Below are 125890 nucleotides of genomic sequence, written 5' to 3' on the forward strand. Positions count from 1 at the left end.
CTATAAGTATGCACAATAGCATTATTAATAAATATGATTATTACAAAGTTTTAAAGGAAGGCTTTATTCTGTTATTAGGCTTCACTTTGTAAGTAGGATTTCAGTGAAAACAAGACAATTATATCTTGTTCCAACCTTAAAGCTCCCAAATAACTGGGATACCAATTCTGTCCCTTTGTCTTAAGCACCCGGACGGACGTTCTTTTAATACCAGGATCTTGGCTCAGTGGTCTGAAAAGTAGCTTCACTATTTTAAGGTTTTAGTGTTAAATATTTTTAAAACAAAAAACACTGACATACTCAAACCCTTAGTCAGTGGAAGGATTTAAAACTATGCAGAAATTCTGCATACAAGGAATATGAAGTTTTCCAAGATGGACAAATGGAGAATGAAAAAACTACAGGAAATACAGAGTCTCCAAAATTGGAAAAGGTATTTTGTTGGTAGTGGTATAAAATTATTTTAGGGACTTAAACATATACACTGAGGGGTTTTGCCAACTGGTTTTATTTAGTAGAATTTTACATTATGCAAAATATAAATAAAAGCATATTTTAAAAAATATTATAGTTCTGTTTTCATTATTTTCATATATATACACTAATAGATTCAGGGATCTGTATGTCTATATATGACTAATAAGCTCATTTAATCCATTGATTTGCTATTTTCGCAATTACCTAAGGTATGTCTAGATTACACAATTTAAAATTATTAAATGGTAACTTTTAATATTTTTTTTTTATTTCCATGTTTTTAGGACAGAATATATTTGGCAGTTCTTTCAACAAATTATACCCCTTACTGTATAATCAGTAATCTCTTAAAGATAAAGAAAACCGGAATAATTTTGAAACTTAAATGAGAGCCACCACATGCTTCTTTTTGCACACAGAATGCCAAAAGAAAACTTATGATTGAGTAGTACCATAAGAGCAAGATAGAGCCCTTAAAGCACATCAATTAAAATTTGTTTTATACCAATGAATAACAAATCCAATCAAGTTCTATTTTTGATTGGTTCTATTTTATACTGTTTTATGTCACAAAACTATAATCCAGGTATAAGTTTATATTTTAATGGCATTCTGTCACGTTCCCCAAACAGCTGTTCCAAAGCTCATTCATTGGCTAAACCACACTGTATCAAAATTCTGATAAAGACTTATAAAATCATTATGCAAATCAATCTCTCAAACTCATACAATTGCACAGTCTCCCACTGCTAAGCAAATTAGCCAGTTTTTCTGTGAACCATTGTTTTGTGCTTTCCTTAGCTCTCATATATACACTCTGGCACTTTGTCATTGCTGGAGAATGCTGTTTAGTTTGAAACAGAAGAGACTGATGTCATTCTTGCTTGAGATGAGGGCAGTATCCTCTCAATGTTGCAAAAATATGCACCAAATCATATAAGACACAGAAATCTCTCTTCATAGTGGCTGGATTACAGACGAGGATGTGAAGACTCACAGTCTTATGGATTATTAATAATCTATTTGAGACACTAAAAGACTGGTGCAGACACAACAGTATGAGTTAAGCCCCAGAAGATCTGTCCATACCATTAGTCTTGGACAAAATGAATACCAGCTTCATAGATTGCAGGGTCACCTTTTCTGTAAAGAAGGCGCTTGAGTAGTTTGAAGTTTCTGTTTATATTTCTGCATCTGCTTTGACCGTGAATGCAGTTTGTTGAAAAGTTCACGGAATTTATATTGTGGAAATAAGGTTTCCAAAAAGCCTTCTAAGAAGACATAAACCATTCTCCTATTTAACTGGTTGTGCTGAAACATTTCAAAAACACGAAGAATACCTTTCCGTGTTGTTTCAGCTCCAATAATGTGCTTCAGTTCATCTGTGTGAACAGGATGGAAAAATAAACATAAATTATTACTCAGTAAAGGAAACATAATGTCTAAACCATGCTTTAAATTAAAATATGTGAAGTACACAGCAGAATAACTGAAAAACATTAGGTTTCCAGTCAATCTGGAACTTACTTATTGTAACTGAAACTTAAAATTTATACATGTCTACATCCATTCACTTATGCAATACCACACAGGAGAAAAAAGGACCCAGACTCAGAATCATCCAGTTAGAGTTATAATCCATATCTTTAATACCTACATGATACTTACCCATCCTGAGTTTGTTTCTTCATCTATAAAACTGGGGGTTTATATTAACAATATTATTGTTAACTGTAAGGATTCCTAAGGCTTTAATGAGAAGTGAAACAGGATCTGTAAATTCAAAAGCACTACACAAATATTCTCTCTACATATAACGCATAGTGAGAAATGCTATAAAAAAAGATGTGTGAAAGCTAATCTATAATCTAAAAAAACTTGGGACACAGCAGCAATGTCATTAAAATAGTAAAAATATAAAGATATTTACAGGTGGGAAAAATCCACATGCGATAATAAGAAAAGATTTTCTGTTAGAAAGTGACATCTGAAGACTTGGCTACCTGAACAGGATTTTGAAAAATGCAAATAGATGAAGAATCAATTTTGGTGGAAAGAACATCAATAAGCAAATGAACATTAAGTTCAATAATAAAAGAAAGACAAGCTCAAGAAATGAAGGCAGCACAGTTTGGCTGGATTTAAGATCCCTGTAAGATAAAGTATAGAAAGAATGGAAAAATAATAGTGCTGTGCCTGTCAAGATGACCACATCTGGGGGTTACAGACAACATGAAGTTACTAGAGATGTTTGAATATGGGAACAATACGTATAATTATTCTCAGTTATTGATAGTCAGGGCTTCCAAAAGTAGCTATTTCATTGCTTTAGAAAGAAATACATAACTTTAGAAGGTATGCAACCTAATTATTGGTACAGTATGACTTAAAGCAAATAATAGGTGAATTTACTAAAAATCAGGTAAGGGATTATATATTTATTAAATTCATACATATGTACCCTCACACTTCCTTCATGTTTTCACACAACTGTGATCTTTCAGGGAGGTTTTTCCTGGCTACTCTATAACTGCAGCTTACTGACAGTTCCCTTTTCCTGGTCTATTACCTCAGCACTTAACACTTTTAACACATTAAATTTTATTTGTTTTGTTTTCTGTTACCCCCAATAGAATGTAGCTCCAAGAAAGCAAGAACTAATGTAGAATAATGTCTAGCACATGATACACACTCAATAAATATTTACTGAACAAATGAATTAAAGTTACTTTTCACTGCATAATTGAGTCAAAATAAACCACAATTTGGTTTGTTCCAATAGTATGTTAAATAAATCCTAAATTGTTTCTTTCCATTTTTCTAACATGCTATTCTGCAGAATTTGCTTTTTTTTTTTTTTTTTAAATATTAAATTTTATTTTTATATTCCCCCATACAATTGCAAACGCCCAATTCTGACCCCAATCCTTTCCCCCCCGCCCCCCAAAAAGTGTCTCTGGTTCATAGTTTTTTGTTGATTTTGATTTTCACTTTCTTATATTCATTTTCCTGGTCCCTTATTTAAGTTTTCTAGATTCCTGCTATGAGTGAGACCATCCGGTATTTTTCTTTTTCTTTTTGGCTTATTTCGAGAATTTGCTTTTTTATCTCCAAATGCAATACAATAATTCATAGAGCAGAATTACTAATATGGAACATTTCCAATTTAACTGATAAAAGGGAAAGACAAGGATTAAAATTTAGAATAAAATACAGTTTTAAAGAAAAATTATTGAAAAAGAAATGGGCATTATATTAAAGAGCTATTATTTATTTTCCATAAGTAAATCTACATCCACAATTAAAACGTGGAAAAAAAAATCTAGGTATTTTCAAAGATAATCATAAACAAAGAAGGGACCAAATCAGCACCCAAGTCACACAAAATTGCTTTCACATTATATTGCCTCTAGTATTGAAAGAAGCCAAAAAGGACAAAGTGGATCTAAGTGAGACAGGATGTTCTAAAGAGGTTAACTAAAGAGGTGATTTCTAACAAGATCAAGAGAATGCCACTATGTATACTTTCTTTATAATCAAATTTTAATAAAGATTTGTTTCTATGTAAAGGGACACTTTGAAAGAATTTGTTCTCTTAAGAGCAATAAATATTCCTGAAAGTCTCAAGCTTTTATATTCTTTTACTAGTCCTCTCATTTTTCACATGTTTATTATCAATTATTCTCAAAATGATTCATGGTGGCAAAGTGAAGTGGTTAAAAGCACAGGCTTTCAAGTCATTCAGAGCTGAGTTCTATTTGTCACTTACTTGCTATAAAACCCTGGATGGCCAAAATAACTTGTCCAAGCTTTGTTTGTTCACATATAAGCCTGTGATGTTAATAGAGCCTAGCTTCATAATGTTGTTATGAGTAAAAGTTAAGGATATATGTGAAATGCCAAGCACAGTGCTTAGTATCAAGTCATCGAAATGGTAGTCATTTTAATCATAAGGCAGCTAAATTAGCAAGTTCAATGCCCAAAAACTCAGAATTACAAATTAATTTTTACCAAACATGTTAACTCACCTGGCATAATTGAAAGTAATTTAGTTTTTCCTGCAACTCTTGTTCTCATTCGAATAGCTTTATCTCTGCATGGAACAGTCTCTGCTAAAATGCCGTTTGGCCAAAAGGCATCTCTATTTAAGAAGATTAAATAAATTTTGTAAATACTTTCATTTTCTAATGATGCAAATTGGTAAAATTATCCCAATTTTCTATAGAAAACACACATGTAAACAGAAAAAGGGAAAGTTTCTGAAATTTTATAGGTATAATATTCAACAAACAGTAACTAATTACAGGGTTCAACTTTAGTATAAAAGGATATTCACAAGAAAAAGATTAATTCTGGAATAACTCACAAACATTAATAAATGACAAAGATAACAAAGTGTAATATATAGATGACTATATCACAGCTATTTAAACTCAAAGTAGGCCTTTGATCTCGTTGAGATTAAACATTCCACCTAAACACAACTACAGTGTGTTTAATTCCCCTCAGTTTTCTTATAACTAAGTGAACGCAAAACAAACTCTTCACCCTCCCCATAGAGCTGGCGTGATCTCAGTGTTCTTTTCACATATATAATTTACTCTCCTTCACATTCACAGTATGCTTGATTCCTGTTCCCTATTCTCAGGTCAAAGGCAAGCACTGAGCACAGTAACTAAGCTATCATCAGGGAATTTTGTCTGAGAAAGAGAAACCACCCACCCACAGCAGTCATTCTTAGCTCCACACATTGGAAACATCTAAGCTTTAAAAAAAATCTTGGTGACTGGCAGAGGGCTAGGCATGAGGAGAGGCTCAGAATATTTTTACAGAATGAAAATATGATGGGGTATCACTGTTATTAATCTGAATACTTTTCAGAGGTTTAATAAAATATTAAACCATGGTCAAAGACTACATGTTTTAAAATATTTTCATTAAAAATCAATGTTAAGCAAATACAACTGAGAAAAAAAATCAAAATAGGTATCTGGGCATATGACCATGCCACTGCTACACCACTATTTTAATTATCTTGAAAAATTTCACATTTTTTGAAATGGGGCAAATATTTACCATAATTGTTACAAGTCATTTTGCTTATCAGTGATGACAAAAACCAACTTTATGACCAGGGAGAAAAGAAAAGCAATGAAAGTGAATTAGTGATAACAATGAACTCTATTCTACTAAAAGAAGTGACTATGTCTTAAGATATACCTGAAACGTTTCACTAAGTCAGCCACTTGCTCAGGTGAGGTCATCCAATCAACATGGTCAACTATTTTTCTGAAAGTCAAGAAAGTGAAATGAGTATGGTCAAAATGTTAGAAGGTAAAGAAATACTACCTTCATAGAATAAACAAATTATCTGTGAAAGCAACACCCTTTAAAAGGCTCAAAGGAGAAATTTTTCCTATAAAAGTTGAGAAAAACTGAAAATCTAAAAACTAAGTAAAAGATAAGTGGGGTGGGAAAGAAGGAAAAAAAGAGTGGTACCTATTAATAGTATCACCATATGTGGCTCTAATAAGCTGCTGAAGCAGGTTTTTGATATTCCTTCGCAACCACTGATTTCTTTCTTTTAAGTCAAATACTTCATCCATAAGAAGCAGCATTACCCTAAGTGGAATATTGTCATCCACCTGACAAAATATGAAAGAAACAGGATACATTTGAGTTACCTATCTAATAAGAATGGTTATTCTTGCAAAAGGACTGATAATATTTTACAAGTCAGTCATAGGACAAGGTAGACTATAGCCTTCACGATCATTTCATATCAATTTATAAAAAAATATTTTAAGTCATTTTGATTGACTACAGAATTTATAAACCTATCATGATGAGTAAATTCCAAGGCTATAGTAACAAAAAAGAAAAGAAAACTTCTCAAAGTGGTTTTATGAGGGTCTTAGGAAAAGATGTTAGTTCTTTTACTAGAGTCCATTAAAGGCACATGTTAGCTTCTTTGCTTATTTTCTGTAGCATCTTTAAGAAAAAAATTCTCAACTTCTCTATTTAATAAGACAAAACATAACATAGAATATGTTTGCCTTGGCTAGTGAGCTGTATTCAGGTATTTTCAGGAAAAAGAAAAGATGAAATAAAATGCAGTACTTGACTAAGATAACATTAAAAAAGGTATATTTCACTAAATTACTAGAAATTTCTTTTAACCTTTAACAACTAAAAATTTTCATTTTATTATGGGAAAAAATTAGATTAGCAATATAAAAAGAATGCTTTGTTGTGAAAAACAAATAAAAAGTAAAAAACAAACACAGATTTAGAATTGCAACATAACTAGATATAATTGCCAGTAATTTTATAATTCTTTCATTACTAAGATATGCTTGCCAGTTATATTCTTACCAATGTTGAAATTTAAGTCATAAAGTTTTCAGTCATATTGTAAACACTGTCTTAATGTACCATCCCTTCATTTGACATTTAAAACAGGAGTGGTTTATGTAGCCAAAATAAAACTGCTCTTATCAAGAATATTCTCTGATCAAGTATATTCCTGAGATTGATACCATGACAATTCAAATAAACAGTTAATTTATAAAAACCTTACAACAAAAGGTATGATGTTATAGATATTATGCTGGTACAACTCGTAACAAAACATACTTGTAAATATTCTTGTAAAATCAAGTAAAATGTTATGTTTAAGACAGTTCATTACAAAGAAAATCAATCATAAACAATGAAAGGGAATAGTCTTATCTTTAAAATAAATCTTTCTAACAGAGCAGAATACATCTGATTTGTGACAAAGAAGAAACAGTACAATCCGGAAAGACAGCCTTCTCAGTAAAGGATGCTCGGATCAAATGGAGCCCCCTACCTCATTCCACACACAAAATCCCCTAGATGAAAGGCAAGTCTAAATTTTGGCATGATTGAACAAAAAAAGATTTTTTTAATTACATTTATTTATTTATTTTTAATTGAGGTAATATTTGGATATCCCCATCAGGTATTACCACTCTAATACACCTACCATCTAATCACCCATAGTCCACCACCATAGTCCACTGTGCTTCCTTCCCTCTTTGTTCTTACCTAACTCTATCCCCGCCCCGCCTTGATTCCTGGGTTCTGTAGTCAGCATTCAAGGGCTAGTTTTTACGTTTGTCTTCATCTGACTCTTAGTTTAGTTACTTTATATTTTACATATTAGACACATCATCCAGTATTTATCTTTCTCTTGACTTATTTCACTTAGCATTATCCCTTCCTGTTCCATCCAGATTGCTGCAAATGGCATGAGTTTATCTTTCTTGATCACTGAGTAAAATTCCATCATGTATACATATCTCATCCTGATCCACTCACCTGTTCAGGAGCACTTAGGCTGTCTCCATAATTTAGCTATACTAAATAGTGCAGCAATAAACATGGGAGTGCAAGTCTCCTTTCAAATTAGTGTTTTTGAATTTTTTGGCAGATGTCCATGAGTGGAATTACTGGGTCAAATGGCAGATACATGTTTATTGATTTGAGACACCTCCATTCTGCTTTCCATAAGGGCTGGACCAGTCTGCATTCCCACAGCAGTGCAGGTGAGTTCCCTTTTCTCCACATCTTCACCAGCACCTGTTTCTGGTCTTTTCAACTATGGGCCATTCTCACTGTGACCTTGTGTATTTCTCTAATAATAACTGATGGTGGACATGTTTTCATGTGCCTGTTTACAGTCTGAATGTCTTCTTTGGAGAAGAGTCTGATTAGTTCTTTTGCCCATTTTTTAATTGAGTTATTTGTTTTGTTTTTGTATAGCTTTAGGAGTTCTTTGTATATCTTTGATATCATACCTTTGTCAGATGTATGGTGTGTGAATATTTTCTCCCATTCAGTAGGGTGTCTTTTTGGATAAAACAAAAAAGAGCTGATGAGACTTAGCAACAACAAAGAAAATAATCCAGTCAAAAAATGGGCAGAAGAGCTAAAAAGAAACTTCTCTGAAGAGGAAATGCAAATGGCCAACAGACATATGAAAAAATGTTCAACATCACTTGCAATCAGGGAAATGCAAATCAAAACTACCATGAGATACCATCTCACACCAGTGAGAATGGCACATATTAAAAAAACTAGCAACAACAAATGTTGGCGAGGATGTGGAGAAAAAGGAACTCTTCTGCACTGTTGGTGGGAGTGCAAACTGGTCCAACCACTATGGAGAGCTGTGTGGAGATTTCTGGACCTACTAAACATAGAGCTTCCATATGATCCAGCAATTCCACTCCTAGGTATTTACCCAAAGGACACAGAAACATCAATTCCAAAGAGCACCTGCACCCCTATGTTTATAGCAGCACTGTTTACAATAGCTAAGCTTTGGAAACAACCCAAATGCCCAAAAGTAGATGACTGGATCAAGAAGATGTGGTACATATATACCATGGAATATTACTCAGCATTCAAAAAAGATAAACACATGCAATTTGCAGCAACATGGATGGCGCTGGAAGGGATCATGCTCAGCGAAATAAGCCAAAAAGAAAAAGAAAAATACCAGATGGTCTCACTCATAGCAGGAATCTAGAAAACTTAAATAAGGGACCAGGAAAATGAATATAAGAAAGTGAAAATCAAAATCAACAAAAAACTATGAACCAGAGACACTTTTTGGGGGGTGGGGGGCGGGAGGGGAAGGATTGGGGTCAGAATGGGGCGTTTGCAATTGTATGGGGGAATATAAAAATAAAATTTAAGATTAAAAAAAAAAAAAAAAGATTTCTTAAAAAAAAATCATAAGAGAACATCCTTGTGACTTTGCAGTAAGCACAGATTATAGTGCACAGAAGGACATAAAAGTACCGGATATTCAGAATAAAGATGTTTCTGGATTTAGCGTCACTTAACAATTTTCTAACTTTAAAGTAATATGTATTCAGTAGAAACCATCCTTTGAATTTTGATCTGTTCCTGGGGCTAGCAGTGATGTGACAGGATACTCTCTAATGATTCTGGGCATAGTAAGCCATAGCCCCCTGTCAGTCACACAATCAGATGGATAAACAACTGACATGCTGTAGTATACTGTATTGCTACTGTGTTGGATATTGTGTTTTCATGCTTCCTTATGTCTGTTTTAAATTTTCAATACAGTATTCTAATAAATTACATGATACTCAATACTTTATTATAAAGTATACTTTGTGTGAGATGACTCTGCCCACATTGTAGTCTAATGTTCTGAAAATGTTTAAGGTAGGTGAGGCTAAGCTGTGATGTTTGCTGGCTAGGTGTATTAAATGTATTTTCAAAATATACTTTCAACTTATGATGGGGTTATTGGGACATACCCCCATTGGAAGCAGAGCAAGATCTGTATATAAATATATCTGGCAAAGAACAAATATTCAGATTATATAAAGCATTCTTATTAATCAAGAAGGAAAAAAAACCCAAGCGAACAGAAAAATGGGTGAGACACCCAAATGGTTCTTAAACATAGGAAAGCAGCCCAGTCTTTCAAAAGTCATTGAAGAAATGGAAATTCATGAGCTGCAAGACTCAGAATGGCTAAAATTAAATAGATGCAACATATTGAGTGTTGACAGGATGTGGATCACTGGAAATCTTATGCATTGGTGGTCTCAGTATAAGTAGTACAAAGACTTTGGAAAACTATTTGGCAGTAACTAGTAAGACTTTGCTTATACATACCCTCTAATCAAGCAATTCCATTCCTATGTAAAGACCCTAAAGAAATGTGTAGTATTTTTTTTTTTTTAAATGACAATATGTACCAGAATGTTGACAGGGACACTCTTCATAATACATAAGTAAACTGAAATCTACTTATAAAAGAGAATACTGTACGGCCACAATTGTTAAAAAAAAAAAAAACCCTACAATTACACAAGACAACATGGTATAATATCACAATGAAGACCCAAAATAGCTGGACTTAAAGGAACACATACCTCATAGTTTTTTAATATAAAGTATAAAAGCACAGTAGAAATCAGTGATGATAACTGGTGGGGGAAGAGGACAGAGACAGGAAGAGAGAACTTTTTGGAATAACTTTTTGGTAATGTTCTGTTTCTTGTTAAAGTATGCATTCGATAGGTACGCTCAGTTTATAAGAATTCAACAAAATTAACATAATGTATGCACATTAATGATAGGTACACATATTATACTTCATTAAAAAGCTAAAATGAGCTGCCAAGTATGATTTGAATTAAAAATGAATACTATCAAAATTAACTCACAGTATCATCAAGTTGAGCTGAAACTCGACAATGTTCAGGATCTGAATCTGTCTTCGGAATTAAAGGAGGCACCTAACATTTTAAAAGACAAAACAAAGTAAACACACTAAAGCAGCTAATGAAAGAACACACCCTAAAAATAAATCAAAACTAGTATCAAGTATAACCCCCCCCAGTCTTTGATTTGATTTTTGTTACAATATTATAAGAAAAGTTTATATAGTATTAACAAAAGTACTAACAGTATAAAATCAGAAACCAAATGTAAAAGGGTGATTATTTAATTACTAAAGACTTTTTCTTTAAAAGAGGACTGATTTTTAAGTTGGAAGGGCAGATTAGTCAATCATCCATATCTTTAAAAAATAATTGAAAGTTATATAGGTTAAATGACTTAAAGATCAAAAATTAATAGTAGCACAGTTAGAGGAAAGAACTTCAATCTTCTTTTTTACCATACGGAGATCGGTAGTGTGTTAGTAGATTAAGGAATTAGTTAACCAATTATTAGATAATGTAAGTTACCTCACTTTATAGGGAGAAAAGGACAGAAAGAAAAGTGTTAGTTCATAATGATGTGCCAGCACAGGAAAGAACATCAAGATCACCTATTTGAAACCTATAGTGTTATTGTTGAGTACAAAGTCCAGTACTTTTGTACAGAGTTCTATGAGTACTAATCAGCAGAAGTGGTACTGGACAATCCTCATTTCAGTGTTAATGTACTTCTCCATAATTAGAAATAAAGACAAAGGATGAGGGAAAGTATGAGAATTAACAGAGAAGTATGATTTACACACACTATTTTAGGAGTTGTCTCTTACAGTGAAGAAAATCTGTGCTTATATATGTATTTCTTTTTCATTCAAACCTGATCTAACAAACAGAAAACTCCAATAGCTGTATGCTTTCTTTTACAGTCTTCATTATATCTTAAACAACTAGGTCAAAGTTATAATAAACATAAATTAGGAATGTAACAAACCATTTGGTTAACTTCATGTATCTGCTTACATAATGAAAAAGCTCATGGGAAATACTTCTATAGCACTCACAGGTACATACACACACAGATAAGTATGACCCCCAGAAACTGATGATGGTGAAAGTTTCCCTCCCTTTCATCTACTGAATCAGAAGTCTGACTTTAGTACCCGTTAAATATTGATATAATTTGCATAATAGTACTTGTTTGTTATTTCATTTCATAGCATTATAGGATAAAAATGGCATAATGGAATAAAACAGTATAAAGAATGTTAACTTTCCTGCTTTTATTGTTTCTAATTTATTTATATATTTTCACGTCATTATTCATTTTTGTACAAGCTTGATTTCTACTCTCAGATGTAATCCCCATAAAATTACCACCACCATGACACCAGTGATGTCACCATAGTCTCTTCTGCTCTTCCCTCCCCTATTTTGATCCTTCTTCCTCCCCGCCCTCCCCCCCCCACACCCACCCTGCTGAATGTCTCCAATTTATTGTTTGCCTGCTAGTTTTGTCTTTATTTTTCCCCTTAATACCTGTTTGGTTCCATTATATTCCTCCTATAAGTGAAACCATCTGATATTTTTCTTTTTCCTGCTGTATTATTTCACTGAGCATAATCCTTCTCGCTCCTTCCATGTTGCTGCAAATGGCATGAGTATATCTTTTTTGATTGCTGAGTAGTATTCCATTGTGTAAAACTTTCCAAGTTATAAATAACTAAGTAAATTTTAAAATTCACTTAAATTTTTTTTAAAAAGGGACTATATTGACAATGCACATATGAATTGGTGGTAGAAATTCTTTTTTTTTAAATTTATTTATTTATATATATATTTACATCATTGTTCATTTTTAAACAATGTTTGCTTCCCCCCTCCATCCTTAGATGTAGTCCCCATAGAATTTCCTCCACCAATTCAACTGCACATGGTGGTGGAAATCTATGGGAACCACACCTGAGAAAAGAAAGTAAACACTGTTTAAAAAAAAAAAGAACAATGATATAAAATGTATATAAATAAACAATTTTTTTTAAAAAGCATCTTAATAAAAACTTACCAATAAGAAAAATAAAATAAAATTCTACCATAATAGAGACTAAGGAGTGACTGGAATTCACAGTATCTATTTCTGCTATAATTTTATTCTCTCGAGTTTTTTATTCTATAAAACTATGTCTCCAGAGAACAAAAAGGAAATAAGGCAAATCTACACAGGAGCTCAGTAATGCTTAGCTGACTTAAAAAGTTTGTCTAGAAATTAATGAAAACATCTTCTTACCTTAAAAAATGACTGCTTTATATCTTGACCTAATCTTTCTGACATTTTGCCCATGTTGTCTGACATTTTAGTCATTCCCTCTGCCAAGCTATCAGGAAGGGATTTAACTGCATTTGAAACATTCCTCATAGAATTGCGAAGCGGATTTACAAAAGTGTCCATCTAAAGAAGAAAAGATATTTTATCATAACTTCAGTGTATACTTATTGATTTAACTGAGAAGGTTGGGAAAATACATAATGCAACACATAAGAGGTAATAATTTTCCAATCTATAATATCTCACTACATTTTAAGTATAAAGCTCTTGTTTTCAAAAATATATTTTCACAGTCAAAATTTAGGAATTTTGAGTGTTAAGGTCACTGTTAGAAAATAAATATAAGCTTTGGTTGCCTCTCATTAAGATTTTTTGGGGAAAATGGGAGTTTTACAAAACAGAACCTGATGCAATTGGAATAGAACAAACTTCAGTTATACTTTAAAAAAATAATGACAGCTATTTTGAGCAGATAAAATAAACTTCAAATAAATAATAGGTAACTAACATTAATTTTTTAAAAATAATTTTAGGCTATATTACATGTTTGATTATAATCTATGGTGGGAATTTGAAATCCAATGCAAAGAAGAAAAAAAGTCGCAAATTAGTAAATAACTATAAAAGAAAACATGTTGCGAGATATAAAAAGAAATAAAAATCTCCAGAGCAATAGGAAGCATTAAAATCAACATTCTAACTCTACAAATGTCAAATAATTTCAACAAAGAATGGGAGAGACACCTAAAGAAACCGATACAGTTGCAAATGCAACTCTCTGAGATTTTTGACTGGAAAAACAACTATAACAAAAAGACACCAAATCAGACCAAAGTTATAAAAAGCAACCAGTCATAAAAAACTAAAAGAATATTTCCCAGAAAGTGTTGATGCCATAAAAACTACCACAGAAGTCTGTTCAATGCAAAAAGAAATTTAAAAACTGTGTCCCACAGCTTAAGCAATATAGCAGATTATTAATAAATGCTATCAAGAAGTCAGAACATCTTCACTATAATATACTTTCAGGTTTCCATCAAGAAAAATTAAAAAGGTAAAATAAGTATTGTAATAATAGTAACAACAGAAGTGACTTTTAAGGTAAAGTGTAAAAGATTTGGGAGTTTTAATTACTCCCTGGCTTAAGCTGAGTAAATGATGCTGTTTAAGATATGCTTGATGAAATATGCAACCTTTAGGAGAGAATCTGTCACAATTTAGATTAGAACCAAAGGACAGAAATGAGGATGAAGAAGGCTTAAAAAACTTGCCACTGGTAAAGAGAGAGATATGGAGGTAAATATATGTAAAACATATATTTGTAATAAAATAAAGTTATATTATTACTGGTAAAGAGAGAGATATGGAGGTAAATATATGTAAAACATATATTTGTAATAAAATAAAGTTATATTATTATATAATAATATAATAAAGTTATATTATTATATATTATTGGGCAAAGTTACATATCTATAATAAAACAATATATATGCAATTGTAATTCTCATCACATTTGGTTAACCAGAACAGCACGTTCTAATCAAGACATTATTTTCAATAATAACAACATAGCCAAGTATTTTTTTTCAATGTAGTAACAGTACAAATAAACTAAGTCATAATAATACAAGCAGAGTTGTTAAGAGAGATAAACATGAGAATACTACACTTAAAATGTACAGTTTAAGGGAAAAATGCCATTGTTCATCTAAGTTACTAAGTTCATAGAAGAGATATAATTTCAGAAGCATAAAAGACATGAATTTCATTTTAATCCACAATCTACATTAAAAATTATTTGAATATCCTCAAAAGTATTTTAGAATTTTATATACCTTACACTTCACAGTAGAAGTGTGGCTTCAGCTAATACAATCCTTAGACTTGGTAATATGCTTAAAACCTCATATGCTATCTAGGTACTGATAATCTTGAGATAAGACAACCTATATCTGTATTATGGATTGATAACAATTAAAAATAGTTGTCTGTGCACATACTAGACCTACAGAATTCCCTATACCACTGTCCCCATTTTGGAGGTAAAGTTCAAGCATTTGTATGGGAGTGATAAAAGGGGAAGCCAAGGGCCTCCCTGGTGGCGCAGCGGTTGAGCGCTGGGTTGCGAAGCTGCCCGCGGCCTCTGCGGCGCCGGTTCGATCCCTGGCTGTTCCCCGGCCACCGAAGGAGGGTCCCACATGGCGTGCAGACCTCTCCTGCCACCCGCTGCTCCCCTCAGCAGTGTACTTCGGTCCTTCTGCCTGCTCTGCTCCCCGCTCTGGCTCTGGTGAATTCTCTCACCCTCCCGCGCTTCTGACTGTACCCAGTGCTTGTATAAACAAAAACAAACAAACAAACAAATAAATAAATAAAACATGCTTCTATAAAAAAAAAAAAAAAGGGGGGGGGAAGCCAAGAGGGATGGAAAAACTTCTACTTTGTGACTCTGATGCCTAATCCTGAAGGAAGTAAAATTTTAGAGAATAAAAGCAGAGTCCATCATTACATAAAGACATGTCCAAAAAACAGGTTTTGTCTTAAAACAGATGTTTACAACAAAAAAAAAGAAACCTGAAAATTTTCAGGCAGAAGAGTAAATTATAGATTGCCAAGTGTACACATAGCCTGATTTACATAGATTTACATAGATGTCTAATAATTCAATTATCACCTTAGGTTTTTTTTTTTACTGGTAACAACACAAATAGTGGAATTTTAAATTTAGATCCCTAACTATTGCTAAAAATGCCTCATAACATGATCTAAAGCAGGATAGAAAGATATAAAGATTGCTAGTCAGTTACTCTTTCTAGGAACTGGTCTGTACACAAATGTACAAGCAATTAATTATAAAGCATTATTTCTCAAGGTCTGAATAATTCAACAATAAACTATATGTGGATGATTTTCTCTGACAGCTATTTCATTAAACTGAAGTAGAATTAAGGAAAAATAACAAAATAACTTAGCCAAAAGGAAATGAAATGAAAACTCTTATTCTTGACATGCATAAAAATTATTCTGATAATCTAAAACATGTGACGAGGACCCTGATGATCACCAACATAATTGATAAAAAAATGTATTTTACTGTAGAAATCCAGAAATGGTTCAAAAGAATCCTTATACACAAGTACTAATTTTTTTTAAATTGACATATAACCAGATATATGTGTGTATACATCTAGATATAAACATACATACACACACACACACACACATATATAGTTGGTTGATAAAAATAAATTGTATAAATTTAGATTTAGCACAATGGCCTTTTATCTCAAAAAGCTGCTATCAATTTATTTATCTTAAAACTGATGCAATCTTAAGAGAGAAAATAAGATAAACTCCAGAATGATGTAAAACTGGAATGAATTTCTATTAATAATAAAGCCCTTTAGAAAATCAATTGCTTCAATCATGAAATACAAAAATAATACTATGATATTTTTTCCATTATAAGGTAAACATCCTAAAACGTGCTATTAAACAAAACATTCCACTTAGAAATCTTAACATCTATTTAGATTTTAAAATCCAATATTTTACATTACGCTTATAGTTGTTAATTCTTACTTTTTGTACAAATTCCTTAATCTTTTTTTAAAAGCTAATCTTTTAAAGACTAGCAGGGAAGCCTTTTTTTTTTTATTTTAATTTTGAAGTAATTTCAGACTTCTATAAAGTTGCAGAGTTCCTATATGCCTTTCACCCAGTATCCCCAACTGCTGTTCCTGCTCTTTCTACTACTGTTACTACTACTATTAAAACAAAGATCCTTAGATTTAATTTAGAGGTTAAATATGTGTCAGGTACTGTAATAAATCTGATTCACACAGTGCTCTAGAGTGAGGCTGAATATCTTCATTTCTTATAAAAACTAAAGGACAAAGAGGTTAATTAGTATGTTGCAGGTTACAGCTCGTAAATGGCCAAGCAGAGATTTGATCTAGAGGTAGTCTGATTCCAAAGTTGTGGTCTAAGAAACCAATCTTCCCCAGTTTGAGCAGATATTCCTATCAACATAGGCTAATAACAGGTATTCCTATCAATAGTAGGCAGAATAAAGTACACAAGAAAATAATCATATAGAAGAAAATAATCAAAGTTTCTAGTTTTAAAGCTTATATACAAATACAAATTTATTTTCCTTAACAAAGTATGAAAAAACACATCTATAAAGAAAACCAATGCAGTGGTTACTTACCTTTCGAGCAAAATCCCCTTTCCCTTTACTGTAGGCTTTGTTCTCAAGGAAATCATACACATAATGAGCCAAAGCTGGGGATGCTTTCATCATTTCAGGTGTTAACAGTAACTAGCAGGAAACAAAGAGCAATCTCACATTGATAAAATGCTAGAAATTAACTACTATTTATAATTTTATCAGGAAGTTAAGAATGTACAAAGATTTTAATTTTATATTAACAAATAACTATGCAGTTAAAATAGTCATCAATAATTCTGTGACCATTAACAGTTTGGTGTACATTCTTCCCATCTGCTATTTTGAATTTCAGTGCATCTACTGTGAAAGCTGTCCAAATATATTTACTATCTCATTTTCATGTTTTATACTAAGAAGATTCGCATTAGTAAACTGTTGTATTAGTCACATAATTATTCTAAAGTCGACATTAATAAAAAATACATAAAATATTCCAAACAAAAACTTTCCAGTGTTATAAAAGTATTGCTTTCACAACTGCTAATGATATGATCTAACATTCCAGTTCAATTCCTTCAACTGAACACATCATTTGACACATTGAGCTCTTTAGCTAAGAAGTTCATAGTACATAGACACAAAGATCATTTGTGGCACCAGATTTGGAAAAAAGGTAGTGATTTTTCTAACTCATAAGTAATTGATAGATTTTAATGGAATTAAAATATAATAAAAATATCAAAATGTTTAATGATAGTTGTATAAATTATATCAGACATTCCACTTCAAACCAGGAGATGACAAGATGAACAATATCAGAGATTTAAATGCTTTTGCTATACATTCAGTAACAATGCAGAATTAAAATTATTGTTATATACTAACCTAATCAAACTTTTAAAAGTTTAAGAGAGAGAAACTATCTAATCAAAACATCCAGTATAGCATTAGCTGGGTTTCACAAAATATTAAGGCAGGGTTTGGCAAACTTTTTCTGTAATTACCAGATAGCAATTACTCAATTCTGCTGTTGTAGTATGAAAGTAATCGTACACAATAGTAAACTAAATAGGTGGCTGAGTTCCAATAAAACGCAAATAAAAACATATGGTGAGATGGATTTGATTTGCAGGCTGTAATTTGATAATTCTCTGATCTACAGGGTAGAGTGGATAGCTAAATAATGAAAAACCATCTACCTGGACTGAGACATTGTCTTATAGATTGGAAAATTTCATAAGCCATTCACTTGCAAGAAAAACTTTTTAGTGATAGTTATCTGGGAAACAAGGTCTAAAACACAATTATTTCTGGGAATCCTAACACCTAATGCAATAAGTAATTTGCGAGATATGTCTTGCATCCCACCCGAGAAATCTACATGCCCTGGATGCTACCCATGAGAAATATTCTCTCAGATCTACTCCTCTCCTCGATTATCAAGAGTCTTAGACTTATTCTGGACCACGGGAGGCAGTAACACACATATGGTTGAGTATAAACATCTGCTAGCTTTAGATACATCATAAAGAGCTGCTATTTACTGAATTGGAAATATTTATTTACTTATTTTTTATTTTTTAATTATTTTTTTTATTTTTTACATCATCACTCATTATTAAACAATATTTGCTTCCCCCACCCCCTCAGGTGTAGTCCCCATAGAGTTTCCTTTACCAATGCACCTGTGCACCATCACCTCAGTCCCCTGTGCTCCTCCCTCCCTCCGATCCCTTTCCCTCCTCCTCCCCTGCAGTATGTCTCTGATTTATAATTGTCCGTTTTTGCTTTGTTGTATTTTGTACTGTTATTATTTTTTACACTGATGTCATATCTGGTTCCCCTATATTCCTGCTATAAGTGAAACTATGCGTTATTTTTCTTTTTCCTTCTGGCTTATTTCACTGAGCACAGAATTGGAAATATTTAAATGTTTAACCTACCACAAAATATCTGGACTTTACAATAATGTAGAATGAGGATGTGTGTATGTGTGTATGTATTTATTTAAACCCAAAGATGCAAAATTCTTTGCACAAAGTGTCCAGAAAACCTCTAAGTTAAACAATAAACAGAACATTATTTATAAATAACTGCACAGATTGCAAGTCACATCTGACATGCTACTCAAAAGTGGTTGTTTCCCACTATAAAACATTTCTTAATTTAAAAAATCTGCTATATCTGTGTGCTATATTAAAATGAAAATCTATGAATAATAATAAATACAGATTTACCTGCAAATATGCATTTAGATCCTTCTTTCTTTTTTCTAAAAAATCTCGATCCATGTTATTAAAAGTTTTTTTTCCAGGAAGCTTCAATATGCTTGACAGATTTTCAAACTAGAAGACAAAACACATTCAATAATCTTAGTTGTTTACAAAATGAAAAAAGTATTTTCCATGGCAATTTCTCTATATATCAAAAGCATCTTTAATTTTGCAATATATTTTATTATATTAAACAAAAATCAGAAAATAGAAAAATGTTGTCCAAACTACAGTTCCAATGTTATTTATTATAAAGAAGTATCTTCAATTAGGAATGACAAATGTGAAAAGCTGATGAAGATGAGAGAGGTCCACTCTAATTATTACTCTCTTTTTGAGACTTCAAAATTCTCATTATATAGGCCTTAAAAAATATTTTCCATAACAACTCTTTGACTTGTAAATAAAGTGTTAGCAAATAAGATATAATGATTAAGGTTATGAGTTCCTGATGTGTTAAACAATCTCATAAACAGATATATTATATACTGATGGCTTCAAATCAATTAATCATTGTAATAACTAATTATCAAAAGTAGAACTAATTATTTCAAAATCAAGATTACAGCTATATTACAGTTTTGTTTAGCTGTAACTATAATAAACATTGATAATTCTCACAAACTATTGGGTTGTGGAAAAAGTCATGACATTTTTTTTTCTACGTTTTCTTCACATAAATGTATCATGACTTTTCCGACAACCCAATACCTGAAAAATAAAATTAGAGGTTACTAAAAAAAAGGAATGAAGAGCTAACAGCAAGTATTTTGTCTCTGCAAAGTCACAAACACAAAATATGTATATACAGCACTTACAGACTTAATATTTGCATGCATTCAATGGTCCAGATAAATAGTACAGTCTGCTGTGCCTTGATGAAGCACAGATTTTTAAAATTTGTTTATTTTTAACTGAGGTAGTATTTGCATACCACCATTGGGTTGAAACATAATTTTAAACATGATTGCTGGTAGCAATAGTGTAAGAGCAAAGTCATTAAGAGAGGACTATTCCTGGCCAACAGTAAGTATGTGAATCTTAAAGAACATTCCCTGCTTTTCCCATATGATACAAATCTTGAATCCAAACAAACTTTCTAAAACTGTTCTTTGCTCAAAAACAATTAACAATAATGTCTCTGTAAAGAAAACTCCTTCCTGTTGCAAAGATTAAAGAGAGGAGAAAATGAAAGGTGAAGGGTAATTTTATCTCCAAACTGGAAGATTCTAATGAACTATTAAACGAAACGGCAAATCCTGTGGTAGCTTAGAGCTAAAATATGAACACATTCATTACATATTATACATGAAAGGCAAAAGTAGTTCTTTTGCTCCAGACAAGGGGGGAAAAAATGAAAAAGGAGAGACACAATTTATAGGGAAAATGTTATACTGTATTGATAGTCACATATTTGCTGGTTCCAAAAGCATTAGGATGGTTCCTCATTGAATATCAAGTGCTCAATGGAAAGTACTTGGTTTTAAGAGTTAATTTTTGCAAATCACATCCCAACAAAATAAATTTACTTTCTCAGGGTGTTCTAAAGAATATTCAATATCCTGAAATATTACCTATCCATGTTATCTTAATCTATTGACTCAATGTTACAGAATGCAGTTTATTCTGGCGTTACTAAGTGTTATATGGGCTGACTTGTAGTCCCACAAATTTGTATAATGAGGAAAGACAACTTCCAGTATTTCACAATGGGACTATATTTAAAGATAGGGTCTTTAGAAAAATGGCAGTTACTTTAATAAATACTTAATACTTTTAAAATCATTAGTATTTTACTACTAGTAAAATGCTAATCACTAGTATTAACAGCTCACCCAACAAAACAGAAATACATACTATTACTAGATATAAATACTTAGCAGCAAAGACTTGATTTGTTTTACTTTCTAATTGGTCCCAGTCCTGAGAACAGTGCTATGCACGCAAGAAAAACTCAATAAATATTTATTTACAGTGAATGGGTAGTTCAGGCCATTTCTAAAATAATATAACATTTAACACTTTGTTTTAATTTTTATCCATGTTTTGCATAAGATACAAAATAAGACTATTAAATAAATCTTTAAAGAAAATTGTCCATATAATCAGAAAAAAAAAAACTCATATAAGAAAGTTAAATAAACAGAATGAATTCTGTTTTTAAAATAATTTTAATACTCTAAAAACTCCATGAATTTAACATTTGTGTCAACAGGTTATACTGTTATCAACTGGTAAATTACAAGTCACTATTTTTCTTCTGCTATTTTATAGGGGATGTGAGTTTAAAAATATAGATAAGAAGGAGTTAATAGGCAAATGACCTGGGAATTACTTATAAAAGATTAGCATTTTTCTTTTTTTTCAATTTTAAAAGATTTTATTTATTTATGCATACAAGAACTGGGGTTCAGGCCAGAGGTGCGGGGCGGGGGCGTGGTGAGAGGATTCACCAGAGACAAAGAGGGGAACAGAACCGAAAGACTGACTGAAATACACTGCTGAGGGGAGCAGTGGGCGAGACAGGAAAAGTCTGCCTCACCATGTGAGTTGCTCCCTGGCTGGGGATCAAACTCGTGCTGCAGAGGCTTACAGATAGTTTCATAGTGCTGTGCTTAACCCCTTGTGCCACCAGGGAGGCCCAATTAGTATTTTTCTGAAACCTAAATTATCACATGCAAGCTTAGTTTTTTAATCTTAAGCTCTGTGAACAGCATGGGAAATCTAGAGAAATAGAAACAAAGGGTGGGTCAGACAAACTATTAAGACTGACACTTGAAAGTAGACCTAGGCTCTGAGACATTAAAGAGGAGAGGAAGAGTGGAGGAAGAGAGGGAGTGTAGAGAAAGGTTTGGGGGGCACTCAGCCGAGTGTGGTGGAGGATTGTGGGTACACTGCTGGTGGGAAAACTATGATGACTGAAACTGAGGGAAAAAATCTTATATTGGCAAAAAATAAACTAGCATGTTTAAAATTTTAAAAAAAATAAACATCTAAGAAAGATCACTAGTGTAAGTATAAAGGTAACAAAAGGCAAAAACACAAAGCAAAAGACATCATCTTCATCTGTACTACTTCCTTTCAAAAATGAATTGTGTTTTATCAATTTCACTTAATTTTTGGTAGTATAAAGTGAAATTTCTATAGACTGTTCTAATAATAAGGTTTTTTAAAAGTATGTTCTTCACTTTTTTTCAATATGTAAACATAATATGTACAGTCCTAGCCCAGAAAATTAAGGCAATGACTGTTCCTCTTAATGATGGAAAGAAAATTATTAATTTCATAATATACCAAATTCCCATTAATTTGAGAAGTAACACTACCCACAGCAATTCAAATAATCTTAAAATTTGACGTGTTCAAAGTCTAGTGATGGGAAGAGAGAAGCTATGTGCTTTTAAATTAGCATCAGACTCCCGCCATTAGGATTAATGATGAACTCCGAATTAATTAATGATTAATGATGAATACCTCATGGTGGGCACCTGAAGTAGGGTGTGGACATATGTAGATGGGATTCACCTGGGCTGAGACTGGGCTTATAAGGGCGGCGTCACAGAGACACCAGTACAGCAGAGCAAAAGGAGCAGAGAAGCAGAGGCCACGAGAGAACCCCGGAGAGCCCAGAAAGAGTGGATGACTCGCCGGGAGCTGGGTGGCCTGCCAGCCTCCTGGCTGCCCCGGCACCCTTGCCTGCCGTGTACCTGGTAAATCCCAATACAAGCCTGAAAAAGCCAATAAGGACTACAGGACTCCTCCTTTACCTTGTCTGCTCGGGTCATAAAGAACCTGCTCTGTCCCTTCTTGCTGCTACACTAATTTAATCATTATGCTTTGGGGGGTTGACTTTTCCATTTCCATCTGAGTGCAAACGTTTTCTTTATCGCCCAATAATAAAAGGGAAATTTCCACTTCAATAAAAATAAATAAATTAGCATCGGAAATGTAATTTTTGAAAAAATAAAGCAATTATTTCTTCCATTATTGCATATTTACAAATCAAGCAACCATGGAGAAATTAAAACAAATGAATAGAAGAACAGACATGGCCAAATTATTGATTTTTTAATGAATGTAATTCAAAATAGTTCTTTTAATCTGGGTTGCTGGAGTCACCACCAACCTGCTATTAATTACTTAAGTTATTAATAGTTTCTCTTACTCTATTTGAAAAATTTCAGTGATATTACCATGGGCCAGTGTTATTTTTTCCACTCTTTTAAGTGAAAAAGATATTTTCTGATTACTAAAGTAATATGATATTTCAAAACTTCAGCCTACCCAATTAAATGTCAACATTTATTATTATTTATATTGGCTTAAAAGCAATATAAATCTAAAAACCTTGAATCAATCAATCTGCAGAATTAAAACAATTTTCATAGCTCACTTATCCAATTCATCTAATGGCAGCTTATTGGTAATTTATTTTCCAAAATTAAAAAATATTCAATAAAAAACAGAACAGAAACAATTTGTTGACATTTGTTACTTTTATGGTTCTTTATACTTCTATAAGACAAAAAGGTTTACAAGAAATAAAACATGTATTTAGCAAGAAATGAAAACATTATGTTAAATTTAATTTAGGTGTGGTTCTTAAAAATTAACTAATGGATCAATTGGTACGCTGTAAGAATACCATTTAAAATAACTATAGCTGTCAAATATGCTTCTAAAAATACACCAGAAGTCCTATACTGATCCTTGTTCTTACTTTAAACCAAACCCAAAGACTTCTGCAAAGCACAACACACAAGGCGTACACATGTGCATGTGTGCACACACATACACAAATGTTAAAGTGAGAAGCATACATTAAGTTTCCAAGGTACACCACTTATATTTGTCACTACTCCAAATGGTTTGATTGGTTAGTTAAATGTTCAAAGTCACTCTAACTTATGCTCATTATATAAAAACTCTTACCTTATTTTCTTTCATTAGCTTTGATCAATACCTTAGCATTCTCAGAACTATTTAGAATCAAACATTGAATCAGGAAAACAACGTAAAGTACACAGCTTTAAAAACCTCATTACCTGTTCAGTGATTCGCATGTGGAAGTCATGGAAGTCACTGTAACGACGATAGGTTTTCCACATCTCCTCACTGTTTAGATTGCGCCGGTGAACAGTGATGGCATATAATGCATATGTCTTGCCATGATCATTACAAACGCCTGCCACAGCATATGGGTCATAGTCAGCATATACTAGTCATTTAAAACAAAATGAAGAGGAACAAAAGACACAAAAAGGAGGAAGATGAAGAACAAAAACAAACAAAAAGGAGAACATGAAATGAAGAATTTGAAATGACAGACTGAGACAAAAGGATGTCATCAAAAGATAAAATAGATTCTCACCCTCTGTACTCATACCCATCATGAGTTACATATGATGGCTACAGTACGAAACAAACTACAAGCTTATGTTGGCACTAACAACTACACAATGATGCCTACTTTGGACTCACTTTCCCAAAAGTTACCTATTAATGATTATGATACTGTAGTAACGTTAGCATGAATGTCTTAAATTTAATAAAGGAAAAATAACAGGAAAAAAAATAGCTTTTTGTACTAGCCTTCACTACACAGGTATATGTCAGTTAAAAGCTCTTCAACTAAACAGACAGTGAAAACTCTTGGCAAATCTCTCTCTTTCTCATACTATTCAACAATTTGCAAGTGTAGTTTATTCTGGGGATTAAGAAAAAGAGGTATTTGCCTAATTGATTTACCACAAACCATTCAAGCCAGAGTCTTTAAAGTAAAAGCTTAATTTTATTTTGTACTAATCTTAAGAGATGCACTGTGAATAATTATCTTTAATTTGTCTTTCTTATTTTACATTTTCTTATCTCTGTATTATGCTGCAGTTCACTCTATTCGAGTTTACTTCTCCAGATCTCCAGAAGCTAACTAGTCTATTTAAGGTCTATTTCTTAGTCCATTCACTGATCTTAACTTTAAACACTGTACTTTTTATGTCTACAATTTTCTTTGGATCTCTATGAATACTTTTAAGACACTGTCAGGCTTGGTGGAAACCTTATAATGTAACTTGAGGATGATTGAGTCTAGACATACCCATGTTGGGATAAAAGTAAGGCTTTCAGTTTTTGTGATAGATACCATTTTCAACCATGACCTTGACATTCTTTCATTCTTTCCCTAGCAGCAGGCTAAATATTTTTTTTCCCCCACAAGAAGTCACCCTTTGTAATCCTGGGACATGCAAAGAACATTCCAGCTTCCCATGGATTTAGCCCACCCTGACTTTTCTAAACTTGAGGACATAAACATGATATCAAAATCAAGACAGCAGTTTTTATATGCTCCTATGAGATTTTTGTCTTCAACTCCCTTTCATGTCCATAAATTTGTTTTTCCTATGGTCTATGGCTCCTGAAGATTTTCTACTTCAACTATTTTTACTTTACTGTTTTCAGCCTTTCTATGTGCAGAAGGCAGAATTTCCAATAGCAGTTTAGAAAATTTTACCATATTGATCATAGTTTGAATTATGCTTAAGATATAACACATTACATTAATTCATAATTTTGAAAAAAATCAAGTTCTAAAGATGAGTAAATATTTTGTATACAAGTTAGATGAAAAAGGGTCCATATAGGCTCTCGATGAATTATTTCAATCACAGAAAATTAGAAATCCATATACTGGCAAATTTACACAGAAATATCTCTCAGGTGTTCATCAGGTTTTTTTTGAAGATTTTCACTTTTTGCTCAAAACAGTCTTTCATTCCCTTTCCATCTAATATCAGTGTTCTTGATAATGACAAAATAAAAGACTAAGAATAGTTTTATATAAAGATGTTGGAAATCTTGCTCTCATATGCATTAACTATAAGCAACATTCACTGCTAGTTATTCTTCACTCAGAGATTAATTCAGATCAAACTGCATATCACATTTTCATCATATCAAAGAATTACCATTACTCAATGGAGTCAGCATGGCAAAAAGGGAATGGCTCTATCTACTGTGTCCAAGATAGGTTTGGGAAAAGAAAATAGAAAGCAGAGGCAAATTGGGCAGCAAACCATAATCAAATAGGAATTAATGAGAGCTAAAGGAACCACAAGGTGTAGGAAAGAACAGAGGAATGTAAGAAGTCATTTTTTAAAGGATAATGAGGTTTTGTCACAGAATGACAGGCAGGAAGATCATGACCAGTGTGCAGAAAATAGAAATAAACTTTGATTTTAAAAGAAGACTACATATATAAAGTTATATAGTAAGATTAATGTATATTGATTTTGAGATGATAATGAAATACTGTAGTAGGTTTTGTTTCCATTAAGCCAATGTTACTTACAGCAGGTGATATGCAAGCCATCTATTATCAATCTATAACTAGAAAAGGAACTACAACCATAATATAAATCAATTTCTTGTCTCCAAGTCCATTGTTTAGTTTAGCCAATATTTTTTAAAGCAAGATTTCTCAATGAAGGAGTCCAGAGACCATTTCTTGAGTAGCACTGACTTGACTACAAGTTTGATTTTCTGTAATAAAGATGTTAAGGACATAGAATCTAGATTCAAAATGACTCTGGAGTCTAACTGGTAAAATTAGTATTTTTTGAGCAAATGCTCATATATAATGCTCATATGTAATTGTTTATATGATTGATTATTTCTATAATAATCTAATAAATATTTGTTGAGTAAATAGACAAAAGAATTAGAAAATCAACAATCTCAGAGAAGTGAAAGATGCACAGAGGAAATATGGGCATTAATGACTTTCTTTAGAATATGAAACTTTGAAGTCTTCAAGAAAGAAGTAACAGGACATATACTGAATGCTTATTCTTGAACAGAGGTTTTCACATTTGGAGATAAATCAATGAAGAAAATTGATATTTTCAAAAAAATTTAAAAATATTAAGGAAGGAAAAGGTGAGAGAACTATCAAACACTAGAAAGAAAAGCAACACCACCTCTGTTTTCATTGGCAAGGCTATTATATAAGGGCCTTTAAGAGCAGAGTAAGTGATGCACCAACTATTTGTAAAAGAGTAACAACTGAGACAGCAATTATAATTTTTTCTAGAAATCTGGCAGAGAACAGAATGCAAAATCAGACCCCAGCACCAGTGAAAAGCAAACAGGTCTTTTTTAAAAGATGCAGATTATTATTATCTTTTAAACCTGTACAATGAATCTCTTTAACGTTTCCAGAATGCAAACATGAAATGGAATTGAGGTATACACTTCACTATGTTTATACTTCTATATGTAATGTAATCCAAGCTACTCCTATGCTGCAGGAATAATGAGAAACCAGGTAAGAAAGTGATCATTATCTACAAGTTATTGGCATTATCTAATAACCAAGTGCAATGATGTAGTTATTTTTCCCCCTCAATTCATTAACCATTTTACACACATGCTTATTATTGAGTCACAAAATCTTAACAAGGTTTCTCCCCTCATCAAAGCATTTCCTGAATTTCTGTAAATCCTACACTCAAAAGCTTCATTTACCTGTTATCTATTCTGACTCTGCATATAAAAAAATAAGTATTAAAATAAATTTCCCCTAAAACAAGAGTTAAGCAGACAATTACAAGCTAAACTCAAACAAAAAAAGGAAAAGACTGATTTCAGAGTTTATTAGCAGTGATAAAATGATTAGGATTTAAGCTTTTCAAATGTTAACAATGGCAGTCTGAGAGAGGAAATACACAGATATATAGGCAAATAAACACAGAATTTAATGAAAAATGTGCTGCAGGTAAAAAAAAAAAGCAACTTAAAAGTAGAATTACAGAACAAAACATGATTTGTAAAAAAAAAAGTGAATAATAATGTAGGGATAATAATAAAGTTTTAAAGTAATAATTTTACCATAAAAATTTCTTACCAGTGTCTGAGATGTAAGCATGAAGTTGTATTGGGTCATCAGAAGATACACTTGAAAGGTCATCTAGAGACTGGGGGAAGAAATCAGAAAATAAAATTTTTACAAAGAAATAAGTGTTAAAGAATTCTTTATCACATATGCATTACTCATTTTGCCCACATTTGTAAGCTTTATATTATTTGGTATTCCAAATAAATAGGAGAGAAAAGTCAAGATTAAGAAAGTATCAACAAGATAATATAGAAATCAACCTAATTATAACATTAGATTTGTTACTTCACTGCTTGTCTGTATATTATAATTTGCTAAATGTGCTACTTCTCAATCATGTAATGTATGAAAAAAAAAAAAGTGGTTAAAAGGAGACATATTAACATTTCAATTTTTTTAAATGTTGACATATACTAGAGTTAGCTGTCAACTCTATATTCTTTAACTCTTATGTCAATTTATAAATAAATTTTGTTTAGATTCCTTATCTGTAAAATGGATATAATAATAGTAGTAATACCATAGGTCATATGAGAATTAAATAAGACATAATAATCGCTTAGAAAATGAACGCAAAAAATGTTAGGTGTTATTATGATTACTATTAAGCAAAGTGAATCCATGACCTAACTAAATTTTCAAAAGCAAATGCCACAAGCAAAAATTATTATTGACTGACCCAGAATGATTATTTTATAAAAGTCTGTGTGTTCTAATTTAAAACTTTTTTTGCCACAAATGTACACACCCACACATATACAGAATATAATAATATAATGAAAATCTAGTAACCAGAAAAGAGTTAATATAGCAGGTTTTAAATTTCTCTCTTAGGACAGCTTGCACAGTTGGTCCTTAGATGGCAATGAGACATAGATTTAGGGAAGGTTCCTCACCATCCCTTAAATGGTAAGAGCAGTTCACTGCACCTAAACTGTGTGTTTCAACAATGTAATTTATGCTGAACATGTGCTTCCCATCTAGAAGTCTGGAATTTTGATATGTGCTAGGCAGAAAGTGCCTAAGTAACTTGCCTCCAATAAAAATCCTGGGTACTCAACTCTCAAGTAAGCTTTCCTAAAGCAACATTTCATATGTTGTCATCATACTTGTTGCTGAGTTAATTAAATTTGTACAATGTGACTTCCCTAGGAGAGGAATATTAAAAACTTGTGCCTGGTTTTCCACGTGGAAAACCAGGACTTTGTTCCATGCACTTCTTCTTTTGCTGATTTTATATTATGACCTTTCACTGTAATAAGTCCAAGCCATGAGTGGGACTATGCTGAGGCTTGTGAGTGTTCTTAGTAAAAACCCGAGCACAGAAGTGGTTCTGTGGACCTAAAAAACAAGATATTATGTGATTCAGACATATATTTCATACTTCAAAAACCACAGGATCTGAATCAACTTTGGAGTCCTACTGTGCTAGTATTGATCATTATAAAAGAGTCATCAAAATAACTTAAATGCCATCATACAGATGACATAAAGCCATTTAAAATGAGGCAACTACATTCCAAGAAGAAAGGCAAAGGTGTATCTACCAAAGACTGATTATTAAAAGAAATAAAATGTGATAATTCCATATAGGTGATCCACCAGACTTCAATGGCCAAGTCAAGTGGGGAATCATTAAATTAAGTCTAGTCAAGGCTCTACCACTGATATTCACTATAGTCACATCAATGAATTTGGCATCTCACTCTTCCCAATGGTAGGATGGTATCAATGTCTGCTGTACAACTATCAGGATATAACGCAAATAAAATTACTTTGAGGGCCTCCCTGGTGGCGCAAGGGGTTAAGCACCGCACTATGAAGCTATCCGCGGTCACTGCAGCACGAGTTCGAGCCCCCACCAGGGAGATACCCACATGGCGCAGCAGACCTCTCCTGACTCGCCCGCTGCTCCCCTCAGCAGTGTATTTCAGTCATTCTGCCTGTTCTGTTCCCCACTGTGTCTCTGGTAAATCCTCTCACCCCATGCGTCTCTGGCCTGTATCCCAGCTCTTGTATGCATAAATAAATAAATTTAAAAAAAAAAATTACTTTGAAAAGAAATAGAACACACTTATTTGTAAATGCTTATGTGACTGCCAACAAAATATTTTGAAACAACACACCTTTGCTTTAATACTATTTTTATGTAAAAGAGAGAAGTCTCAGGTGAATTGGAATAGGAAATTTAGATTTTTATCTATATTTCTTTGCTACATACAAAGAAACATAGCAGAAAAAAACTGATTCTAATTATAAACATTTATATCACAGATTTACTATTATAGCATTAAAGAGTCCTTTATAAACACTAAATATTGGGACTGAAAAATAATAAAGTCAATTTTTAATCAAAGGCAACCAAATCATGCAGGTTTGTTTTTTTAAAATAAAAATGAAATTTAATTTTTATTAAATTACAATTTAAGTTACAATTTATTAAGTTACAATTCACAGATGATTTTAAAAATGAATTCAATATATGATGGCGCGCAGACCTCTCCTGCCGCCCGCTGCTCCCCTCAGCAGTGTATTTCGGTCCTTCTGCCTGCTCTGCTCCCTGCTCTGGCTCTGGTGAATTCTCTCACCCTCCCGCGCTTCTGACTGTACCCAGTGCATGTATAAACAAAACAAACAAACAAACAAATAAATAAATAAATAACATGCCTCTATTAAAAAAAAAAAATTAAAAAAAAAATCTTAAAAAAAAAAAAATTCAATATATGAATTTATTTATTCATTTTTTTAAAAGATTTATTTATTTATTTATTTATTTATGCACGCACTGGGTACAGTCAGAAGCACGGGAAGGTGAGAGAATTCACCAGCGCCAGAGCAGGGAGCAGAACAGGCAGACAGATGAAGTACACTGCTGAGGAGGGCAGCGGGCACAGCAGGAGAGGTCTGCGCGCCATGTGGGACCCTCGCCAGTGGCCGGGGATCAAGCCGGTGCTGCAGAGGTTGTGGGCAACTTTGCAGCCCAGTGCTCAACCGCTGCACCACCAGGGAGGCCCTAATATAGGAATTTATACATTATATACTAATTTAAAAATTGTTTAAAAGCATAATAATTCCTTATAATACTAAAGGTAATTTGGGGACTTTTTTTACACAGTATTTATTTATATGTGTTAAGGTTCAGTCTTTCATTTTATTTTCAAGTCACTTTAATAAAGTACCACAATAGTACTTACCAAATTTATGCTTCCTGTAGGAGACCCATTAAAAGATTCTGTAGAAAAAGAAATTCAATTAATTATACAGTAAAAAAAACTTTTTTAAACAGTTGCTTTATCTAAGCTTCTCACATCAAGAATGAACATCACACAAGACATAAAAGTAAAGAAATTTATGGTACACTACTCCCAACATCTTTCAGTGAAAATATATACACAACTTAAGTTGTCTCTCTGACTGAGCCTCCTCCCAAGCCCCCAGAAAAGGTATTTTGTTCAAAAGAGCAATTAATTATTCCTTAGTGTGAAAGCAAAATAGACTAATTTTTAATTTATCTACTTATTCTTGGTAGATGTGGCTCAACAACATTGGAAGTCTAGAGTCCTCAAACATTATATAACAGAACAAAGAATATTTAAATTCCATATACAAGTCATTTAATTAAAAATCCAATAAGAAAAAATATTTTTAAACTTCATGTTAGAGAGTAAATTTAATTATACATTATTAAAATTAATATCAAGCAATAGTCTTTCCTTGGGTGTTTATTTTTTATCTAAGCAAAATAAGTTACCAATTAAGATACCTCTCTGTTAAAAACACAAAGGAATATATATGGTAAGCAATATTCATAAACAGTTTAAAGTTAATATATGGTTTCCAGCACTTAAGAAATTATTTATGAATTTCAATCTCCAAATGGGTCTTCAAAACAAATTTTTATTATTTCCAGAAAGAAGCAGTTGGCATTGCTTTTCAACTTCAACTACTCTAAATGCACAAAGATATTTCTTGGTTTATCAGACCCTTTGTCACAAAAGATAGACTGGAAATTACAAGTATATATAACCCCTTATTTAACAGTAAGGTGATAATTAAATGACTAACAAGTTCTTCTATCTTTCTTATTGAATTATAGGTCTCCCTCTCCTTCTGTGATCTATCCACCTCTTAAATCTTCCCACCAAAGAGAAGTAAAAAAAAAAAAAGCAGAATTAAGAAGCAAAACAAGGTATAGTTTACTTTCTTGATCAATATCAGGCAGAAATACATTTAAAATCAACATAGGTCCAACTTAATAATTTGATAACTCTAGTAACAAAAGAAAGTATTGTTTGAAATGGTTAGAAAAATGTGATTAAAACTTAAAAAACATAATTTGAATATTTTTTAAAGATTTTTAAAGAATAAATTTTTGAAGATGTTATAATAAAGGAAAATAATGTTTCAAATTATACCCATCACTTCAAATGCTTTTTTTCAAATGGTTTTTAAAAGAGATATGCAATTTTTTAGTTATAAAATATAAAGCTCAGGCCTCCCCTGGTGGTGCAGCAGTAGAGCTCTGGGCTGCGAAGCTGTCTGCAGCCTCTGCAGCGCTGGTTCAATCCCTGGCTGCCAGCGAGTGTCCCACATGGCGCAGCAGACCTCTCCTGCCACCTCCTGCTCCCCTCAGCAGTGCATTTAGTCAGTCTGCCTGATCTGTTCCACGCTCTGGCTCTGGTGAATTCTCTCACCCTCCCACGCTTCTGACTGTACCCAGTGCTTGTATAAATAAATAAATCTTTAAAAAAAAAATGTAAAGCTCATCAATTAGAATAAAAAAAAAAAGTTAAAAAACAAAGTCGGAGAAAGACAATGAAATATACGTACACATGTAATTACAAGCTACACTCAATAATTCCAGTGTAAGGGATTACTCATGACTGATATGTAAGTGAAATGTATCAACTTCAGAACAAAATCAATGGCTGAAAAAAATTTTTAATCTACTTTGTTGTAAGTTAGTATGAGGTTTTGGAAAGTTTGAGGAGATGGCTAATAAATAATTTGCTTTCATTAGTTACATACAAGAAAATAGACTGGCTAGAAATCTAAGAATGGGAGCTAAAAGTCAACTAAAATATTTTTTTTTCCACTAGTACATTGGAATTTAAATAAACTAGAATGGGAGCCCTAGTGAGAAAGTTACATTCTAACATAAACCAACAGTGTGCCTGTACTTCCAAGTCTTTAATGCCATGTATTGGATTTTTAAAATACATTATAGAATTGCTATTAAGTATATATTTTATTTGAATTTTTATTTTTATTTATTAATTTTTTTTAAATTTTTTTACATCATTGCTCATTTGTAAAAAATATTTGGTTCCCCTCACCCCCTATGGGGTGTAATCCCCATAGAACTAAAATATTTTTTAAGCGTTCTTGCGTTAAGGTTCAAAAATCAGCTCACTGATTATGAATCAATTTATTTTCTTTCATTCTGGGTCAGATAGCAAATCCGTTTCACAACAATGAAGAAGTTTTTTAAGTAGATAAAAGTAAAAAATAGTACTTTCCAGAAACAGAATTGGTATTGCAAATTTATACCAGCTTTATAAAAGATTTTTCAACAGATATAGTAAATACTATTACAGAATATACTCAAGGTACACTGAATTTTATTATTCAGCACTTTCAAAAAAAAAATTTTCCTTAATTATGCAGGCAAGTTTTGATTATGCAGCCAAATTCAGTTAATAGCACATTATTCAAATTTTAAAAACAAACCAGAATATTTAAAAATCTAAGATATTAGATCAATAATCAATATAAAAAAATTAAAATTAAAATTAAATATTCTAACTAGATTTCTTACATAATTTAGAAAGTAAAATCTATTACTATTGTACAATGAAGATTATTAGATAGAGCAGAGGGGAGGCTAGGAAGTGTACCACAATAGAGCTATTTTTTTTTTAAGTAGTACTCACTACCTCCTGTATTATACCTCCATCACCAAGTGGTCCTGCTCATAAAATCTTTTTGTAAGTTAATTATCATAAATAAAACAGTGATTTAAAATAGTTACTTAGTCAAATCTTTCCCACTGACTATATTTATATAGCTTATTTTCTTAGTAGAATGTACCAGAGTGTTCATCAAACTTTTAATATTTAATTACAGCTTAAATATTTCTGAACTGTGTCACAAATAAAATGGTCACCAAGAATCTGGCGATTTGTGCTCTAAGGGTTGCCTTTCCTACTACATAACTGATTACTACCTGAATGAAAACTGATATTTGAGTTTTGGTTTACAATGAATTTCATATATATAATTCCATATAAATCTGACAATGACTCTGAGGTAAGATACTACTATGAGAAGAATACGATTCCAGATTTACAACGGAGAATAATGAGGTGTTAATAAATGGTGAGGCCAACATCTCCCAGGCAGGAAGTAGTAACACAGGAGTAAAATCTAAATATACTGACTCAATATCTGTTTTTTTCACTATGTTATGTTGACAGAGGCCCCAGCAGCCTCAGCTGAAAAAAACTGAAAGGTTGGGTTAAAGACTCCTGATACTTCTTCCAGTTCTAAAGTCTCCCACACTGTGCAGAATTCCGAATAAGTTATAGTCAATGAAAAACAAAAAACAAAACCATAGTTTTTCAAAATTACTTTACAGTACATGATACCCTCTCAGGATCATTATTGTTATCCTGTTATCTCATTTAATCTTTTTGGTAAGTCTACTATTAATGATTAGTATTATTACTTACCAGTGAAAGGGAAACTACCAGAGAACTATATGACTGACACAACTCAAATTAACAATCTCTTGCCTGAAAGGCCTTTTTTTTTTTTTTTTCGGAAAGAAATATTTATACATAGAAAGTTCAGTGTGTGTCATCTTACCTCCATCACCATCATCTGACCCTCTGAAACTAGGATCTTTTAACATATCCAACTCCGCTAACATTCGTACATAAAGCGCATTCTGTCTGAAGGAAGGATAAAATCTTTCATCTCGTAGCATCAATTCATATACCTTTTTGAAATAAATCAAAATAGTCATTGTTAATACAAATAATGTGCTAAATAGAAGATTCCACCAAAACTAGATTAAGGTGTTGCCATCCTCAAAGACTCCATATCTAAAGATGTCAGCAACAAGACTATGTCACACTAATGATTTCTTCTGGTCTTCTCAGTAATTACATTATAATATAAGGTACTATTATAAGTCACAAGGGTACACATGATGTCCCAAGAAGTAATGCTCTCTATGACACAAGTCCACATAAAGGCTCAAGGCACATATTAAAATAAATTTGAGTCATGTTATTTATACATCATCAATGCATTAAATTCATGGATTGTGGTAGATTCAAATAAAACAACCCAACATAAAAATTTTCTTCATTTGTTAATTAAATAAACAAAAAGTCCTGGCCTCTTTTGTGACAAAAAGAACCATAATTCATCTTTTTAGTCACCACTCAGGTTTAATAATGTTTTAGTAATCTTTTAAAAATCCAATCATAGGGCCTCCCTGGTTAAGCATAGCACTTTGAAGCTATCTGCAGCCTCTGCAGCACAAGCTCCATACCTAGCCCACCAGGGAGCTACCCAAATGGTGCAGCAGACATCTCCTGACTTGCTTGCTGCTCCCCTCAACAGTGTATTTCAGTCAATCCACATGTTCTGTCTCTGGTGAATCCTCTCATCCCCCCCACACCTCTGGCCTATACCCCATTTCTTGTATGCATAAAGAAATAAATCTTTTAAAAAATCCAATCACATATACATAGAAATACATTTTTTTCAAGAGATAATGATAAATGCTGTATAAAGTACCTTCCTTTGAATGTCATCAAAGATTTCAGGGGTTGGATCTTCATGATTCAAAGTATCTGCTAATTTTGCTACCAAATAATCATCAACAGTGACTCTTGGAGATGCCTAAAAATGCAGAAAAAATAAGTTTGATTATTTTCAGAATCTCCTAGTGAGCAAGAAATTTAAACAATAAAATCAGAGTATTAAAAATAAATGGCAGAAAGTCCTTGGTTTGTAAAATGGTAACTTAATGTTTAAGAAGGCTAAAATAAGAGCTAAAACTTTCTCACCATCATGTACTATTTAGCACATTGTAAACAAACTAGAACTTAAAATTCTGACTTTTGCTGAAAAAGTTACCTTTGGAAATAATATTACGTAAGGATTAAAAGAGATCTATGTAAGACATACAATCAGTGTCCAGCACACAGAAAAGTAGTACCAGATGGATATTCAATATAATTGCTAAAGAATAAGCCATTTATTACTTATTTAACACTAGAAACAATCCTTTTTAGTGGCCTTTAAAAGAAGGACACCCCCCTCCCTTGGGCCTCCCTGGTGGTGCAAGGGGTTAGGACAAAAATCTATGAATCTGTCCACAGCCACTGCAGCAAAAGTTTGATCCCAGGCCAGGGAGATACCCACATGGCACAGCAGACCTCTCCTGACTCACCCCTGCTGCTTCCCTCAGCAGTGTATTTCAGTCAGTCTGCCTGTTCTGTTCCCCACTCTGTCTCTGGTGAAACGTCTCACCCCCCATACCTCTGGCCTGTACCCCAGTTCTTGTATGCATAAATAAATAAATCTTTAAAAAAAAAGGACCCTTGTCTAAAATTTGATTTAATAATGCAGTGAAGTTCCAGTATGAGATGGGAAGGAAATAGGAAAAGCTAATTTGTTTCCAAAACTTTCATTTCAAGGTATATAATGTAACAGATATTATGCAAAAATAAAACTGATGTTTAATGTGAAAAATTATTTAAAGTAAAAATTCTAAAAAGTCTAGAATATGGTCATCTTTAGTATGTCAACTTTTGAATTTTTGGTTCTCAAGGTTCTAGAGAGAAATGTTTGCATGATGTTGGTCAGTTAACTCAATTTTCTAAAAGTCAGTTTCTTCACCTATAAAATGAGTACAATAACACAAAATAGAAATGCTATGTTAAAAAAGACAATGTGAGGTAAAATGTTTTGCACTTAGCATGAGTAATGGCTATAATAAGTTTTACAAAAATTATTATTGCCAATACTATCAAAGAAGGTAACAAAACAGTAATCGAAAAGTATACTCACCTTTTCTGACAAATACTGTTCATAAATTCCAACAGCAGCTGCTCTTAAAAGACCTTTGGTTTGGTTGGTTTGATATTTTCCATCTTTCTGACGACTTAATAAAACCTCTAGCTGCTGTTGGGCTGTAACCCGGTATCCTTCCACTGTCATCCAGAAAAAAAGATGTGCTTGACCTCCAGTTTGCTGCATGTAATCTACCAAATAAAATGTACAACAACACAGATATTAATGCCATATATTTTGGGATACATGTAGCTATATGACAAATAGGTTAGAAAGAAAGTTTCAAATGCTTAAAACTTTACACATTGAAGATATTAAGCAAATGACTGAAGTGACAAAATAGTTATAAACTGGTTAAGCTAAAAAGACCAATTATATAGGAAATGCAAATGGCAGCACTTTTTTTTTTAAATCTAATTTTTCATGATAAAATATCTAGGGAATAAAACTACTTCACAAGAAATAAATTACTTCACCAATACGCAGCTTCTGCTCTCAGTAAAGATTAACTGTAAAATTAATATTTCTGTAAGTATTAAAAATAAGGCACTGAGTCCTCAACAAGCATTTATATTTTTGATCATGAAAATGAATAATCAGGAGTTTTGCTGAAAATGTCCCCCAGAAAAAAGTAATGTTGCTATAATATGAATGTGTATTAAATGATTATATATGTTCAAAATAGCATTAAAAAAGTCCCTTCCCCATTTATGCAAAATAAAGATATAAACAAATATATCTGGCATGCTACATATGAATTATATATACCATGTATTTCTTAAAAAGTACTTTTTCAATAATTTAAATTCATAGTAGATTCACCCTAGGTTTTATTTTAAAGCCCATTTGGCAAATGCACTTTAGAGTTGTAACAAGCACATTTTCCTACCCACCTCCCCTCCCGCCCCAAATCTTTACCTTCTAAGGTTTCCAAAGAAAAAAAGAACATTTCAGAGAAAGAGGGTAGGGGAGAAATATATTTGGCATGCTAAATATGAATTATTTAAAATTTAAAAATACAACTATTAAAATTTTCAAGAGCTATATAACTTCATGAAATATATTTACCTACCCATAAAAAATTGTAGTGCAACATTGTCTACAAGAATGCTTTCCAGGGGGACTATGCAAAGTTTCCCAAAATTTGCTGCCAGTTTCACAGTATTTATTTCCTACAAATAATAGTGAATGTAGGTTAATTTTTCATCTATTCACTCATTAGGTTAAATATTTTTAAACAAATATAAAAATTAAATTACAATGAAACAAAAGTAAAACTTTCTTCCCTTCTGATGACATATGTGGACACAAAATAAAACCATTTGGCTTCAGTTAATTTCCTGGAGATCTCTTAGAGTTGTTCAGTAAATATACATTAAATGTATGAAAAATGCTCATCATTTATTTCAAAACAAAACAAATATAAATAGCTGTATTTTCAAGTAGTTTCTGCCTCTGCATCCTTGAAACAGAAGTAAATATTTTAAGACATAAAGGGCAAAAGTGCTACTGCTACGATCACTCAAAAATAAGGAAATTTCAATATTCTCAGGCATAGATTGAAGTCGACATACTGGGTAAACAGAAAATATTACCAAAGATTAATTTTTTACTTAACAAACTAAAAACTCCACAATAACTATAGAAAATAAAGTTCTTTTTAGATATATAAATAGCAAATTACAATTTTCAATGTAAAATAAGTTACTATTTCTAATTCATCTCTTCCCATTTTCTCCTGTACTGACCTGAATCAGATTTTCTCTCTACTACTCCACCATAATGCTGTCATCAGATTATCAATAATGCCCATACTGGCAATCCCAATAGTCAATTCTAAATCTTCCGTTTATTGGTAGTCTTTGCCATATCTGATCTACTATTTCTTCTTTAAATCCTTTCTATACTTGGCTTTTAGGATTATCACACTCCTAGGATTTTTTTCAATCTCGCTAGTTATTTATTGTTTCTTTGGTTAGCTCTTCCAGCTCACCTTAAACTCTAGTACTCGTATGTCTCAAGACTGAATCCTTGGTATCTTCTTACTAACACTCTTTTAGACAACCTAATCCAGTCTCTTAACTTAAATAAACATCTGATAATCCTAAGGATTCTCAAAGTTTATCTCCATTACTAAACTTTTGCTTTGAACTTGAATTTACAAATAAGCCCGTCTACTTGAATGCTGAACAAAAATCTCAATTTAGAACATCCAGTACTTGATTCTCTCTTCCAAGCCTCCTCCTGCCTCAGTTTCAAACCTGTGAATAAATAGCAACACTATTTACAGTTACTCAGGCCAAAAAACTCAGGAATTAACCTTGAGTCCTTTTTTTCTTTCTCCCCCTATATTTAATCCATTTACAAATCTTGTTAGCATTACATCCCCTCTCTAATTACTTTTCACAACCTCCACAAGCATTTCTTACTGGACTAAAACAGCAGCCTTATAAACAATCTTTTAGTTTCCATTCTTTCACCATCACTCTGCCATAATTTATCATAAAGAGCCAAAGTAATCACTTTAAATCTCCAGTAGATTCCCGTCACAATCAGAATTTAAAACTATCTTATTATGGCATGTATCTAACCTCTGAGAATTCTCTTCCATCGCATTCCCACTATAATTCTTCTCATTCATTCCACACCAGTCACACTGACCACTAACTCATTCAGTACTTTTTCTATTGCAGAGCCTTTAAATTTGCTCCCACCTTGACTGATTCTTAAAAAGATATCCCTAAGACTTCTCCACATTATTTAGACATATGTTTAAACATCACCAAATATCTCAACACCTATCCCTAAAACACTCCTAGACAATATCTATCTAATTTACTTTTAATGTTCTTTACATTTTTTTTTTCTATGTTTTTGGACGTTACACATCAATTTACCTTTTGATTTATTTTCTGACTCTGTAAAATGTAAACTACATCAAAAATTTTGTCTATTAGGTTCATCTACAATGGTGCCCAATGCACAAAATTCAACAGATATTGAATTATTAATAAATAATAAGTAGAAGAATAAATCAAGAAATAAAGCAAAGCTTTTAATTAATCACTTTTGTATTTTTCAGGCAATACTTAATTTCCTTAGGTTAGTTAAACAAATAATGGTCACACATTGTATACAGGGAAATTTTCTCTAAAAGTTCTTTTGAAGAGTGCTATACTAATTAATATCCTTCTTTTAGTTATTTGCTAACCATTTCAATTAATATATTTTAATATTAACATAACATAAACATTAATTCAAAAAGTATTTTACTTACTTTGCCTGACTGCAACCGCTGTATCCTTGAATCACATACTTTCTTTACAAATAATAAGCTGTTTATTTGATTCTTAATAGTGTTGATATCTAAAAACAAACATGATTATTGTCTAAATACAAAGCAGTAATACTATCTATAAAATACCTCAAACTCACACAGTGATTTACCATGAAAACCAATGAATATACAATTATTTAATAAAAGAAAATTTGAAATTTTAGCAAACCTATTTAAAATCAAATCATGACAATTACAAGATAGGGCACTATAAATAATAGTTAATAATCTCAAGTTCAGAAAATTATAATGCTTTATTCTTAGTACATGCTAACAGATTTAGATTCAGCAAAGGTGGGGAAGCAACTAATAGCATAAACTCACAGTTGGGTAAATTAATGTTTTGTTTGAAAACATAGTTATAACTAAAGATGTAAAATATTTTCAGTTAAGTTACTTACCATCACCAGCTGTATCAAGAGATCGAAGATACTGTAATTCTTCTGCTGCCTTATCTCTAACTGCTTCTAGCTCTCCAATATTGTCACTCAATTTAATAATGTTCATAAAGGCCTCATAGTTGCAATTAGATTCACGGATCTGAAAATGAAGTTTAAAAAAGCAGGTGGGAGGGGTGTTCATCTATTAAGGGGAAAGCACAATCTTGAGAGCCATCCATGTGCCTGGTAAACTGACATTTCCCCCCAGTGTTTATAACACAATACAAAATGAAAATAACTATACTCGTTGCACTTAAATTCTAATAAGCCATAGATTGTAAACAAAGTAAGCAAAATTATAGCATGCTAGCTTGCACAGAAAGTATGCTCAGGATGTCTGATGATAGCAAGGAAGCCATGTTGGCTGAGGAATAGAAAAGCAAGCAGAGGAACAGAAAACAAGATCATTGGTAATAGAGGATGACTGTGTAAGGTATAGCAAATGTGGTTTTCACACTGAATGGAATATAAACTGGAGAGTTTTAAACAGAGCAGCATTCTCTGTCTTAAATTTAACAGAATCATTGTGATGATAGAAGTAACTATTATTTTGTCTTTTTCTAGTTACTTTGCTGTGTAAGAAATGAAATGAAGTAGAAAGTTAGGTGTATATAATCAAGATATGGTTTTACCAAGCAAGATGAGAGCAAATAGGTAGTTGAGAATGCTAATAAAAAAACACTAATCACTATGTCAGTTAAATTTAAGCTAAATCAAACATTAAGGGGAACTGTGAAAAGGTCAAGATATTATTCATTCTTAATAAGGAGTCAAAGAACTGGAGTTTGTATATGTCCAGCCAGAACTGTGAAAAAAACTGGCCAATAAGCATATGCATTGACTCAATAGCATTAGTCATCACAGATATACAGATTAACCACAACAAAAAAGACAGACCAGACCTCTCAAACAGTTCTAGTAAACAAGAATTATAGCACAAGTTTGGAATACTGGGTATTTCTTCCATTTTATATAAATTTAACTACAATTATAAAACAAAAAGAAGTTATTAAAGACAAGATTTACTAAGAATGCATGAAGAAAAAAGTAAAGAGCTGTTCAAGTGTCTGCTCCAATTGGAGGTAACAAAATGAACATAATAGGTGATATATGCCACAGTCAAAAATAAGACTTGACATTGTCTTTAAAAGAAATGACATACATATTTAGAGAATAATAATGCAAATTTGTCTGTACTACTATTTAGAAATTACTTAAAAATCTAAAATTGTTGTTGGGTTTCACAAATACTTTGTTAAGAGCTAATATAAATTCACTATTATAGTGAATTATATTACAGTGCCCTAAACCTTTCCTCTCAAATAAAAATAAACTACATGGTAAGGTATCATTAACACAATAATTTATGAGTTAAAAAACTAAAATAAAGCTCATTTGAATTTTATAATACCTATGTATAAATGACTCCTGATATAGTGTCAGAGTATAAGCTAGAGAGCAAAGCAGGCTAAAATCCTTTATTAATATATTCTTCATATTTTCTGAAAGTTTACTACAAAGTACAACAGTGATCAGTTCCTTTCATTGAAAAACAAAAAGACCTAAATAGCAAAACATAACAAAACAGCAGTGAGCACTTTATGTCTCAACAGTCTCTTTAAACATAAATGGAAAGAATTCACAAGTTAAAATGTAGAATGATTGAATGGATTTCAAAACAAAGACCAACCTTCTGTTGTTTACAAGAAATCACCTTACAAAGATAAGCACACACTTAAGAGTTATAGGCTGGTAGAAATTATAAATGCAAAGGCAACCGAAAATAATCTGGGGGAGCTAAACTAATGTGGGAAAATAGACTTCAGATTAAAAATAGTAATAAAAGACAGACACTATATTAGGATTATATGTCTAATAGAATAATAAAAAATAACACTCATAAATATCTATGCACTGAATGATGAAGCACAAACACACAATAATTAATACGAGAACTAAAAAAAGACATTGATAACAACACCCTAATATTAGGAGACTGTAAAAACTCACAACAATGGACTGATTAATAGGAAAAAGAATAAATAAACAACAGCCTTAAATGAGGAGCTAGACTAAATAAAACTAACAAATATTTACAGAGCATTCCACCCAAAACCCATTGCATGTAACTTTTTTTCAAATGTACATGGAACATTTTCGAGAATAGATCATATCTTGGGACACAAGTCAACTGTCAATAAAACCAGATTTAAATTATACCCAAATATTCTCTCTGATCATAATGCCATAAAATCAGAAACTGAGAATAAGAAAATTTAAAAAGAGAAGATGAATACACAGAAACTAAACAATAGATCTTGGGTAAAAGAAGAAATCGAAAAGGAAATCCAGAAACAATTTGAGATAAAAATGATGATACAAGGTATGAGAAACTATGAAATGCAGCAAAAGCAGTATTAAGAGGGAAGACAATTGCAATGCAGGTTCATATTAAGAAACAAGAAAAATACCAATTAAAATATCACACCTAAAGCAACTTGAAAAAGAGGAACAAAAAGACCAAAAGATAAAAGCAAGCAATAAGTGTGAGAGCAGAAATAAGTAAATATAGTACAAAAGGGTAATTACAAAAAAAAAAGCTGGTTCTTCAAGATTAACAAAAAATATAAGCTTTTAACTACACTAACAAAAAGAGAAATGAAAAAAGAACATAATAAACAGTCACAAACAAAAGAGAAAGCACAGAAATCCAAAGAATCCAAAGGTTCTTACTAGATTACTATGACCAACTATATGCAATAAATTTTATAATCTTTAAAAAATGGACAAATTTCTAGATATAATCACTAAGACTACTAATCTACAAGTAACAGATGAGCTGAACCAAGCACAAACATGTAATTGAAACAGCAATAAAAAGAAAAATTCTTCTCAAAAGACTGATGAGATGACTTAAATATGAATTTTGGCAAACTTTCAAAGAACTAATGTCCATCTTTCTCAAAATGCTCTTAAAAATACAAGAAGGAATCTACCATAATACATTTTACAATGCAAACATTACCCTAATACGGAAACCAGACAAACGAAACACAAGAAAATTATAGACCAATATACCTGAATAATGCAATCTATGCAAAAACCCTCAACAAAATATTAGCAAATCAAATTCAACAGTATACCACAAGGTTGATATACCATGATCACATGGGATTTATACCAGGGATGCAGGGAAAATCTAATATATGTAAATCAATCAATGTAACACATAATATAAACAAAAACAAACCTAAAAATCACATTATAATATAAATAGGTAGAGAGAAAGCACTTGATAAGATTCAGCACCCATTTATGATAAAAGCTCTAAACAAGAGAGGAAAAGAAGGAACCTACCCTAATATATAAAAGGCCATATATCACAAACCAATTGTGAACATGATATTTAATGGCAAATAACTGAAAGCTTTTTCTAGGCTCAGGAACAAGACAAGGATGCCCAATGTCACGTCTTCTGTTTAACTTAGTAAAAGGGGTTAGTTTTGGCCAGAGCTATCAGACAATAACAGGCAATAAAGGATATACAATTCAGAAAGAGAAGAGTGAAACTATCACTATTTGCAAGTAATATACAACATAGAGAAGGCTAAAGACTCCATCAAGAAGTTACTAGAAACAGGGCCTCCTCTGGTGGTGCAGCGGGTTGGGCGCAGCGCTGTGAAGCTGTCTGCAGCCTCTGGAGCACCGGTTCGATCCCGACTGGCCGGAGAGGGTTCCACATGGCGCGGCAGACATCTCCTGTCTCGCCTGCTGCTCCCCTCAGCAGTGTATTTTGTCAGTCTGCCTGTTCTGTTCCCGGCTCTGTCTCTGGTGACTCCTCTCACCCTCCCGCGCATCTGGCCTGTACCCCAGCTCTTGTATAAATAAATAAATAAATCTTAAAAAAAAAAAAAAAGAAGTTACTAGAAACAACAGATGAATATAACAAAGTGTCAGGTCATAAAAAAAATCTACATACAAAATCCATAGTCTTTTAATATACAAAGAATAAGAGGTAAAAGAAACTAGGAAAATAACTACATTTACGATTGACTCAAAAAGAATTTAATGCCTCTATATCTACTTAAGGAGGCAAAAGAACTATAGAGTGTGAGGTACAAAGTGTTACTCAAAGAATTAGATAGAAACATAGCAAGATGCAAGGCTATCCAATGCTCATGGATGGGGAGATTAATATAATCAAAAAGACTCAGCAATCCCACTCTTGGGCATATATGCAAACAATATGAAGTCATTAACATAAAAACTTGAATATTCCATAATGATCATCTTATATTTATAATAGCTAGGACATGGAAGCAGCCTAAATGTCCACTGACAGACAACTGGATCAAGATAATATAGTACATTCCTGCCACCGAGTACTATAAAGCCATTAAGAAAGGATGAAATGCAGCTATTTTCAACAAAATTGAGGGAATTTGAGAGAATTATGTATAGCAAAACAAGTTAACAGTAACATAAAATACTGGACATTTACAAAGCAGATGACTTCATAATGTAAAACACTTTCAAAAACCAGAGGATATCAATAAGTAATATGAATGCTCTGAAGTTATAGAGCAAGGATAAGGTAGTGGGGAAAAAATGTTAAAAATTTTTTTTAAAGATGTACTACAACTGCTATTTTTAATGACTGCATTCTATTCTGTCATAAATATTCTATAATATTTTAAACCAATATTCTACATGGAACACAAATTAGTTTTAGTTTTTTACCAATATAAGTCAATGTTGTCAATAACAGACTTAAATATGATATGAGGTAAACTTGTTCATTATTATTTTAGTATAAATTTCAGGAGTAGAATACCTAACAAAAGGATATGTTGTTTTTAATTTCAATTATGAGGATATGCATACTTTTATCACTTTATCTTGCTTTTACCTTTAAGCTCTCAATAGAACCAAATAAGTCTAAAAAAATTGATAAAAGAAAAATTAAATTCAGTGACCTCCATGGAAGGCTCTAGAAATACAAAATTAGTAAAATAATTTCTGCCTGCAGTAGCCACAATCTGGCAGAAATTATAACAACTACAATAAAACAATGACAAGTCTGAGAATGGTTATGGGAGAACAAAGATCAAGTACTTTTCCTAGGAAAATGGACTGAGTTAATAGAAGGCAACCAGAGAGAAGAAATCCCATGCTTTAGAAAATGAATCAGTGATCTAAAAGTATACATCACTGTATTCCATCAATGCCCTATTTGCAACTCTTTCTTGACCATGAATTTATTGAAAAAGCAATTATAATAAGAAATATATAGGGCCTCCCCAGTGGCGCAGCAGTTGAGCGCTGGGTTGTGAAGCTGCCTGCAACCTCTGCAGCGCCGGTTCGATCCCCGGCCGCTGGGCGAGAGTCCCACACAGCGCGCAGACCTCTCCTGCCGCCCGCTGCTCCCCTCAGCAGTGTACTTCGTCACTCTGCCTGTTCTACTCTCCGCTCTGGCTCCAGTGAATTCTCTCACCCTCCCGTGCCTCTGACTGTACCCAGTGCTTCTAGTATAAATAAATAAATAAATAAATATTTTTTTTTTTAAAGAAATACATAAAATCAGAATACAGAGCTAGTAAACTCAATAATCACTATTTGATAATGTGGAAAAGATGAGAAAACTCAAAGTTATCTGCTTAACGACAAACTAAGGAATTTACAAAAACATTTAGAATACAGATTTTCCAATTCTTAGTCAACTGTTCTTTCCTCCCCATGTTCCTCCACTATATACAACAAAATCTAAAGTACATAACATTAAGTAGTTCAGATCATAAGCTGTATTTAAAACCAAATAGCAGCTTTAAAAAAAATATTACCTAGGAACTCCCTGGTGGTGCAGGGGTTAAAGTCTCAGCACAATCAAGCTATCACCAGCCACTATGGCAAGAGTTTGATCCTGGGCCAGGGAGCTAACCCACATGGTGTAGCAGACCTGCCCTGTCTTGCCCACTGCTCCCCCTCAGCAGTATATTTCAGTAGATCTGCCTGTTCTGCTCCCCACTCTGTCTCTGGTGAGCACCTGTGGCATACACCCCAATTCTTGTATGCATAAATAAAAATAAATCTTAAAAAAAAATTACCTATACCACAGGCAGTAAAATATATCTTTCCATTTAAATAAGTAGTAACAGCACAAAAATTGTGAGGAAGATTATCTTATCAATACACTCCTTTAAAAAAATAGCTAATACTTCAATGTATTAGCAAACAAATATTGAAAATATAAACATTATCTTCAGATATATACTTAATTAACAAATTGTTGCTTAATCATCCTAATCATTTAACCATATTTTTACATTTTAAAACAGTTATTTCAGTAAGCACTTACCATCCATATGATATATTGATTAATATAATCAGGATCACTGAGTTGATTTATTAATGGAAGAAGAATTCCTCGTGCAAGAATTTCCTGAATAAAAATTTTAAAATACAAAAACAAATTTAACCTCATATATTTCTCAAGTCAATAAGTTAATATAAATTTCCTAATACAAAGATATTAAGAAATATATGGTTCACACAGAAGTAAAACCTGGTAACAAAATCTTTTAAATCTTATAAAAACTAGAGATGAGTGAAAGATAAGCAAAATGATACCTACAGCATGTTAGCATCCGTATCAATTTTTAAAGGTAAAACATGGCACTATATGTGTTTATGATTTCATGTCTATATTAAAAGCATAAAAACAAAAAGTAAGGGGAAAAGTACACAGCAACTGAAAGAGTGGTTGCCTTCCAAGAAAGGAACACAGCAACTACAGTAAAATATTAACATTGGTTAAAATATTAACATTGGTTAAAATTTATGTTCATACATAAATGTCTATTTTATCATTCTTTATACTGGCTCTATTTTAAAACTATCCTAATAGAAAATAAATTATAAATGTTAATATAATTACACCCCATTCCCTACAATACACCTTTCAATTCTTTGCAGCTGTACATGCTATGTATTATTTTTCAAACATTCCTTCAAGGACTGACTACAGAATCAATACTCCAATTAAGAATCAATTGATTTATTTCTTCTTTCTGGAAGTCTGATTTACCTGGACCATTTTTGGTATTCATAGAAGGTAGCTTTCATTTTATTTTCATTTAGAAAAATATTTTATATAAATTCTACTTTTGTAAGCTGTATAAATCTCTGACAATTGTTACCATATGGTAAATTAGTATTTCCAAAAGGTACTAATAGAGGTTCCACTAGCTGTTCTGAAATATCTTTTAAAACATTTTAGTCTTAAATTAGAAGGCATTGTTTATTCTTTCAAGATTAGTTTAGTCTATAACTTCTTAGCAATTATTTATATAATTCCTTCATTCAAATTATGTCTCTGGCTCCATATGTTCAAATTTGAAAATGTACTTCTTCGGAACAAAAAAGTTTACAAAAAATTGTTCTGAAATTTTGGTTGTAATCATAAACTCAATTTCTAAACTGGTTCTAATGAGAGCTCTAAATATTCCAAAGTAAGTAACCATTTTCATAGAATTTCTATTTTTTAATACAAGCACCAACTGTCATATATGAAGGCCTAAACTTAAAAAGTCACTCTGGCCAAGAACTTTTAAATAAATGTTTTTTCCATATAAGGCAATAAGATAGCAATTATCTTAATCAAATACTGTGATTTGTACAATTTAATACTAAGGATTCATATATATAGGAAAGAACTCTTTAATCTTTTATTTAATCTGAACAAAAATATCTTTTGGAAAAACCTGAATTTAATTTCCAACAAAAGAAAATTGAAATTTAAAAAAATCAAGTTAAGAGAGAGGAAAAAAAACTGATTTGCTAATGCAGTATTCTCTGATTAGATCCAACCCCCCTTCAAAAAAAATATATAGCGATCTTCAGATAATCTATAGCAAAACAAATTCATTGTTTTATAATTCTACTTATTTTAAGCTAGAATATAAATCAGCTTAATCCTCAAAGCTGCAGTAGCATGTGCACCAAAGACAGCAAGAAGGCAAACAGATTTCCTCTTGCATTAAAACTGCTTCTCTGATTTGATATTGGCTATGTGCCTGGTACTATGATAATCACTAGGTACATAATGATGACACAGATATAGCCCCTACCCTTATAGGATTTAACAGCTCTATTAGTGCAAAAAAAGTCATCAAACAAATAAACACAGCAAGCAAATTTTGATTTTAAAATATAGTAAGTGCTATGACAGAAAACAAATGGGTGCTTCAACAGAAATAGGGAATTATGAAGGATATTTAGATTATATGGCCTATGGGAAGCATCTCTATGTCTATGAAATATGAGGGAAGAATACAATTTAGCCAAGTGAATAAGGGCAATTATTTGAGCACAGGAAAAAAAGAATATGAAATAATCCTGTCAAATTGAGAATATGGCCTTGTTGGAGAAGAAGGCAGTATGGTTTAAATTATAGTGAGTGCATGGCATGAAGGCCAGAGAGATAAACAAAGCAACATTGTGCATGGCCTTGTAAACCTCTGGAAAAACTCATTTGAAAAATTGCTAAGTGGTCATATCATTTATTGGAATGTAAAAAAACAGGTTATATAAGCAAGTTAATATTTCTATACTGGACATATAAAGTTTAAAAGGACAGTGAGCCAACCAAATGATAATTCCAATGGGCAGCTGGTCAGTGACCTGGATGTCAAAAGGGAAGTCTGAACTAAAGATACAAATTTGGAAGTCATCAGCATTTAGGTGGAGTTTAAAATCATAGGAACAGATGAGCAAGAAGCAGGTCCAAGATAGAAGAACTTGGATATTTAAGAGGTAAATACAAGATAAGGAGACCAAAGGATATGAAGTCAAACGGGAGCAATGATAAAGAACTTAAGAAAGACAGCTTTTCAAGAAAGAAAAGAGCTAAGCATATGAAATGCTGCTCATACACTTGTCTGAACTACCAACTAGACAAAGATTCTGATGACAAAGAGATACTGAAACTAGCAATATCTTTCTTCAAGTGGTAGATATAAATCCAGTGATAAAGACATGCCAGGTATTTACCACCCTTGATAATTTTGCATTTTGCCCTCACTTCAAATTACTAATACCCATTTAAGAAGCATATAAACTGAACTTGAGTTAGGTAGGAATTGGGAAATTGGGAAATTATTTCTTAAATAATAACACACATGCATTAAAGCAAACCTCAGGAATGGGTATCTGTGTTGCAGGATTAAATAGATGACAAACTTTCATTTTTACAAAAACTAGAAAATTTCACCTCACCTATTCAAGTAGGGTAAGATCTAATATAGCTAACATTCATTTCACAATCACAGCCAAAATCATATTCCTTTACATTAGAATGTAGTTATAGAGCAAAAGTTTATAACCTGTAAGTAAAAAATGCAAAACCACTGTTCTTCTATGACTTACTCATTTTCTAATAACAAGAAGTAGAATCTTAGCTGCTCAGTTTTTTATAAGTTTCTGTACAGAAGTCTTACTTAGTCAAATTTAGGTAATTTAAAGACAAAATTAAAGAAAATTAAAACATACCTGGTATTATAACCAAAAAATCCAAATGTCTAACTCTAAATAAAAGAGATCTCAATGGATTTTAGGGACCTCTGAGAGTAGGGAAATATTTTCAATATTTTAATATTAATATTTTAATATTCCCCAATACCTTTTCAGAGGGTTTGTATCAAAGCCATAATCAGCATAATACTGAGACTATTACCCTTTCACTCTCATTTATTCATGAGCATATAGCAGTATTTTCAAAACGAAAAGCCAGGGTGGAATATACCATCAATCAGCTAATGAAATGTGGACTTGTATACATTCTTGTATTTTCAACTTTCTAATTTTCTTTTTTAATACATAATAAATTTATAATATATAAATATATGGTAAACATTGATAGGTAAAACCCATATAAAGTTCCTTGGTGGTTCTCAGTAATTTTTAAGAGTATAATAGAGTCCAAAGACCAGAAATTTTTAAATTAATGCTCTCAATCTCTTTACAGTGTGACTTATTTTTGAAAAGTTTAAGCTTACCCTGACAAAGTATCTCATGATCTTGTTCTGGAAATCTCCAGGAGGTAGCAATAAATATAGTAAGACCTCACACAAATCCCTTAGAAATCCTAGAAATAAGAAAAGTAGTTATAATAACACTGAAAATATGACATCTTTACCTACTCATGAGATAACATATATAAATAAAAGTTGAAATATGCAATTTTCTCATTGTGCTGGCTTATTATTTTAATAATTAATTAGCACATACCTAGTTCTCAAAAATTCTTTCCATGTTGCTTAAATAGTAATGATTAAGCAAAATAATATTTTTTTAAATTCTGCTCAATTTTACCATACTTTTTGAATCATTGAAATTTCAGTTAAATGTACTATTTACTCCCAAATAGTTTTAATTTATCCCACATATTCTGCACTTACACCACACATTCTTTGCATACATAAAAGTTATTTGCATGTTTAAAAATATACCTGCAATTTTTCTTTCAAGAAAGAACTTCTACTATCTTGGCTGTTAATAACAAAAGAAAGAAATTCTCTTCTATTGTATTCATTTAACAGGGCTCAATTACACAGAGCTACTGAACATCATCATTCCTATCTCTTATCTTTAATTAATACTGAAAGAGCATTAAAAATTGAACTGCACAATAAATATAAAAAGTAAAGAAGGGAATAAGAGGGAATGAAAGAAAGAAATAAAAGTTGAGTACATTTAAAAAAATCTAGGAAGTCAATTTTGAAAGCTAGAAATGCTTTTCTGTAGTTCCTAGCTGACACTTCCTGGGAATATAATTATATAGCTGATCCTGTTAATCAAAAAATGTGCCAAGTCGCAAAGACTCTTAGTAGTTGAAAAATAGGATAAGAAAACATCCTCAGCTAAAACTTATCTGGTTTAATCTCCCACAAAGAAAAGACAAGTCTTCAAATCCACACATTTTATTTGAAATTATTATAATCATTCCCTTAGAAAATATTTTAAGGTAACATATTTCTTGAAGTAGAAATAATAAATTCAAGAGGATGAATTACTACATATCAAAAAGTAAATTTACAATTATAAAATGTTAGAACTTACTATATAATTTAAAAGAAGACAAGAGATGTAATTTTAACTACCATCTTTAAATTTTAAAGACCTTTAAAACAGAAAAAAGAATTTGGAAATTACCTTTAAGAGTTAAAGAATAAAATCAGTTACAAACAGTATCTTTACTACCTGCCCTACAAAAACAACTACACCTTTATATGTCTTCACTGATTCTACTAACTTGTTTTTAGCTAATTTGAACTGTTAATGCTGTCAAAAGTGTTAAAGTGCAAAGAAAACCTTCTTCATCTTTGGGGGAAGTGCACACTAGATCACGGCAAACGTCCTTTTCCATTTCAACTTCAACTTCAAAGAACGTATCTACAAGATCTTCTGCTGTACCTGAGCAAAGAAAGGAATCATTCAAGATAAACAGGATAAAGAAAAACAGATTTTAAAATTCTCATTTTCAAATGGAATGAAGACATTACCTTTAACTTGGTCATCTTTCTCTGTTATCTTCTGTTGAGCCTTTCTGAATACTCGTAGGTGTGTGCCAAAATCATCTACAATGCGTGTAGTAAAATAAGGTTGCCAGTCTATTTCTTTTGACCTTATAAAAAACATATTTTGTAAAGCATTATATAAATGCTTTTTTAAAATCAAAAAATATAATTCACTTTAATGACTACTGAAAGACAACATGATTATCATATAGAATGAATTTATACTAACTCATTTTCATCTAATTACTATCCCATCCCTTTCTTTTGCATGACCCAACACATAGCAAATCTACCTAAGTCTTTAAGCACTATTATTTGAAGTATATTTTATGTCTAACACTTAAAAGTGGAATCTAAGTGCTGAAAATAAAATAATTTTATTCCAGTGAAATATGAAATGAGTCTTCTAACAGGTATATCACACAATTTCTTATCCCAGACATAAGATGATATTGGGAACTAAGAATTTTTTTGCTTGCTTTTAGAAGAACATTGGAGACATTTCTTGGGTTTCATTTCAATTTTCCAAGTTCTGAACCAAATACCTCTGCATGAGTCTGACTGCTTTCTATTTATGTATACTAGCAATTAAAAATGTAACCATTTAAAATAACTACAGTCAAAACAATTCTGTAAAATGTCATATTTACCCCTGAAAAAGGTTCTTGCTAATTTTATTAACACACCTAGTACTCTATCTCAACAGCAACAGACCTCAAGAAACATAGCTAGCATAGTACACCAGTGAAATAGAAAATACAACAGATAAGTCAAAAACAATTTATACCAATCCTTGGGTTAAAAATTTTAAACATTTTTCAATGTTATTTTCCTTACATTAGCACTAAAATTAATTCAGCCTTTCAGGAATATCAAGTAGATAAAAGAAGTTAGGCAACAGGATAACTAGAAAAAAGTACACTATATAATTCATTATGCTAATTACCCACACAGATATAATGAAGAAGCTGGTGAAGAAGATGACTTGATTGCTGTCACTTTTTGAGAAAAAACTTTTAAGGGTAGTGATGATACTGAGCAATAAAACAGATGGCTGTTTTCAAAATAAAAACACATGCTATTGATACAGATATATTAATTTTTAATGCACAACTATGGTTTTGCTATACACATGTATGGAACAAGTAAACTATAAGTACATGCAAAAAGAAAATTAACATAAAAAAGGTATCCTGAACTCAAGGATTATTTAGAATAGGAGTTGTGTCTATAAGCACATATTAAACTAGGTAGCATAAAACTTAAAGTAACAATTTTAGCCTAGAAGTCTCTAGAATTTCCTTAAAACAAAAATTAGTCTGTGTAAGCATCTTATAAAAATCTTCACATAAAAATTCATACATAATCACTATATTTGAAAATTTTATAAAGCAGAATTTTCTTGATATAGGCCATTGCTCTTATGGAAAGGTTCAGTCTAACAAATTGAGAAGAAAACAATATACAATCTTTCTCATATCTGTTCTGTTTCATGGTACAATGGTATTTATACAATTTATTGAAGCTGTCAAAACTCACTAATTACAGAAGACATTTTAAAACCATCTCAATTCAACAGAAGATGAAAATTAACAAGTAATGCAAATATATAAAAAGTACTTTATATTTTAAATATAGATTTCTACTTTCAATATACAAATATGTTGGAAGTGGGTAAAGCAGCAATATAGTATTCTACACCTCTGCTTGACTTATTTCCACTGAATACATTTACAGTCTTTTGTAAATCTCAACACAAAAGAACTTTGCTAAGTTAGAATGTTAAGAAAAAACAGTAATACACTGCATCCCATTTGTAAATTAGGAAAACATCTGCTAATGATTTCTAATATTTGTCTTAACAAAATGTGAAAATATTCTGGTGACATCGATGTACTTTCTAAAATGATGGTGTATGCTCAATATGTAACAAATGGAATAGTGCTACAAGTTTATTAAAAATCATTCCATTTATGTACAGCCACCTCTCTTTTTATTGATCTTCACATAGATGTATTAGAGTTTATAGTATCAATTATTTTTAAACTGTGGCCACAATTAAGTTTCATTATCACTTTATTTAGAATATTCCCCCATAAGATACCTAGTCCAGCAAAAACCTGAATTAGTACACAATGAATTTTTTAACTACCTTTCATTTTACTGTTATTACTCATAAGCTTTAATTTCTTGAATTGAAAAATGAGACTATTTACTCTGGTCACAAGAATAGGTGATATGTTCAACTCTCCCTTATATACATAATTTGTAGTAGGCTCCTGATGCTTAGGTATCTTGATGGAATGGCTGTAAGAATTAAAGTTAACTAGGAAAGCAAATAAGCAATGCAGTTTTAATTGAAGCACAAAAGCAAAAACGTTCCATCTACAAAATGTATACCTCTTTGAACATACATTTTGTATGCCCTTATCTTCCATCTCTACAACCACCATTCCTGGCCTTTTCATTGTTCTCCCACATCTACTTTTGTCTCCCCATCCATTCCTTTCTCCATAGAGCAGTCAGAGAGAACTTTTTAAAAATATAAATATGATAGTACAAAATAAAAGCTTTAAAAACCCTTAAACAGTTCAACTGATTTTAGGACTAAGCACAAATACTTTTAAGATTCTGCCTACCCAAGACTTTGTTTATGTCCTCATCATTATCTGTTTCATCTTCTTCCTTCCATTCTTTTCTAAGGACCTGCAAAATTTCCATTTCTCAAACTTAAATATTACTCTTCTTATCTTAGTGCCTCTGTAGGAGGCATAGACTATTCCTACCACCAAGTTTGCACACCTTATCAATGCTCTACAAACTTCCCTTCTTTCCCCAAACATTCATTTGGCAATTCCCACTTACACTTTAGAGTTCATCTAAGATGTCAATTCCACATGCAACTTCACTGATACTCACCCTCTGCCTTATTCCTTCAAACTAGGTTTGATTCTCCATTTATATTTCTTACACCATCAATTTTTTACTTTGTATAGCATTTGCAATCTGTAGTTAAATGATTCAACTGCTATATAAATTCAACTGCTGAGATAAAAATCTGAGGAAGTCAGAGACATGTCTATTTAATTCTACTGTGTTCATTTTGATCACAGTGGCATCCCCAGTGTCTAAATAAAAACTCAATGCATACTAATTTATTGAATCCTCCTCCAGGTCACAGCATTAACAGGTAGTTGGAAAATGGCAACATGCGGTAAATAAAACAGGTGCTTATTTCTTAAAGTTCTGAAGAACACATACTAAATAGCTCTTTTTGCCTCTCCAAGTCCTAAGTTTATTTAATGCCAATGCCTAAAACAGGCAAGAAGGTCCAAAAATATGGACTACGATTGAGACTGCTTCATTGACTTATCAATTCTCAGCAGTCTGCAGCTCATGATCAGTAACAATGACAACAAAACCACCGAACACCAAAATCAATTAAGTATTTTTTTATGATTTATTTATTTATTTTATACAAGAACCAGGGCACAGGCCAGATGCGCAGGAGGGTGAGAGGATTCACCAGAGACAGAGTGGGGAACAGAACAGGCAGATGACAAAATACACTGCTGAGGGGAGCAGCGGGCACGACAGGAGAGGTCTGCCGTGCCATGTGGCACCCTCGCCAGCCGGCAGGGATCGAACTGGTGCTGCAGAGGCCGCAAACAGCTTCACAGTGCAGCGCTCAACCGCCTGCACCACCAGGGGAGGCCCCAATTAAGTATTTCTGTAAAGAAATACTGGACTGGAATATATGCCCATTACTCAAGTAAAAGAGTAGTCATTTCATTAGTTGTGAAATTCAGGAAGTCACATCACTTCCCAAGGTTTTTTCTCTCTAAGGACATTTATAGCTTTAAGAGTCTGCGATATACACACAATACATGGAAAACTGACAGATGGTAAGTATATCAACATAACTGATCAACAAGATGTAATATATACACACAATGGAATGCTGCTTAGCAATCAAAAAAGATAAACTCGTCATTTGCACTAACATGGATAGAGCTGGAAGGGATTAGGCTAAGCAAAATAAGCCAGGAAGAGAAAATAAATAAATACCACTTATATGGTGTCACATATATAGAATATAGAAAAACCAAGCAAAGGGTCAAAGACATATTTTAAAACCAGCCTTTGAAAGGTGAACTGATCTGTAGCTTTCAGAGGGGGAAGGAAGGGAGTGAGAATGAGAGGATGGAGGGAAAGAGTGGGGGTAGAGTATAATAGTAGAGGGCTGTGGATGCTTTGGTGGTGGGAGTACTACAGTGACTACACCTGTAAGGGGAAATCCTGTACTGTCAAAACACTAACAAGGTTGTAAAACCATAGTGTACTTCAATAACAATAAATAAATAATAATAATTGATCAGAAGAGGGCACTGTGAATATGCTTAATTCTACCTTAAAACATATAAATCTTACAGTGTAGACCTAAGACCTTTTCTTTGACTCAGGTTTTGCTAAGTAATATTAATGTGGACTTTGTCTTGAATAACCCGTTTCCATAATGCAAAAGATATAGTTTCTAGTTTATTAAAATGGCACTATTAAAGACATGTAAAAAAATGTGAATGTAGAGCTAAGACTTTTTGTATGTATTTTACAGTTGTATTTTGCACACCTAATCCAACTATAATACATTTAGTATAGCTTTGAATAAAATTCCAAAGCAAGCAATTTAGTTTTCAGAGAAATGTAAACTCTCATATTTCAAAACTTGCCATACTCATTTTATTCTACCTATGTAGGGGCAGATTAAATTATCTGATTAGAAATTATAGCTGGGATATATACGCTCAGAGACAAATAAAGGTTTTTTTTTTTTAACACACTTGATTACCTTTACTCTCTAAGTCACACATGTTGAGCTTATACCATAGATCAATTTTATCAGAACTTCTGGGGGTAGGGCCCAGGCATCACACAATTGATTTCTGATAAGCTTCAAACTCAAAAGGTGGGAAAAGAGTGGTCAAAAGTACTAGCAAGTGATCTATTAGCCTAGTTTTAATGCTAGAGGTATGAGTCAATGTCTTTCACAGGGAATGGAGAATACTAACAAAAGATGAGTTGAGAGTTTCCGCTACAATTGGTACCATTCCAAAAACAGCTTAATTTGTTGAAGATAACCACACACAGAAATACAGTTTAACTGATATGCTATTATTTATAAAGGATTAATTTTAAAAGCTACACTAAGAGCAAGTCTTGATGAATGTAGTGTTCAAATGGAGGAAAGAAAGAAGAATGATATTCTATTATATGTAAATGATATCATGTAGTCTTGCCTGACTAGAGGTGGAGATAACTGTTTGACATTAAAGAAGATCTTAACATTGTTGGTAGAATACTTTCCTGAAAAAGGACCTTTATGTAAAATGACTGAAGTAAAAATAGATTTCTACCAGAGAAAGAATTCTGAATTTTACGTTTCTGATGCCACTATATTTTTCCACAGAAATGACTAAAATAATAAGCATGGCAGCGCATATTTTCTAGTTTGTTTATAAATATATAAAAGCCTCTTAAAAGTATATTTATCAGTGATAATTATATAAGAACCAAGCACATATGCTTATCAAATCAAAATGTCATTTTTTTTAAAATATTTTTTTTATTTATACAAGAACTGGGATACAGGCCAGAGGAGCGGGAGGGTGAGGGAACTCACCAGAGACAAAGCGAGATCAGGGAAGCGGGGAGCAGATCAGGCAGACAACCAAAAACACTGCTGAGGGGAACAGTGTGAGAGACAGGAGAGGTATGCTGTGCCATGTGGGTATCTCCCTGACCGGCTGGGAATCGAACCTGTGCTGCAGAGGCTGTAGACAGTCTCACAGTGCTGTGCTCAACCTACTGCGCCACCCAGGAGGACCCAAAATGTCGTTTATTAAGAAATACTTCAAGAAATGTTTCATGCACATAAACTCATTTGCTCCACACAACTCCAAGTTTGTAGTAAGTACTACTATATATTATTGCTTTACAAACATGTTAAGTAATTTTCTTTTAAGTGCACTGTAATTTAATGGTATAGGTAGAATTATAATATAGATCTTCCTGGACTTCTGGTCATAACATCTTACTTGAAGAAGGAATTAGAATATGTTATGAAGTATTCATCCCCTTAAATCCTAGCCTAATTTGCGCCCAAATTCTGCAGACAATTCAACAAAAATCTAGGAAGATTTACTTCTCCAAACTGTTACTGGGGATAGATACTATGTTAATTAACATCAGGAGTTATATCATTACAAAAGTATTCTCTCACATGTAATGTCATTCAATCCTAATAACAACCTATAAGTAGATATAGATTACCCCCAAACTCAAAGAACTTACATGTTTTGCCCACTAAAGGTCCCAGAGCTTAATAACTAATACAGCTAAAGTTCAATGCTAGGACTTCAGACTCTCCTATATATTTTTCTTCACATTATGTTTCAAAATTCACATTTCATTTTACTCTGACATGCTATACTTATTTCCCCAAAGTGACATATAAATATGAACAGTGGATTTCAGTGATTTTTAAATCCTTCTGGTTTCATTTTCATAGGCCCTTTAAAAAATGAAATCTATGGAGACACTCAAGTAGAAGGGAAAAGTTTTGCATACATCTATAGGCCTTTATGGGACCCTGGTTAAGTTCCCTATACAAGAGTCACTGTGGAAAACAGTATGGTAGATTTCTAAAAAAAATTGAAAATTGTACTACCATATGATCCAGTAATCCCACTTTTGTGTATTTAGCTAAAGCAAATGAAAACTCTTATTCAAAAAGATGTAAGCACCCCCATGCTCACTGCAGCACTATTCACAATAGCTAGGCTATGGAAACAACCCAAGCGCTCAGTGACAGATTAATGAATAATGAAGAATGTGGTGTGTGTATATATATATATAATATACACACACACACACACACACACACACACACACATATAATGTATATATGGAATACTAATCAGCCACCAAAAATGATGAAAACTTGTCATTTACAACAACAGGGGTGGACCCTGAGTGGATTAGGCTAAGTAATATAAGTCAGAAAAAGAAAGACAAATACCACATATTTCACTTGCTTGTGTAATAGAAAAAAATAAAGCAAATGAACAAACAAAACAAAAGCAAACACTTAGACTCTGGCAACAGAAAGGTGGTTACCAGAGGGGAAGGTCAGTGGAAGAAATGGGTAGGCAAGTCTAGTAAGTTGGTTGTATATGGTGAATGGATATTTGGTGGTGGACATAGTGTGATATATATAATAGCTGAGGAAAGAAAACATACACCAAAAACCTCTATAAGGCTATAAATTAACACAGCCCCAATAAAAAAAGTCAAAATTGCAAACTCATACAAACATGAAATTCTTTAAAAAATAAATAACTTCTGGAAGATGAAATTGGAAATGCCACCCACCGCAAAATCAAGTCATTTTTAAATGCAAGGATATACACTAAAACAATTTTGTTGTATGAGCAGAAATATATTAAGTGGATTTGTAAAGTGAGGATTTTAGGATATCTCAGAAGAAGAGTTTCCTAAAGCAATTTTTAATACTTATATTCTGAAAATAAACTGAGTATTCTCCACAGATTTATCTTCCCTTGGTTTCTTTGCTCTCTAGGAGGATGTGCCAAAAGTAAGAGAGCTTACACTGAAACTAATTTTCATAGCACTCAAATAAGAGTATTTGGTTAAATGTGAGGGGAGGAGGAGCATTATCAGTAAGCAGGGTGAAAGGCTTTGAAAGTCACATGACTGGATCAAGGACGAAACTGGCATACAAACTGAGGAACAGTGCTTAATCACAATAAACATCCTGTAAAAGTGAAGGTTAAATTTTAGTGACTAACTTATAGGTTCTTAGGCTCTACCTCAGAGATAATCAAAAGTTATCTCACCATATTATATAGTGTTCTACTTACCTTTTAATCACAATTTTCTCCACCCATTAAACAGCTATTTTCCTATTGATACAAACAATGTATTCACATTTTTCTGCACAAATACAATGCTATGACCTTACCTAGTAGCAAACTGAATGAGTGCATTTTGAAGAGTCTGCCTAATTTCAAGGAGAAAAGATTCATCATCACTTAGTGTATAATACCAATACTGGACATAATCCCTCAAGGAAAACTGGATAACCTACAACAGAAATATTTAACAACAAAAAAATACAAGTTTTTAAAATTTAAAAAGAAAAACTGTCAAATGAAAACAAGGATTATTTGCCAAAATACATTTACTTTTCAAATACTTAATGGCAGTGGTAAGTAACTGACTTCATTATGAGAGAATCAATGCTAAGAGCCATTTCAAAATCTTTAATAATTACATTACACCAAATTATTAATTTTCCCAATTTTTAAAAACTAGTTATCAATGGCCAAACTTCACCCAAATTCAAGTAAACATGGAGTTCACAGGAAAAAACAACAACAAACTTTTAGTGCTTTATATAATGAAGAGGTTTAATGAGAACTGAAATAATGAGAACTAAAATAATGGACCCTAATCTCAAAAAGGAACCATTATTCCAAGATGCTATTATCAGTTTTACTGGTGTTAAATTACAAAAATGACAATTCACTTAATACTAATACCTTTGATATTGCCAATAGTATCAAATGAATATATTTAAGTTAGGCAATAAGTAGCAAATTATACAACTTAATATATAATATTTTGCAAATCAGATAAAATAAATGTTAAGAATTTTAAAGTACATACTTACAACCCTTATATAATCAAACTAACATCAATATAAAACATTCAGATGGAGAATAATCTTTTAAATCTAATTTTTTAGTATTTTTGGCTCAAACCAGTTATTTCCCATTTTAAAAAGTTATAACGCTAGTAGAAAAAATATCTGATTGGTGCCAAACCTGATCAGCTAAAGAGTAACACTTTAACTACAAAATTACTAGAAACATAAAATATGTCAATAAACTGAATGCAAATTCAATCAAAAGGTTTAAATAGTAAGTAAATATCTTATTACTACTGAGTTCATAAATAAGTGAAGACAGAATCCAAGGATAGAGTTATAATGAATTTCCAGCAAATTAAATAGCAGAAAGTATTTCTTAATATCTTCAAAAGAAATATACCTAGAACACAAGATATGGAATTCAAATACCACATACTGAAACTCACTTGCTGAAGAGGTTCATCAATTATATTGGCACCCGTCAATCTTCTATCTATCTTTATTGTTCTGGCTTCCCTTTTCATTTCTTCCAAGCACTTAAAGGAAAAACATACTTTATTGCATAGTTTCTTGACTTAAAATCTCTAAAATCATTTTACCTTCCTGTCATTACTTTCAAGTCAAAAACTAACCTTATTTCTTGAGACTCTAGTGTAAAACAAATATCATTACTCTAGTTAACAAAATGAGACATGGGGGACAGGGAGCAGAGATTATTATCTTCAAAATTTTAATAAAAGTAACAAACATTGTAGAAAATGAGAAAACTGGAAATATACAGATATATTATTTCCATGATTCAATGAAATTTTAAACCATAAATCAGTGTTTTAGGTTAGTCTAATTAATCATTAATTGTCTTTATGAAACACTTCTCCTTAATCCCTCCCCAGGTCAAAGCTGTATACCATTTGTCAAATTAATATATTTGTACTGATTCTATGTAGGGATGGTATTAAGCAACCAAAGGAAAAAAAAAGTCTAATTTCTCTGTAGTCCTCAAAAGATCAGTGGCCTAGAAATAGGGTGAAAAGTAATAAAACACTTCTCAAAAATACAAACTAAAACCCAAATATGAACACATATATATATTTATATATATAGTGTGTGTAAATGTGTGTATGTGCATAAATTACTTGCTTCAGGCTATAACATGCAATCTCTAAGATTTTTTCCATAAAATGCATTTATAAAATCATTTTAGAACTAGAAAGCCAAAATTACTATTTTGTACACCACTTACTATAAAATAAGATTGTAAATTCTTAATCAGCCAACTATGATTTATTACTGTGTAGTCTCTTAATTCTTAAAATATTTCCCATTCTCTGTATCTACCACTCAAATGAGTGGAAACTATGGATGGGTAAGAAATAATTTACTAAAAAGTTCATTTTTTTCAGCAAAATTTGTGAACAAGCTCAAAGAATATGTAACTGGAGCCCTCAAGGAAAACAGAAATAAAATCTTAGAGATTTTAAAAGTTGTAAGTGAAAGGAAAAAAAAGTATCAATATGAACTACTAAGATAGGGTGAATTTTTTATTTCAGTAATTAAAAAAATACTGTATATTATTTTCTGTGCATCTTCTACGTCTTATTATTTTCTGTGCATCTTCTACAACTTTAAAGTTAAGTTCTTGGTATCAACACCAGACCATCTGTATCTCTTCATATAATATCAAAACATCCCAACCCCACAAAAGAACTGCAGGTAATGCAAATCTGAAGTCTGCTTATATACTCAATTACAATTTTGTTCATAGAGTATGATATTAGAAAAAAATAAAAGAAAAAAGCAACATTCAAGATAATATAAAATAACATAAATTATTAAAATCAGATACTTTTTTACAATGAAAGTATCTTTTTTAATTTGTTTATTTATTTTCTTTCATCGTTGTCAATTTTTAGACATAACTGATTTCTCCCCTCAGGTGTAGTCCCTATGGTTCTCCTATGTAACCTAATTGCAAGTGAGTAATGACAAAATATTTTTAGAGTGAGTTAGGAAAAACAGTGTCCATTTCTTCTCCTCTTGTTAATATACAATTGATTTCACTCAAAGCAGTATACTTGACATCCTCACAAATCATACACATGACACTTTATTAAGACAAGAAAGACCCCCAAATTTCTACTTTTTTTCAAATTTTCACCATCTAACATGACAGTTTTAAAGATGATCTTTTAAAATGCATTTTGTAAGTGTGATTGGAATATGTCCTATAAATTTACAGTGAACATTAGTGAATTGTAGGAAATCTGTCAAGCCATATACAGATAATCACATTATTATAACTGCAAAGAAACAGACTTTGAGGTTGCACATTCCTTCACCCTATTTACCTTAGAAATCCCAGTTGATGTTGGAGGAAGAAATGAGTGTTCACACTGCTCTAGATACCTCTCTGAGTTTGTTTTTCCAAACAGGAGAGTAACCACAAAACCCCTAAAAAAGTATTTAATAGAATCAAAAACAAAATTTTACTATCATTTAGCACAAATATTACCAGCCAAATTTTTCAGATTTAATAGATGGTTTGTCATTCAATGGAAAGTCAATATGTGACTTGTGTAATGCAAGATATTGACAGACAATGTTATATTCTTTTTTTTTAATTTTTAAATTTTTTTTTACATTGTTGTTCATTATTTAAACAATATTTGCTTCCCCCCACCCACCCTCAGGTATAGTCCCCATAGAGTTTCCTTCACCAATGCACCAGTGCACCATCACCTCAGTCCTATATTCTTAGGTTTACAACAACTATAAACATTTTGTGCATTTATACAATGCCTTTCAAAGATTTAATCAAATATATTTCATAATGAACCTCAGGCAATGTTTTCAAACTTGAGAAAAAACAGCCTTTATTAAATAAATGGTAGCTAAATAACCAATTATAAAGACAAATGATATCTAAATCTGTATCTTAATCACACAATTCTATCGTTTCAGTGACATGAGATAATAATTTGGTGCTATCAATACAAAATAAACAAATTCTCTACAGAAAAAAATAATTCATTATTTAAAAACAAAAAAAACCCTGGAATTTAAATAAATATATCCCCCAAAGATTATTTTTTAAAAAAATAGAGAGATAAGGTAAGATAAATTCTGGTTTAGGACAGCTTTACTCTAAGTATTATCTAAATTATCAACACTTCCTATATTTAAAATGTACCAAATGACATCAGGTAATTCATAATATAACAAAACTTGGAATTTCAGATCCTACCACGTGACTGTCAATTATTATCTAGACTTTTTATTGCCCCTCCCATATCCCCCATTATCCCACCTTATCTAAAGATTTTTAGAGAGCTTTACACATATCCACAAAATATTTTTCTGAAATTATTTCTTGATAAATTAACAGAATTAAAAAGGGATCAACAAAGGTTCTTGTGACTTTTAAATGAAAAGATTACCAACCTTCTCCCTTTCCCAAATTTTATATGAAATAATTTAAGGAAAATCGTTCACCATCTTTCCACTTCCAAGAATTCCCAGGGCATCTACCTTTGTCTATAAAGCTACAACTTCCTTCCTTTCTGAAGTACTGGAAAGTATTCTGAAATCCTTTTCCTTTACTTTTGCTAAGAACTTATTATATTAGTGAAATAAAAGAAATCTATCATTTTACAAGAAATACCTCAGAATAATCTCCCTTACACTGGATAAATGTAGCCACAACTCTGTGGGGAAGGGCTCTAACCAAGCGGGTATTCATTCACGCTCTGACCTTAAATATGTGACTCAACAGTCTAATTAGGAAGCCCAAATAACTACAGATCTATACAGTCTCTGATCAGCTTTATAATCAATAAAAATATTCTGAACTTAGTTATATGATTCCTATCGCTCATGTCTCAATTATTTCACTGTGCAGTATCCTATCTAAGCAATTATCATGAAAATACCAACTCTAACAGAAAATATCTTTTGACGAATAGTCCTTGAGAGAGCTGCTCTGTTTAATTAATTCTCACTTGTTCAACAATAAGTGAATATATTCAATATAAAACAGCTACCCATGATTTTCAAAACCTATGCTGAAAGAGGTGATATAAGTGGTAGATATATTCAGAAGTCACACCATTAGTGTTTTACACAGTCTCTTGGGTCACAATTTATATATATTATTCAATTCAGTTAAGTAATTTAAATCTATAGGTTTAAACAACTCCTCCAAATGTTGAAGGTCTCAAAAGACGTTTAAAAGGACTCAGAGGATATTCATTGCAAACATAATTACATAAATGTATTGTTTATATACATACACACACATGTTAACAAAAAAATACTCATTTCAGCTAGGTTACCTTTGTTAGAGTACGTAAATAACAAGTACTTCACTTGTTTATACATTTTCTTACATATAATTCATGTCTGATACCAAATGGTTTGCACCAGAAACAACACTAAATCATGACAGAAAATATTCTTTCAAAAATATAGCAATTCAAGGTAAATACTTGTATGTACACCAAGTAACCATGAAGGGAAAACTGCAAAATTGTGTGTGTTGAATTTTCTTAACTAAAACGACAGCATTCACTAAGGGGAATAATTAACCTTATTGTCTAAAGCCTAATTAACAAGAGTATCTTCTACAATGTAAAAGTAGAATTTAACATGTTTGTCATCTTAAATAATAGATAGTATATGAGGAAAATTCTACCTTAAAGGAGGACTACACCAAATTAAAAATGTCATACTATTACAAAAAATTTTCTATCACTAGTTCTATCTAGTTCTATCATTAGAACTGAAATTCTAGTTTTGAAGAGTACTTACTACCCATATTTCTGGCACAAATTATAACTCTCACCACTTTCATTTCCATGAGTATCTAATTTTACTTTTTTAAACTCACTACTCAAAAACAATTTACAAAAACAGCATTCATAAATAAATCATTCTTCCATTTCTCATGGCCATTTGTCTCAATTTTGAACAAAACAACATGACACAGGAATTGTAAAATAATCACGATGTGTACTTACCCACCCACAAAGCAGAGGATATAAAATGCCAAATATAATATCACAAAGGGTCCAAAGGTTATTAGAGAAAGGACAATGACAAGGCTTCCCCATCCCCATATGGACAGACTGGTCTGAAATAAAGCAAAATAATAATAATAATAATAATAATAATAATAATAATAGAAACTTTAATAAATAACATCATATGAATTAAAGAACCAACAAAACTTTTACCCTTAACTTTTCAATTTTCCCTCTTAAAAATTTACAGTATTGTTTCAGTAACCTAAAATAATTGCATCTGAAAATATTAAATATACTCTTGGAAATTTACTGCAAGAAATAGCATATAAAATCTATAGTCAGAAATATTTACAGAATATCAGAAATGACTAAAATCTAGTGACTGTAATATACACAAGAAAAACTGCTAAATGATATGCTGGCATGAAAATATATTTATTTTAAGAATGTGTATATGTATAAATGGCAAGGCACATACAAAGGTTGAAGCATACTACACACTTGCATTTATTTAGAATATTTGATTTTAAAACTAAGTTCCAATTTATCATATAAAGACAATGTAAAATTTTTATATTTCAAGGTAAGAAATCCACATCTCACTAAAAATTGTTACTTTTCTTTCACTCAAATTGTTTGCAGAATTTATAAAATTACTGTAGCAAAAATTCCACCTTCTAGATGCCAAAATTTACCATAAAATCAAGAAAGCAAATCTAAACATTTTCCATTCTTAAAAATAAACCCAAAACACCCGATTTTTGTTTGAAATTGTATTGTATTAACCAATAAGAAAACATTCATTTTTATAATGACAAAGTAGATTTTAGCAATTGAAATCATCATGAATAAATAAATGCATTCAACAAATCTCCACATCCATTCGTCCCACACTATGAGGTATACAAAGGAAGCATTTGCCCCACTCCTGCCATCAAGAGCACACAGAAGACAGTCTTATGAGAATAAAAGACATTAAACTAAAAGAGAGAAATAGAAAGCATTATAAGATGCTAAGCTTAACAAAATCAATGACCAGAAAACTATGGAAAAGACAGTAAGTGCTATGAATTATGAGAGAAAGGCCAGTTTTATTCATCCGTTCACCTATCATCGACTGTTTCCTATGTGCTGTAGGTGCAAGGTACTGAGTGAGGATTCCACAAGGAATAAAACATACCCTCATAAGTCCACACTCTAGTAGATGAGAATACATACATACATACCTTCATAAATTTCACATGCAGAAACAAGACAAATCAGACATAGTTTTATCAGATGGGGACTAATGTTATGGAGAAAAATCAAGCAACTGTATCGGTTGGCCTAAGAAGGTTTCAATGATTAGAGGTCACATGAGCAGAAATTTTGGGTAAGATTTATTAAAGGAGAACTTATAGTGGCAACTTTCTATGGCAAACAGTATTTTTCCATGTAGTCATATCTTATTGTATATATTATCAGTAAAGTCTTTTTCATTTTTTCTCTACAGAGCTGGTACAACTTTTGTTCATTTTTATTTTTATTATCCCTTTTTCTCATCCTGGCCACTATCATTTTTTAAACAAGAGGACAAATACCTGGTGTAGCTTCCATTCTGCTCACATGACCTGCTCTCTGAATCAGATGTGAATGCCATTTCACTGACAAAAGTGGTCTCCTCTGACTGCTTTTAAGAGCTAAAAATAGGCCATGGCGATTCAGAATAAAGTACTGAGCAGGTCAGTCCCTCTCACTATAATTCTGCTGAACATCTAGTACCTGATCCACAATACAATACTGCCAGATGCCCAACTGTGGGAAATAGATGCTATCTTACAAGATTTAGTCAGAAACTTATTCCTGAAAAGTTATCGTAAATTCTCAGGAAAGTTGGAAAAAACAGACTACGACCTAGATACTTTATTCAGTCTACCTTCTCCAGTGAGATTTAATCTAATATTGGCAATACTACTCATCCTTTACAGATTTATGCTTACTAGTCAGTTTTTCAAAGTTAAACACTTATTGTTAAGGCTAAATTCAGAGGTTTTAAAAATGAAAAAACTAATGGATATTAATAAAGTACGACTTCTGAGAGTAAAAGAAAGGAAGGAAGGAGAAATGGTGAAAGGGGCATATGGAATGGTGGTAGGGAAAAAATTAAAAAGGGCATGATGATGATGAGGAGGAGGAGGATGATGATGATAGATTAAAACAGCTTACAAAAAGCATTAATGAACAGTTCTCATCAATAAGATAAAGTTAGGGTGTGTACACTGAAACATTAAAATAGTGAATTGTCCAAAAAGTTTTATATTATTCATAGTGTCCCTATAAATATAATTCACTGATAATATAGTCTTATTATTTAGTGAGATTAAGAAAAACATTTGACCTAATACCACTAAAAAAATCTTAAATTTTTATTTCCTGAGATGATAAAGAACAATAAAATTTAGAAAAAATGTTTACTACTTGGTGAATCTCAAAAATTTGTCATCTAACAAGTGCCTGAAGTTAAAAGTTACAAGAGGGCCTCCCTGGTGGCGCAAGGAGTTAAAGTCTATCAAGCTATCACCAGTCACTGTGGCAAGAGTTTGATCCCTGACTAGGGAGCTAATCCACATATGGCACAACAGACCTCTCCTGTCTCACCTGCTGCTCCCCTCAGCAGCGTATATCAGTAGACCTGCCTGTTCTGCTCCTAACCCTGTCTCAGGTAAATCCTCTCACCTCCCGCATCTATGGCCTACACCCCAGTTCTTATATGCAAAAACAAAATAAAATAAATCTTAAAAAAAAAGTTTCAAGGAAATAATTATAAAATCAAAAGCAAGTACATTCTTTTACCTAAATATTAATCAGCTTAATATGGCTCCTAAGAAATTATTAAGAAAAACATTTGCAATGAATGTGATAAATTCCTCTATGGGTATAAATAATTTTTATTATTAATCAGTTTATCTATGTATACCCTTTAAAAATAATGAAAAGAATTTCAGTTTCAAAGAATATCAGTTTATTAGCATGCCAGATACCTAATGTAATGCTTTGACCTTGAAAACAGGGACACACCGAGCCATCAAAAATGATCCCTGCTTGCACAGTGCCAAATAATCAAGAAATGACAATGCAAAGGATTACATATACTTCCTAACAATAAAAAGCAAATAGAAAAATTTATCTCATAGTAGTTTCTACCTATTCATTTGATCCTTATCACAGACTTTTGTAATAAGAAAGGTAGCATAATAGATTATTAATAAGAACACAATCAAAAACTACAGATTCTACTTGCCATTAACTTTCTGTATAACATCCACAAATTTAGTAAACCTCCATTTGATTTAGAATTCCTACGAGGGCAATAAAGTGCTGAGTCACAAGATGATCTTTCAAGTCCAGCTGTAGCAGATTACTTAAGTAATTTTGTTAATCATTATTGTTTTTTCTTAATCTCACAGCTAACTGGATGCAATGTAGAGTAAATGAAAATAACTATTTTCATCACATGAAGAACAGAGATTGTCAGGGTGCCACAGAATGAATTGTGGCTTCTGGCATGAGTCTCACGGTGTATCAACCACTCCTAAGAGTTATATTCATTCACTGGGTTTATCTGTTCAGATATATGGCACTGGGCAGACACACAGACAGTGCTGAGAATCTTAAAGTTAATATTACTTCAGGGCCAGCTTGAGTCACATAAATTATATATATGTATGAGTTTAACAACAATAATACTCATAAGAAGAGTGTCTTTGTTGCAACCATAAATTGTTTTCCTCCCACTTTTTTTCATCTATGCTCAGCTGGAAGTTCCTCTAAGGAACTTCAATAGAATGTGCTCTTAACATGGGACCTTTTTTTCATTCAATATTATATAATTATTTAACCAAGTCTGGCTAAAAGAAGCTGTTTGCTAACTATGGAATTAATTTACTTAAGAAATGAAAGAGGGGAGTGAATGAAAAAAAAAAGGAAGGAGGAGAGAAAAGAGGAGGAAATGTGAAGGGCAAGAAAAGGCCTTCAAGGAAAAGCGAAATAGAAAGGATTCTAATTGAGAAGTGCTCCTCCCCTACCTTAAGGCTTGAGGCAGAGCTATAGGCTCCTACCAGCAGAACCCACAGAAAGTCCCACACTCAAAATAAATCACCCAAGAACTTAGTCCTGTCTCAACATACCCATACCCTGATCAAGACCATTATTCCTTTTCATGGAAGCAGACAGAGAGGCAGTCACACAGGGATCATCAGTCCATGTGGTGAAACAACTGGTCCCAAACCCATCTTTTCATGCTTCATGAACAAAGGAATATAGATCCTCTTCCACTCACCATTGTTTAAGGTATCTAGTATATCCTCATAAGCAGGAGCAAAGACTAGTGGTACAGTGCAAGTTTTCAATCTAGCTGTTGAACCAGGTGAGAAAGTGGGTCTGTTTAAAGGATAGACACTGCAAAGAATTACTTGTATCTCTGAGCTAGTTAACTGCTCAGCAGACAAAGATAAGGATATCTATTTAGTTTTTCCTCCCTCTTCCAACTGGTGGTGCCCACAATAAATAGGTGATACCCACGCATACAAATCACCCTCTATGTATTTTCAATTCTTTGTAACAGAAAACACTCCCTCACAACAGCAGTTTACTACAACTTCTGCACATTTTCCTGAATATATAATGTACATTATGCAACAACTTGACATATCCTTTATTTCTTCCATCTTGCTCCCCAGCCCCAAATGCTTTATGCTTCCTAACATCCTGAAAAAGAAAATACAAGAAAACAAAAAGAGCTACTTTGAATTTAGTGTGTTTTTTTTTTAACTAGATCCTATCAAATACAAAATACCCACGCACAATTTGAAATAGTAGCAGGTATATTCATAATTCAGTAAATCTTCATACAATGTTAACAATAGGTTCTTGCAAACTATGACTTCAAGCAAAATATCAGGTGACCCTTGAACAACATCAAGTAATGGGGACTGACCCCCCCACACATAATCACAAATCAGAGAATAACTTTTGATGCTCCCAAAACTTAACGAGTAACAGTCTGCTGTTGACCAGAAGCCTCATCAATAACATAAATGGTTGATTAACACATATCTTGTGTATTACATATTTTCAGTTTACAATTTTGTAATTTAAAAAAAAAAAACTTGAGAGAAGTACAATTACAGAGCTGTACTGTATTCACCAGTACTGTAAGTTCACACAGTCTGTTTACAACAAAACTCCATGTACTTCAAGCCCATGTTGTTCAAGGGCCAAGTGTATAATGCAACCAATTTTGCCATAAGCAAACTGATGTAGAGTTAAGATACTATGGCCCACTTGTAGTCACAAAATTAACACTAAACTTCTAAATAAAGACTCAAACACTTCTAATAGTAAACAATAATCTGCATGCATTCATTCCTTTTCTACCTACCTATTAAAATCACAGCTCAGGGTCATGGGGTAGCTGGAGTCAAACCTACCTTGGCAGCTCATAGCACAAGAACTTCCTTCCAACACAGTACACTCATAGGGTTATCCACCTCACTTAGACTGGGACCAGTTAGACACAATACTAAGCATAGCGTACATCTTTGGTACCAGGAGAAAACCCACGCAGATGTAGTTAGAAAGTGTAAATCCTACAGACAGTGGCTCTCGCCAGAAATCAGTATCTTTTCTCATCAGTGTTATAACAGTGTTGAGCAAAATAATGTTATTAAATAAGGTATTTGCTGTATGTGTTTGTTTATTCAGGATACAAACTAAATTATGCTGCAGACCTGCCCTCACCCCATAACACACACACTCACAGCCCATACACTGAAAATCACTGAATTAGGGTCTAGAAGCAACTACAGTTTGAAAAACAAAAGACTGTATTTACTGAATACTTTCCTTTATACAGGAAGAATAATAAAAGTATTTAAAATGTAGATTGGGAAGCACAGCAAAAAACGGCTCTGAAAGACTTCCAGCCTCAAATTGCAAAACTACTTTACCAAGGTTCCTGAATTTCTGATAAAAAGTCTAGCAGATACACAAAGTTGAAACAAATTAACCAAAAGAGCTTCTTAGAAACTATGTTTTTCTAGCTATACATACTGGTTTGTGTCTTAATACTAACTTTCAATAAATAGTAAAGATTTTTTTTTTAAAGCTTTTAGTCTTCATCAAAAAGGAAATAGATTTTTCCTTAGAAATGTTTCCATTGTACAGCTAAAGGTCTACTTTTAATTTTGGGTGTAACAAAACATATAAAAACGAAAAGTATTCCCTTAACAATAATTGATCAACACAAAAATTTTAAAGCTACCAAAAAATAAGACAATTGCATTTCTAATTATGTGAGCTAATAGAATCCATCAAGGTATCAAAAAAATGCCCATTTTGAAAAAATTATACTTTTCTTATCAGCATATTTGCACTGATTACTTTTTAATTTCAATTACATATTAATAAAGAAAAGTATGTAATCACACATTTGCTTTTTTTTTAATATAAGAATATATGGAAAACTATTTTAAATGGTCTATAAGGAATGAAGAAAACGGGATAGAAGGAAAAGGTAAGAATTAGACATCTCCAAACATACCCTGTACTGTAGACCTAATTTTGTAATGGCATAATTATTTTAAATATTAAAAAGAGCTTAAGAAGCATATTCTAAAAATCAAAAACAAAGTGAAATGAGTCTTATCATATTAAACTAACAACGTGGAGTAACCACTCCAAGAAAGTACTTTTAAGTGATTTTACAACACAGTAATTTCTCTGTTGGTGGTACATACCCCAAGAAGAAAACAAAACAAAAACTACACAAAAAATCTTAAATCCTTTCAGTAAAATACAGTGTTGACAGCTGTACCAAAATGAACCAGGGCAAGTGCAGGAATAACCTAATTCTAACTAAGTCAACTAAGTCTAAAGCAGGAAGGAGTTTAAGATGGGCCTGGAACACCCTGCCACACCAGAAAGCTACCAAATACTACTGGGGTATGTGTCAAAAGGATTCAGGAGACATCTGATGCAGCTTCAACTGGATGAAGATAGAATAAGAAAGAATAATGGCAATGGACTAAGCACTTCAAAATATCTGAGTTCATAAAATGATAAAAAATATTTAACTCCAATGATCACCTTTGAAGGATGCTAACAAAGCAACTTTTTAAAATAAAATGTAGGCCTATTTCAGGGTAATCAGAGAGTTGATGAAAATTCAGTATACCTTCAAAGAACTATACTATATAGTAAGAAGAAATGACTATCATAATATTGAAATCTTTAATATATTAAATGTCTAGCAATCAAAAGTGAGAAAAGGAGACAATGAGCCAGACATTATATGCCACTGGAAAGAATAATATATACCACTGTCTGTGAAAGAGTTTTGCTAAGGGCGGGAGGGGGGGGGTGGGGAAGGAATCAAATCAGAATCTCATTTAGGAAATGCGGAAAACTGAGAAAATGTGACACTATAAATACCATGGAGATGACACTAAGTGAAGTTTAGACTGTGGAAACACTAGAGGGGAAAAGACCCAGTTTCTTTAACAAATGAAGAGCAAGGGAAAGAGAGGGAAGAGAGAATTAAGGGAGCGGAAGGAGGAGGAAGGGTTGGCAGAATCTGTGAAATGAAACTGCAATACAGAATGGTTATTCAACTTGATTTTCACAGAAATACAGTGGGGGAAAAAAGTAAAAGGGGGAGAAGAATGAGGAAGGAAAGGAGGAAAAGAAACAGAGTAATTCAAAACATTTTCTGGATACTTAATGACATTAACAAGTATTGCTTATTTTTTAGCTGGTGTAATGGTAATATGGTTATATTTAAAAAAAAGAATTCCTTGTTTTAGAGATGAATAATGAAGTATTTACAGATGAAATCATATACTTGGCATAAGCTTCAAAATAATCTTGAAAGTAGAGAGTGCAGCAAAGCGTGAAGAAGGACACAGGCAAAATATAACTGGCCGTGATTTGATAAATAGCTAAGCTGAACGTTAGGATAGAGAGTTCATTATACTAAACTTACCAGTTTTTAGGTTTGAAATTTTTCATTAAAAAAAGTTTCAAACAGACAATAATTACAACATTCCTTTATACATACTCTTGCATTTCTTAAGTAACCACCATAGGAAAAAATTGTCTACAAACATGCAACATGTTTACAGTCTAGAAAATTAACATGGACTAAGTTCTCTATTGTGACTTGGTAGCAGAGCAATACACACTTGACTATTCAATTCAGAAAAAAGATACTTTTACAATGGTGTATAATAATGAGTTTTAACATCTTAATTTGTGTGTGTGTGGGTGTGTGTACATTTTATATAAGAATTATCTGGGGGAGTTTTATACTGATTCTATAACAATTAGGTAGTTATGTACTGGGCCTTAATTATACAATGATGAGTCAGACAGTTTCTGTTTTCAACATCTAACAAAGATGTAAACTGCACATGTAATGCTAACATGGATGTGGAAAGTGGCATAAAGAGAGTCAACAATAAACTGCATGAATGCTGACTATAGCAGTGAGGCTACCAAAGGAGGAAGAAGGGCTGAGAGAGCCCAGAACAAAATGGGAAGGGAGCACAATACACTGTGGTGGTGAACTATGGCAGTTTGCTGGTGGGTGTGGTGTGAAAACAACACCTGAAAGGGGAGATCAGTTCATACACTTCTAAAATACAAGCAACATTGTAAACCAATGTTACCCCAATATTTTTTTTTTTAAAAGACTACCTATAAAGTGTTTGGAAATACGGAAGGGATAATGCCTCCTGAGCTTAATAAAGAATACTGAAACTCCCTTTAAACTGTCTTCAAAAGGTAGTATTGCAGGTACACAACAAAACAAAACAAAAACAGACAGACAATTATAAATCAGAGACATCCTGCAGGGAAAGAGGAGGGAGAGGGATCAGAGGGAGGGAGAGGGAGGGAGGAGAACAGGAGACTGTGGTGTTGGTGCACTGGTGCATTGGTGAAGGAAATTCTATAGGGACTACACCTGAGGTGGGGGAGGGAGGGATAAAAGCAAACACTGTTTAAAAATGAACAATGAGGGGGCGGAGCAACATGGCGGCGAGGAGACGCTGCCAGTAAGATCTCCCATTAAAAAAAGTTAATAGGGAGGAAAAGCGGCAGGTCCCAGTGAGAACTGGGACACGGAAGATAAACGGGTGACTCCAGCAAACTACCCGAAGAAGAAAGTGGCCATAAAAGAGGACTAGAAGGGAGGGAAGCGCAGAACCCTGCTCCCCTCCCCCGCCCACAGAGGCGGCACTCTCCTACCAGCAGAGAGGAGGGAAAAAACAAACCAAAACGGCCCACAAGAACAAACTATGCATCAAGCTGGACTGTAAGTGGAAAGGAACTATTGCAGCCACCACACCCCGTGAACGGGAGCTGAGGCGAACCCTGCAGGATCCGCCACCGCGGCGCTGCGGTGAGCAAACGGCTCCGGGCACCATTAGAGAAGAACAAAGACCCCGGGAGACACGCACACAGCCCGGGCTGCCAGTAAGCTTGTGCGGAAAGCGGCTCACTCAGCGCGCTTGAAAAGCAAGTGCAGACCGGGATCCAGCTGCCCAGGTCCCCGCACCTGCGACCTAGGCTTGCGGGGAGAAGACCTAGGCTTGCAGGGAGACGCGTGGAGGTCCTCACTGAGGTGAAGGTCCCTCCCTGAGTAAGCAGGAACCAGGCACCCAGGCACAGGAGCGGTGCAAAAGGCGCCATTCCCGCGCCACTGAACTGGGCTACAGCCCGCATCCTGGAACTGAGGGCTTTGAACTGAGACCCAGGGCACGAAAATTTGGGGCGTGGGTTCTCCACGACGGTGGGGCACAAGGCAGACACAGCACCCCAAAGCTGTTGAGGTTTACCCTACCATTCCCGCTCTGTTCCCTGTCCCACAGGGTGGGGGGGGGGCGAAAAACAGCCCCCCAAGGACAATAGGAGAGATCTCCGGCGCCACCTAGCGACCAGGAAAAAAAAAGTCACTAACACCCCATAAAACAGGAAATTTCTTAAGACTGCTTGAAAAGGGCAGAAGGCTTCTGGAGGACCCAGTGGCTAGCCGGGAAGTTATTCCACGCCAGGCCCCTTCCGACCAGCAGTCTGAGCCCACAGAGGGAGCAGGCACCCACGTCCGGGCAGACCAGGTGCGCAGAAGAGTGTGCCTGAAACCGGAGGCGCAGGGACTGCATCCCGCTTTGCTATTTGAGAACAGGGACATTTCTTCAGTAAAAACTGCCTAAAACCAGCAGAAAGCTCCCCCAGAAGACAGAGATGGCTCCTGGAAGAGCCAGAGGGGAGCGGAGAAGTTCACCCAAGATGTCAGTCAGTCCGAGCAACACAGTGTCCCAACGCATACGACAAATTAGAAAACAGACAGTAGGGAGTAGAAGAACCACACGCAACCTAACAACTCCTCAGGAAAGAAGCACACCACAAAAAGAAAACCACTCCCCAGATTGCAACGACAGCAACTTGGAAGAACTTCTGAGCCTTCCAGAAAGAGAATTTAAAATTGCCATGGTTAAAAAAGTGATAGATCAGAAGAATGAAATTGAGTCCCTAAAGAGGGAAGTAAAAGAAATGCAGGAGATCAAAGAATTAATGGAGGAACTAAAGAACTCCGGGAAAAGCAAGGAAAGCAGAATAGATGAAATGGAAGAACGAATAAGTTCTCTTGAAGACACAGAAATAAAAAGAACCAAAACAGAAAAGGAAAGAGAAGTACGAAGGAAAAAGAATGAAGAAAGACTTCGGGAACTATCTGACTCCATGAGGAAAGGAAATATAAGAGTTATAGGAATTCCAGAAGGAGAGGAGCGAGATGTAGGAACAGAGAAAATATTCCAAGAGATAATTGAAGAGAACTTCCCAAATGCGAAGAAGGAGCTGAAAATTGATATACAAGAAGCAAGAAGAACACCAAACTTCCACGACGAAAGGAAAAACACAGCAAGACACATAATAGTAAAGCTCCCAAGAATCCAGGACAAGGAAAAAATAATGAAGCTGACAAGAGGGAAGAAACAGATAACATTCAAAGGAAAACCAATCAGGCTGACATCAGACTTCTCTGAAGAAACACTACGGGCAAGGAGAGAGTGGAGGGACATAGTCAACAGACTCCAAGAAAACAGATGCCAACCAAGAATACTCTATCCCGCAAAGCTCTCTTTCCTCCATGAAGAAAGAATATGGACCTTCCCAGACAAAGAGAAACTCCGGAATTTCATTGCGACTAAACCCCCACTCCAAAAAATACTACAAGGAGTCCTAAAGCCAGAACCTCAGAGGGACGAATAACAACGAAAGAAGACCAAAAAAAAAAAAGTTATTAAAAGAATAAATAAATAAAATCAAAGGAAAGACAAACATAATGGCAAATACAGATGCTAACATATCAATATTAACTCTAAATGTAAATGGACTAAACTCTTCAATAAAAAGACACAGAGTTGCAGCCTGGATTAAGAAACAAAACCCAACCTTTTGCTGTCTCCAGGAAACACATTTAGCTACAAAAGATAAAAATAGGCTCAAAGTCAAAGGATGGAAAACAATCCTACAAGCAAATGGGCCAAAAAAGAAAGCAGGAACAGCTATACTTATATCAGATAAAACAGACTTCAAACTCAAAAAAATAAAAAGAGACCCCAATGGTCACTACATTATGATCAAGGGGACAATACTTCAAGAAGAAATAACACTCATTAACATATACTCACCAAACGAAAGAGCACCAAAATATATCAGACAACTGTTGTCCTCTCTGAAAACAGACATCAGAGAAAACACATACGTAGTGGGAGACTTCAACACACCACTATCAACAATAGATAGATCAACAAGACAAAAAATAAGTAAAGAAACTAAAGCTCTAAATAAGGACCTAGAGCATTTGGGCTTAACAGACATCTATAGAACACTAAACCCAAAAAAAACGGAGTACACATTTTTCTCAAGCGCACACGGATCATTCTCCAGGATCGATCACATACTGGGGCACAAGACAAACATCAACAGATACACCAAGATTGAAATCATACCAACCATCTTTTCTGACCACGAAGGCATCAAACTAGAAATAAATCATAAAAAGAAGGCAAGGAACTATCCTACCTCATGGAGATTAAAAGCCACACTACTGGAAGACCACTGGACTAACGAGGAGATCAAAGAAGAAATTAAAAAATTCTTTGAATTGAATGACAAGGAGGACACCAATATCCTAAATGTATGGGATGCAGCAAAAGCAGTAATAAGAGGAAAATATATAGCAATAGAAGCTCACATCAAAAAACAAGAAAGAACTCAAAGAAACAACCTAATCTCGAAGCTCAAAGATCTAGAAAAAGAACAACAAAAAAACCCCAAAACCAGTAGAAGAAAAGAAATAATAAAAACCAAAGCAGAAATAAATGAAATTGAAACTAAAAAAACAATCCAAAAGATCAATGAAACCAAGAGCTGGTTCTTTGAAAAAATAAATAAAATAGACAAACCCCTAGCCAGGCTCACAAAGGAAAAAAGGGAGAAAGCACAAATACACAGGATCATAAATGAAAGAGGAGAAATCACAACGGACACAGCAGAAATCAAAAGAATAATCAGTAACTACTATGAACAGTTATATGGAAACAAGTTCAACAATCTAGAGGAGATGGACAAATTCCTACAACTCTACAATCACCCAAAGCTAGATAAAGAAGAAATAGAACACCTAAACAGACCAATTACAAGCAGCGAAATTGAAATGGTAATCAAAAACCTCCCCAAAAACAAAAGCCCAGGGCCTGATGGATTTACAGATGAATTCTACCAAACATTCAGAGACGAATTAGTGCCTATCCTTCACAAACTCTTCCAAAAAATTGAGAAGGAAGGGACAATACCAAACACGTTCTATGAAGCCAATATTACACTAATACCAAAACCGAATAAGGACAACACAAAAAAGGAAAACTACAGGCCAATCTCCCTAATGAACACTGATGCAAAAATCCTCAATAAAATTTTAGCTATCAGAATCCAACAATGTATCCATAAGATAATTCACCACGACCAAGTTGGATTCATTCCAGGGGCACAAGGATGGTTTAACATCCGAAAATCAATCAACGTTATCCAACACATCAACAAAAAGAAATATAAAAACCATATGATAATATCAATAGATGCTGAGAAAGCTTTCGACAAAGTGCAACACCCATTCATGATAAAAGCCCTTGAAATTCTTGGGATACAAGGAACATACCTCAACATCATAAAGGCCATCTATGAGAAGCCAACAGCCAGTATCATTCTCAATGGTGAAAAGCTGAAAGCAATTCCATTAAGATCTGGAACAAGACAAGGATGTCCACTCTCACCACTGCTTTTCAATATAATACTGGAAGTCCTAGCCAGAGCAATAAGACAAGAGAAAGACATCCAAGGAATCCAAATAGGAAAAGAAGAAGTCAAACTATCACTATTTGCAGATGATATGATAATATACATAGAGAACCCCAAAATCTCCACAGAAAAACTAATTCAACTCATCAATCAATTCAGTAAAGTGGCAGGATACAAAATCAACACGCAAAAGTCAGTAGCCTTCCTATACACAAACAATAAATCTGAAGAAGAAGAAATCAAAAAAACCACCCCTTTTATTATCGAAACAAAAAAAATCAAATATTTGGGAATAAATCTAACAAAAGAGGTAAAGGACCTATACAAAGAAAACTATAAAACACTGTTAAAAGAAATAGAAGAAGACACAAAGAAATGGAAAGACATCCCCTGCTCATGGATTGGAAGAATAAACATTATTAAAATGGCCATCCTACCAAAAGCAATATACAGATTCAATGCTATTCCAATCAAAATCTCAATGGCATTCTTCAAAGAAATAGAACAATTATTGATGAAATTCATATGGAATCACCAAAAACCCCGAATAGCCAAAGCTCTACTGAAAAAAAAAGAAGGAAATGGAGGCATCACACTCCCAGACTTCAAACTATACTACAAAGCCATAATCATCAAAACTGCATGGTATTGGAACAAGAACAAACATACAGACCAATGGAATCGAATAGAAAATCCAGAAATAAACCCACAGATTTATGGTCCACTAATCTTTGACAAAGGAGCAAAGACTATGCATTGGAGCAAAGAAAGTTTGTTCAATAAATGGTGCTGGGAAAACTGGGTCGCTACATGCAAAAGAATGAAGCTTGACCACTACCTCACACCATACACAAAAATCAACTCAAAATGGATTAAAGAACTAGACATAAGACCTGAAACCATAAAATACATAGAAGGAAATATAGGCGAAACACTACGGGATTTGCACATCAAAGACATCTTTACAGACACATCACCCAAAGCAGTGATAGTGAAGACAAAGATAAACAGCTGGGACTACATCAAATTAAAGAGCTTCTGCACAGCAAAAGAGACAATAACAAAAACAAAGAGAAACCCCACCAACTGGGAGAACATTTTTGCACCCAACACTAATGATAAAGGACTGATCACAAAAATCTGCAAAGAGCTGATGAGACTCAGCAACAACAAAGAAAATAATCCAGTCAAAAAATGGGCAGAAGAGCTAAAAAGAAACTTCTCTGAAGAGGAAATGCAAATGGCCAACAGGCATATGAAAAAATGTTCAACATCACTTGTAATCAGGGAAATACAAATCAAAACTACCATGAGATACCATCTCACACCAGTGAGAATGGCACATATTAAAAAAACTAGCAACAACAAATGTTGGCGAGGGTGTGGAGAAAAAGGAACTCTTCTGCACTGTTGGTGGGAGTGCAAACTGGTCCAACCACTATGGAGAGCTGTGTGGAGATTTCTGGACCTACTAAACATAGAGCTTCCATATGATCCAGCAATTCCACTCCTAGGTATTTACCCAAAGGACACAGAAACATCAATTCCAAAGAGCACCTGCACCCCTATGTTTATAGCAGCACTGTTTACAATAGCTAAGCTTTGGAAACAACCCAAATGCCCAAAAATAGATGACTGGATCAAGAAGATGTGGTACATATATACCATGGAATATTACTCAGCATTCAAAAAAGATAAACACATGCAATTTGCAGCAACATGGATGGCGCTGGAAGGGATCATGCTCAGCGAGATAAGCCAAAAAGAAAAAGAAAAATACCGGATGGTCTCACTCATAGCAGGAATCTAGAAAACTTAAATAAGGGACCAGGAAAATGAATAACTATAAGAAAGTGAAAATCAAAATCAACAAAAAACTATGAACCAGAGACACTTTTTGGGGGGTGGGGGGCGGGAGGGGAAGGATTGGGGTCAGAATGGGGCGTTTGCAATTGTATGGGGGAATATAAAAATAAAATTTAATATTAAAAAAAAAAAATGAACAATGATGTAAAATATATATAAATTTTAAAAAAGGTAGTATTGCAGTTAACTGGAAAATTCAATCTTTACAGTTACCCACTTCTTTCCATAAAATGAATAATACAAAACTAATTACCAAGTGTACAAACTGAAACACTGGTGATTTCCAAAACTAAAAATTCCAAGTGAAAAAAGACTCACAAATGCTAAAACTATTCAAGAGTGAGCCACAGGGAAAGAACTCTTTGATTCAAAAGTAGGACAGAGAATATTATTTGTTTATTGAACTTGGCCCAAAGCTCAAGGCTATTTATACTTTCATGTCAAAATATATTTAAAGATTCCATTTATAAATGGTAACAAAGTAAGTTGTAACAGATAAGTGCACTATTCAAGAGTTTCCCAAAAACATCACATAACCAAAAATAGTCTTTTCAGCAAATGATTCTAGAAAAATGGGACATCCACATGCAAAATAAATGAATCGAGACACAGAACTTACACCCTTCACAAAAATTAACTCAACATGGACCATGAACCTAAATATAAACACAGTATTAAGAAACTAGAACACAGGTGAAAACCTACATGGCCCTAAGTATAGAGATGACTTTTAGATACAACACCGAGAACACAATCCATCAAAGAAATAGCTGTAAACTGGACTTCATTCAAAACTTCTCTGCACCAAAGACAGTATCATGAGAATGAGAAGACAGCCCACATCAGTAGAAAGTACTTTCAAAAGACACATCTGATAAAGAACTGTTATCCAAAATATACAAAGAAATCTTAACAGTCAACAATAAGAAAAACAACCCTGAAATAAAAATATGGCAAAGACTTTGACACCTCATCAAAGAAGACATACAGATGACAAATAGGTACATGGAAAGGCAGTCTACATCATGTCATCAAGAAAATACAAACCTAAACTAAAATTAAATCCCACTACAAACCTATTAGAATATCCAAAATCCAGAACACTGACAACAAACACTGCTGAAGACATGGGTAATAAGAACCATCACACACTGCTGGTGGCAAGACACAAACTGTAATACAGTCACTTTAGAAGACAGTTTGGTGATTACTACAATCTAGCAGTTGTGCTTCTTCATATTTACCCAAAGGGATTTTAAAAACCTACCTACACAAAAACTGTGCATAGCTGTATATAAGCAGCTTTATTCATAATTGCCAAAAAACTGGAACCAATCGAGATGGCCTAAATAAATGAATGGGAATGGATATATAAACTGGCACATCCAGACAACAGGATATTATTCAGCATTAAAAAGAACTATCACAAGCCTTGAAACAACAAGGAGACCCTTAAATGCAAATTACAAAGTGAAAGAAGCTAATGTAAAAAGGCATACAATTCCAACAATATGACATTCTGGAAATGGCAAAACCATGGATGCTGAAAAGATTAGTAGAAAGCAGAGCAAAGGAGGGAGACTAGTAGGCAGAAGACAGAGAATTTTTAGAAACATATTATGGTGACAGATGTTGTTATATTTTTGTCCAAACCCATAGTTTACAACACCAAGCGTGAGCCTAAACACAAACTATAGACTTTGGATTATCATGTGTCAATTGCTTCATTCTTGGTTTAAAAATGAGCCATTCTGGTGAGTAATATTCATAAACGAGGGAGACGATGCATGTGTAGTAGCAAGAAATACATATGGGAAATCTCCGTACCTTCTCAATCTTATAAATTTAAAAATGCTGTAAAAAATTAACTCTTAAACTACATAAAAATAATCAAAGATTATTTCACAATGGGAGAGAATGTTCACAGTATGGTACCAATCATCAATAAGTTTATAAATCAGTAAGTTTTATAACAGACCTATACAAAGGCAGCCTTATCAATGAAGTCCCAAAAGTACTAAAAACCAAACTGCTCAAAAGTTATTCAACTCTTAACAAAATGCAAAAAATAAACATATTTCTCATGCTGTTAACTATTGAGATTTATGCCATAAATTTCATAATCCCTCATTACAATACACAAAACTAGACATCAACAACTCTGACAGAGGAAATTCAAGAGGAACAATAAACATATATATAAGTATCACAATTTAGGAAAACTGTTAGATGATCAAAACTTTAGTTGGTGTCCTATATTAGTACATACTTCAACTAGCTCCACCTAAATTTCCTCTCCACCCCTGACCCCTGCCCTGGGAAGGAAATCACATTTTCTTTATTCAGGAGGCCTACTGTATAAATTCTTCTGATAATCTAACATGATGTGGTCAAAGCCAGCTAGAGTAAGAGTCAATAACCAGTAATTTTAGTCGATGAATAAAGAGTGTCTTGTGTCTAGGAAATACAGAAAGTAAATTGTAAGTCTTCCAATGTAAAAGAATAATGGTGTATAGGTTTTACAATTGTTTACAATTTAGAAATTAGGAAGTGAATGTTTAAAGGGTACAGAGTTCTAATTAAGGTATGAAATTAAAACTAATGAAATATTAAAAGAAATAGCTCTATTTAAGTAAATAAAATGTGTTCAGTAAAAGGAAAGTATAAGGAGTAAAAATATTTTTGAGGGAAATGCAAGATGTTAGTTTCAAGAAAAAACTGATTATTTGGGGAATAAAGTGATATGAGAATGGGAAAGTTAAAAAAATGCATAGTTTGTGAAAGAGGAATCTTTGGGAAAGTTTCTATCTGCTAAAAGGGATAAAACTGTGATCAGTTTTTAAGAACAGATACAAACTGTTTGAGTGACCAAAGATTTGGTGTTCTTTCACCCCCAGGCTTGATTAACTGAGAAAAATCTAGTCCTGTCAGTAGCATATTTAGCTGTTCTTAAAAATTTTTATCACTCATGGTAATTAAATATTGTTTTGAACCTTTTAATACCTGTGACAAAACTTTCCTGAAATCAAAAATTCAAAAAATATTAAAAGTATTTGGTTAAAAAGTAAAGATAAAATCAAAATCTAACACTTTGTGGCACATTTTATTAAATATAATTTTTATACAAATGGAATTTTTTCTTTCCCCCACAAATGGAGGGGAAAAGGTAACATTCATAATGCTAAAGGTAACATGCTAAAAGGTAACATGCATAATCAAAACTAAGTTCTACTTGCAAAAATCATTCCTCTTCCCTCAAAGGTGAGTTCCACCATATCTCTCTGATTCTCCTATGGAATGATAGGTAGATACATAAAATTCGTTACTTGTACTCAACAAAAGTAAATGAAAATAATACAGTAAGCCATACTCTGAGTTCAACATAGTTTAGTAAATCTGAGTTTAATCAGATATTGAGGAACTTGAAACACGCTGACTGAAACATTATTTATGGGGATTACATTCTTGGGGCAAAACACCAAAGTGTCTCGTGAATGTGAGTGTGTGTGTAACTCCGTAGTTTACTATGCAGATTCAAATAATAAAATAGGAAACTATCCTCCCTACCTACTCCAGTTTCAAAATGCCAATCATGGTGTCCAGGGTAAGACCTCTAGTGACTAAGGAGCTAAAGTTGGTGAGGATTCACTACCAGAATATGTACTGAAAATGACATCGGCCTCAGCCTATCTGACTTTATGATCGAATCATTATTCAATCTTTCAAACCAAGGGGCTAAAGGACTGTCTCCTTTTCCACCATAGTTTTCTATGGCTTCCAGCCTAGTTTCCTCCTTACAAATGTATACAAGAACCAAACACATCTCAAATCTCAGTAGGTAGTTGGTCTTTTTACAATTTAAGTTTTGAGAAAGATATCAGAAATTGGTGTGATTTAGTCAACATAGCATTATTGTATTCTGAATAAATACTTAAAAATCACCAAGGGGTGGGAGGAAGCTGTATGGCTCTTTTTTATGAAAACCAGAAAACTCTGAAATCAGTGGCATCTCATCATGGTGTCGTACCTCATACCTTGCATCACTGCAAGGCAACAAGATAAAACTGAGTGGCATCAATCAATCCCCATGAAAATGATGCAGGAACACGTCAGTATTGCCATTTTCAGTAAAGTTTATTTGATGCTGGGTTCAAGATATGATTTAGCAATATTATGTCATGCTGTTTTTATGAAAAAATCAAAATATTATTTGTATCTATGTCAATAACAAAAGTGAAAAAACAAAAGATAAACTAAGAGAGTTATATGTTCTAAAAAGGGCAGTCCAGGGCCTCCCCTGTTGGCACAGCGGTTGAGTGCTGGGCTGCAAAGCTGCCCGCAGCCTCTGCAGTGCTGGTTCGATGCCGGGCCGCCGGCGAGGGTCCCACAAAATAAATAAACAAACAAACAAACAAACAAATAAATAAAAATAAAAAGGGTAGTCCAGTGGAAATCAAGGTAAATACATACACCCACTTCAAGAAGTATTCAAGTATCTGATTTTAGTCTGACAAAACACATTTCAAAGAGGACTAAATTAATAGCCTCAAGAAGAATCCAGTGAAAAGGGAAGAAAATTAAGAAATCACAAATAGGAGCTATAACGGAAATTTCTGAACTATATTAAGATAGGGAAAAATAGAAGGAAATAAGAGATCAAGAAAAAAAAAATTACGCTGCTTGTCAAGTATACCCTTGACTATCTCTAAACAAAAGAAAATCTACAATTCCCAGGATTGTTTTCACTCTCCTACAGTCTTAGTACCTGCATGCATACACTAAGCAACCAAATTGGAAACCAGTTACTGTTAGATATTGTAAAAGGTAGGCTCAGGTGCTTATTCCATTCTCTTATCCATAGCCCTAAGGATGATATTATCCTGTCCACTTTTCTCCCAACACCGACACCACCTTACACAAAGCAATCAACTTCGTGTTTGGCAGAAAAGGCACACTTGTGAGACCTGGCTTCATCAGTGATACAAGCTAGACTCTCCAAAATAAAAGTTATAAATTCCAAAAAGCCAACATGAGATGCAGTAACTCTAAAACAGAGAATGCTGAAAGTCAGCTTTTAGCTCTAATAGGACCAGCTGCAATTTATTTTCTTGTCCTGGATTCGCCTTCTTATATGACGTAACTGGGGTATATTTCTGTCCCTTAAAATCCAGAGACCCAACTAGATAAAATCCTAAACAAGATTAGTAAATCCCAGGAACACAGAAAAAAAGTTTTCTTCTTGTTGTTTTTAATCTCACTAAATATACAGTTCACAGTTTAATACAAATGTAGTGAGGAATTCTAGTTTCTAATCCTATCTCTGCTCTAAAACATCACGTGAACAAATATCTCAACCTTTGTTTACTCCCTCATGAAAGAAGGAATTATAGATTAGACTTAAAATTTAACTTGAGGGCCTCCCTCGTGGCTGGTGGCACAAGGGGTTAAGCACCGCACTATGGTAATCCACAGCCTCTGCAGCATGAGTTCAATCCCGGGCCGGCCAGGGAGCAACCCACATGGCAAGGCAGACCTCTCCTGTCTCACCCGCTGCTCCCCTCAGCAGTTTATTTCAGTCAATCTGCCTGTTCTATTCCCCACTCTGTCTCTGGTGGATCCTTTCACCCTCCCCCCGCCCCCCACATCTCTGGCCTGTGCCCCGGCTCTTGTATGCATAAATAAATCTTTAAAAAAATTTAACTTGATAGTGTGAAGAGTGAGTGTGTATGTATACAACAAATGCAAAGACATAAGAGCTATAATGAAAATTTCTGAAATATATTAAGATAGGGAAAAATAGAAGGAAATAAGAGAAGATGTAAACTTGCAAGAAGAATGTAAACTTGCCGTATAAAATGGCTTTCTTGAGACCCTGAATTGCCATGGAGAGCATCACTCAGACTATATAACAAATTCAAAATGCAGTGCCTGAAGCAAATATAACATCAACGTAAAAATACACAACTTCCTTTCAGAATAAGCAAGGTACTTACCTGATATACACTGCCTCCCTTCTTTGTCTCTGCAAAAATTCATGACTACCATACTTTCAACCATTCAAAAATTCATGACTACCATCTACCTTCAACCATCTTCTGAAGGATTCCTTAAGTACAGATCACCATGCTCTGAATCACAAGAATAACTCCTACCATGCTTGGCAATAACTACAAAGGTATATTTCTATAGCTGGTTTAATGGTCTATGAGATGACATGGCAGAAAACCTCTCTATTAAATAATGCAGGTAGACTAGAATAAAGGGTGACTCTGATCTAACTAATAATTATGAGTTGATGGCGATAAGGATAACAGGGCAATAAGACAGACAGTGACAGAAAGACAATAATAATGGCATAGCACCATAGCATGGGGACTGAAAAAGGCCTAATGCTAGGAGGGTCACAGAGGAGTAGCTATACCTGTATTAAAATACATAAAGGACCAGCCTTTCATAAGTGTTGTATCTTTAACTCCAATATACATCTGAAATGAGGCAGGGCAGTCATTTCTGCTCTATTTTGAAACCTGGCTATCTAATAAGGGTCTTATTTTACTGAGTTCACCCCAAAACCTTATAATAAAATTCTGGTCACCCATGTTAATTTCAGAATCCCTCTGGGCCTTGAAACTTTTAAGTCTAACACACGTAATATTTTTTTTTTAAGATTTATTTATTTATTTATACGAGCACTGGGTACAGTCAGAAGCGCGGGAGGGTGAGAGAATTCACCAGAGCCAGAGTGGGGAGCAGAGCAGGCAGAAGGACCGAAGTACACTGCTGAGGGGAGCAGCGGGCAGCTGGAGAGGTCTGCACGCCATGTGGGACCCTCCTCCGGTGGCCGGGGAGCAGCCAGGGATTGAACCGGTGCCACAGAGGCTGCGGGCAGCTTCGCAACCAAGCACTCAACCACTGCGCCACTGGGGAGGCCCCACATAATAATTTTCACAAAGCTAAACATTTTCTATGTACCTATTAATAGCAATCATCTTCTAAGACAAAAGTTAAAACAAAAATGACCTTCAGATTCTTCCCTCAGCATTATAAATATAGATATAAATACAGGTTTATTATTCTTTATTTGAAGTAAGTTTTCTCTAATAACAGGTTAACTCAATTAGGTCTTCCAGAGTCAACACTAGCTCTTAACTTTTTTTTTTCTTGGAAAACAAATAGACTAGTGAGGTTTACTAATAAAAAATGAAACATTTTTTAAAAAATAGGCAGACTTTGGGCCTCCCCTGGTGGTGCAGCGGTTGAGCGCTGGGCTGCAAAGCTGGCCACAGCCTCTGCAGCGCTGGCCCGATCCCCGGCCACCAGCGAGGGTCCCACATAGACTGACAGACCTCTCCTGCTGTGCCTGCTGCTCCCCTCAGCAGTGTACTTCATCAGTATGCCTGTTCTGTTCCCCGTTCTGGCTCTGGTAAATTCTCTCACCCTCCCGCGCCCTCCCGCGCTTCTGACTGTACCCAGTGCTTGTATAAATAAATAAATAAATCTTTAAAATAAAATAGGCAGACTTTAATGACAGAGAATCATTTAGCCCAAACTAAATCAAAATCAGCCTTACCACAGAAACATAAGATTTGGTAACTATTTAACCTATCTTAAATTATCTGCTTTAAATTTCCTATAATGTTATTTATCAAGAGTTTAATACAAAGCACTGTGGTTTAACAAAGATGTAGTAGAAAATGAAGGCAAATTTAGAAACTCAAGAAACTCTTATTAAGCAACATCAATTGACTTCTACAGCAAAAGCAGAAGACAAAAAAATGTGACTTGTTCTAAAATCAATAAAAAACTATAAATAACTCCTTGAAGATACCTGACCATTAGTGTTGCTGGTAATTCTTCCTTTCAATTTTCTTTTTTTTTTAAAGGTTTATTTATTTATGCATACAAGAACAGGGGTACAGGCCAGAGGCGTGGGGGGTGAGAGGATTCACCAGAGACAGAGTAGGGAACAGAACAGGTAGACTGACTGAAATACACTGCCGAGGGGAGCAGCAGGCAAGACAAGAGACTTTTGCTGTGTCACGTGGGTTAGCTCCCTGTCTGGGGATCATACTCACGCTGCAGTGGCTGTGGATAGCTTCATAGGCTGCATCTTAACCCCTTGCGCCACTAGGGAGGCCCCTTCCTTTTAATTTTCATTTCACTTTTTATAATAAATAGATTCACATTTACTTAAACCTCTAGAACCATTCTCGTAGGTTCAAAGAACATAAAATTTTGTGAAGGAATAAACCAAAATCATAGTCAACAAAACCACTGGGAAAACAGATAAATGACAGTGACTGAAAAGCTACTGTATACTATGTACCAAATAAGAGTTCATACCTATAACATAAAACAAACAAGCTGATGTTTGGCTCATTATTTTTTTTAAGTCAGCATGATCTTCTCATAGTAGAATATAAGGGAATTATTAAAAAAATTTTTAAAAACCCTGAGGTTCAGTACACCTGTTATATGAAAAAAAAACAGTTTGACCATTTCCCATACATTAAACATAGTTATCATATAACCCCCAAATTCCACTCAGATATATATGCCCACCAAGAGGATTGAAAATTCAAATAAACACATGTAACATTCATGTTCACAGCAACACTATTCACAATAGCCAAAGGTGAAAATGACCCATATGTTCATCAATGAATAAATAAATTGTGGTATCTACATATAATGGAGTATATTACAGTCATAAAAAGGAATGAAGTATTGATACATAATACAACATAGACACATTATGTATGCCAAGTGACAGATGCCAGACACAAAACGTTAAATAGTGTATGATTCCATTCATACGAAATATCCAGAATAGATAAATCCATAGGGACAAAATGTAGAATGGTAGTTGCCAACTGCTAGGAGGAGAAAATGGGGAGCAACTGCTTAAATGGATACAGTTTTCCATTTGGGGTGATGAAATGTTTTGAAACTAGAGAGAGGTGGTAGTTGCATAACATTGTGGCTATACTAAATGCCAATGAATTGTTCACTTTAAAATGGTTAAGTTAATGTTATATTCACTTCACTTCAGTTAAAAAAAAAACAAACTGGATCAGTTGTTAGGAAGACACAATTCTAGACCTGGGTTCTAGGCCAGCTACTTATAGCTGACCTCTCTGAGCCTCAATTTCTTCATCTGTAAAACAGGCTGGGAACAGATGATATCCAAGGTTCCTCTCATTAACTGGTGCTCTATATCTGCAGCTCTGAATTTTTAAAGAATTGTATCATATAGGAATTTATCTGAAAAACAAAGCATGGAGTACTGGTTAATGTTCTCAGCATCAGTCTTATAGGTAAGTCATTAGAAATTTTAACAAAATTACTTCTCATAATGACTTTAAATTAAAGTGGACATAAACATTAAAAGGCAATGCAATGAAAGGCAATTTGCAAGGAGCAAAAGAGTTCTAAGATTATAGCTATCTAAAAAACTATATCCAAGGATACAAATTAAAGAATCTAAGCACAATTATAAAAAATAAATTAATACATGAAATTAGAGAATCTTGAAGAACAGCTGGATTAAATAATGCTTGGGTATTTTTCACCAACATCAATGCTTTCAAACTTTGAAAGTTCATTAAATTACAGATCACCAAATGTTGATAATCTATATTTCTCATTTAGAATTAATCCATATACACCTAAAACTCAAATAAGCCATAAAGAGGCTTACTATAAGTGGTGTTGTCACAATCCTACTTTTATAAGGTGGCAGACTATAGAAAAGCAAAATAAGCAAAGCCGAAAGTGTATATACCAATATAACAAAGGTCAACCTGTGTTATCAGAACTTCACCCCATACAGTACAGTTGAAATAATTTTGGTCTACAAAATTTAAGCTAAATGATGTCAGCTGACATAGCCAAAGAAAAATCTTTGTAACATTACTATGAATCCTCGGAATCTGTATCAGTAAAACTAAACTGTGAAATGTGCCCACAGATGACTGAGAAAATTGACTTGTGTGGTTTTTAAATAATTATCAAATGAGCTGTAGAAAAACGAGTACCCTTCACATCCACCTAAACATCAGGCAAGTCAATAAATGTAATCCAAAAAGAGAAAAGTAAAACAAGCACCATTTAGCATACTTGTTTCTCAGCTTTCATTTTGCTGAGCACCTCTAAAAATTATGTATACAAAAAACACAAATAAAAATGCATGCCACAATTCAGTTGTTAAAATCATCCTTTTGATGTTGCCTAACTCCCATGACCCTCATCTATTCATATTTGTTGTCACAGGCTTGAAAAGTTACTTTTAACTTCACAATGCAGACACATGAAATAAGGTCATTATATGCAAAATAACCTAAGTTATGCAAAATAATCTAATTTTTTAAAGTATAAAAGCTTAATCAAATCATGACATATTTTGCTTAGTAAAAACACAAGTTTTAATTACAAGTTAACATGATATACTTTAATTCTATAAGTTCTGTCTTCCACTTAACATATAATTTTCTTATTTCTACTTCATTACCAAACTTACAACTTTACAATTAATCTTATTCTGATCAAAAACTTTTTGAAAGTATTTTAAATGAACTCTTTCTTCAAAAGTAATTTGAGAGTTAATCTGCCTAACCAGGTTAACTCTTAAAGCCTACAAGCACTATACTTTAAAGAGCTTCAATTTTGAAAGAAAAAAATACTGTACTCTGCTGACAGTGGTATCTGATAAAGTTCTCTTATCTCCAAGTTTAATGGTACAAAAAAAAAGTTACATGTCAGGTTAAAAAAACAGGTTGCAGTTAACCAATTTTTCTTACAGCAAATTTGAAACAATGACCCATATAGTTTGTACTTTAATCAGGTCTGAGTGGTTTCACTTTTCAGCATTCCTAAATGTATAGCATTTCTTGTACATTGAAAAATAAAACCTGTCAAGAATTGCTCACATCAGTAATTGGGCAATTTAAATAGTTCCTGAAAAGCAGCAAGTGTCAAAGTCAAGAAATAGGAAAAGCTCTGCCACTGTTGGATAAATAGAATACCATTCTGAGCAAGCAGAGCTACGATGTGCAGAACTGCCCTGGCCTTCAAACTCTACAGCCACCGCCTGCCAATGTCAGTACAAACTGACTAGGCCTTTAACACTACCCTGGGAGCCTGCGTGGGGAATAACATGGCAGAGGCTGTTACCTCTTCTCTGTGGATCTTGCATAATCAATCTAAACTGCTTAATAGATAGAAGGACCCAAGATTAGGACTTCCTACAAAGTTAAGCCTATCAAAGTTTTAGACTGACGCCTGAGAACCATTCATTCAATTCCAAACTGTCATCCACATGAGACTACTGAATCTATCTTCCAGACTGATTCTGAACCCACTATGTCCTATTATCTTTGTTCAGGATCAAGAGATTTTCAATTCTCTCCTGTACTCTCACCACTGCACTATTCTTGCTTTTTCCTCCTTTATCGAACTTCCCATTGCTTCCCTCCCTCTTGAAGTTTCCCTCTGGATTTACTCTGTTCCATGGTAAAAATAAAACAACTATGTCCTCAACAACTTCACTATTTGCTTTAAATAAAAGCTGCTACAGCCCTCTCAAAGGTTTCTTGTTCTTTCATTTATCATGTACCCCAACTTCATGTTGCAGTCATGGTCCCTACCATAATTCCCAGCCAGTTTCCTGTAAAACTGTGCCTGTGCAATTCCTGAATATTAAAATAACCTGGGGGCATTTTAAAACCTCACTGTCCAGATTACACCTCTCACAAATTAAATCTGAATAGTTGCAAATGCACTCGAATTTCCAAAGTGCAGTGAAATTACAGTAAGAACATTAGTTTCTAACATTCTACAAGTGATTACGATACACAGTCACAGATGAGAACCACTGATCTACAAGGCTCTCCTAATCATCCACTCAAAATTCTTTTGACAATATTCTTCTCTATCCCATGTACTCTATAAGCTTAAGGTATTTCAAGAAACACATGGATAACCCATCCAATACTCTACTTTTAATACCATAAGTATTTCAACTTCACTACCTTTCATTATAACTCCACTTTAGCCACTCTAAGACCATACTGTGGATTCCATAACCACCCTGTCTTCTCTGACTAAGAAATGTGAAAATTTAACTGTCTTATTCTCCCACCACACTCTCCCCATTCTAAATTACACCAACTGCATCTATTGTTCACTGTCAGAGTCGCAGATACTAGATTTTTCTACTTTCTCACTAATAAGCCCACCTCTGTATTCACCTTTCTACGATGGAATCAAAGGTTGAGCATATTTCAATCACTCTTTTGCCCATATCCTCATGTATACTATTATTCCATTATGCTAGAAATTATGTGTATACTTTCCTTATATATGTCATATGCTGTACGTATCATTAGGATATAAATTGTGTATTGTTTGTTCATTGATGCATTCCTGGTGCCAAGTATAACATTTGGCATATTCAGTATGCTCTCAGAAGGTATATACTGATTGAATAAGCAAAACAAAAACATAGTAGATCTGATTAATCAACTAAATCAATGTAATAAAGTCAAGATTTATTTTTCCCAGTGATAATCTTCACCGGTTTATCTTCCTTTCTGATCATTAACACTTAGGTTCCATTTGCCCATGGTTTGTTACTCTGTCAAATCAATCCATTGGGCAATGGCTATCTATAGGGCAAAGGGAAGGGGAGAAGAGTATAAAGTTCAATAATAAACAAAAAACTATTGGAATAATTATATAAACACTTGAGAAACTTGTCAAAGTAAGAAAAAGATAATTCACCTCACTAGCTTTTAAGAATTATTTTTGAAAATTCTCTCATGTGTGTTTATACATAAAGGCATGGAAGTGCCCAGACCATTTTTAAAATGAAAAAGATATACGATACTGGGCCTCCAGTGGCGTAGGGGTTAAGACACAGGGGTGCAAGTGGTTAAGTCACAGCCTATGAAGCTGTCCGCAGCCTCTGCAGCATGAGTTTGATCCCCGGCCAGCCAGGGAGCTGCCCACATGGTGCAGCAGACCTCTTCTGTCTTGCCCGCTGCTCCCCTTAGCAGTGTACTTCAATCAATCCATCTGTTCTGTTCCCCACACTGTCTTTGGTAAATCCTCTCACCCCCCACACCTCTGGCCTATACGCCAGTTCTTTTATGCATAAATAAATCTTTTTAAAAAAAAGATATACAATATTTTTCCTTATTATTTAACACACTTCTGCACTGGTTTACTATTCACAAAGCATATCATTTTTTTAACAAAAAGTATGTTACAAAGGATAGATACATTTTTATTTTTAGATTATACATGTCTTTTCCTACAAAGAACATATATCCTCAGCTTTTTATTAAATTTCAATTAACAGACACTTAAAATATTTAAGTGAATACATTATCAGTATTACTAACATTTCTACTAGCAATAGTCATAAACCCTGAACTATACAAAGTGAAAAAATATGAAATAACAACTTATTTGAGAAAACAAGTTAAAATAGTCAGTTAAATTATGGTAATAACAAGGAAATAGCTTAGCAAACACATGACCTGTAAAACAGATCTGCACATGGGGAAAACCTTTAAAAAGAAGACAGATATGCATTTATCGAGGTTTAATTAAACAAAAAATTTTAAATATTTAAATAGAAAATGAGACTAAGAGGGTGGAGGTGATGAGAGCGGACACTGCTGCGACTCTGTGAAGCAGCAGCTGAACCATAAACAGAATATAATGATCTAAGCTATCATTCTTGGACCTAAGGTGCTACTGAAAAAAACAAGTCAGTCCAGTAACAACTTTCAAAGTTAAAAACCCAGAGACGTATTAATGTGCTGGGGAAGAAATGGATACACATCCCAATAATCCTAAGAAAAGGCAATTATGAATTCTGCAAGGAGGAGTAAACGTATTACACAGGCAAAGAGAGTAGGGCTGAAAAAACATGGTCTCTTCTTTGTATGATTCCTCCTCCTCTAAGGGGTTTGGCTAACCATGAAGAATATTCACTGCAGGGCAACAGAAGACTGCAACACTACAGAATTTTACTTTATTGTAGCTAGTTTTCTGGGAGCATAGTGATTGTTAATTATCCAGAACTGCTAAATTGTACGCCCAACCACTTACTGCCCTGAAATTACTAAAATCTTCTATAAACATATACACACCATCTAAAAAAAGTCACCAAATATATATTTTTTTCAGATTTCAAGTTTGAGAAAACTACTAAGGCTTCATTTCAGTACTACTTTTATCTATTTCTCTTGCTTATGTTACATTTGATATCTCCATGTGACATTTACTAAAGAAAATGCATTGTAAGATTTAAATATTTTTGATACCAAAAAAGCATAATCAACATAAAGATAAATTTGACTACATCAAAAAATTTCAAGTTGTGTGCCGCAAAGATACCAACAAGAAAATAAAAAGTCAACTCATGAAATGGAAGAAAATTCTTGCAAATCATATATCTGATAAACAGGTCTACCTGGAACATACAAAAAACTGGTAAATAAGAAATAGACAAGTAATCCAATTTTAAAATGGGCACGAGATTTGAGTGGCCATTTCTCCAGAAGATATATAAATGATATGAAAAGATATTCAACATTAGAAATGCTTATCAAAACCACTGTGAGATACCACTAATAGCCATCAGAATGGACATAATCAATAAGACAGATAACAAATACATTCTTGATGATGTGGAGAAATTAATACTCTCCTATATTACTGGTGAGAATGTAAAAATGGTGTAACCACTTTGGAAAAGTTTCCAGTAGTTCAAAGGGTGCAAGGTAGAGTTACCATACAATCCATTAATTCCATTCCTAATATACATTTTACAGAAAGGAAAATGTATACACAAAAACTTGAATATATAGGTTCACAGAAGAACTATTCATAACAGCTTAAAAGTAGAAATGACCCAATATTGACCAATACATGAAGGAGTACACAAAATGGAGTATCTACAACACAATGTTTTTTAACAATAAAAAGAAAGTTGAATTACTGTAAAATTTTACAACATGGAAGAACCTTGAAAATATGCTAAGTGAAAGAAATCAGTCACAAAGGTCACATATTGTATAATTTCATCCATCTAAAATTTCGAGAATAAGGAAATCCATTTGTGATGGCTTGGGAAAGGAATTGGAGAGACAGCTAGCAGGTGAGGAGTTTGTGTATAAAATATACTGTAAGTCTCACCAGAACACAAATTGTATATGTTTTGTTCACTGACGTATTCCTAGTACCAGTTACAAGGGTAACAAGTTCTATAAATTGTGGTAATGGATGCATGACTCTGAGAATATACCAACAGTCACTTATTTGGACCTTTTAGAAAGAATAGTGTAGTAAATTGTATCTCAGTAAGGTCATTTTTAAAATTACCACTTACTAGTTAAACAACAGAGAAGTAAATTGCTGAAGTACAGACAAGAGAGCAATGGAATAAAAAGTATTCAAGATAACAATTCTAAAAAAATCTAAAAAAAAAATGAAGTATAGAAAAGTTACCACCTCTAATGCAGTGATTCTGAGCCAGGGGCATTTTGCCCCTCATGAGATATTCAGCAGTATATGGGGACATTTTTGATTATCACAATAGGGGTGGTGGGGGTAAGCTATCATAGAGACCGGAGCCAGCAATATCCCTAAACATCCTTCATTGCATCCTAATACACAGGACAACCACCCACAACAATGAAGGGAAGAAGGAAGATGAGAAAAAGGAGGTGGAGAAGGAAAAAGAAAGATGGGAAGACTATTCTAGATTAAAAAGACTTAACAACAATATTGGATTAGATTCTGGTTCACATTGGGGAAATTTGAACGTACTGAATATTAGATCATAATAGAGAATGACTGGTAATTTTATTAGGAGTGACAATCAATGCAGTAGCTATTATTTTTTATTATAATAAAATATTATTATTGGGAGATTCATGAGCGTATTCTGAGAAGTGGCATATAATATCTACAATTTATTTTAAAATGATTCAGCTACACAGAATCAGATATAAAGCAAATATGACAAAATGTTAACAAGTCTAGATTACAGGAATAAGGTTTTAATGGTAATATTTTTCAAGGTTTTCTGTATGTTTGAAAACTTGCATTATAAAAATTATTAATATTTTCCCCTTACAAACACCTCACAAAAATCCTAAAAATATGTAGAAAACAGATTGGAATATAGAAAAATAAAATGAGTCAGATAAAACCAAACCAAAAAATTAACCCTTGAAAGCTGGCTATGGACAGGGACAACCTGAGGGGGAAGGGGAAGTAGGAGAAGGATGAGAAAAGGAAGAGGCACAAGAGTCTAAAGTGGTGGACTCCTTGGGTTCTTTAGTGGGGGAAATCCTACACTTCCATAATGGAAACAGTAATGTAAATCAATACTAACTCAATAAAAATACATATAAAAAGGCCATTTTGGGAATTTTGATAAAAAAAAAAAAAGTGATGTCACTGTATAATCTATAGCCAGGAAAGATCCTTTTAAGAAGGCAAAATCTGTAGGAAGGAATTGACACATTTGACAACGTAGAATTAACCTCCATTAATAGCAACCAAAAAAAAAAAAAAAGAAGAAGAAGAAGAAAAGAAAAAAGTTACACAGAAAATTATCAGCCTCAACAGCAGGCATCCAAACTTTTAAAGCAAGAATGTACTTTCTCAATTATGTGATGGGCAAAGATGAAAAAGTTTTAAATCAAATTTGTTTACAATAAGAAAGATAAACATAAGGTTAAAAAGTATGAAGTATGCTGTTGATATTTATTTTCACAATTCCTAACATACTATTCATATATTTTTATTTCATTAGCTAAATTAATTCAGGAATAGAATCTGAATTTTATCAATGACCATAAGCTATATTCAAAAATGGTTCCCCTTCTCCCTACTTTATGCAAGATTGTAACAATGTAAGAATATTAAGTCCCAATATTCACAACTCAACTTTTGCTTTCTCTATAATATATAATCCAAGGGGAAACCAAAACAATACAGTCTATCACAAAAGAGGTAGCCAGATCTTCAAGGGACTGCCTAAAAGTGAACTGTCACCAATCTTCTACCTTTTTTTTCTTTTTTTAATGGGTAAAACTTTAAAAGGACATCTTCTAAAATAATAACACAAGCCACCATTTATTAAGTATTTAGTATTCACATAGAATCTTTGCTAACCACTTTCTATATATCTAATTCCCAAACAATTTTATGACATGTTATGATTGAAAGATGATTAGAAAGATGAAGAAATAGCTAAATAACAGAATTAAGACCATGAGCTGAACTTGGTTTAAAATTCAAGCATGTCTTGAATCATTATTTTACAATACTCAGGTAGATTTAAAAAAAAAATGCAGGAAAAATGGGCAAAACTTCACACACAATCTCTGAATAATCAAATAAAAGTGATTTATTAAGATTCAAAAAATCAACTGACCAGAAAAACCTGAAGTAGCACTCCTTAAGAATTTAATGTAGATTTTCTTGTTTTTTTCAGAGTATGTTCTACTTTCAGAGTACAGATATTCTAGAGCTGGTACAGATTCAGATAAATTTCCCTCACATTCGAAAAGGCTATACTGTAACAGCTCAATATCAGAACAATGACCTTGAAAGCCCTATGATTCTCTTAATTCATAATAAAAATGGTTCAACAGTGTTCAATAAGTCACCGATTAAGTCTTTTTAATGAAGACAAATTCAGACCAGTAGCAAAAAATCATAAAAGGAAATTACACTGTGATGTATTGTTTAATATATATACATAAATTTTTATTTACTTGCCTTTTAAATAACAATAGAAAATACTTCTATACTTTATAAAGTGGAATATAACTTTAAAAATAAAAATTACATTCTCTATTGCAGCCTGTTTAATTCATTGAAGGACTTTTGGTAGAAGTTGGAAGGAAAACCTTGACAGTGCAAGCTGCAGGATTACAGACATAGAACATAATAATAAAGGGGGGGAAGGGTTGAACAACATATACACAAAACAACGGCAACTAGAATAAAAATAATAAATATAGAAAGGAAAATGGAGACACAGATTCACCCATAAAGGAGCCCCAGCTAAGTACTCTCGGGAGTTTCACAATTTACTGTGTTACATGAATGCAAGTAGGCAGCTGTAATATATAGCGAACTGAAATTATTTATATGCTTAATATCCATAGTTAGATTTATATAAGCACAAATCTTATTCATAATAACTTAGACCTAAGTCCTTTTCTTAAACCGCTACACAGCACTAATACCAAAGCAACTACAAATCCTTTTTTTATAAAAGGATTTTAACATTCTTCATCTTTCTACTCCCTATAAGAATAATAATTCAATAGAATAGGTCTTATAAATTTAGTTACTTTAAAAACTTCATCACACTGACTAGAACTATATAGTACTTCCCATGGTAGAAAATTATATAACACTAGCATTTTTTTTTTAGAGCATAATATAAGATTATACTACAAGTTTTTCCCTTTTCACTTATCTATGGTTCAAAATTTTAATGTCCAGGGGCCTCCCTGGTGCTGCAGGTGGTTGAGCATCGCACTGTGAAGCTGTTTGCAGCCTCTGCAGCGTGGGTTCGATCCCCACCGGCCGGCGAGAATCCCACACGGTGAAGCAGACCTCTCCTGTCTTGTCCGCTGCTCCCCTCAGCAGCGTATTCAGTCTGCCTGTTCTGTTCCCGGCTCTGTCTCTGGTGAATCCTTTCACCCTCCCACACATCTGGCCTGTACCACAGTTCTTGTATAAAAATAAATAAATCTTTAAAAAAAAAATTTTAATGTCCAGAAGAAACACTTGTTACTCAAAAGTTCTCCTTATGATCAATTATATTATACAGTTGTCAGTTGCCTCTCTTAATTACGTCCTGAAATTCAGTTTAAATCTAGTTCTTAATGTAACAGATAAATTAGAGAGTTAGTAAAAACTGAGATGTAAAGTAAGGGAAGAATTAATCATCTGAGTCAAAGAGAATCACTTTGCATAATTTGATATTTTAAAACTTCCTCAATGAAACAAGGACAACAACAACAACAAAAACTTCAAACACTGAATTCTAAATTGTGAAAATAAACCACATGCTATTTAAAACTGAAAAATAATAAGCAATATTTATTCAGTGTTACTATGAGAAACACTGAGTATAGTACTTAACGTGTAGCAGGCAATAAATTAAACAGAATTATTTTATTGAATTTTCTGGTACTTACTATCTGAATATACAATGAAACTGTATATGGGCGAAAAGATGTAGCAATGCTTTGTCTCTAACAGTGACATTAAGAAGCATTTTAGTTAAGAGATGAAACTGTATATGGGTGAAAAGATGTAGAAATGCTTTGTCTCTAACAGTGACATTAAGAAGCATTTTAGTCAAAAGATTGTGACAGCAGCTGCCTCCTTAAAAAATGTACCTCCCAAATTCACTTAATGATAACAACAACCCTATGGGATAAATACTATTAATTTACAAGTTACACAGACTAGAAAAATAAGGCTCAAAAGTCTTTCCAAAATTAAAATGCTCTAAAATGACAAAACTTAGATTCAAATCCATATAATTTGACAAACCATAAACTTAACTATTTTTCAGAAATTAGGAGTGTTCAATTTGTAATTAGATGTGTGTGTGTGTGTGTGTGTGTGTGTACAGAAAGGGAAGGGAGGGGGGAGGGCATGAAACACTCTGAATCCCAAAATAAAACAATCTCAATTTACTGTAACTTCAATAGTTCTGTAAATTTTGCATCAGTGCCTATTATTTGATTAGATATTCTGACAGTAACTTGTAAAGTTTCTATGATTCATAAAATACCATTATAATACATTATAAAATATGTAAACATAATTGATTTTTCTAAAAATTTCATTTCTAAAATAATCAACACACCCACAATTTGTAAAGTACGTTATTTCAGTTTCTTTTCCTATAACTTCGTTATGCTTCACTTTTCACAGTCTCCAACCTTCCTCTAGCCCATTTCCTTTTATTTTTTTAACGTTTACCAGGATTAGACTATTGCAACAGTGTGTTGAGCACTTAAGCACTTAAATACCCAAGAAAAAGCATCAGAAGTACTAGAATTCTAATGCAAATATTATACTTTTTTCTTTGCCTTGCCCTTTCTAGTACATATACTACACACACGCATGCACATATACAAAACGTAATAAATTTCAGGGCTGGTCAGTCACTGTGTGTTAATGGACTTAACTGCACACTCCACCCCACCCCTCCAAATTCATAGGTTGAACTCTTAAGCCCCAGTGTGGCAATACACGGAGACAGGATCTTTAAAGAAGTAATAAAGCTAATTAAGTCCATAATAGTAAGTCCATAATCCAACGGAACTGATGTTCTTAAAAGGGAAAGAAACCAGAAACCAAGGCCGCCATCTGCAAGACAGGAGAAAGGACTCTAGAAATCAACTCTGCTGCATCATAATCTTGAACTCAGTCTACAGTACTGTGAGAAAATAATGTTTTGTTGCTTAAGCCAAATTTTAAAAAAAGGAGGGGGGAGAGAAAGCATCAGAAGTCAGTAATTAATATCAGATTTAAAAGTTACTAAAATAAAGTTTTATTTCATACTTAACTCTTCATTAAAACAGTACAATCTAAATGAGTTTTATAATTTCCAAGTCTCAAATTGACAGTAAATCCAAAAGCCATTCTCCTCACATATATGTTGTCATATAACTCTAGCCTGAAAATAAAAGAAGTTATAACAGGAAGAATCATACTCTCGTTCATGTGCCAAACTACAGACAGGCTAAAAATAGTTCCAGTAGGAAAACCAATTCAAGTTTAAATGGACTAAAAAAACCCAAGAACTCTCCCACCATGCAGGGGCTAAGGTCAAAAGCAGGAGTCACCTTAAGAGTTTCAGATTCATCAGCATAAAATGGTCCCTCCGAAAATTGGAGGAAAAGAAGACAATCCAACAGGGAAGAATTAGTCCAGTTGATACATATGAACCTCTTATACAAACATAAAGATCATGAATCCAGTTTAATTTTCACAGCTGAATACAGCAGAATTATTTTTCTGAACTTTTCTGGTACATAGAATTTCTGTATTTACAATGGAATTGTAGGTGGGCAAAATGACCTAACAATCCTCTGTCTCTAACAGAGACACTGGGAGGCATTTTAGCCAATGGAGTGTTGTAGCAGCTGTCCTCCCTGAAAATGTACCTCCAAAATTTCCAACTTTTTTAAGTCCATAAAATATTTTTATTCAGACTTACAAGCTTTCAAGGGAGCATTAAAGTTCATACAAATCCAACACAACAATAAAAAAAAAAAAGTACAATAAGCAAATGAATGAATATATAATACATGGAGTGAGAGGGGCCAAATATTAATCTCACCAGGGTAATGGAACTCAGCTATGCCTTTGATTAAAATCTGGTAGACATTTTGAGATTTAAAGTGTCCTGGTGGGAGAGGAAAAACAAATTTACGAAAATTATTTTTCCCAAGTCTCACTATTAGATTAGTAAATACAAACAATAGATACAGGCTAACTCTTCAATTGCAAGAAGATCACTTCAGACCTGCCAACTGCCCCAAACTGGCAACCTTACCTGGAGTTACCTTTAATTACATTCTCCAACCTTTCTTCCTATAAGTCTTCATCTTTTAATTATGCTGTTTGCTTTTTTCTAACAAAAGACCTCAAGGTTTCAACTGAATGATGGCCAAAATGGCACCCAATTAGCTGAGAGTAATTTTTCTCTGGGCATTTTTCAGGTCTGACTCTTCACTTCAGCAACAGTTTAGCATGTACTTACTATATACCAGGCATATTTGGGTTGAGTGAATAAATTAATTCACAATAATTAATCTCCTGTACAAGTGATAATCATAGTCTAAAAGTGTTAGTTTAACAACAGCTTTTAAGAATTTTAAGAATTCCTTTTAAGAATTTAGCAGGTTTGATTAAAAATAAAAGATTCCTTTTCCCACAAATGACTGCTAACCCTCAAATAATTCACCTTTTCAAAAACATATTTTGGAACTTCCCTTTCAGATGCTCTTTGGAATCAGTCACCAACCACACAACAAATTACCCTTATAACTAGTTGACAAGACATGTTTTCAGTTTATATTTTTGTCCTTTTACTTTTTTAACCCAGTCCAAGATTTTCCTGTAACTTCACCAAAGGCCAAAGGACTTCCTTTCTCCTGGGATCCACCCACAATTGAGCAGCTTGAATTCATATTAGTGCAAGGCATACTCCATGAAAACCTGATGTACATACCATTAACATTTGTATTAATGACTGACAGTTTATGTTTTCAAAAAGTTGTACCCTCCATTTTATTTGATCTTCACTATAATGTGAGAGCAAATGGGAAGTTGCTGTTATTGCCCCAATTTTACACGACACTCGAGCTCAGAAAGTTCAAACAAGTTCCCCAACGTCATATCTAAATTAAGTGGTGAAGTTAGGACTCATCCTTATAATGCTTAATATATAGGTCATTTATGTGTTGCTTAATTTCTACTATGATAGGTATAATTTGCTCATAGACATAAGTATGCATTACCTTGCCTCCAGCCTATTTATTTACCCAATTTCTTTTTTTTTTTTTTTTTAAAGATTTATTTATTTATTTATACAAGCACAGGGTACAGTCAGAAGCGGGAGGGTGAGAGGATTCACCGAGCCAGAGCGGGGAGCAGAACAGGCAGAGGGACCGAAGTACAATTTCAATCACCTTTTTAAAGTAAGAGCTGTTCACCTGCTTTAATTCTAAGTTCCCCTCTCCTCACAAATATATAAGGCACAATATCAAAATTAAACTGGACTCAGAATAGAGAATCAAATTAAGATTACTACCAATTGAGGGGACACTTGACAGTCTTGAAACCACAAAATTTCAAAACAATTTAAAAAGTAATACACTAAGAACCTCACTCAGCATTGCCACTAAATGGCTAGTTATTAGTGGCCTACATTGGAACCTCTTCCCCATAACAAAACCTATTTTCTTCCTCTTACAGAAGCTCTTACCCCCTCCTTTTCCACTACCACTCTGCTAAAGCATCTTAGTTTATTCCACTTAACACAACCTGTCTCAAACATCCTCTCATGCCTTTTTTCTTTTCCCTTTCCTCTAAGAAAATTCTCTATAAATCATTGTTAAACAAGAAATGACACTAATCAAAAGTAAGCATGAACACAGTTAAGAATATTAAGACATAAAGCACCCTATATGCGCAAAAATCAAAAGGAACCGGATGATAGTCATTACCCGAAGAAATGAAAAGCCATACACTTTATAGCGACCTTATGATAAATAAGCCCATACCTTATATCTTTTAAGCTATAAATTTCTGATTTCCTAGTACCACTCCCAAATTTAACTCCATATTCCCTCAAATAAAATAAAAAGTAATTTTACAGATTTTTAGCAATTAATGTTAACACTTTTAATCATAAACAAAATATATATAATGATCTACTCTATTACTTTCTATATGAAAATGATGAATAAAATTTGGAACAATCCATCTGAACACTAGTCATATATAGTGATATCTTCCTATCTAACTATTCCAAGATAGTTATGAAATTTAAAAATCTCTATTTTATTACCCCAAAATGTTTAAAGGAAAACACATTTAGTCATAGGACTTAACTTAAAAAAGCACATAGATTTTTGTTTGCAATTCTATCAGCTAAAAGCTGCTAATCAAAAGGGTGTGTGCTGGATTAATAAAATTAAAATAATTTAACAATATTTATAAAATCTAAAAACTTGAAATCAACGGAGGAGGGGGCAGGGAGAATAAAAGTTCTTTAAAATTCTTAAGACTGCCAATATTCAATATGGCTGGCTTGTCAAAAGGTAGTGAACAATGTTGTGTGTAGAGTGGCCAAGTCACACCCATTCCAGACCATGATGTCTTTCTACTGCCCTTATAATCTCTATCCTACCTCTTAACATCCTTTGACTTATGGCTCTTACTCTGGCTAGTACCCTTTGTAATATCATTAAAAATTAAATAACTCATGTTGTTTAAGGATTAACCCATGCCAAGAATATTTCTAAATCTATTAATCAACAAAATCAAGTCATCAATTTCACTAAGCACTTATTATATGCAAGAGTGTACATGCATGTGTAAAAGTCCAGGAACCCTTTCCTGTTGCACAACTCATCATATCTCACGATTTCCCAAAGTGAAATGCAAGACTCTATAAGTCTCTACATTAGTAAGGATTGTCTAGAGAAACAATAGAATGTGTGTGTGTATGTGTGTGTGTGTTGTGTACAGAGAGAGAGAGAGAGAGACTGCCCATCCACACTGGGGAGGGCATTCTATTTTAAGGAGTTAAATGCTAATCTGATCCTCATTCAATACACTCTCACAATCTCGGTACCCAGTAGCTAATCAAATTGGCATTAAATCACAGTCACTATGGTTAAAAACTTTAAAGTATGATGCAAATTCATCTATAAAAAGCTATGAGAAGTCCTTCAGGCAACAAATGTATTTAACTTCCTTTAGGCAAATATCCTCTAAATTTATTTGAACTACAAAATTTTACTCACTAACAATGATAACCTGAACTTAAAAGTACTGGAGTTCATGCCTTTTCACATCTGTATCACATTTATTAAACACAAAATCAAGAATTAATATTAATAATCTGAATGGAAGTAATTTAAAACAAATACAGGTCATTTCTATGTAATTTTTACTCATTTGCACACAACCCAAACAATGAATAAGTTTAAATAGCTACAATTTTAGTCACAATTCTTAAAAGCAAAAGTGTCACAAGTTGATAACTGGGTTTTTATGCAAAAACTAGCTCCTGAATATGCCTCAGCACTGGTACAAATTCAGCATATTTCCCACATCTTCTATGCTTTAGTTCTTTATAGTAGTACATTCCCAAAAGAATAATGCTAACAGCTTTTGAAACATCAAATTTGAAACTATACTTAAAGAAAATTCACTAATAAATATTACACTATAGTAAAATATTTGTTGTGAAATCTCAGATTAATAATGTTGTGAAAATTCAGATTAACTAAAATAAATTCTCAGATAAGCAAACATCCCATTGCTAATATATGAAAGTTTAGGCTTATGAAGAAAAGAAGGGGTGGAAGGCGAGTGGTTGAATACTAAACAAATAACTTCAAGTATACCACAACAGATTTTTATTGTCAAATGTAAGAATAATCCAAAGACTAAAAAGTCCTTACCAGGCAAATAGAGAAGGGGGCGGGGGGATAAATGGGCATAAAAGAAAAAATATTTCATTCCTATATAAAAAATGCAAAGGACACAAATACACAGATAAGCCTAGCAAGTTTTCTAAGTAATTCAATCTTATTTAGAATTAAAATACAAATTAAAGCCAAAAAATTCAAAAGAACTATTTTTCAACTAAATTAAAAACTATTTTCTTTAAAAACAAAGACTTATTAGGGTAGTGCTTTCAATTTATACCAATTATCATATTTCACAGGTTTCAGAGTTCAATGTACATATTAATTTGCTCTACTGAGTAATTTTCCCTTTTAGCATAACTTAATATAGTCTTTAATTGATCATTTGCACAGTTTCTCATTTGTGAAAGGTCTATTTTGACAAAATGCTAAACAGTTTCACAGGTTTACCATTACTGACATATTGTGTACCTATGTACTTGGCATTTCTATCTTGGTTTTAAAAAAAAAAAGCTTAAGAATAGTATACAGATGATTATCAACTACAAAAAAACTTAATGATGCATTCCATACTGAGTCACAAAAAGAGCAATGCAGAATAAGAGTATACCTAGTGTGACTCTTGGCTTCAACGTTTGTTGTTACATGATTTTAACTCTCCACATTAGTCTTCTCATCTGTCTAGTGGTGGTTATTAACAACTACCTCAACACTGGATGGAAGGGAATCAAACAGAGTGTAAGAATCATCACTTTCTGAGCCCAGTATATGCCTGTTGAATATGTGAATTTTTCAAAACAGAGCTGATCATTCCACATTTTGAGATCTCACATACATTAAATCGCGTCCCCTAAAAGCTCCTGATCCTTTAAGTTAGCACTAACAGAAGATTAAAAAAAAAACTATTTTAGTAACCAATATTGAGCAAAATTTCATAACTAAAATATTTCAAAACTTTATTTTGACTATTTCTAAACCTTGCTTAAATAAAAGCTAAGGCGAAGCAAAAAAAATCTCAAGTGATAATAATTTTCAGTTTATCTTGTGAACAACATTCAAACAAGGAAATGGGATATTTTAAAATCTATCAAGAGCTAAAAACTATTTATTGAGAGCAAAATGGCCAGAGTTTCTGTAACTGAGAATCGCGAGATGAGATTCTAATTTCATCTTTGTCACTAATGATTATTTGACCTTGGACAAGTCTCTGGACTTCAATTTTCTGATGTGTAAAATGATTACTAAAAACTGTATATAAAATCTCTCCATTTAATATGGAGAGAAAATCCAGTGTAGTAGTTAACAGAATGAACTAGGCAAGGACTGTCAAAGGTGGTACCCTGCTCTGTCACTCAGAAGTTATGCACAGTACACACACAAAGCACTCAAGTATATCTTACTATCATTGACTTTTTGTTTAAAATAGTTCACTGAAACATGAAATTATATTAAAATAGAGAAACTTATATAGTTCAGTCTTTCCAAATCAAGACACCATCATTTTACTACGAGACACTAAAAAAGTTCATGTGAAAGCATTACAAATGTTTAAAACAAGATAAACTAAACCAAGTTCAATCAAAAGATCACCTCATAAAATAGTGTACAATAGATACACCACCAAAAACTTATTAGGCTAATTATTCCCACCAAAATATCACATTGAAGGTAAAAATAGAACGATGGTATTTATAACTATTTTTAACCTAATATTAACAATGGAAGCATGTTATATATAAGATAATCTCCAATAATGAGATAAAACTCCAGGAATGAAAAACATAAAGTGAATCACAAAATACTGGAAAGAAACTTCATAAGTATATAAGTAAATATCAACCAGTAAGTATTTCCCAGACACATTATCACGCCAGACTGCAAATATCAAAGAAAGAAGTCCCTCAAAGTCAGGCAAGCTTATTATCATCACTTCTTCACAAAACACTCGTCCACAAACCTTTTTTATTTTCTTTTTGGTCCAATCAGGATTACTTCCCACTGCCCATTATTTAAAAAAAAAAAAAAAAGAAAAAAAAGTTTCCTATCTAGCTCATGCCAAAGATGAACAAGTTAGATGCCAAACTAGTCCCTGACAGCGGTCACGGGGATCCTCATAAAACTTCGAGTCCTCAAATTCACAAGTTCCAGAATTTATCTTCAATGCTACCTACACCTGCATATAACACTGCATCAGCTTAGCTCAAGAATCTAGTTACATCAATTTAGCTCTTCCCCTTAATGTACTGCTAGTAAAGGGAAATTCTACTTCAAAAAGTCTGCTTTTTGCAATGGACTTTAGACACTAGAAAAGGGAAATTGATTGGCTAGTCCTAGTTGCCCTACTTCCATTTCAGGTTCAAGTCAAAAAGAACTGTTCCACACAGTGTACCAAGGGGCCCTTATGCAAATCAATAGAGTGGATACTGAACTGAACTTTCTGATTCCCACGACTTAAGCAAAAGGTAACGAGGTGCAGGAAGGGGGGAATGATCTAACTGGGCTATCCAAGCGGAGCCTGCGGAAAAAGAAAGTCCACTTCACTTATTAAAAGTAGGGGATGGGCGACAAAGTGGTCGGGCCGAGTGACAAACCCTAGATGCTGCCCGAGCTGGGAAGTGGAGGGCCCTGGAGGCCAAGGACCGGGGAAGGGGCACCTCGGGCAAACCCGAGGGGAAGAGGAACCAGCAACAACGCAGAGACCAACGCTGTCACAGAGCAATGTGTAAGGGGACACCAAGCAAGAAGACACGAATTGGGAGGTAGCGACAGCAGGATGGAGACCAGTGCCAGGGGCGACGTGCAAGCAGCAACTGCGAAAGAAGCACAGGCAGCCGGAGGTAGTGGCACTCTGTTGAGTCAGCACAGCTCCTATCCGGGGGGCACTTGTAGGATCCCCGAGGCTCCTCGCGCCCCGGGGCCCGCGGCGGGGGGCAGGGCCCGCCGGCGCGAGAAATGATGTTCTCCGATGGGCTGGCACCGGCCCCTTCCCCTAGTCACAGGTAAACACTGGCCGCCGTCGCCGCTTACCTCCGTTAACATTATTACACCCAGGGGAAGTGAGCTCCTCCCTAGCCTCGCCGCATGGCAACAGCCGTCGCAGCAGCGAAAACTGCCCGGGCCGCCGCCAACGGCGGCAGCAGCTCCTTGAGTCCTCTCCCGGGCGGCGGCTTTACTCGGCTTCGCTGGCTTCCCCCCGGCCCGGCTGCTCGCGACGGACGCGCCGCCATCTTGGAAGAGCGACGTCCGCGTCTCCCCGCGACGTGCGCTCCCATTGGCGGCTGCGGGCGGCGCCAGCGTCTCGTGACCGTCTCCATGGCGCCGGCGCGCGGAGGCTCGGAGGCGGGTGCCCGGCGGCCTACTTGGCTCCCACGGCGAGGCCTCCGGGACCCGGCGGCCGGGCCGACTCGGGGCTCCGCTGAGGAGAGAGGGGCTCCAACGGCGGGCTGAGCCTTGCGCGGATGCGCGCGCGCGCGCGGGGGCCGTTTGTGTTCCGCCGCACGCCGGGGTCCGCCGGGCCTGGAGTGGAGCGAGATCGCCGGAGGCCGAGCGGTTGACGGAGCGCGCCGCGGACCAGCGCGTCTCGGGGACCGGGCGGCAGGTGTTCGGGAGAAGAGCTGCCCTCGCGCGTTTCTTTGGTCACGCGCCCACCGCAGAGTTCGCGGGAGGCTCGACTCCTGCGCGATCTGGGGCTTAAATGTGGTCTGGAACTGCTCCCCACGCAGCCCCTCTCTCCTCGAGTTTGACAGAAACTTTCCTTTGTCCTTCCCAAGCCTCAGCGAGTTCTCTACTGGGATGGGAGACAAATTGCAGACGTGACACAGGTATATCAGCTTGACCGCGTTAGTACTGTGCGCGATTGGGTGATCGGCGAGCATCTGCACGGCAGTGGCTTTAGCTTCTTTCTTGTAAGAGACCTCTAAAAAGATTAAAGTGCTTTTAACTGCTGTCTCTACGGTTTTACTGGCTTTTTGATACAGTGTGTTAATGTATCACGGTGAGCACATGTCAGCAGGTGGCATTGTAAACAATCCCACCTTAAATGGGACTGCACGCTGAACTCAGGAGCATGGACGTCCCCGAGGTAGACTGGGACTTCTAAGCCTGCCACTAGGTGGGTTACGATTGTACAATTGAGGGCAGTCATTGCCACCCAAATTGTAGTCAAAGTACTTTGTTTACCTGAACACATTTGTCAAAGCGAGTTACTCTGTTGAATGTTAAAAATCAGTTTGCAAGGAAATTGAAATGTGTTTTCTGACTTAACAGACAGAACCCTTCCAGCTCCTTACAAGGACTACAAAGACATTTTGGAAACTGAGGCTGATAGTTCCTTCCTCTATACCTGCGATAGTTACCTCTATTCTATTGTGTCCTTACCAAAGAAACAAAGTGGTTTATTTATACAGTTAACACAGAAATGAAAATGAAAAAAAAATCCCATAATCCTCATTTAACTCAATTCAACTAATCGAGCTGTTTTTTGTTGCTGTTTTAATCTACATCTGATACATAATTTCCACATTGCTGGGCTGGCAAAATTCTGACCTGTGCAACACACACCCCAAAAAAAAAGTGTAACTGTTATTGACAGATTAAGTCATGAATAGGAAATAAGATTGGAAAATACTAGAGATAACAAGGATACTAGAGACAACAAGAAACCTGAAAAAAGATACTGTTCCAGCTGGTAAATAAGAAAACAGAGAAGGATGCTGTTTAATAATTAAGATACCAGCTAGTAAATTAAAACTAATTTAAATTAAAACTACCTGGCCTGAGTATTTCATTTTCTTCAAGGTTTTTACCTGGTTCCAGAAGCAAGGCATTTCCCCATTCCAGAAGCAAGGTTTTACCACTTCATGTTAAAGGTGGTAAATTAAGTGTATAAACAACTCGAGGTTTGTACAAACCTGTGATATGACATGGATTTACTTTAAACCTTTAAAAGTTTGTCTGCAGAGTTATGAGCAAGCTAAATCCATTAGCTCCTCATTTCCTCAGCCAGAGTCCTTTCTGTGACCTAAAAAACTTCATTGACCTCATTTTTACTAAGCAATTAGTTCCAGCTACACTGGCCTGCTCCCAGTTCCTATAACTGGAGGGTATTCTCTTGCTTTGGGGCCTTTGCACTATTCTTTTTATCTGGAAGGATCTTTCCACCAGATAACTACAAGACCAGATCCCTCACTTCTCTCCAATTTTTTGTCTCAGAAGTCACCTTCAACACAGCCTACTCTAACCAGTCCATTTAAGATTTTGCACCTCCCCCAACATCCTTTCTTCCTTGCTTCAGTTTTCAAAACACACATTCTAACATAATTACTTAATCTTTCTTCTCATCTGTCTTCCCTCCACTAGAATGTAAGCACACAAGGTCATGGAGTTTTCTGTTTTGTTTACTGCTGTTAGTTTACTCAGAATCCTAGAATAGTGCTTTGGTGTACATAGTAGACACTCAATAAATATTTTTTAAAAGAAAGCAGTTTTTCCCTAAAAATCCCCAAAAAGGAAAGCCTAATTAAAACTAATCAAAAGCAAAATCCTTGGTGTTGAAAGATTAAATATTTTAAAACTTCAACACTACATATTCTTAGCTTGCAATTATGGGAGGATAACTTACTGTCCGTAAGATCCTGGGGAGAAGTTTGTGACTGAATTGCGAACTACACCTTTCTCTTCACCTTATCTCACGGTAGATATGTCCCATGGTAGTAATGGAATGGGACTATAATGAGATAAAATATATTAACAGTAAACTTGGGAAAGAGTCAGTTAATTTGCTAGCAAGGGAAGCAAAGTAAATAAGGTATACCATTTCAAAGTGTTATGGAAATTGAGGAGTTACATAGTTGGGAAACAACATTTACTGAAGCAGCTAGACTTTTAAAAAAAAATTAAGCACCTAATTTGGTATAGATTGAAGTTTCATTCCATGTAGTTTTAAAAATATCATATCAGTTGTTATAGAGGAAACCTGGGCAAGCTGATCTGAGATTCCGGTCTCTGACTCCCAATCAAATTTAAAACAAAACAAAACAATCCGTCTTCTCAAGAAACCTATGATAAGGATATATCTGTGACTGTTATTGCAAAAGATCTGATTCCCCAACAGCAGTATCCAGTCTTTGTGATTAACACAAGAAAGAGGACAAAAAGAAGTTAGAGGCAAAAGTCAAGTGTGTGATGCTTTTAAACAGGCAACTACCAATGATTTCTTTACCATCAAGGAATAATTCAGAATATCCAGTTTGCCTATTTTTTAGTTGTAAAACAAACAAACAAATCTTTACATATTCACAAATAAGCTATAATTCTTTTTAAGAAACTGGAAAAGTATAGCATCAAACTCCCAAGGAAATATCTATAAAAGCAGTTGTCACATTTAAACTTTTGGTTTCTTATGTCATTTTAGTAACTCCAGTTACTGACTTCATAGTGCAATGTTATCAGTGTCACCTACCACCTCCACTGAACATTAAGTAGTACATTGTCAAAGTTAGTGAATCAGTATTAAAATAATGCATTGCCAAAAGAAGAGATTCATTCTAAGAACACAACAGCAGGATATCCTGATTCTTTGTTACAGCTTTTATTGGGCAACAGTAAGCAGAAATCTCAGGACATTTAAAAGTGATCTGAAGTCTAACTTAAAGGCTTCATAGCCCAGCATGTGTTTTTTTTTTTTTTTTAACATGGTATTTTTTGAGGAAATACTGAGACAATTCAAGTCTAAGATATGGTGGCAAAATAATAGGAAGTTTTGCTTACAACAGATAGAGTCATAACAAAATAATAATGTTCACAAGTCTCTTCAATAATAGTTCCACAATGATACCAAGATCTAAATAGAAAGCACCATATTACAAATCTGTTAAAATCTGTAGTTAGAGGTATTACTAGATCACTGACAACCCAATTCATAGTTTCTAAAACCAGAATTTTGCACCACAAAAATTAGATCTAGAGCACTTTTCAAATATTTAGTTCTGGGCCTCCCCGGTGGCGCAGCAGTTGAGCGCTGGGTTGTGAAGCGGCCCGCAGCCTCTGCGGCACCGGTTCGATCCCCGGCTGCTCCCCGGCCACCAGAGGAGGGTCCCACATGGTGCGCAGACCTCTTCTGCCACCCGCTGCTCCCCTCAGCAGTGTACTTCGGTCCTTCTGCCTGCTCTGCTCCCTGCTCTGGCTCTGGTGAATTCTCTCACCCTCCTGCGCTTCTGACTGTACCCAGTGCATGTATAAATAAAATAAATATTTAAAAAAAATTAGTTCTAAGTTATTAATAGTCCTGTTCAGTACCTACTATAGGGAAGACCCTGTGGAAGACATTTGCACATATTTAACAATTGAAAAAGACTATCACAGTATTTCTTCTTATCCTCAGAGGCCTCAAGAGAATTAGTAACTTGCCCTGGATGCTTATCAAGGATATAGAGTATTAATATGACTGACTGAGAGTTCTTCAGGTTTCTCCACTATAAATCTATTCTTTCCCTCCTTTCCACACTATGTTCTAGAAAATAATCACAATGCTCTGTTAAAAGAGAGCGATAGCTGCTCCTGAGAATGGAATGTCTACGTACATTATTTAGAATTATTTTGCACAGGAAATATTTCTCCATTTTTATAGATTTAATCATTTATATGTATATGAATGCATATTTATTTTATACTTTGGATTAAATCCAATATAACTTTTATTTTGTTACTCAAACAAAAGCTTGGGATTGTTGCGATTTCTTTGAATTGCCCTATGTCCTTTCAATATATTCACCTTAGTGTGGGATTTTTGGGGTTTTTTTTTTAAGCACTTCTTTACTTTCTGGTATTACAAGATGCCACAGGCTTACCATATCGAAATCCTAGAATCAACCATTTCTCTAGGGAGCCTTGGTCCTTTATGGGTGAATGGTATTAGAAACCAAGAGCTAGGTACTAGGTGTGTTCTTTTTTACCCAGGGTTTCCTTTATTTTCAGCCCTTGAAATTGCTATAGTAAGAAAATATATGTCTATATATTAGTCCATATCTATGCACCTATCTATAAATATTTCTGTATATAATCACCTGTGTCTATATTGTCTATATTAAGGTAAGCCTGAATTTATTCTAATGTCTCTAACTCTGACCCATTACCAGATAGGTCATTCTAGCCTCCTACCCTTGCTTATCTGTAAATTTTCATTCTAACAATGAGAAAACTGGTTCCTGCCATCTGCCAGCCATTTACTTAATTGTTCAGTTTCAGTAAACATATATAGGAGTATCAGAATTATTCACCCACACCCTTTGGGAAGCAACTTTATCAACTTTAAAATGGACCATCTCATAGCGGTCAGGCTCATCTGTGGTTCATCTGATTCTTCCTATAATAATGATGTACAAAGTCCATTTGATCTGCCTTTACTCAAGCACATACAGTAATCTTTTTGTATTCTTTAAAATTTTCAACTTAAAACTATTTGTTATGTACATATATACAACTAAATAGAAGAAATGTTAGACATATGTCCCTACTGTGGAATGAAAAAAAGTCTGATAAGATTTGCATTGTGTTGCTGTCTTTACTATTAAATAGGATTAAACTTTGAAAGTGAAAATCATTTGTTGAGCTTCAGTGGCCTTTTCAGAAAAATTAGGAGACAGAAACAAATAATTAGATTAAGACTAACACACTGTATACATTAATACAGTTATTATTTGAAGCATGAGACAATGTCCTGAAACTCAGATCAAATGTTCCTTAAGATTTCTTTCACTTTGAAAACAGTAGTATGATAGCAAGTAATTTGTAGTTCATTTTTCTATCACTTTCCTTCAACAAGCATATTCATCATCACCCTTTTCAAAAACCTTGTGGCCAAGCAGAAGCATACTCTGTTGTGAATTGTTTTGTGTAAGGTAAAGAAATTGAATCACTATCTTTCCACTTGAAAGGAGACACCTACCTTATTTGTAAATATCCATGAACAGAAAAATAAGCAAAAATGTCAAACTTTAGCATATGACAAACAAAGCAAATAATCAAATAAAAAGCATCTAAGATTAGGCTCTTTATTCTTGAAATCTATAGGACATTCACCTAATTTGGATGCATAAGATTAATCTTGTTCACTAAATCAGCAAAATGCTGAAGGCTTCACATTTTATTTTTAAAAATAGATGTCCTTTTCGGGTTTTCCTGTTGCTGGGGAAGTGTTCTTTCTGTTGCTAACAGAGAGCTAAATGTTCTGCTTTGAATGGGACATGTTTGTTTTTATTGGTGGGAGTGGCAGTAGCATGAATGAAGGAATTTTTTTTTTTTTTACTGTGTTTCTATAAGTGAGATGCCTGCCTTCTGAGTAGAGGCATGTGACTGGCTATTTACCAGAGAATCCTTCAATAGAATCATGGAATTGGCTCACTTATTTACACATTATTTTATTCTCTTAATTCACTAAGCTTAAATGGGATAACTTCAAATTTTAAAGCTCACAGTGTCATGAAATTCATACTGGGAATATATATCACCCATCAACCTCTGGTATTTTGAAGCTACAAAGATGACAATTATCATCTTTATACATTTACCTGATGTAATTCAACCTCAAAAGAGGTGGGGAAGGGACGAAACAGTTGAGATCAGGCTTTTTTTTCAATTCCATAATTATATAATTAAAATATAAGCCATCTTTCTCTGTATCTTTACATTTTATTGTTTGCACTGTTCGGGCAGAAAATTGACAGGGGAACTATCACAGGCAAGCCAGTCTGTGCAAAATAGTACAAAATAGTATACTATTTGTATACTATCTATACATTTAAGTTCTTTATGATCACCATTTTAATTGCGTTGTAGCACTATATAAAGGTCTTCAACAGGACCTTTCATTTTGTTTGATGCTGTGTCCATTCCTCTGGGTAATTCATCACATTTATACTTTATCCTTATGCCAGAAATTTTGGTTATATTGAACCTTTACTGTGATAATGTGATTGAGTTTCTCTTTTCCAATTTTCATTTTTGTCTTTATATAAAAGACTTTAGACAAATTTGTTGTTCATCTATGAGTCCTAGGCTTTTGGGAAAGAAGGAATATTTAATAGTGTCTCTAAATCATTCAGTGGCTATGTTGACCTAGTCATTTCATTTTCTTCCTGGGCATTGAAGGGAGATTACAAATCCTGCCTATCTAGATTAGGTCCTGTAACTAGCTCAAATCAATGGAATGTAGCAACCCTCTTCTCTTCATTTTCCAAAGGGACTTTGGATTCTATTAGTTGATAATGAGACTCAAGATGGAAGGAACCACACAGAAGAAACCATCCACTAAATCAAAATGAAAACCTTAGACTTTTCATGAATAACAAATTATGTTATAATTTTGGGTTATTGGTATGGCATGTAGCAATCCATACCCTGAATCAAATACTTTCTATATGCCGACAGCAGAAAATGTCCAATCTAAGGAATCTCTCCCCTAGCCCCCAAATGAGGGGATGTTTTGAGAAATATTACTTTAGTAGACCCTCAGTATTTACACAGCTTTTAAAGGAGAACCACATTAACAAATCATGACCTCAGTGATGAGACTGTTCAGACAGAGACAGGTAGAACCTAAAAATTTGTGTGGGGGTGGGGGTTGGGGGGGAGGTGGAATAAGAAGACAGACTTAAGACACTGCTCCATCCAGACTACTAAGAAAAGAAAACCAGAAATTAATGGACTAGAAAAGGAATGAAGAAGCCACAAGCATGGACCAGAATCAGGAAACAGTTGCTCTGAAAAACCTAAGAACCTTCCCAGAAAGTTCCAATAGCCATTACCAAGGATGCCACATCCTTGAAACAAACAAACAAAAATTTAGAAATTTGGAACAAAGGAAGGACTACAGTCAGGTGTTGTTTCAGGTATTCCATCAAAAAATTATATTCTGGTAATTTTTTTGGGGACTGTAGGATAGTTTTGCCTTGGGAGATCTTAAAGGGGCTCCTCCCCTCCAATGAAGAGTCTCCTATACTGAACAGTTCTCTGGGGATCAAGGTAACTAATGTTTTTAAAGGCCTCCTCTGTGTAAATTATAGACCTTGTTACCTTGAAACTTCATGGTAAGTATTGTTAGCCCCCTTGTTTTATAAATGGGAAAATTAAGGCTCAAAAGAGTATTTAATTTGCCTCATTTTGCAGCTAATAAATAGCAAATCAAATTGAGTTCAGACACTTGTGACTCGAAACCTACTCTTGGGGCCTCCCCGGTGGCGCAGCTGTTGAGCGCTGGGCTGCGAAGCCGCCCACAGCCTCTGCAGCACCGATTTGATCCCCGGCCATTGGCGAGGGTCCCACATGTGCGCAGACCTCTCCTGCTGCCCGCTGCTCCCCTCAGCAGTGTACTTCATCAGTCTGTCTGTTCTGCTCCCCATTCTGGCTCTGGTGAATTCTCTCACCCTCCCACGCTTCTGACTGTACCCAGTGCTTGTATAAATAAATAAATAAATCTTTAAAAAAAACAAACCTACTCTTATTTTTCTACTATACTCCCACAAACTCAGCATAAGTTCAAGGAATTAATACAATCTTAGAATGGCCAATAAAAACCTCTCTTTTTCACAATCACTTCCTGCTTTTTATAGTTCAGATCTTATGAGGCTCTCTTGAAACAAACATCTTGAATTGATGACTTGTTTTTCCAGATTGCCCACTTGTTTTTTCTGTTTTCACTTTTCTCCTTGAAAGCTCTGTAGTTTTTATGTGTTTCTAGATCAATTACATCTCCCTTTCTTCCTCTGTTTCTGATAAGTCTCAGAATTTATGATTAATCAACTCTCCATCTTTCTTTTCATGCTTCTCCCTAGTCCCTAAAGTGTTCTTTGTGACAATGCTTATAGGCTGCTTCTGAGCCCCACTAGAGCATAAAAGGCCAACCCTGTGATCTGAAACCACAGACAGAAAAACCCACAAAGTACACATGGTGCACTAACTTCATCAGCAGCCCTATTTTGCTACAGTACATGGACATTTATGAGAAGTCATTTCCAAAGTCTTCCATTTTTGACATCACAGACTATTAATGTAAATTTATTTTCAGTAATATCTGAAGATTTTTCTCCTAAGCTTCATATTATCTTTCCATAATTTATTAGTCTCATTATCCCGTTTCTTTTTAACCAATTCCTTAGGAATATTTTTGGCATGCTGTATCTTACATAATTGCATTTCTTTGCTTATTTTAAGAAATAAAGACACATTTTAATGAATACTAAGAAAATTAATCAGTTTTTACAGTAACAATGATTAAAAGCAACAAGTCTATTCTCAACATCAAAGACAAAATAATTACTAAATGACACAATTACTATCCAGTTTTTAATTTAATTTATTCAGCAATTACTCTCATCCATTCTTTTTTTTTATTTAAAATACATAAGAATTTGAGTTGCAAGGAAACCAACAAAAAGAAATCTCTGTGTTCAATAATAAATACATTAAAGTCTCAAAAGTATTTCTCACTGCTATTTTCTGTTAGTCCTATTTCTTAGCCAAATCGTGTTCATTAAATGATGGCAGTTATATCTGAGGTAAACAGATTATTTCTAGTATTCACTTTGTCTACTGTAGTTTTTTTTTTTTTAGAAAGATTGTTAAAGTGTGAAAGATTCTGATAGAGTTTATAATATGAAGAAAAAAGTCAGATTTTAATCACACACTTCAATGAAGGAATAGAAAAGGCTTTCAAAAATTCTACTTTTGCTTCCTTTTCTAGCTAGAATATAAAGCCCATGGAAATTATACTTTTGTAAATGTGATAAAATAACCTCTCAATCACTCGCATTAATAAAAGAGAAAAATGAATTTGAAAAAGTCAAAATGATGATAATACAAAGCTTGTCAAACTATAAAGTAAAACTGTTAATACTTTGAGTATATCTGATACTGGATATGTACCTAGCTATATTTATTTAGTAAATTGTTTTAGGTAAGTCATAGTAATGCCATGGCAGAAAGTTGGCCTCGTGCCAGCTCTTTATCTTGCAATAATTTCAAATTATTCCTTAACTACCCCTTTCTTCATAGGTTGCTGGAGCTGTTTGAGACTGATGCACAACCTGGGGGCAATTGTTAAAATTCTTGGAATATTACTAGTCAATTTTCAAACCTATGCTTTGTTAAAAATTTAGAGAATATACACTAATAATTGAATAAATTATATGTGAAACAGTTGGTAAATACTCAAAAATCTTCATTTCCTAATTATTTTACTATTTATCATTTTTAGGTTATTTGTGTTTATAGTATGGCACAAATAGAACAGAGTATTGTACTAATTCACATCTTTTCTTAACTCTCTATTCAATGATATCTGGTTAGTAGCTTAAAATCTGCTGTGGTCAGTGTATTTACAGCATAGAAATTGGCAAATATTACAAATCTAGGCTTGAAGTATTTTTTTTTTATTTTCTAGAGTTAAAGAAGTGGTCAAAATAATGTTAAAAAGGCATATTCCACTTTAAAAATGTCATGACTAGCTTTTACATTGTGAATCATACACATATACACACACACAAACTGAGTAACTATCCTTCCTGTTTTCACAAACTATTACGCAATTCAGCAAAGAACTGCTTACGCCATTGACAAATGAGTTAACTGCTGATATCTCCTTTGTTATGAAAAAGAAAATAATTGGCCATCATTCATGTTCATCAAACATTTGCTCATCAATTGCAAACATAGTTTAGCTAAGATACAAGACTTTAGCAAAAATCAACAAGAAAATTAGAAGACAATCACTTTATTATAAAAATATTAAATGTTCTGTCATTTTGATCAATTAATGCCATTCATTTTATAATAGTGAAATATAGTTTTATATTAGTAAAATATATATTATATATAATATATAAAAATGTATATATCACTACAAATATATGTGTACATTGCATTTCCCAAAAAGTCAAAAGTCACTTTTACCAGGTAACCACTATCTAGCCCTGACACTGACTCTCCTCACACAGCTTCAGGTTTACATATTGGTTGCCAGCCTATCCCCATCTTGTCCAGTTTCATGAATGATTGGTTATGACTTGAAATATAACTTGAATAAAGGTTGAGAAAAATAATCATTTAGCTATTATCTCTATCACCTTAGATTCCAAACACAGGAATCCATAGATGTGGTTGTAGTGTTTAAAGTAATCCATCCTCTTTTTTTTTTTAAGATTTATTTATTTATACATAGAAGAACAGGGGTACAGGCCAGAGGTATGGGGGGTGAGAGAAAGAGTGGGGAACAGAACAGGTGGATCAAGTGAAATACACTGCTAAGGAGAGCAGCAGGTGAGTCAGGAGAAGTCTGCTGTGCCATGAGGGTAGCTCCCTGGCTGGGGATGGAACTCTTGCTGCAGTGGCTGGTGACAGCTTCACAGATTGCATCTTAACCTCTTGCGCCACCAGGGAGGCCCAATCCATCCTCTTTCTTCTAGTTGCAGACTCTGCCTCCCTTGCTACAGAAGTAATCAGGGCACCTGAACTTGACTAAATTGAGCAACAGTGATTAGTGGATTAACATGTGATCTAACCAAAGATAGGGTTTTTCTTTGCCTTTGATATCTGGATGCTCAGGAATGCTGTCTTTCCTCGAGTAGAATCTGGGCTATTTATGTTCTTGACCACATGAAGAAGTCACCTCTGCGAAGGAGATTAATATGCCAAGAGAAGTAGTGATAAGCCGAAACGAACAGCAGATATCATACATCTTGATGATATTGAGTTCCCAGCTCCAGTTCTTTCTACGGGCATTTCTTCATTGCTTTAAGTTATTTTGATATCTTCCCAGTTACAAGGGCCAATATATTTTCTTTATCTTAAGATAACATGACCTAGTTTTCTCTTACTTGCAAGCTAGCCCTGACTAATACAAGCTCCTATGTAGCTAATGAACAAGCTTCAGCAAGTCTGCAAACTGCCTGAAAATGGATGCAAAATTTTGTGTGTGTATCCTCTCCTCCCCCTCTCCACCTGCCCCTCCATAGGTTTCATAGCTTCACTCGGATTAGAATAAAGACCAATAAATCCCACATAAGCTGACTTAAGTTAATGTGAATCAAAAGTAAACTAAACAAATAATCCCTGTGTCAGAATTTGCTTAGCATATAACACACTAATCTAGAGGTGATTACTTTCACCTGAGTACAAATTTGAGCCTGTCTTTGCGTAATGTTTTTAACCCAGAATTTTAGAGGGATTTTTTTTTAAAGAATTTAAAATCCCAAAGGCACTTCATTTTCATTTAATTCCCTCCTTGTTGTTACTTTCTTCACACACTAGCCTATTTGCATATGTGTGATATTGTTAGCATTTTTCTCAGAAGAGACTAAAATGGAAGATACTTGTTATTTACTTGACTTATGAACCTTCAAGAATGAAAAATGTCCAGTATTTACGTTCTATCAAAATTTAAAAAAATCTTTAAAAAGTATTCTCCTGAGACTTTACCTAGTTTTTTTTATTACATTCCCATGACATTTATTTTATAACTAGAAATTTGTACCAATTCACTTTTGCCTATCTTTAGAAATAACTTTCATAGAAATAATATCAGGCATTAAATTCAAATTTGACAAACACATCTCAGATGTGTTAAGGTTACTTTCCAAAAATCCAGGCTCAGGAGCCAATGAAATTAAGTTATAGAGTGGGAATAATAATTATAGGGGCAAATTAAAAGTGGAGTCAGTATGAATAAGAAAACCATAAAATATAAGAAATCTGTCTTGTTCTTTTCTGATCTTTGCTATCAAGTGGAAAAGAACTGTATTTGATAAAAAGCAAAATAAAGTGTTCCCAATACTATGCATTCAATACCTTCATTTTTGAAAAAGCTAAAGCAATTTTAGAGGATGATTTTTGTCTAAAAAAGCAATTTATTGCTTGGATAAGCATGACACAGAAAGCTATGCAGGTCCTGCTCACCTAACTGAAGCAATATTTTGGTAGCCTTTGTAAGAGTTTTTTCTTGATTTTATCTACCAAGGAAATTATATTTAAATCTCACTTAAAATATAAAAGACACATTATAGTAATATAGTCAAGACTTCCTTGAAAATAAATTTGTTTTGAACATCAAGATGTGGTACATTTAAGTTTCAAGGAAATAAAAACACTTTGTCATCAGCACCAATAGACATTATAAATATCCTGTCAAAGCTGAAGTGAATAAACTATGTTTAAGGCTTATACATGAATACAACTAGACACGATGCCAGATTAATTGTAAGGAGAGCTTCAAAACTAAAGCTACAGCATTAACAGGATCATTTTAAGAAAATAATGCTACATTTAAACCTTATTCTTCTTGTTACTTCTTTAAGCTATATAACATTAAGTTGCCAGTTGAAAATGATTCATTGATGCACAGAAATTCTATTCTTAATTCTAAGACTAGTAGTTTACACCTATTTAATGCCTGGTTGGGCTAGTTTGACTTTTAAGGCTAGATCCCATTCTTGAAATCTATCATTGTCTTCACAAGCACTTCTTATGTTACTGACTATGCTGTGAATCTAAATGTATATGAAAAAATTAGTAGGTAAGCATGACACAGGAAGTTATGAAGGTCCTAAACTCCAAACAAAAATAATATTTTTCCATCCTCTAATACATAGCTAGAAGAAAGGTTTGAGTAAAATAAGATTAAGAAATTAAAAATTGCCCTCTAGGAGTCTCCGACTGCAGAACTCAGATTTCCATCATAGTTCATTAGAAAAGAAATGCAAATGAAGAATGCTCTAAGTATTTATCTTTATAAAGGAAATGTTAGATGTAAAGAACTTTGATTTGGAATAAGAAATATGTGACTCATTATTCTTCATTATCTTGACATCAAAAGTACTAACCCATCCCACACTAAATAACATACTGTAAAACTGAGCTTGACCTCTATTTAAGCCATTATTCTACATGATATGCATGTGGAGCACAAAAAATCAAAATAAATAACCAAAGATCTATGGGGCAACTCCTCACACCAAAGATTTTCTTAACACTAAGGAGTTTGGGCCTCCCTGGTAGCACAAGGAGTTAAGCTTCAGCACTATGAAGCAATGAAGCAATCCACCTCTACTGCAGAATGAGTTCCATTCCAAGCCAGGATGGTGATCCACATGGCGCAACAGACCTTACCTGTCTTGCCCGCTGCTCCCCTCAGCAGTGTATTTCAGTCAATCTGCCTGTTCTGCTCCCCACTCTGTCTCTGGTGAATCCTCTCATCCCCAACCCCACCTCTGGCCTATACCCCAGCTCTTGTATGCAAAAATAAATAAATATTTAAAAATAAAAAACAATAAGGAGTTTGTAAAACAGCACACATGCACCCAAACATAACATTCATTAAATAGTTAGGATATTTTCACCTTTAAACTATCAGGGAGAAAATTACAAGCAGATGATACGCTTAATACAGTTACCCCATGAAGTGTAAAGAAACTGTCAAAAAGAAATTATGAACATTCAAGAAGTTAATTTTGTATTTCACAAAAATAATGATCAAATACCATTTTCTAATTCATACAAGTTACTTAAATAGTGGCATAAGTTTTCCCTGACATAAAAAAGCTGAAAACAATGGCAAAAAAATAATCAACAATGCCACTAATATTGATGGTTCTAGAAGGGCAAGTAGTGTGACATTTTCCAAAGCTGATAGGATCTCTGTAACAGGCTTGGTGAATTATCCTCTTTTGGGTTTCTTCTATCTATTTTTCATTTGTAAGTATGTTCCTACAAGATAATAGCCTTGTCAAATGAATAAACTTTGCTTCTGGGAAGAATCTCTGCCTTGCATACATTGCTTTTATTCTATCCTAATGAACAAGTTCAGTAATGTAAGAAGAAATATCTTAAAATTCTTTTTACTTATCTTCTAAAATACAGCATTTAGAATTTGTTGCAGGCAGCTACCTTCATGTTTTCTTTTCTGAAACCATTTGCTAAGCACTCTGTATTTTCTGACTCATGAATAGCTCTGATGAGAGAGAGGCAGAGACAGAGACAGAGACAGAGACAGAGACAGAGAGAGAGAGAAGAAAACACCTGCAGTGGAGGAGAAAAATATCCAAAGTAGACATATTGACATTTTTAATATGAAGCTGAAATTGAAATACATAGGACATCAAAAGTTTTCCTCATTATGTCTAATTTTTTAAATTCTATGACCTATATTTGGTGAACAATTCCATCTCTTCTTTTTCCAGAAGTTCTCCTCCTACCCACCACCACAAGCATTAGGGTCATTTTCCCTATACTTATCCAGATTTGAAATTATCTGAGAAATTAGAAAGAATGAAATCAATAGACACTAAGAAGAAAAATAAGGTCTATGTGCTGGTTTGAGTTTGGTATTTAAAACATTCGTGTAAACCCTTTGAGCAAAGTAAGAGAATTACTTTGCTTTCAGGAACATTTATTTGCATAAGTTTGTATAATAGACAACTGACTGGGTTTTGATAATAAAGTAATTATGAAAACACCAGTAATTGAGTTAGATTGCTTGCCATAATTAATACAGTTACAATTTGAAAATATCACATTTATGCAGGGTGGAAAATTTAAAATTTTTGTAAGATAACATTTTTTTTTAGTATAAAAAACTGACTTTTGGTGAATGAATTTTGAATTACTTTTAAAATCAGATTCTCCAAATCCCCATACTATTAGTATTATGAAAAGATAACCCCAATCAGTGTTTATACCTCTTGGTATACATTGTTTATTAACCTGACATACCATGGATTCCTTGTATTGCCTGTGATCTTTCCTGACCCTCTCAAATAATATCTCTTGTTACAAGCAAAGTCAAA

The 125890-nt window shown here is 33.8% G+C and overlaps 1 protein-coding gene across 5 annotated transcripts; it reads right to left on the bottom strand.

Moving 5' to 3' along the window:
• Positions 1–582: 582 nt before the first annotated feature.
• On the bottom strand, positions 583–110298 carry SNX13 (sorting nexin 13). 5 transcript variants are annotated; one of them, XM_054692407.1, is made up of 27 exons: positions 110088–110284; positions 90965–91095; positions 66559–66671; positions 63892–63994; positions 61990–62079; positions 60854–60975; positions 52798–52919; positions 52607–52708; positions 51292–51380; positions 47595–47678; positions 41201–41339; positions 40740–40828; positions 38535–38634; positions 37460–37653; positions 36182–36286; positions 35240–35372; positions 31567–31604; positions 28382–28451; positions 24525–24664; positions 19444–19551; positions 17246–17356; positions 12994–13155; positions 10716–10787; positions 5977–6122; positions 5698–5766; positions 4506–4618; positions 583–1859 (listed from the first exon to the last, which is right to left on the bottom strand). In XM_054692407.1, exons 2-27 carry the CDS (start codon positions 91031–91033, stop codon positions 1612–1614), a joined length of 2931 nt encoding a protein of 976 aa, XP_054548382.1. In that variant the 5' UTR covers positions 91034–91095; positions 110088–110284; the 3' UTR covers positions 583–1611. The 5 variants fall into 5 exon arrangements, with proteins under 5 accessions (XP_054548382.1, XP_054548381.1, XP_037364459.1 ...); XM_054692406.1 differs by having other exon boundaries at positions 24525–24697; XM_037508562.2 differs by lacking the exon at positions 90965–91095 and having other exon boundaries at positions 110088–110298.
• Positions 110299–125890: the final 15592 nt, after the last annotated feature.

Source organism: Talpa occidentalis, unplaced genomic scaffold, assembly GCF_014898055.3.
Source record: "Talpa occidentalis isolate TD23 unplaced genomic scaffold, MPIMG_talOcc4v2.1, whole genome shotgun sequence".
NCBI lineage: Eukaryota > Metazoa > Chordata > Mammalia > Eulipotyphla > Talpidae > Talpa > Talpa occidentalis.

Coding starts and splice junctions, on each gene's coding strand:
- SNX13 (XM_054692406.1), bottom strand. CDS start 91,033: ATGAGAGGAACCTTGGATATCATCTGTTCCCAGCCTGTTTTACAGATG. Junction 36,287..37,459: donor AACAGTATTTGTCAGAAAAG/GTGAGTATACTT, acceptor CTGCATTTTTAG/GCATCTCCAAGAGTCACTGT. Junction 17,357..19,443: donor ATCTAAATGCATATTTGCAG/GTAAATCTGTAT, acceptor GTTTCCTGCTAG/TTACTGTTAACACCTGAAAT.